This window comes from Haematobia irritans, chromosome 4, assembly GCF_050003625.1.
Source record: "Haematobia irritans isolate KBUSLIRL chromosome 4, ASM5000362v1, whole genome shotgun sequence".
In the NCBI taxonomy this organism is placed as follows: domain Eukaryota; kingdom Metazoa; phylum Arthropoda; class Insecta; order Diptera; family Muscidae; genus Haematobia; species Haematobia irritans.
Genome location: NC_134400.1, coordinates 82,278,669 through 82,422,847, shown reverse-complemented (window position 1 = coordinate 82,422,847; position 144,179 = coordinate 82,278,669). Strand labels below are relative to the sequence as shown.

The 144,179-nt window shown below is 34.8% G+C and overlaps 2 protein-coding genes and 2 long non-coding RNA genes across 6 annotated transcripts; 2 read left to right on the top strand and 2 right to left on the bottom strand.

Annotated features, from left to right (window-relative positions):
- Positions 1-15,763: 15,763 nt before the first annotated feature.
- On the bottom strand, positions 15,764-17,436 carry LOC142234069 (uncharacterized). 2 transcript variants are annotated; one of them, XR_012721551.1, is made up of 5 exons: positions 17,151-17,436; positions 16,966-17,085; positions 16,722-16,821; positions 16,326-16,657; positions 15,764-16,261 (listed from the first exon to the last, which is right to left on the bottom strand). It is a non-coding gene; the product is annotated as an uncharacterized LOC142234069 (long non-coding RNA). The 2 variants fall into 2 exon arrangements; XR_012721550.1 differs by having other exon boundaries at positions 16,722-17,085.
- Positions 17,437-66,026: 48,590 nt separating this feature from the next.
- LOC142236796 (uncharacterized) lies at positions 66,027-66,373 on the top strand. The gene is made up of 2 exons (XR_012722199.1): positions 66,027-66,122; positions 66,180-66,373. It is a non-coding gene; the product is annotated as an uncharacterized LOC142236796 (long non-coding RNA).
- Positions 66,374-85,663: 19,290 nt separating this feature from the next.
- On the top strand, positions 85,664-117,093 carry LOC142236422 (uncharacterized). Its single transcript, XM_075307657.1, has 5 exons — positions 85,664-86,544; positions 86,623-86,890; positions 113,432-113,550; positions 116,786-116,863; positions 116,926-117,093. The coding sequence occupies exons 1-5, from the start codon at positions 85,670-85,672 to the stop codon at positions 116,987-116,989; spliced, it is 1,404 nt and encodes a 467-aa protein (XP_075163772.1). The 5' UTR covers positions 85,664-85,669; the 3' UTR covers positions 116,990-117,093.
- ClC-c (chloride channel protein 3) lies at positions 116,986-142,888 on the bottom strand. 2 transcript variants are annotated; one of them, XM_075307653.1, is made up of 13 exons: positions 142,739-142,888; positions 142,366-142,476; positions 137,732-138,047; positions 121,692-121,718; positions 121,083-121,426; positions 120,374-121,006; positions 120,091-120,308; positions 119,812-120,026; positions 119,496-119,746; positions 119,336-119,436; positions 119,105-119,268; positions 118,838-119,051; positions 116,986-118,772 (listed from the first exon to the last, which is right to left on the bottom strand). In XM_075307653.1, the coding sequence occupies exons 2-13, from the start codon at positions 142,450-142,452 to the stop codon at positions 118,682-118,684; spliced, it is 2,661 nt and encodes an 886-aa protein (XP_075163768.1). In that variant the 5' UTR covers positions 142,453-142,476; positions 142,739-142,888; the 3' UTR covers positions 116,986-118,681. The 2 variants fall into 2 exon arrangements, with proteins under 2 accessions (XP_075163768.1, XP_075163769.1); XM_075307654.1 differs by lacking the exon at positions 121,692-121,718.
- Between the last annotated feature and the right edge of the window lie 1,291 nt (positions 142,889-144,179).

The following is a 144,179-nucleotide window of genomic DNA, read 5'->3' as shown; positions in this document are numbered from 1 at the left end:
TAGTGTTAAGTAACCGCGAGATATTTTGCAACGTTGAAAATATTCTATTTTGCAAATTTAACCCCTTTGCAATGGTTATTGTTGGTGATAAGTAACGGCGAGTTGTTTTGAATATTTTCAAATGTTGAAAACAGGTATGTGGGTCGCAATATAATTTAGGGAAATAACCAGCCTACTCAAAATTTATGGGAAGAGTATATATGGGTTTTATATTATATTATTGTCATAAAAAAAACATTTACAACAGAAATTAAAAGGAATTCATTAAAAAAAAGAAAAATTATAAGGAATTCATTTACAAAAACATAAAATTAAAATTTGTGTGGCCGCAAACGAGGGGACGACTTGCGGTCGTCACAAAATGTTGTAAACACTTTAAAAAATATTTTTGTTTTTGAACTTGAATTTGTGGTTTCAATAGTGCGGTTTATTTGTGAAAATTTTAGTACATATGTACGTATATTTGCGAGGAATAGAACTAGATTTGTTAACGATTATTAATGAAAATATTTGCTTGTTATTGTTCCTGAGGAAGTATACTTTTATGTGCTGTAAAGTTTGTCTGCCCAAACTTGCCCATACTAAAAACAAGTAACTTTTCTAAAAATAGTGAAGATAAAAATAGCGAATTATTCCCATTTTGCCTGGATAACAAAAAACATAAAAATGCTCTATTTACTTCCTGGAAAAGTTAAATACCATATAAATCGACGAAGAATTAAGCAAATTAATTAAAACACAAATAATTATATTAAAAGGAAGTGTGCAAGCCATAATAGAACCAAAATAAGGGTCTTTTGGGCAAAATTGGAATATATTTCGATTTCGATGATTTTTTGCAGATATATTTAGTTAGAGCTATAGAAGGTTACGTTCTGCCAAACTTGGTATGATCGGTTAATAAAGAAGGCTTTTATAGTTAAATTTGGGAAAATCGGGCGATACATATATTTGGGAGCTATATCTAAATCTGAACCGAATTTGATGAAAGTTTGCACACTTTAAAGAGTTACTTTGTGTTAAAGTTGAAGACAATCGGGTAGTATATAAGCACAGTATGAACTCATTTTTCGAAATCGGGCGATACATATATATGGGGGCTATATCTAACTTTGAACCAATTTATTCCAAATTCAACAGTGTTTCTCATTTTACCAGAAAACACGATGTACCAAATTTTATCAAAACCGGTTAATAATTGAACCCGGAATACTGCGAACAACAAACATAGATGGACGGAATTAGAATTAGATACCGGAGAAAGTGATTTTAATGGTTAATATTTATTTAATCTTAATTAATAAAATTAAAATGAACTCTTTGTGAAGAAAGTTGAACTTCGTATAGCGCCAAAGACATTTTTATTTGTTTGAACAATGTGATTTTCGTAGAAATTAGGTAGAATGCATCCCATATACTAGTTAACATTTTCCTATATTTATGCACCACTATACTACAGAATGAAAAAATTTAACTGAATTGAATTCATATATGGAATGATTTTATTGAACTTTTTTCATTCATTTGGACAAATCTTACATATTTGTGGTAAACCTTTTGCTTCAAAATTAGAACTGCTTACGTTCGTTTTTAAATACAATTTTATTTATTTATATAGGTAATTTTTTCTTCAATAAAATACACGTTTTATTAATATATTAAATATATTTATTAAGAATCAACAGCATCGACTGGCCTTGAAATATTAGTTTATTATTCCACTATTTCCAATTTCCATGTAATGTCATCAACTATAAAACGCATTTTTTCTTCTTCTTGTACCTTTCACTTTTAATAAGTTGCTGCGTAACGAGTTTGTCCTCCTTTTACAATTTCAATGCCTACAAATATAAAAAATCATAAACCAATTTTTCCACAAAAGGTTAGCGTCACTGACTGTTACCTGTTAATTGAAGAATCCAAAATGAAGACGAATGAAGGGGTTGTTATTCTGTTGCTGTTTTCTTTCTTTATACACCATCACGAACATTGATAGACTTATTGTTTGTTATTTATGTTCAATAATTTGAAAAAAAAAACTAAAAATTTTCTCTCTAATGTAAAATAACAAATATTTTATTTGTTATTTATTATATTATTTTACTATACTATTTCTTAACAATCTCTCCGTATACCATAACAACGCGATTCCAACTAAAAAACAACCCACGCGTAAATATATCGATTACATCGATTACAGGTAGATAAAAGAAATATAGGAAAATTTCCTATATTCTAACAAGTGTGTTTCCTTAAGTTTTGAAAGGATTGAATACCTCTTAGTACGAATGAACTAAAATATTTTTCTATGCCAAGTGTTATTCGTATGATAAGCTTTCTATAATAAAGGAAGTCAGTGTTACTGTTTTATAAGAAATTTTACTAAATTTGATGAAACTTGATTTTAGTTCGGTTTTTGTTTATTTTTACGAATGCTTTGTTATCAGTGAATAAAATTTTCTCTTTCAGTAGTAAATTCTTATACCCAGCGAAGAAAACAGGATTAGTAAATTTCCATGCCTTATTCTTGTTAATGAACTATTCCTAACTGCTTTCAGTTTAGGACTTTTTACTAAAACAAGTAAATTTTATTATTTCACACAAAAATTTAACTTAATGGAAATAAAATGGCTAAACTAAATTGAAAAACATTTTTTCCTTTAGTTTCGGAGGCACTTTTTTCTAGGTGTATTCTATAGTATTCCAAGTGGAATTACAATTTCAACCCCTCTATAGTAACGCACCTGGAGTAAGGGGGATTGACTCCCAATTAGTCGACCTGTAGACGGGTCGACAGGTTGCGATAATTTGACTAGTCGAACCTTTTCTAGGGCAACGACATCAAAAAGAGGTTATCCCTCACTAAAGAAATTCAAGGAACGCAGTAATGTTTTGTTTATCCTAAAGAAATTAGAATCAGTCGACCCAAGCACGTTGTCGGCTAAACAAAGCGATTCCATAAAATGTGCTCAAGGAATTATAGAAGCTGGAAAAAGGAAACGATCACCGGATGAGCTGTCATCTTCCAAAGGGATCAAAGATCGTTTGCCTCAGCGACGAAAACAGTCTTGTGAAGGCGATTGTTAGTAGGGAAGCAGTGGAAGGTATTGTTCCAAAGCACAAATGGGGGGAAATTGAGAATGCTTTGTCTGTCCGTCTACTCACAGGTGCTGGAAAAGTTTTCCGGCCCAGATCCTCGACACCAAGAGGCTGGATGGTATCAAGGACGATTTAAGCTAGTCGCATTTGAGTACCAGAGGTCTATAGAATGTTTTAAAGCTGCGTTGATACTAATTGGTGAAGTTTGGGAAGGAGCAGCTTTAGAATTAGTCGAGAAGAAAGACATACCGGCTAGACCTAGAGCACATGCGTGAATACCTGCAAACCCTCCTGACCCTGAATCTATTTTAAATAGACTGAAACAATGCAATCGAGATCTTCCAACAGCTGATTGGAAGGTTGGATGAAGTGGATGGACCAAGACGGCATGCGGTGTTTATTTCGAACACCCAGTCTTTGCCACATCTAGCAAATGAAGGTATATAAAAACTAAAGGATTCAGAAATGGACAAGCCTCTGTCTGAATCAGAAATAAGCAAATAAGCCAAAGTTTAACCTATGGTTATTGCGAGAATCCCTGTGAAGAGGACATTCGTGATGACTCGATTGAAGCGGTTGATGTGACGGTTGTTGAAAATCTCGATGGTCCTACGGATCCTCCAGATAAATCTTCACCATTGCAAGGCTGCTTGTGCTGCCTTAAAGTTCTCCTGATGAAAGGGGACATATAAAGGGTGATTCTTTTGAGGTTAGGATTTTCATGCATTAGTATTTGACAGATCACGTGGGATTTCAGACATGGTGTCAAAGAGAAAGATGCTCAGTATGCTTTGACATTTCATCATGAATAGACTTACTAACGAGCAACGCTTGCAAATCATTGAATTTTATTACCAAAATCAGTGGCAGAAAATCCGCTTTTTTATCGACAAATTTTGTTCAGCGATGAGGCTCATTTCTGGTTGAATGGCTACGTAAATAAGCAAAATTGCCGCATTTGGAGTGAAGAGCAACCAGAAGCCGTTCAAGAACTGCCCATGCATCCCGAAAAATGCACTGTTTGGTGTGGTTTGTACGCTGGTGGAATCATTGGACCGTATTTTTTCAAAGATGCTGTTGGACGCAACGTTACGGTGAATGGCGATCGCTATCGTTCGATGCTAACAAACTTTTTGTTGCCAAAAATGGAAGAACTGAACTTGGTTGACATGTGGTTTCAACAAGATGGCGCTACATGCCACACAGCTCGCGATTCTGTGGCCATTTTGAGGGAAAACTTCGGAGAACAATTCATCTCAAGAAATGGACCGGTAAGTTGGCCACCAAGATCATGCGATTTGACGCCTTTAGACTATTTTTTGTGGGGCTACGTCAAGTCTAAAGTCTACAGAAATAAGCCAGCAACTATTCCAGCTTTGGAAGACAACATTTCCGAAGAAATTCGGGCTATTCCGGCCGAAATGCTCGAAAAAGTTGCCCAAAATTGGACTTTCCGAATGGACCACCTAAGACGCAGCCGCGGTCAACATTTAAATGAAATTATCTTCAAAAAGTAAATGTCATGGACCAATCTAACGTTTCAAATAAAGAACCGATGAGATTTTGCAAATTTTATGCGTTTTTTTTAAAAAAAAAGTTATCAAGCTCTTAACAAATCACCCTTTATTAGAAGTTAAGGAAAATTAGAGTCATTTTTATAACTTCTCGACTAAGCAGTGGCGATTTTACAAGGAAAATGTTGGTATTTTGACCATTTTTGTCGAAATCAGAAAAACATATATATGGGAGCCATATCTAAATCTGAACCGATTTCAATCAAATTTGACAGACATGACTATATTACTAATTGTACTCCTAATGCAAAATTTCAACCAAATTGGGCCAAAACTCTGGCTTCTGGGGCCATATAAGTCCATATCGGGCGAAAAATATATATGGAAGCTATATCTAAATCTGAAGCGATTTCAATCAAATTTGGCACACTTGACTATACTACTAATTGTACTCTTAGTGCAACATTTCAACCAAATTCGGCCAAAAATCTGGCTTCTGGGGCCATATAAGTCCATATCGGGCGAAAGATATATATGGGAGCTATATCTAAATCTGAACCGATTTCAATCAAATTTTGCACACTTGACTATGCGACTAAGTTTTATGTTTGTACAAAATTTCAAGCAAATCGGTATAAAACTCTGGCTGCTGGGTCCATATTAGTGCATATCGGGCGAAAGATATATATGGGAGCTATATCTAAATCTGAACCGATTTCTTCCAAAATCAATAGGGTTCTATTCTGACCCAAATTAGGAACATGTGCCAAATTTGAAGGCGATTGGACTTAAATTGCGACCTAGACTTTGATCACAAAAATGTGTTCACAGACAGACGGACGGACGGACGGACGGACAGACGGACATGGTTATATCGACTCAGGGACCCACCCTGAGCATTATTGCCAAAGACACCATGTGTCTATCTCGTCTCCTTCTGGGTGTTACAAACATATGCACTAACTTATAATACCCTGTTCCACAGTGTGGCGCAGGGTATAAAAAGTCAGTATTATTTGTTATCTTGATTATTTTTTGGGAAACCCGATAATAAAATTTGGGTAACAGTCTTTTTAAAAAGTCGTCGACTAAACTATTTTTAAATCAATCATTCCATACTACAGAGAAATTAAATAATTAAACGAACAACAAACCGTCATACTATTACGAACATTTTCATACATTAAAAGTAAACATTCTTTAAGCAAAAGTATTTTATTTTAAAAATGGATGATGAATTTCTTAATACAATGGTTTTTGTGAATAACAATTACGGCCACATGGAACAAGAAAGTAGTTTATTTAAACTCGTTGTTTGGACATCTTGACTTATCCTTAGTTTTTTATTCATCGTAAGTATTTTTTCATATATCTTGCTGAAAAAATGGAAGGAATAATGAAAATGGTTAAAAATTAAAATGTAATAAAATATATTTTTTTAGCTCTTTATATTAGCTTGTAACTTACCATATTTGTGGGCATTTTATCAAATGGTCTAAGGAATTCAACTTTTCTTAGATAAACGTACCTCATAAAGTTTGTACCTGAAACAATTAGAGAAATAATGAATTAAGTAATATATTAACTCATAAAACTGTGTTGTTAACGATGTGAAAGAAATAATAAAATAAATATTCTTGTTAAAAGAAAGCCAAAGTTTTAATATATAAAAAGTTATCCAAATTCATTTGGGGTTACTCTGAAATTAAATATTTATGTTTTACATTAAATAAAAACATTAAATTGGTTTCCAAAAAATCTAATTAAAGAAATAATAATATGCATAAAAAATTAAATATTCTGGTTAAAAGAATGTTAGGTTAGGTTAAAGTGACAGCCCGATTAAGTTTCAGGCTCACTTAGCCTATTCAGTCCTTTGTGATACCACATTTAACTAAAAGTACCTATTCCATTTGGGCACTTCTAGTTTTAACCACTGAATCTTCACTATTATCTTCTTTTGTTGAACCAACCAGATTGTTCCAAAAACATTAACAGACTGCTTAAGTTAACGTTTTCCAGGTGCGGCAGTAATCTAAAGCTATATGCCCCTAAAATTAGTTTACGCCTTAAGCTGAGTACTATGCTCAGTTTTCAAGCTGAAAACCAGCTTGTTTTCATGGTTACTTTTTTACATTAATTATTTTAGAAATATAAAATTATTTGCAATTAATTCCTTGGATCTTTTCCACCCATTATTTGGCAAGACTTGGTCAAAGTATAATCGTCTCCATAAATATATTTGTACTTTTAATTTAGTGTTTTGGTGAAAAAACCTAACATAGTACTCACCTTTAAGGTGAGTATTAAGTTCGAGTTTAGCCGCTAAAATCGCTAAAGTGAAAACTAAATCAGTAAGAACAAGTATATACGGCCGTAAGTTCGGCCAGGCCGAAGCTTATGTACCCTCCATCATGGATTGCGTAGAAACTTCTTCTAAACACTGCCATCCACAATCGAATTACTTAAGTTGCGGTAACGCTTGCCGATGACAAGGTATCTTAAAACCTCCTAACACCATCTTCTAAATTGTATGTAAGTCCATACGTGGTATATATTAAATCAAAAAAGATCGATCAAATACGTATATAATTCAGTTTGACAAAGTAGACATAAAATTTTGACAAAATTTTCTACAGAAATAAAATTTTAACAAAAATTTTTATAGAAATAAAATTTTCACAAAATTTTATATAGAAATAAAAATTTTGACAAAATTTTCTATAGAAAGAAAATTTTGACAAAAATTTCTACAGAAATACAATTTTAACAAAATTTTCTATAGAAATAAACTTTTGACAAAATTTTCTATAGAAATAAAATCTTGGTAGATTATTTTTGGCTCGAGTGGCAACCATGATTATGAACCGAATGAAATTTGAACAAAATTTTCTATAGAAATAAAATTTTGACAATGATGAAAATTTTATTATAAACCGAATAAAATTTTAACAAAATTTTCTCTAGAAATAAAATTTTGACAAAATTTTCTGTAGAAATAAAATTTTGACAAAATTTTCTATAGAAATAAAATTTTGACAAAATTTTCTGTAGAAATAAAATTTTGGTAGATTATTTTTGGCTCTATTATGAACAGATATGGACCAATTTTTGCGTGATTGGACCAATTTTGGTATGGTTGTTAGCAACCATATACTAACACCACGTTCCTAATTTGAACCGGATCGAATGAATTTTGCTCCTCCAAGAGGCTCTGGAGTTCAAATCTGGAGAACGTTTTATATGAGGGCTATATATAATAATGGACCGATATGGACCAATTCTGGCACGATTGTTAAAGATCATATACTAACACCATGTTCCAAATTACAACCAGATTGGATGAAATTTGCTTCTCTTTGAGGCTCCGCAAGCCAAATCTGGGGATCGGTTTATATGGGGGCTATATATAAATATGAACCGATGTGGACCAATTTTTGCATGGTTGTTAGAGACCACATACCAACACCATGTACCAAATTTCAGCCGGATCGGATGAAATTTGCTTCTCTTTGAGGCTCCGCAAGCCAAATCTGGGGATCGGCTTATATGGGGGCTATATATAATTATGGACCGATGTGGATCAATTTTTGCATGGTTGTTAGAGACCATATACCAACACCATGTACCAAATTTCAGCAAGATCGGATGAAATTTGCTTCTCTTTGAGGCTTCGCAAGCCAAATCTGGGGAGCGGTTTATATGGGGGTTATATATAATTATGGACCGATGTGGACCAATTTTTGCATGATTGTTAGAGGCCATATACTAACACTATGTACCAAATTTCAGCCGGATCGGATGAAATATGCTTCTCTTAGAGGCTCCACAAGCCAAATCTGGGGATCGGTTTATATGGGGGCTATATATAATTAAGGACCGATATGGACCAATTTTTGCATGGTTGTTAGAGACCATATACCAACATCATGTACCAAATTTCAGCCGGATCGGATGAAATTTTCTTCCCCGTAAGCCAAATCTGGGGATCGGTTTATATGGGGGCTATATATAATTATGGACCGATGTGGACGAATTTGTGCATGTTTGTTAGAGACCATATACCAACACCACGTACCAAATTTCAGCCGGATCGGATGAAATTTGCTTCTCTTTTAGGCTCCGCAAGCCAAATCTGGGGATCGGTTTATATGGGGGCTATATATAATTAAGGACCGATGTGGACCAATTTTTGCATGGTTGTTAGAGACCATATACCAAATTTCAGCCGGATCGGATGAAATATTCTTCTGTTAGAGGCTCCACAAGCCAAATCTGAGGGTCCCTTTATATGGGGGCTATACGTAAAAGTGGACCGATATGGCCCATTTTCAATACCATCCGACCTACATCGATAGCAACTACTTGTGCCAAGCTTCAAGTCGATAGCTTGTTTCGTTCGGAAGTTAGCGTGATTTCAACTGACGGACGGACGGACGGATATGCTTAGATCGACTCAGAATTTCACTACGACCCAGAATATATATACTTTATGGGGTCTTAGAGCAATATTTCGATGTGTTACAAACGGAATGACAAAGTTAATATACCCCCATCCTATGATGGAGGGTATAAAAATGCATGAAATTATACGTTTTTGTTGCAAATTTTATTATAACTTGATGGGGAAAAGCCCAAAGCAAATTTGCACAAAGTTTGTATTCCTTAAAATAGATTATTAAAGAAAAGTAATCGTGAAAAAATTACGTTTTTAGCGGCTAAACTCGAACTTAATACCCACCTTTACACAAAATGCAGAACACTCACCCTCCGCATAATTACAGCTCATACAGTAGACATTATACTTCGCACCAATAGTGTTTGCAAATTCGCCTCAGGCAAATCAGGCAGCGACCCGTTATAGCAGATATCAGAAGTGACATCTGACGTCTTGAGAACACTAGCATATCTAGTGTGCAGTTCAAGTTTAAATGGGGCCATATTTGCTTGGTGTCGTTACAACCCTTGCAATTCTTCCATCGAACATTTGCCATCATGACAACCTTCAGTAAGAGCTTGCAGGTAACCAAAGACATACCAACAGATTCTAGTTCCCCTGGAATATGTAAGGTAGTTCCTAGCCTTGCTATCTCACCTGCTTCGCAGATCCCCGGTATGTTCCTAGGGCCAGGCACCCATATTAGATGAATATTGTATTGCTCAGCCATCTCGTTGAGAGATTTGCGGCAGTCGATGGTCTTTTTCGAGATAAGGAACACAGACTCCAAGGATTTTATTGCAGGTTGTCTGAGTATATATTAATGCCAACATTTCGTGGAACATTACTTCTAAGCCAATTCGACACTTCTCTTATTGCTAATATTTCAGCCTGAAAAAACACTACAGTGATTAGGTAATCTTTTCGCTGTTCGAAGTTCCAATCTTTAGAATATACTACGAAACCCACTTGTCCATTCAATTTGGAGCCATCAGTTTAGAAATCTATATATCTTTTATTCCCCGGGGTCTGTGTACACCACGCATCACTACTGTGGTACAGGGTATAATAAGTTTGTGCATTTATATGTAACGCCAAGAAGGAGTAATCATAGACCAACCTTTTAGTATACGGATCGGCTTAGAATTAAATTCTGAGTCGATTTAGCGATGTCCGTCTGTCTGTCTGTCTGTCCGTCTGTCTGTCTGTCTGTTAGTGTATTTTTGTGTGCAAAGTACAGCTCGCAGTTTTAGTCCGATTGTCCTAAAATTTGGTATAGGGTCCTGTTTCGGCTCGAAGACGATCCCTATTGATTTGCAGTTCGGTTCAGATTTAGATATAGCTGCCATATATATTTTTCACCGATCTGGTCATAATTGGCGTGTATATCAACCGATCTTCCTCAAATTCCGTACATCTGAATATTTTATGAGTCTCGAAAAACTTGCAAAATATCAGCCAAATCGGTTCAGATTTAGATATAGCTCCCATATATAGCTTTCGCCCGATTTACACTCATTTTCCCACAGAGGCCAATTTTTTGCTCCGATTTAGTTGAAATTTTGCACAGGGAGTAGAATTAGCATTGTAGCTATGCGTGCCGGTACTTTTAACGATATACTATGTATGTGCCAAATATGGTCAAAATCGATTCAGATTTCGATATAGCTCCCATATATATCTTTCGTCCGATTTCAACTTATATGGCCTCAAAATCCAGGGGTTTGTCGTGATTTGCTTCAAATTTCACAAGGAGTACGTTTAGTAAAGGGTGATACGGTCAAAATTTGGTCAAGGGAAAACGCGTGTAAATCGGTGAAATCGTTTATTTAAAAAATCAAATTAAATTTCTTTTTCAAGTTCAATTAGTATAAAATTCATAAGCGTAGGAAGGCCTCTGGGGAGGGGGCTTAGACCCCCCAGAAAAATTTTAGCCCCCCCCCCAGAATTTGAAAACCTATTTACGATTTGTTATTGCTTTTATATAATATTAAACAAGTAAATAAAACCACACAAAGTTCCAATAAAGAATTTCATATCTTTAGCACAAAGTTCCGCTAAAGAATTTTCATTTCAATTGCCGATGGCAATATATAGCTTTATTTTTATATAAGTGAATTATTTATTATAAGTGAATGTTTGAAGTCTGATATTTATGAAATAAAACTTTGGTTGAACTTATGATTTAAGTTCTTAAATTTATGTTTAGTTTAATAACTAAAGCACCTTTATTAATTTGTTTAGTCAGAGTTTTAGTCGATTTAATTACAAAAATTGTAATTGATATTAAAACTATTCTTTTATAAATGAATATCTTAATAACGGTGCAAAAAACAGAATCGCCAAAAAAGTTATGAACCTGTTCTTTTTGTGTCCGGAAGTGATGCAAAATTGGCGCAGAAGCGATGAATTTAAAATGGACATGTCATAGGACGGATGCCCACCATTTCAACAACCGTTGCACTGAATTTGCATTACTTCTTAAGGTGTGATCCGAATTCAGTGTTTTGAATGTGAATTAAAAAATACAAATTGATATTTTCCCAAATAAATAATGGGAAATGGGAACGTTTGACCTAAAATATTTTCAAAACTTCGCAATTTTTCCAGAATGGAATTAGATTTTTTTCGACATCATTTAAATAATTTTTGTCATTTTATTAATTCTACTTTTTTTATCCTATTTGAAACCAAAAATACCCATTAAGAATATAAAAAACGAGTTATAAAAATTGGGTTAAAATAATGAACTTCCTTGTGAGGAAGTGCTTTTAAAGTTATGCCTTTATAACAACTCCCAATTTTTTTGCTGGGAAAAAGTGTGGAACTATTTTTAGTTTCTTTATTATAATTTAGTTGTCTAGTTATGATCAAGTCTGATTTTTATTTAGTTTTATAAAATAAAACAGTAATTGAACCTATAACCATTAATTTATAGCTAGGGGGGCTATAGCCCCCCCTAGGAAAATTGTCTAGCTACGCTAATGATAAAATTCAGGAAAAATATTCAGTTAGGCTTTCGCTTTTCCAAATCCGAATTGCCGGGCCTCACGCTTGACACCTGCCATCAGATTTTGTACAGCCACCTTGTCCACCTTCTTCGCCGCAGAAAGCCAGTCTGCCTTGAACTGCTGCTCGTCCTTAGCAGTTTTTTTGGTCTTCTTTAGGTTCCGCTTGACAATAGCCCAATATTTCTCAATTGGGCGGAGCTCTGGCGTGTTGGGAGGGTTCTTGTCCTTGGGAACCACCTGCACGTTGTTGGCGGCGTACCACTCCATGGCCTTTTTACCCTAATGACAAGATGCCAAATCCGGCCAAAACAGTACGCAACAACAGTGTTTCTTCAAGAAAGGCAGCAGACGTTTATTCAAAAACTCTTTCACGTAAATTTCTTGGTTGACAGTCCCGGAAGCTATGAAAATGCTGCTTTTCAAGCCACAGGTACAGATGGCTTGCCAAACAAGATATTTCTTTGCGAACTTTGACAGTTTTATGTGCTTGAAAATATCTGCTACCTTTCCTCTTCCTTTTGCCGTATAAAACTCCTGTCCCGGAAGCTGCTTGTAGTAGGCTTTGACGTACATAGGTTTCGTCGTCCATTACCACGCAGTCAAACTTCGTCAGCATCGTCGTGTACAGCCTCCGGGATCGCGCTTTGGCCGTCGTATTTTGTTTATCATCGCGATTTGGAGTCACTACCTTCTTGTAAGTCGATAGTCCGGCTCGTTTTTTGGCACGATGCACGGTTGTAGACGATACACCCAGCTTATTTGCGGCATCTCGAAGAGAGAGGTTAGGGTTTCGCTTGAAACTACCGGCAACTCTCTTTGTCGTCTCAGCGGCTTCCGGTTTTCGATTTCCCCCCGATCCAGACTTCCTGGCTGTCGACAAACATTCCCCAAACACTTTAATTACATTTGTAACGGTTGATTTGGCAACTTTTAGCGATTTTGCCAGCTTTGCGTGCGAGTAGCTCGGATTTTCGCGATGCGCGAGCAAAATTTTGATACGCTGCTCTTCTTGCTTGGACGGCACTTTGACAACTGAAGAGTGAATTCCAAAATCAAAATACACAGAAAAAAATTGTCTCGTAAATTTAAGAAGATTTTTACAATAATTTATTACAAGAATTTTCCAGAATTTTAGTTCATTTTTCGTATCTTCAACGAAAATTAACTACTCGAAAGGAAATTTTACAACTTAATACCCACCTTTACACAAAATGCAGAACACTCACCCTCCGCATAATTACAGCTCATACAGTAGACATTATACTTCGCACCAATAGTGTTTGCAAATTCGCCTCAGGCAAATCAGGCAGCGACCCGTTATAGCAGATATCAGAAGTGACATCTGACGTCTTGAGAACACTAGCATATCTAGTGTGCAGTTCAAGTTTAAATGGGGCCATATTTGCTTGGTGTCGTTACAACCCTTGCAATTCTCCCATCGAACATTTGCCATCATGACAACCTTCAGTAAGAGCTTGCAGGTAACCAAAGACATACCAACAGATTCTAGTTCCCCTGGAATATGTAAGGTAGTTCCTAGCCTTGCTATCTCATCTGCTTCGCAGTTCCCCGGTATGTTCCTATGGCCAGGCACCCATATTAGATGAATATTGTACTGCTCAGCCATCTCGTTGAGAGATTTGCGGCAGTCGATGGCCTTTTTCGAGATAAGGAACACAGAATCCAAGGATTTTATTGCAGGTTGTCTGAGTATATATTAATGCCAACATTTCGTGGAACATTACTTCTAAGCCAATTCGACACTTCTCTTATTGCTAATATTTCAGCCTGAAAAACACTACAGTGATCAGGTAATCTTTTCGCTATTCGAAGTTCCATATCTTTAGAATATACTACGAAACCCACTTGCCCATTCAATTTGGAGCCATCAGTGTAGAAATCTATATATCTTTTATTATCCGGGGTCTGTGTACACCACGCATCACTACTGTGGTACAGGGCAGGGATCCGGAGCGGAGCGGAGCAAGCCTTTTTTTTGCCGGAGCGGGAGCGGCATTTCTAAAATCCGGAGCGGAGCGGTTTCCAAATGAAAAACCGCTCCGCTCCGAATAAAATATTACTTGAATGAAATGTGCAACTTTGAAAGTACACTGTGTAGGTGATTTAAAATATAGCTAGTACTTAGCGTAGTGTGAGTAAACGTTTAAAATGTACGATATGTATTTTTGTACGTACGTACATTGGGGAAAACAGAACGTGTTTTTTCAGTAATTGTTTTCAAAAATGGCAAATGTCAAAGTATATCTCTAGTATGTGTTGTAAAAGTAACAACAGTACTTTCGATCAATTTCATCCCGTATTACTATAAAGATGTTTGTAATGAACGTCATATAAATGCAATTAAACGATCTTATTTATATTTAATTTTTTAGTTTTCTACACTGAAAAAAATAATGTCGTGAAGTCAAAAATTTCATGGCCTTAGAATAAGAATGCAAATTTTGCTTAACATGGAAGACGCATTTCTCTAAAATAAAGTTTTTTCCTTGTCCAAAAGTCAATAAACTTTTGAATGAAGTTGTAATGTCCTTATAATTAAGTGATTTTACTTAAAAATGTATATCATAACATGAAAGATAAAATTGTTGAGGTAAGGTCAACGTGACTTTAATAATTAAGAAAAATTCTTTAAAATTAATAAAATTGTCTTTAAATTTGTTTCCTTTTTGAATCTTGCCTACAAAGCAAAAAATCGTTAAAAAATAAGACATGTTTTTCAACACTATATTTTAAAGACGCTTTTTACTTGAAACATAGCATCATTTCTACTGGAAGTCGAGTCTTAATATGGAAAAAAATAACTCGTTAACTCGTTTTTAAAGGATTTTGATAACAACTGACGAAAAAAAACTAAAAAAAATTAAAAATTAACATTTGCTTCCTAGAAGCAAGTACATAACCCCCAAATTTAAAAGAGAATTACGTCTTTAAAGTATCCTTACTTGTATTCTCCGCTTCTTTGGCTCGGAATTAATACCCAAACTGTTAAAGTAAAGACAAAATCTTTGGAACCGGGCATGTTTTTTTTCAGTGTAAGGACATTCATATTTGCTTTACTATTGTACTATATCCTAGCATTGTCTTATTTCTGATATTAGTTCTCGAAAATTTAATTAAAATTATGGATAGTTTCAATTTTGGTTGAAAAATGTGCGCATATACATTTATTATACAATAAAGGGGGAAAAAAGCGAAATTAGGTAACACTAGATCTGAGTAAGAATATTCGTTGGTATACCACGGACTGATGTCGATGGAGGTTGTTGCAAACATAAACATACACACACACATTACAAATATAACAAAACCTCTTCTCTACGTCTGTTGCAAAACCAAAAAAACTTTCGGAGAGTACCCAATAAACACAAGCGTTTGAAAAATACTAAAATTCAATAATTTTTCAAACATTTTTTCAAAGGATTAGGGTAATATTCAAGTTGAGAAATTGTTGAGAAAATCGCGTTCTCAACAAAAAACAGACATTACCCTCAACAGTAAAATTCAACACAATAGCAATAATTTCTCAATTGTAATCCTCAAATTGAAATGCATCGCTACTCAATAATTTCTCAAACAGTTTTCAATGTGAGAAAAATAAAAAACTAGCATTGTTGCGAATACTTTCAAACCACAATTTGTATGAAAGTCAATCCTAGTTCTAACTGAAAGTCAATACTAAATTTCTAGGGATTTTGTAAATTTTATTATTTTTTCGTTAACAAATATAATAATCTTAAAAATAACATTAATAATATATGAAAATAATAATATTATACCAATCAAAATGTAATTATCTTATTAAACGTATTAATAAATAAAACTATGAATACAACTTTAAATATCTTAAACATTTTTACATGTATAATTCCATTTCCTCCATAATGTTGGTGTCATTAATATGCTGGCAATTTGAAATAATTACTATCGAGGAACTTGCTGGCTTGTGTGTTAGAATAGATTCCAGCAAGAGGAAATCACAAAATATCAAACTGATGACGGGATGTAAATTGATGTAATGCACATTTTCATCCAGAAGTTCTTGATATAGGAATTGTTGTACTTTGTTTTAATTGGTTGCACTTTGTAAGTTTTCTGAAAACTTTTCTTTGTTGTTTCCTTCATCGGTTTTTCATCGGCCAACATCTTCCAAGAATATACCATTCAATGATTTTAGTTTTCTGCAAAACAATCGAGTTTTGTGATTTCCATTATGTTTTCATTTCACTTTTTATTTTGACTTACCAATTTGTATTTCTTCCAACTGACCACGTACTTCGTGATTTCCTCAAGAACGTTGGTGTTACAAAATTGTTGTTATTAAAATACTGGCAATTTTCAGGAACTTGATGACCAGATAATTGGAATAAATTTCCAGCAATTTCAATTCACAAAATAACAAATTAAACCGATGATGCACATTTTCATCCAGAAGTTCTTGATATAGGAATTGTTGCACTTTGTTTTAGTTGGTTGCACTTTGTAAGTTTTCTGAAAACTTTTCTTTGTTGTTTCCTTCATCGGTTTTTCATCGGCCAACATCTTCCAAGAATATACCATTCAATGATTTTAGTTTTCTGCAAAACAATCGAGTTTTGTGATTTCCATTATGTTTTCATTTCACTTTTTATTTTGACTTACCAATTTGTATTTCTTCCAACTGACCAGGTACTTCGTGATTTCCTCAAGAACGTTGGTATTACAAAATTGTTGTTATTAAAATACTGGCAATTTTCAGGAACTTGATGGCCAGATAATTGGAATAAATTTCCAGCAATTTCAATTCACAAAATAACAAATTAAACCGATGATGCGATATAAATTAAACTATCGATGTGATGCGAATTATCATCCAGTAGTTGTTGATATGGAAAAGCATAAATACCAAGTTTTTTTGGTTGCACTTTGATTTATGGAAACTTTCTCTTCTCGATAAGCCACTACCATTTTTCATCGGCCAGCCTCTTAATGTGTCCAAGAATCAGCATCCAAATATTTTAGTTGTCTGCAAAGAGATTTGAGTTTAGTGACTTCCTTAAAGTTTTAATTTCGTGTTTTAGTTTTACTTACCAATTATTATAAGCAATTTCAATTGATTATTAAAAAATTTCCACATTTTTGTATTTCTTCCACGAACTTTGTTGTCAAAAGTAGTATTGAAAACCATGTGGTTTTTTCGTTGCATTTCAGGGTAGTGTTTTGTCAAAGTTTTCTCCAATTATCTTCAACACATTTTCAAAGTTTTCGTCAACATTTTGCCAAATTGGTTGTAATTCGCAAACAATTTGAAGATGAATTGAAGATGAGCTTTTTCAAGTCAAGTTGAATTTATGTTGAAAATGATATTTACCCTCAAACTGAAGAGGTGTTGCAAATATTTCACATGCTTAAAATACGAATACGAATTTTGCTTAGAATAGAAGACGTATTTCTCTGAAATACAGTTTTTCCCTTGTCTAAAAGTTTCTAAACTTTTCAATGAAGTCTTTTTGTCCTTATAGCTAAGTGATTCGGCATAAAAATGTGTATCCTAACATGAATGAAAATTTCGTTTTAATGAAGTCAAAATGGATTTAATATTTCTGAAAAAATCTTCAAAATTAAAAAAATGTTTCAAAACATTGTTTTAAAGTCATTATACTCTAAACCACATAGTGGTTAGGGTATAATAGGTTTGTCCGAAGTTTGATCTGCCAAAAAATGTGCCTACCAGAAATATTGATTTTAGACCCCATAAAATATATACCGATCGACTCAGAATCACATCCTGAGTCGATCTAGCGCTTGGTGTCCGTCCGTCTGTCCATGTATTTGTTGTTCACAGGATTCCTGTCGCAATTATTAACCGATTTTGATGAAATTTGGTGCAGGGAGTTTTTTGGGCACAAGGACGAACGCTATTGAATTTGGAAGAAATCGGATCAAATTTAGATATAGCTCGCATATATATGTATCGCCCGATTTCGACAAATGGGGTTACGCTTTGCCCACATAAAATAAAACTCAATTAAACAAATAATACAATGTTTGTACTATAATTTTTTCGAAGAGGAGCGGAGCGGAGCGATTTATTTTTTCTCGGAGCGGAGCGGTGTTTTTTTCTCCGGAGCGGGAGCGGAGCGGAGCGAAAAAAAATGGACCGCTCCGGATCCCTGGTACAGGGTATAATAAGTTTGTGCATTTGTATGTAACGCCAAGAAAGAGTAATCATAGACCAACCTTTTAGTATACGGATCGGCTTAGAATTAAATTCTGAGTCGATTTAGCCGCTAAAATCGTCATTTTTTGACGATTACTTTTCTTTAATAATCCATTTAAAAGAATAAAAACTTTATAGAAAGTTACTTTGGGATATTCCCCATCAAGTTATATTAAAATTTGGATCAAAGACTTAATTTTATACTTTTTTACTGATTTATTTTTTATTTTAGTGGCTAAACTCGAACTTATTTCTCACCTTTAGAGGGAACTAAATGAATGGCAATGAACTATTAAATAACATCCACAGTAGCGGAGAGACATTCGGAACAAAACTTCAGAATTATCCCTAGAATCCCATCCGGACCACTACTGGTGGATGCCTTAACTCCACGCAAAAATTACACACAGGCCGGCTATCAAATGATGGATTTGCCATCCGAGCAAGCGGTCGAATAAAATAGTATGAGCCATCACTATCATAAGTACTGTTCCTATAAACAGACTCAAAATAGCCCACGAAACAGTCCGCAATGAACTGGTCCCCATAGAAGTCACCACCATCATTCCGGATCTTCGATGGCTTAGTCGAAGACTTACGTTTCATCCTATCAAAATCGTAAAATGATCTTGGCTTACAACGAAGTTATCTATTCCTATCATTCCAGAGTCTCGTCAACTCAGGAGAATATCACGGCTGATTCCTAGAGAAATCAAACTTCCGCCTATTAACAGTCCGAGACACAAAGCTGTTTAAAATACAGTGGAAATTATTAACAGCCACATCGAGATCGGATAACCGATCACATCTACTCCCAATTAAAATCTGCCAAAACCACGATCTTGTCCGAATCACTCATTTCCACAAAATGACGGTCATGAGTATTTGACAAACAGCCTAAATATCAGAACATAAACCTTTACAGCAAGGAATTCAATACGATAAACACTATCAAGAACAATCTATGTCAAGAACACCAATCAGTACCCTTCCCATGCGATCCTTCCTGAACACCAAGTAACGACTATAAAGAATCTCAGAATCATATACCGATGGCCTGAGCGAAGTCTCAGTTATAACCAAAACCGCAAATTCAAAGTTAAAACTATCAATATACAGCCTCGATAATTCTCGATAATAATGTATTCAGCCCTCTGACATTCTGACAAACAATAGAAAAAGAGCCACTCATTTTTTTTTTGGAGATGGATGAGACTTCCTACACCGAAAAAAAAGTTTACTATTTTTTATGAAAAATGAACTAACCCATAGTAAGAATGACCATGATTTGGCGCCAAAGATTTTTTTCATCTAGATAAGTTCATGATTTTCTTATAAATTAGTTCATGTATTGCATCGTATTTTAGTTCATTATTACTATGGTGTGTGAAGAATATACTTAAACTCATTCAAAATATTCCTGCTATCCAGAAAAATGAACAATTTTTTGGGAAACCTGTATTAAGAAATTGGTTTGAAATAAACTGTTTGTCAGTATAATTTTCAAAAAAGTAGAGAAATTGAGGAATCAAAGGTACAACAAGCCTCTATACAACTAAGAAATTTTTCGTACAAAGCAAGTCAATTTTCTATAACCACCAGTATTTTATTTCAAAAAAATTTTATAATATTACACAAAACTATGGCTTATGATATACAACAAAGGAAATATTTTTATTCGTACGTTGGATGCAGTTACTTGTCGGTAGTTAGTAATTGCTTCTTCAAAAGAGTAATATTCTATGTTAATAAGACTAAAGTAATTAATTTAAATTTCCATGTTTTGTATCCATATGAAAGATATATGTGGCATAAGTTGCTATATTCAATTGAATTGTCCAATTTAATCGATTTTGGCTAACTTTTGTTGGGCGGATTTGTCTTTTAAACATCTGAAATTGCAAAGTTATACAAAATATAAGAAAAAATATTATTAATTAATTAATTCTATCGTTCATATTGATTTTTAACTTACGGGTTTCAAGAGTATTTCTTAGAGCCAATAAGGATATCAGCTTAATTAGCATTTAACAGTAAGAATATTCAAAAAATTACCATTACAAGACCTGTCTAACTGCAAGTGAAAAAAATTATTTTTAATAAATTGAAATTTTGGTTTTATTAAAAACGGACAAAATACCGTTTATAGAAAAACTTACCACATTGAAAAATCCATCCTGTAGGTATTGGAATCATATCCATGGACTAATGGGACGTTTTTGAAATTATTCTCAGAATATATTTGAAATAAAAAATATTATAAAATTAGACATAAATTCCACTTGTCAGTATAGCATTTAGTATTTAAGTTGGACATTAAGTTCGAGTTTAGAGGCTAAAATCGCAATTTTCATGACAAGTTTTCTTTAATAATCCATTAAAAAAATAATCTTTATAAAAAACTTGGTTTGGGCTATTCTCCATCAAGTTATATTTAAATTTGTATCGAAGACGTACAATTTTATAATTTTCTTAGTGATTTATTTTTAATTTTAGCGGCTAAACTCGAAATATTAACAGAAATATACAGTTCCTTAATCTATTATTTGTTTTTTTTTTTTTTAATCAATAAAAAGCGTTTTTGATTTCTGTAACATCACATTCACTTCTCAGTTTCTAAAATGTTTCGAATAAATGTATTTTCATTAATAAACACCAATACCGCACGTACAATTTTGCAAAATTAAATCCACGTGTGCACTTCATAAATGCATCAACATAACTGAATGCAACAATAAAACTCAAAGACACAAATAGTCATAACGGATACATAGCTGTCGTAAAGAAAAACAACTCCACACACACACACGATCCCTTTCTGATCTCGCTATTGCAAGAAAACAATTCTCACCACAAAAGATACCAACAACACACAAGGAACATTCCATTGTCTCTAGAATCAAAACAACCAACAACAGCATAAATGACGCAATAACAAACACAAACAATCATACGAGATATACACAAAATGTCTCTAAAAACTCCCTCACATGATGCACTCACATTTTCCAGTAGCACGTTTATTGATTAGTTGGAATTCTATCTATAAGTTAAGGTTAAATATATACCAAATCTATGAGGAATCTATATAAAATTATATACACCCGTCAAGGATTATATTAACTACTTTTTATTCTACTTTATCTAAAATTTTCAATGTGAGTAAAAACACTCCAACATATAGTAAAAAGGGAAATAATCTGTAGGTAGCCATCGTATGAATCGGTAATGTCGTTAAGTTAATTTTTACTACAAAAATTTTTTTCCATACAAAATTTTTTCTTAGTAAATTGTCCACATTTCGTAGTAAGATTTTTATATTGCCCATGTATATTTATAATAGAATCAACGATGCATTAACTACTGTGTTGGAAATTTATTTAAGGAAAAATCCTTCCCATTTCGTAGTTAGTGTCCTAAAAAACATTTACTGAATTTTTATAAGTTTTCCTTTAGCTAAGTTAATTTTCGTTGTGGTTACGAAAAATGAACTATATTAGAGTAAATTTGTTGAACTATGTGGAAGTTAAAATGGTCCTTAAATTTACAAGACACTTTTTTTTCTGTGTAGGTAATCTAGCCCACAGAATTGAGACTTCAACGTAATAGTCCTGAAGTCCGATATACAATCGGCCCTAGACCTAATATAACAATCAATATCCTCAGCCGTGGTGTCAGGGGAAAATCGGGAAACAAAAACTACCATATTTGGGGCAGCCATATTCAGTTTCCTCGAGCTTTTCCCCTTCGGTTGTGGCTGAGGGCAATCCGATAAAGATGGCGTCGCGAAGCTTATGAGCGACAAATCGATACTGGAGCCTGCGAGGACTGTTCAGCTACAATATTTGAAACAGGATGACAACCAATGGAAGAGAATAAAAAGGTTGTTGTAGAACGGTTCCAAAACAAAAAAACATATCAAAAAAACATATCAAAAAAACGGTTCCAAAACAAAAAAAAAACATATCAAAACCAGTAAGGAAAGTCTAAAGTCGGGCGGGGCCGACTATATTATACCCTGCACCACTTTGTAGATCTAAATTTTCGATACCATATCACATCCGTCAAATGTGTTGGGGGCTATATATAAAGGTTTGTCCCAAATACATACATTTAAATATCACTCGATCTGGAAGAATTTGATAGACTTTTACAAAATCTATAGACTCAAAATTTAAGTCGGCTAATGCACTAGGGTGGAACACAATGTTAGTAAAAAACCAGTAAGGAAAGTCTAAAGTCGGGCGGGGCCGACTATATTATACCCTGCACCACTTTGTAGATCTAAATTTTCGATACCATATCACATCCGTCAAATGTGTTGGGGGCTATATATAAAGGTTTGTCCCAAATACATACATTTAAATATCACTCGATCTGGAAGAATTTGATAGACTTTTACAAAATCTATAGACTCAAAATTTAAGTCGGCTAATGCACTAGGGTGGAACACAATGTTAGTAAAAAAATATGGGAAACATTTAAATCTGGAGCAATTTTAAGAAAACTTCGCAAAAGTTTATTTATGATTTATCGCTCGATATATATGCATTAGAAGTTTAGGAAAATTAGAGTCATTTTTACAACTTTTCGACTAAGCAGTGGCGATTTTACAAGGAAAATGTTGGTATTTTGACCATTTTTGTCGAAATCAGAAAAACATATATATGGGAGCTATATCTAAATCTGAACCGATTTCAACCAAATTTGGCACACATAGCTACAATGCTATTTCTACTCCCTGTGTAAAATTTCAACTAAGTCGGAGTTAAAAATTGGCCTCTACGGTCATATGAGTATAAATCGGGCGAAAGCTATATATGGGAGATATATCTAAATCTGAACCGATTTCAACCAAATTTGGCACGCATAGCGACAATGATAATTCTACTCCCTGTGCAAAATTTCAACCAAATCGGAGAAAAAAATTGGCCTCTGCGGTCATATGAGTGTAAATCGGGCGAAAGCTATATATGGGAGATATATCTAAATCTGAACCGATTTCAACCAAATTTGGCACGCATAGCGACAATGCTAATTCTACTCCCTGTGCAAAATTTCAACTAAATCGGAGCAAAAAATTGGCCTCTGTGGGCAAATGAGTGTAAATCGGACGAAAGCTATATATGGGAGCTATATCTAAATCTGAACCGATTTGGCTGATATTTTGCAAGTTTTTCGAGACTCATAAAATATTCGGATGTGCGGAATTTGAGGAAGATCGGTTGATATACACGCCAATTATGACCAGATCGGTGAAAAATATATATGGCAGCTATATCTAAATCTGAACCGATTTTTTCCAAAATCAATAGGGATCGTCTTTGAGCAGAAACAGGACCCTATACCAAATTTTAGGACAATCGGACTAAAACTGCGAGCTGTACTTTGCACACAAAAATACATCAACAGACAGACAGACGGACAGACAGACAGACAGACAGACAGACGGACATCGCTAAATCGACTCAGAATTTAATTCTAAGACGATCGGTATACTAAACGATGGGTCTCAGACTTTTCCTTCTTGGCGTTACATACAAATGCACAAACTTATTATACCCTGTACCACAGTAGTGGTGAAGGGTATAAATATGGGAAACATTTAAATCTGGAGCAATTTTAAGAAAACTTCGCAAAAGTTTATTTATGATTTATCGCTCGATATATATGCATTAGAAGTTTAGGAAAATCAGAGTCATTTTTACAACTTTTCGACTAAGCAGTGGCGATTTTACAAGGAAAATGTTGGTATTTTGACCATTTTTGTCGAAATCAGAAAAACATATATATGGGAGCTATATCTAAATCTGAACCGATTTCAACCAAATTTGGCACACATAGCTACAATGCTAATTCTACTCCCTGTGTAAAATTTCAACTAAATCGGAGTTCAAAATTGGCCTCTACGGTCATATGAGTATAAATCGGGCGAAAGCTATATATGGGAGATATATCTAAATCTGAACCGATTTCAACCAAATTTGGCACGCATAGCGACAATGATAATTCTACTCCCTGTGCAAAATTTCAACCAAATCGGAGCAAAAAATTGGCCTCTGCGGTCATATGAGTGTAAATCGGGCGAAAGCTATATATGGGAGATATATCTAAATCTGAACCGATTTCAACCAAATTTGGCACGCATAGCGACAATGCTAATTCTACTCCCTGTGCAAAATTTCAACTAAATCGGAGCAAAAAATTGGCCTCTGTGGGCAAATGAGTGTAAATCGGACGAAAGCTATATATGGGAGCTAAAGGGTGATTCTTTTGAGGTTAGGATTTTCATGCATTAGTATTTGACAGATCACGTGGGATTTCAGACATGGTGTCAAAGAGAAAGATGCTCAGTATGCTTTGACATTTCATCATGAATAGACTTACTAACGAGCAACGCTTGCAAATCATTGAATTTTATTACCAAAATCAGTGGCAGAAAATCCGCTTTTTTATCGACAAATTTTGTTTTGCGATGAGGCTCATTTCTGGTTGAATGGCTACGTAAATAAGCAAAATTGCCGCATTTGGAGTGAAGAGCAACCAGAAGCCGTTCAAGAACTGCCCATGCATCCCGAAAAATGCACTGTTTGGTGTGGTTTGTACGCTGGTGGAATCATTGGACCGTATTTTTTCAAAGATGCTGTTGGACGCAACGTTACGGTGAATGGCGATCGCTATCGTTCGATGCTAACAAACTTTTTGTTGCCAAAAATGGAAGAACTGAACTTGGTTGACATGTGGTTTCAACAAGATGGCGCTACATGCCACACAGCTCGCGATTCTATGGCCATTTTGAGGGAAAACTTCGGAGAACAATTCATCTCAAGAAATGGACCGGTAAGTTGGCCACCAAGATCATGCGATTTGACGCCTTTAGACTATTTTTTGTGGGGCTACGTCAAGTCTAAAGTCTACAGAAATAAGCCAGCAACTATTCCAGCTTTGGAAGACAACATTTCCGAAGAAATTCGGGCTATTCCGGCCGAAATGCTCGAAAAAGTTGCCCAAAATTGGACTTTCCGAATGGACCACCTAAGACGCAGCCGCGGTCAACATTTAAATAAAATTATCTTCAAAAAGTAAATGTCATGGACCAATCTAACGTTTCAAATAAAGAACCGATGAGATTTTGCAAATTTTATGCGTTTTTTTTTTTAAAAAAGTTATCAAGCTCTTAACAAATCACCCTTTATATATCGAGCGATAAATCATAAATAAACTTTTGCGAAGTTTCCTTAAAATTGCTTCAGATTTAAATGTTTCCCATATTTTTTACTAAAATTGTGTTCCACCCTAGTGCATTAGCCAACTTAAATTTTGAGTCTATAGATTTTGTAAAAGTCTATCAAATTCTTCCAGATCGAGTGATATTTAAATGTATGTATTTGGGACAAAAACCACTATGTGGTTTAGAGTATAATGACTTTAAAACAATGTTTTGAAACATTTTTTTAATTTTGAAGATTTTTTCAGAAATATTAAATCCATTTTGACTTCATTAAAACGAAATTTTCATTCATGTTAGGATACACATTTTTATGCCGAATCACTTAGCTATAAGGACAAAAAGACTTCATTGAAAAGTTTAGAAACTTTTAGACAAGGGAAAAACTGTATTTCAGAGAAATACGTCTTCTATTCTAAGCAAAATTCGTATTCGTATTTTAAGCATGTGAAATATTTGGCCTCCCGACAATATTCTTTGCGGTGCACCATCTACTATTTAATATGTGATAGAAACCAAATTTATGAAAATGGGCCAAAATGGACCAAATTCTGTTTGGTCCGACCATCGGACCAAATTTAGAAATTAGAAATCTTTTGGACCAATTTTGGTCCGATCGGACCAAAACGGCAACGCTGATTGGAATTGAAAGTCTATACACAGAGTAGAAGTAACTACTCTCCGAAAGTTTTTTTTTTTTTGTTTTGCAACAGACGTAGAGAAGAGGTTTTGTTATATTTGTAATGTGTGTGTGTATGTTTATGTTTGCAACAACCTCCATCGACATCAGTCCGTGGTATACCTACGAATATTCTTACTCAGATGTAGTGTTACCTAATTTCGCTTTTTTCCCCCTTTATTGTATAATAAATGTATATGCGCAAATTTTTCAACGAAAATTGAAACCATCCATAATTTTAATTAAATTTTCGAGAACTAATATCAGAAATAAGACAATGCTAGGATATAGTACAATAGTAAAGCAAATGTGAATGAAAAAAGGCATGCCCGGTTCCAAAGATTTTGTCTTTACTTTAACAGTTTGGGTATTAATTCCGAGCCAAAGAAGCGGAGAATACAAGTAAGGATACTTTAAAGACGTAATTCTCTTTTAAATTTGGGGGTTATGTACTTGCTTCTAGGAAGCAAATGTTAATTTTTAATTTTTTTAGTTTTTTTCGTCAGTTGTTATCAAAATCCTTTAAAAACGTGTTAACGAGTTATTTTTTTTTCCATATTAAGACTCGACTTCCAGTAGAAATTATGCTATGTTTCAAGTAAAAAGCGTCTTTAAAATATAGTGTTGAAAAACATGTCTTATTTTTTAACGATTTTTTGCTTTGTAGGCAAGATTCAAAAAGGAAACAAATTTAAAGACAATTTTATTAATTTTAAAGAATTTTTCTTAATTATTAAAGTCACGTTGACCTTACCTCAACAATTTTATCTTTCATGTTATGATATACATTTTTAAGTAAAATCACTTAATTATAAGGACATTACAACTTCATTCAAAAGTTTATTGACTTTTGGACAAGGAAAAAACTTTATTTTAGAGAAATGCGTCTTGCATGTTAAGCAAAATTTGCATTCTTATTCTAAGGCCATGAAATCTTTGACTTCACGACATTATTTTTTTCAGTGTAGAAAACTAAAAAATTAAATATAAATAAGATCGTTTAATTGCATTTATATGACGTTCATTACAAACATCTTTATAGTAATACGGGATGAAATTGATCGAAAGTACTGTTGTTACTTTTACAACACATACTAGAGATATGTTTTGACATTTGCCATTTTTGAAAACAATTACTGAAAAAACACGTTCTGTTTTCCCCAATGTACGTACGTACAAAAATACATATCGTACATTTTAAACGTTTACTCACACTACGCTAAGTGCTAGCTATATTTTAAATCACCTACACAGTGTAATTTCAAAGTTGCACATTTCAACTTCCAAATGAAAAACCGGAGCGGTTTTTCATTTGGAAACCGCTCCGGATTTTAGAAATGCCGCTCCCGCTCCGGCAAAAAAAGGGCTTGCTCCGCTCCGCTCCGGATCCCTGCCCTGTACCACAGTAGTGATGCGTGGTGTACACAGACCCCGGGTAATAAAAGATATATAGATTTCTACACTGATGGCTCCAAATTGAATGGACAAGTGGGTTTCGTAGTATATTCTAAAGATATGGAGCTTCGAATAGCGAAAAGATTACCTGATCACTGTAGTGTTTTTCAGGCTGAAATATTAGCAATAAGAGAAGTGTCGAATTGGCTTAGAAGTAATGTTCCACGAAATGTTGGCATTAATATATACTCAGACAACCTGCAATAAAATCCTTGGATTCTGTGTTCCTTATCTCGAAAAAGGCCATCGACTGCCGCAAATCTCTCAACGAGATGGCTGAGCAGTACAATATTCATCTAATATGGGTGCCTGGCCATAGGAACATACCGGGGAACTGCGAAGCAGATGAGATAGCAAGGCTAGGAACTACCTTACATATTCCAGGGGAACTAGAATCTGTTGGTATGTCTTTGGTTACCTGCAAGCTCTTACTGAAGGTTGTCATGATGGCAAATGTTCGATGGGAGAATTGCAAGGGTTGTAACGACACCAAGCAAATATGGCCCCATTTAAACTTGAACTGCACACTAGATATGCTAGTGTTCTCAAGACGTCAGATGTCACTTCTGATATCTGCTATAACGGGTCGCTGCCTGATTTGCCTGAGGCGAATTTGCAAACACTATTGGTGCGAAGTATAATGTCTACTGTATGAGCTGTAATTATGCGGAGGGTGAGTGTTCTGCATTTTGTGTAAAGGTGGGTATTAAGTTGTAAAATTTCCTTTCGAGTAGTTAATTTTCGTTGAAGATACGAAAAATGAACTAAAATTCTGGAAAATTCTTGTAATAAATTATTGTAAAAATCTTCTTAAATTTACGAGACAATTTTTTTCTGTGTATTTTGATTTTGGAATTCACTCTTCAGTTGTCAAAGTGCCGTCCAAGCAAGAAGAGCAGCGTATCAAAATTTTGCTCGCGCATCGCGAAAATCCGAGCTACTCGCACGCAAAGCTGGCAAAATCGCTAAAAGTTGCCAAATCAACCGTTACAAATGTAATTAAAGTGTTTGGGGAATGTTTGTCGACAGCCAGGAAGTCTGGATCGGGGGGAAATCGAAAACCGGAAGCCGCTGAGACGACAAAGAGAGTTGCCGGTAGTTTCAAGCGAAACCCTAACCTCTCTCTTCGAGATGCCGCAAATAAGCTGGGTGTATCGTCTACAACCGTGCATCGTGCCAAAAAACGAGCCGGACTATCGACTTACAAGAAGGTAGTGACTCCAAATCGCGATGATAAACAAAATACGACGGCCAAAGCGCGATCCCCGACGATGCTGACGAAGTTTGACTGCGTGGTAATGGACGACGAAACCTACGTCAAAGCCGACTACAAGCAGCTTCCGGGACAGGAGTTTTATACGGCAAAAGGAAGGGGAAAGGTAGCAGATATTTTCAAGCACATAAAACTGTCAAAGTTCGCAAAGAAATATCTTGTTTGGCAAGCCATCTGTACCTGTGGTTTGAAAAGCAGCATTTTCATAGCTTCCGGGACTGTCAACCAAGAAATTTACGTGAAAGAGTTTTTGAATAAACGTCTGCTGCTTCTCTTGAAGAAACACTGTTGTTCCGTACTGTTTTGGCTGGATTTGGCATCTTGTCATTACGGTAAAAAGGCCATGGAGTGGTACGCCGCCAACAACGTGCAGGTGGTTCCCAAGGACAAGAACCCTCCTAACACGCCAGAGCTCCGCCCAATTGAGAAATATTGGGCTATTGTCAAGCGGAACCTAAAGAAGACCAAAAAAACTGCTAAGGACGAGCAGCAGTTCAAGGCAGACTGGCTTTCTGCGGCGAAGAAGGTGGACAAGGTGGCTGTACAAAATCTGATGGCAGGTGTCAAGCGTGAGGCCCGGCAATTCGGATTTGGAAAAGCGAAAGCCTAACTGAATATTTTTCCTGAATTTTATCATTAGCGTAGCTAGACAATTTTCCTAGGGGGGGCTATAGCCCCCCTAGCTATAAATTAATGGTTATAGGTTCAATTACTGTTTTATTTTATAAAACTAAATAAAAATCAGACTTGATCATAACTAGACAACTAAATTATAATAAAGAAACTAAAAATAGTTCCACACTTTTTCCCAGCAAAAAAATTGGGAGTTGTTATAAAGGCATAACTTTAAAAGCACTTCCTCACAAGGAAGTTCATTATTTTAACCCAATTTTTATAACTCGTTTTTTATATTCTTAATGGGTATTTTTGGTTTCAAATAGGATAAAAAAAGTAGAATTAATAAAATGACAAAAATTATTTAAATGATGTCGAAAAAAATCTAATTCCATTCTGGAAAAATTGCGAAGTTTTGAAAATATTTTAGGTCAAACGTTCCCATTTCCCATTATTTATTTGGGAAAATATCAATTTGTATTTTTTAATTCACATTCAAAACACTGAATTCGGATCACACCTTAAGAAGTAATGCAAATTCAGTGCAACGGTTGTTGAAATGGTGGGCATCCGTCCTATGACATGTCCATTTTAAATTCATCGCTTCTGCGCCAATTTTGCATCACTTCCGGACACAAAAAGAACAGGTTCATAACTTTTTTGGCGATTCTGTTTTTTGCACCGTTATTAAGATATTCATTTATAAAAGAATAGTTTTAATATCAATTACAATTTTTGTTATTAAATCGACTAAAACTCTGACTAAACAAATTAATAAAGGTGCTTTAGTTATTAAACTAAACATAAATTTAAGAACTTAAATCATAAGTTCAACCAAAGTTTTATTTCATAAATATCAGACTTCAAACATTCACTTATAATAAATAATTCACTTATATAAAAATAAAGCTATATATTGCCATCGGCAATTGAAATGAAAATTCTTTAGCGGAACTTTGTGCTAAAGATATGAAATTCTTTATTGGAACTTTGTGTGGTTTTATTTACTTGTTTAATATTATATAAAAGCAATAACAAATCGTAAATAGGTTTTCAAATTCTGGGGGGGGGGCTAAAATTTTTCTGGGGGGTCTAAGCCCCCTCCCCAGAGGCCTTCCTACGCTTATGAATTTTATACTAATTGAACTTGAAAAAGAAATTTAATTTGATTTTTTAAATAAACGATTTCACCGATTTACACGCGTTTTCCCTTGACCAAATTTTGACCGTATCACCCTTTACTAAACGTACTCCTTGTGAAATTTGAAGCAAATCACGACAAACCCCTGGATTTTGAGGCCATATAAGTTGAAATCGGACGAAAGATATATATGGGAGCTATATCGAAATCTGAATCGATTTTGACCATATTTGGCACATACATAGTATATCGTTAAAAGTACCGGCACGCATAGCTACAATGCTAATTCTACTCCCTATGCAAAATTTCAACTAAATCGGAGCAAAAAATTGGCCTCTGTGGGAAAATGAGTGTAAATCGGGCGAAAGCTATATATGGGAGCTATACCTAAATCTGAACCGATTTGGCTGATATTTTGCAAGTTTTTCGAGACTCATAAAATATTCAGATGTACGGAATTTGAGGAAGATCGGTTGATATACACGCCAATTATAACCAGATCAGTGAAAAATATATATGGCAGCTATATCTAACTCTGAACCGATTTTTTGCAAAATCAATAGGGATCGTCTTTGAGCCGAAATAGGACCCTATACCAAATTTAGGACAATCGGACTAAAACTGCGAGCTGTACTTTGCACACAAAAATACATCAACAGACAGACAGACAGACAGATGGACATCGCTAAATCGACTCAGAATTTAATTCTAAGCCGATCCGTATACTAAACGGTTGGTCTATGATTACTCCTTCTTGGCGTTACATACAAATCTACAAACTTATTATACCCTGTACCACAGTAGTGGTGAAGGGTATAAATTTTGCAAACATTTAAATCTGAAGCAATTTTAAGGAAATTTCGCAAAGGTTTATTTATGATTTATCGCTCGATATATATGTATTAGAAGTTTAGGAAAATTAGAGTCATTTTTAATACTTTTCGACTAAGCAGTGGCGATTATACAAGGAAAATTTTGGTATTTTGACCATTTTTGTCGAAATCAGAAAAACATATATATGGGAGCTATATCTAAATCTGAACCGATGTTAACCAAATTTGGCACGCATAGCTAAAATGCTAATTCTACTCCCTGTGCAAAATTTCAACTAAATCGGAGTTAAAAATTGGCCTCTGTGGTCATATGAGTGTAAATCGGGCGATAGCTATATATGGGAGATATATCCAAATCTGAACCGATTGCAACCAAATTTTACACGCATAGTTACAATGCTAATTCCACTCCTTATGCAAAATTTCAACTAAAGCGGAGCAAAAAATTGGCCTCTGTGGGAAAATGAGTGTAAATCGGGCGAAAGCTATATATGGGAGCTATATCTAAATCTGAACCGATTTGGCTGATATTTTGCAAGTTTTTCGAGACTCATAAAATATTCGGATGTACGGAATTTGAGGAAGATCGGTTGATATACACGCCAATTATGACCAGATCGGTGAAAAATATATATGGCAGCTATATCTAAATCTGAACCGATTTTTTCCAAAATCAATAGGGATCGTCTTTGAGCAGAAACAGGACCCTATACCAAATTTTAGGACAATCGGACTAACACTGCGAGCTGTACTTTGCACACAAAAATACATCAACAGACAGACAGACAGACGGACAGACAGACAGACAGACAGACAGACAGACGGACATCGCTAAATCGACTCAGAATTTAATTCTAAGACGATCGGTATACTAAACGATGGGTCTCAGACTTTTCCTTCTTGGCGTTACATACAAATGCACAAACTTATTACACCCTGTACCACAGTAGTGGTGAAGGGTATAAAAACATATTAAAAAAACGGTTCCAAAACAAAAAAACATATTAAAAAAACGGTTCCAAAACAAAAAAACGGTTCCACTGTGTCAAGTGGAATAGTCTCTCCACAGGACTTATCCGAGAATTTCGAATACAAATTGCGGTGAACATATCCCGGAAAGTGGGCCAGGACTTGAAATCACCATGGAAAATGCCCAGCTCTATTGGTGGTAGATGGAATCCTGGGCCGGAATTGTGATTGGACGTGGTGACATTTGGATTTAGGTTCTGTGACAATTCTGTCAATTTGGAAATACATCTACAATAAGTAGAGTATGTTTTATCAAGGTTTAGAATAAGTGAAATGAGAAAAATTTACCTACTTGCGCTCTGAGAGAAAGACAGTGTATGTACTATATTCGACAGCGAATTGCATACATGTAGTGAAAAGTTATTCGATGCAGACCTCTAGTACATACACTGTCTTTCTCTCAGAGCGCAAGTAGTGAAGTGAAGAGAACACTTGCTTGTCAAATACCACCAAGTACTTATCCGATAAAATATGTGTTCCGAAAAAAAGGAACAATAAAAAAGCATGTACTTGAGAAAAAGTACAACATGGATTCTCTTCACTTCACGTGGTACCACAAGTATTTCTCAGTTATGTGCGAAGTAAAACTTTCCATTTCTATTAATCATCGATATTATGTATGTATGTCACATATTTCATATATTTATGTATGTCACACACTTACCTTAACGTTTGCCGTTCTTTATATTAATCCGAAAACATATATTATGGAGAGTAACTGTTTTCTTGTATTTCTGAAACTGCACGTGATACATGGAGACTCTATGAAGTTTTGTTCTCGCAACATACTCGACGTGATCACTCTGAGTCAGTGTTGCCAGGTTGGGGATTTTCCCCCCAAATTTAGGGGTTTTTACACGTTTAGGGGGATTTTTAGGGGTAACATTTATTTGGGGGGATTTTTGGGTTTAAAAAAAATATCCTAGATCTTATAAAGTGGAGCAATTCTCAATAAAATTTGGAACAATTCTGACATGAATTTTGAGAAAAAAATAAGGGAAGTCAACCCATATTTCTAAATACAAGGAAGTATGCAATGACATTCTTGTTTAAACGCATCTGTTGCAGGGGCATTTTTAATATTTGATACTATTAAAACCAAGGTTAGGTTAGGTTAGGTGGCAGCCCGATGTATCAGGCTCACATAGACTCACTTAGGGACCTCCTTTTTATAGCCGAGTCCGAACGGCGTTTCACATTGCAGTGCAACCACTTACAGAAGCTTTGAAACCCTCAGAAATGTCACCAGCATTACTGAGGTGGGATAATCCACCGCTGAACAACTTTTTGGTGTTCGGTCGAAGCAGGAATCGAACCCGAATTTGTGACAAGTGGTGTAATGATTTTATCTAATGATTTTTATTTTCTTCGAAAGAAAATTTTTAGCAATAAAACTTATTTTGTCTAAAATTTTGTTCCTCAGAAAAAAATCTTCTTTCAGTTTATATATTTGTGTTAAATTTAATTTTTAAAGGGTATCACTACAGAAATTTTTAACGAAATTTTGGGTCTCTTTTTGCACTATTTACATACTTAAAATTTTTGGGGGTTTTTGAAAAAAGTCTAGACCAATTTAGGGTTTTTTTCTTAAGATTTGGGGGGGGGGGGGGGAAGAATCAAAAAATACCTGGCAACACTGCTCTGAGTACACTTCAATAAGAGAAAAAGAGAAATATGTGTTTGTTGGTAGTGAAGACATCAGAGTAGCAACAAGAAGTTACTCGTGGCTTTTGGTGTTCATCAAAATGTGTACCAATTGTTTTGCGACTCTCTCAAATAGATGTACTCATGTAGCAAGTACACGTGTACTCTTCATTTACAAATGGAATTGTGCAGACCTCTAGTGTGTACCAAAAACGAAAGAGTTATTATTTCGCGTCAATTCGTCAAGCTATCGACTTGAAACTTGGCACAAGTAGTTGTTATCGATGTAGGTCGGATGGTATTGAAAATGGGCCATATCGGTCCACTTTTACGTATAGCCCCCATATAAAGGGACCCTCAGATTTGGCTTGTGGAGCCTCTAACAGACGCATATTTCATCCGATCCGGCTGAAATTTGGTATATGGTGTTGGTATATGGTCTCTAACAACCATGCAAAAATTGGTCCACATCGGTCCATAATTATATATAGTCCCCATATAAACCGATCCCCAGATTTGGCTTGCGGAGCCTCAAAGAGATGCAAATTTCATCCGATCCGGCTGAAATTTGGTACATGGTGTTGGTATATGGTCTCTAACAACCGTGCAAAAATTGGTTCACATCGGTCCATAATTATATATAGCCCCCATATAAACCGATCCCCAGATTTGGCTTGCGGAGCCTCAAAGAGATGCAAATTTCATCCGATCAGGCTGAAATTTGGTACATGATGTTGGTATATGGTCTCTAACAACCGTGCAAAAATTGGTCCACATCGGTCCATAATTATATATAGCGCCCATATAAACCGATCCCCAGATTTGGGTTGCGGAGCCTCAAAGAGAAGCAAATTTCATCCGATCCACCTGAAATTTGGTACATGGTGTTGGTATATGGTCTCTAACAACCGTGCAAAAATTGGTTCACATCGGTCCATAATTATATATAGCCCCCATATAAACCGATCCCCAGATTTGGGTTGCGGAGCCTCAAAGAGAAGCAAATTTCATCCGGTCCACCTGAAATTTGGTACATGGTGTTAGTATATGGTCTCTAACAACCATGCAAAAATTGATCCACATCGGTTCATAATTATATATAGCCCCCATATAAACCGATCCCCAGATTTGGCTTGCGAAGTCTCCAAGAGAAGCAAATTTCATACAATCCGGTTGTAATTTGGAACATGGTGTTAGTATATGATCTTTAACAACCGTGCCAGAATTGGTCCATATCGGTCCATAATTATATATAGCCCCCATATAAAATGTTCTCCAGATTTGACCTCCGGAGCCTCTTGGAGGAGCAAAATTCATCCGATCCGGTTCAAATTAGGAACGTGGTCTTAGTATACGGTCGCTAACAACCATACCAAAATTGGTCCAATCACACAAAAATTGGTCCATATCGGTTCATAATAAAATTTTCATCATTGTCAAAATTTTATTTCTATAGAAAATTTTGTTCAAATTTTATTCGGTTCATAATCATGGTTGCCACTCGAGCCAAAAATAATCTACCAAGATTTTATTTCTATAGAAAATTTTGTCAAAAGTTTATTTCTATAGAAAATTTTGTTAAAATTTTATTTCTGTAGAAATTTTTGTCAAACTTTATTTCTATAGAAAATTTTGTTAAAATTTTATTTCTGTACAAAATTTTGTCCAAATTTTATGTCTACTTTGTCAAACTGAATTATATACGTATTGAATCGATCTTTTTTGATTTAATATATACCACGTATGGACTTACATACAATTTAGAAGATGGTGTTACGAGGTTTTAAGATACCTTGCCATCGGCAAGCGTTACCGCAACTTAAGTAATTCGATTGTGGATGGCAGTGTTTAGAAGAAGTTTCTACGCAATCCATGATGGAGGGTACATAAGCTTCGGCCTGGCCGAACTTACGGCCGTATATACTTGTTTTTGTTTATTTTTGTAGGTATTGAAATTGTAAAAGGTGGACAAAATTGCTAGGCAGCAACTTCAAAGTGAAAGGTACTAGAAGAAGAAGAAAAAATGTGTTTTAATATTTCAAGGCCAGTCGATGCTGTTGATTCTAAATAAATATATTTAATATATTAATAAAACATGTATTTTATTGAAGAAAAAATTGCTTATATAAATACATAAAATTGTATTTAAAAACGAAGTAAGCAGTTCTAAATTTTTTATTTATTTATTTTTATTTTATTTTCATCATGTAATTTGAAGCCACTTAGCGGCCAATTTATATAAATTACAACGGACTACTAACTATGAATAAAGTACAAATCAAGTTATGACAATGTGAGAACATATGCGTGTATATAATAAATATAAATGTGTATAAAATAGTATAAAAATAAATTAATTAATAAATATAGATATGTATAAAATAGTATAAAAATAAATTAATTAATAATATGAAATATGACAAAACATTTTAGGTTCCCAATACAATTAAAAGAAGACAAAATAAGAAAAGATTATTTACTAAATCAACCACAACAAAGCAACACTACTAACAAGAATTTGAAGTAAAAGTTTACCACAAATATGTAAGATTTGTCCAAATGAATGAAAAAAGTTCAATAAAATCATTCCATATATGAATTCAATTCAGTTAAATTTTTTCATTCTGTAGTATAGTGGTACATAAATATAGGAAAATGTTAACTAATATATGGAATGCATTCTAGCTAATTTCTATGAAAATCACATCGTTCAAACAAATAAAAATGTCTTTGGCGCTATACGAAGTTTAACTGTCTTCACAATGAGTTCATTTTAACTTAAAGAAGAGGTCACTTTTTTCTGGGTGAACCGGTTGAAATTTGCAACGTGGTGTTAGTATGTGGGGTTATTATTCAACCGTCGAACGGAACGGACGTGTTTTTTAATAGCGGATAAAATCATCGTAATAAGTACCTACTACGAATTTCAAGTGTGGTGGGATATTAGGCCACCATGCAGAGAAATTCAAAGACATCCACTGGGTTGCTAACTTCAGGGCCCAGTGGACGGGTATCGACTGGAGTTATAAATTTGGGCAATGACCAAGAGTTAGGCCCAATTAGTCGACTTGTAGACGGGTCGACAGGTGGCGACAATTTGACAAGTCGGACCTTTTCCAAGGTAACGGCATCAAAAGGAGGTAATCCCTCACGAAAGAGATTATAATTGGTGAAGTTTGGGAAGGAGCTGCTCTAGAGTTAGTCGAGAAGAAAGACATACCGGCTAGACCAAGAGCACATGCGTGGATACCTGCAAACCCTCCTGACCCTGAATCTATTTTAAATAGACTGAAACAATGCAATCCAGATCTTCCAACAGCTGATTGGAAGGTTGGCCGTTTGGATGAAGTGGATGGGCCAAGACGGCATGCAGTGTTTATATTGAACACTCAGTCTTTGCCACATCTAGCAAAGTCCCAGGGCCGTGTATGTTATGGCTTTCATTATATCCAAATGAAGGTGTATAAAAACGATCAGCTAAAGGATTCAGAAATGGACAAGCCTCTGTCTGAATCAGAAGTAAGCGGATCCTCTTGCGAAGTCGAGGGAGATACCAAAGTTGAAGATATGGATAGATACCGTATGCGTGAGGGGGCTTCTACTGCCTCAGAACTCACCAAAGTTGAACCTATGGTTATTGCGAGAGTCACCGATATCTCTGAAGAGGACATTCTTGATGGCTCGATTGAAGCGGCTGATGTGACGGTTGTTGAAAATCTCGATGGTCCTACGGATCCTCCAGATAAATCTTCATCATTGTAAGGCTGCATGTGCTGCCTTATAAGTTCTCCTGATGAAAGGGGACATAGATATAGTTCTTATTCAAGAACCATATGTTTATAGAAACAAAATATGTGAATTAAGTACTCCGGGGTTCAAACTATTGCAGTGTACTGGTAATGATGTAATTCGAGCCTGTATAATTGCTAAAAACGAGCTTAACTTGTTTCTGCTTCCTTCAATGTGCAATGCAGACACTGTCGTTGCCAATTTTGAAATAGCCAAATGCAAATATTCGGTCTATATGGGACATGATAGTGAGATGCCTCTATGTGCCGTTAAGACCTTAGTTGAGGAGTCACTGAAACCAAAGACGAAACTCATTATGGGATGCGAATGCGCATCATAGTATATGGGGAAGTAGTGATACTAATGCAAGGGGAGAGTCGCTAATAGAGTTTATTTTGCGTACTAATTTGGTAGTTTGCAATAAGGGAGATGCCCCAACCTTTGTCACTAAAAACAGGCAAGAGATTTTGGACGTCACCTTCGACTCGCAAGAACTGAATGAAATGATATATGAGTGGCAGGTTTTAAGGGAACATAGCTTCTCAGATCAGTTTCAAATTTGATGTTCATACCACCAAGACCATATTTCCACCAAATGTTAAGAAAGCTGCTTGGAATAGGTATAGACAATCGTTCAATATCATACCGGAAATACCAGAGACAAATATGAGCACTGTGCAAGATATCGAACACGCAGTGGAGCGGATTACTAAGGCCTTCAACATCTCACTGAAAGCTGCATGCCCAAGAGGAAAGCCAAGGGGAAAAATCGACCACCATGGTGGTCTACGGAGTTAAGTAATATGAGGAAATCATGCAGGAAGCTCTTTAACAAAACAAAGTCCAACAGTGGGGGGTCTTAAAATTCCCTTTGGTGAGTGTGCAAAATACCTTGGCGTTATTTTGGACAGGAAGCTGAACTTTAAGCTTAATATTGAAAAAGGGCGAGAAAAGCCACGGTAGCTTTGTACTCGTGCAAAAGGCAATAGGAGAAAAGTGGGGACTAAAATTGTGCATTGGCTATACACGGCAGTAGTGAGACCTATAATGATATACGGTGTTGTATGTTAGTCTAGACAAAGTTCAGCGTATGGCGTGCTTGTGTATCTCAGGCGCATTCAGTAAGACAGGAACAAACTCCCTTAATGTCATGCTGCATCTATTCCCTTTGGACATTTTGGCCAAAACGTCAGCTGCAACAACGGTTGTGCGGTTGCGCGAGCTATAGCTGTGGTCGAAAAAAAGGTACGGCCACAGTTCGGTCCTGAAAATAATGCCAGATGTGTCTAATATAGTAGGTTAGGTTAGGTTAGGTGGCAGCCCGATGTATCAGGCTCACTTAGACTATTCAGTCCATTGTGATACCACATTGGTGAACTTCTCTCTTATCACTGAGTGCTGCCTGATTTCATGTTAAGCTCAATGACAAGGGACCACCTTTTTACAGCCGAGTCCGAGCGGCGTTCCACATTGCAGTGAAACCACTTAGAGAAGCTTTGAAACCCTCAGAAATGTAACCAGCATTACTGGGGTGGAATAATCCACCGCTGAAAAACTTTTTGGTGTTCGGTCGAAGCAGGAATCGAACCCACGACCTTGTGTATGCAAGGCGGGCATGCTAACCATTGCACCACGGTGTCTAATATAGTAAATTACACTTTGGCGAGACCACTTTTCGAGAAAAAGTTTGAAACTCTAATTCCCAACAGTGAGGCGTGGTGCACGCAGACCCCGGGGAATAAACGATATATAGATTACACTGATGGCTCCAAATTGGATGGACAAGTGGGTTTCGGAGTATATTCTAAAGATCTGGAACTTCGAATAGCGAAAAGATTACCTAATCACTGTAGTGTTTTTCAGGCTGAAATATTGACAATAAGAGAGGTGGCGAATTGGCTGAGAAGTAATGGTCCAAAAAATGTTGGCATTACCATATACTCAGACAGTCAACCTGCAATAAAATCCTTGGACTCTGTGTTCCTTAACTCGAAAACGGCCATCGACTGCCGCAAATCTCTCAATGATATGGCTAAGCAACACAATATTCACCTAATATGGGTGCCTGGCCATAGGAACATACCGGGGAACTGCGAAACGGATGAGTTAGCAAGGCTAGGGACTACCTTACATGGTTAGGTTAAGGTTAGGTTAAAGTGGCAGCCCGATTAAGATTCAGGCTCACTTAGACTATTCAGTCCATTGTGATACCACATTAACTAAAAGTACCTATTACATATGGGCACTTCTAGTTTTAACCGTTGAACCTTCTCGATTATTTTCTTCTGTTAAACCAACTAGATTGCTCCAAAAACATTAGCAGACTGCTTAAGATAACGTTTTCCAGGTCCGCCAGTAATCTGAAGCTATATGCCCCTAAAATTTGCCTACGCCTTACACAAAATGCAGGACACTCACACAAGAGGTGTTTTATTGATTCCTTTTCCTCCGCATCATGACAGCTCATACAATAGTCATTATACTTCGCACCAATAGTTTTTGCAAAATCGCCTATCAGGCAGCGACCCGTTATAGCAGATATCAGGAGTGATATCTGGCGTCTCGAGAACACTAGCATATCTAGTGTGCGGTTTAAGTTTAAATGGGGCCATATTTGCTTGGTGTCGTTACAACCCTTACAATTCTCCCATCGAACATTTGCCATCATGACAGCCTTCTCACGCAGTAAGAGCTTGCAGGTAGCCAGAGGCACACCAACAGATTCTAGTTCCCCTGGAATATGTAAGGTAGTTCCTAGCCTTGCTAGCTCATCTGCTTCGCAGTTCCCCGGTATGTTCCTGTGACCAGGCACCCATATTAGGTGAATATTGTGCTACTCAGCCATCTCATTGAGAGATTTGCGCCAGTCGATGGCCGTTTTTGTAGTTGAGGAATACAGAGTCCAAGGATTATTATTGCAGGTTGACTGTCTGAGTATATATTAATGCCAATATTGCTTGGAGCATTACTTCTCAGCCAATTCACCACTTCTCTTATTGCTAATATTTCAGCCTGAAAAACACTACAGGTAATCTTTTCGCTATTCGAAGTTCCAGATCTTTAGAAATTACTCCGAAACCCACTTGGCCATCCAATTTGGAGCCATCAGTGTAGAAATCTATATATCTTTTATTCCCCGGGTCCGTGTACACCACGCCTCACTGTTGGGAATTAGAGTCTCAAACTTTTTGTCGAAAAAATGGACTCGCCAAAGTGTAATCCACTACGTTAGGCACATCTGGCATTATTTTGAGGACCGGACTGTGACCGTAACTTTTTTCCGACCACAGCGATAGCTCACGCAACCGCACAGCCGTTGTTGCAGCTGACTGTTTGGCCAAAATGTCTAAAGGCAATAGATGAAGTATGACATTAGGGGAGTTTGTTCCTGTCTTGCTGAATGCACCTGAGATACACAAGCGCGCCATACGCTGAACTTTTTCTAAACTTGTCGGCTGGTGAAGTGCCGGCCACCAGACTACAACACCATATAGCATTATAGGTCTAACCACTGCCGTATATAGCCAATGTACAATTTTTGGTTTTAGTCCCCACTTTTTCCCTATTGCCTTTTTGCACGAGTATAAAGCTACCGTTGCTTTCCTCGTCCTTTCTTCAATATTAAGCTTAAAGTTCAGCTTCCTGTCCAAAATAACGCCAAGGTATTTTGCACACTCCCTAAAGGGAATTTCAATACCCCCTAAGGAAATGGGGTCTAACCGTGGGAGTTTTGCGATCTCTGCAGTACATGACTAGTTCTGGCTTTGCAGGATTTACCCCAAGACCATTGTCTTTCGCCCATTTCTCAGTCATCCGGAGGGCCCTCTGAATAATATCTCTGATTGTGGATGGGAATTTTCCCCTGACTGCTACAGCCACATCATCTGCGTATGCCACCACTTTTATCCTTTCTTCTTGTAGGGTAACCAGAAGGTTATTTATAGCAACATTCCAAAGAAGAGGTGATAGAACTCCTCCTTGGGGAGTGCCTCTGTTCACATACCTTTGTATGTTTGCTTGTCCTAGTGTAGCTGAAATGCGTCTCTTCCTTAGAAGTTCGTCTAACAGCCTAAGTATACCTGGATCAACATTCAGATGTCTAGAAATGCCACGATTGTGTATTCTTTGACAGATAGTGAGCTTTCAATAAAGCTGACTAGTTAATGTAATGCGGTGTCAGTAGACCAGCCCTTCGAGTATGCATGTTGTCGTTTCGAGAGCAAACTTGAATCGACGCTAGTTCTAAGATAAATATCTGTCATCCTCTCCAGAGCCTTAAGTAGGAATGAGGATAAGCTGATTGGTGGGAAATCCTTCGCACTCGAGTGAGAGGCTTTTTCCGCTTTAGGTATGAAAACGACTTTTGTTTCCCTCCACTTTCGTGGAATATATGCTAAGTTGATACATCCTATATATATCGCCGACAACCAGGGGATAATTCTGTCAGCCACCGCTTGTAACTCCGTCGGAGTAATTCAATCAGGTCCGGGGGATTTGAATGATCCAAAGCTATTTAACGCCCATTTTATTCTAGATTCCGATACAATTTTCTCGATAGGAAACGACCGCTGAGCCACTGTGGCACCGCCAGTACATGGTTCAACCGTCTGATTTCCGGGAAAATGTGTGTGCAATAGTACCTCCAGCGTCTCCTCACTGGACGTGGTCCAATTGCCCTCCGATGTTTTAATGAAACCTGGAGCGGAGCTCGTGGATGCTAACACCTTCCGTAGTCTGGAAGCCTCGGACGTATTCTCAATGCTGCTGCAGTAATCATTCCAAGAGTTATGCTGAGCCTTTCTCAGTTCTCGCTTGTATCCTCTCAGATTCTTCTTGTAAGCGTCCCAATCCACAGGAGCTCTGGTGGACTTTGCTTTGTTAAAGAGCTTCCTGCACGATTTCCTCATATTACCTAACTCCGTAGACCACCATGGTGGTCGATTTTTCCCCCTTGGTTTCTCTTTAGGGCATGCAGCTTTCAGTGAAATGTTGAAGGCCTTAGTAATCCTCTCCACTGCGTGTTCGATAAATTGCACAGTGCTCATATTTGTCTCTGGTATTTCCGGTATCATCATATTGAACGATTCCCTATACCTATTCCAGTCAGCTTTCCTTGCATTTGGCGGAAATATGGTCTTGGTGGTATGAACATCAAATTTGAAACTGATGTAGCGATGATCTGAGAAGCTGTGTTCACTTAAAACATGCCACTCAGATATCATTCCATTCAGTTCTTGCGAGGCCAAGGTGATATCCAAAACCTCTTGCCTGTTTTTAGTAACAAAGGTTGGGGCATCTCCCTTGTTGCAAACTACCAGATTAGTACGCAAAATAAACTCTATTAGCGACTCTCCCCTTGCATTAGTGTCACTACTTCCCCATATACTATGATGCGCATTCGCATCGCATCCCATAATGAGTTTCGTCTTTGTTTTCAGTGACTCCTCAACTAAGGTCTTAACGGCACATGGAGGCATCTCACTATCATGTCCCATATAGACCGAATATTTGCATTTGGCTATTTCTAAATTGGCAACGATAGTGTCTGTATTGCACATTGAAGGAAGCAGAAACAAGTTAAGCTCGTTTTTAGCAATTATACAGGCTCGAATTACATCATTACCAGTACACTGCAATAGTTTGAACCCCGGATTACTTAATTCACATATTTTGTTTCTATAAACATATGGTTCTTGAATAAGAACTATATCTATGTCCCCTTTCATCAGGAGAACTTTTAAGGCAGCATATGCAGCCTTACAATGATGAAGATTTATCTGGAGGATCCGTAGGACCATCGAGATTTTCAACAACCGTCACATCAGCCGCTTCAATCGAGCCATCAAGAATGTCCTCTTCAGAGATATCGGTGACTCTCGCAATAACCATAGGTTCAACTTTGGTGAGTTCTGAGGCAGTAGAAGCCTCCTCACGCATACGGTATCTATCCATATCTTCAACTTTGGTATCTCCCTCGACTTCGCAAGAGGATCCGCTTACTTCTGATTCAGACAGAGGCTTGTCCATTTCTGAATCCTTTAGCTGATCGTTTTTATACACCTTCATTTGGATATAATGAAAGCCATAACATACACGGCCCTGGGACTTTGCTAGATGTGGCAAAGACTGAGTGTTCAATATAAACACTGCATGCCGTCTTGGCCCATCCACTTCATCCAAACGGCCAACCTTCCAATTAGCTGTTGGAAGATCTGGATTGCATTGTTTCAGTCTATTTAAAATAGATTCAGGGTCAGGAGGGTTTGCAGGTATCCACGCATGTGCTCTTGGTCTAGCCGGTATGTCTTTCTTCTCGACTAACTCTAGAGCAGCTCCTTCCCAAACTTCACCAATTAGTATCAGAGCAGCTTTAAAACATTCTATAGACCTCTGGTCCTCAAATGCGACTAGCTTAAATCGTCCTTGATACCAACCAGCCTCTTGGTGTCGAGGATCTGGGCCGGGAAACTTTTCCAGCACCTGTGAGTAGACGCCAGACAAAGCATTCTCAATTTCCCCCAATTTTGCTTTGGAACCATACCGTCCAATGCTCCTTTATTTATGATAGCCATCACAAGGCTGTCTTTAGCAACTGAGGCAAACGATCGTTGATCCCTTTTGGAGGATGGCAGCTCATCCGGTGATCATTCCCTTTTTCCTGCCTCAAGAATTACTTGAGCCCATTTTAAGGAATCGTTTTGTTTAGCCGACAGTGTGCTTGGGTCGACTGATCCTAACTTCTTTAGGATAAACAAAGCATTTCTGCGTTCCTTGAATCTCTTTCGTGAGGGATTACCTCCTTTTGATGCCGTTACCTTGGAAAAGGTTCGACTTGTCAAATTGTCGCCACCTGTCGACCCGTCTGCAGGTCGACTAATTGGGCCTAACTCTTGGTCATTGCCCAAATTTATAACTCCAGTCGATACCCGTCCACTGGGCCCTGAAGTTAGCAACCCAGTGGATGTCTTTGAATTTCTCTGCATGGTGGCCTAATATCCCACCACACTTGAAATTCGTAGTAGGTACTTATTACGATGATTTTATCCGCTATTAAAAAACACGCCCGTTCCGTTCGACGGTTGAAATAAGAGCCTCCTTACATATTCCAGGGGAACTGGAATCTGTTGGTATGCCTCTGGCTACCTGCAAGCTCTTATTGCGTGGCAAGCCTGTGGAAAATGTTCGATGGGAGAATTGTAAGGGTTGTAACGACACCAAGCAAATATGGCCCCATTTAAACTTAAACCTCACACTAGATATGCTAGTGTTCTCGAGACGTCAGATATCACTCCTGATATCTGCTATATCGGGTCGCTGCCTGATAGGCGATTTTGCAAAAACTATTGGCGCGACGTATAATTACTATAGTATGAGCTGTCATGATGCGGAGGAAGAGGAATCAATTAAACACCTCTTGTGCGAGTGTCCTGCATTTTTTGTAAGGCGTAAGCAAATTTTAGGGGCATATAGCTTTAGATTACTGGCGGACCTGGAAAACGTTATCTTAAGCAGTCTGCTAATGTTTTTGGAGCAATCTAGTTGGTTTAACAGAAGAAAATAATCGAGAAGGTTCAGCGGTTAAAACTAGAAGTGTCCATATGTAATAGGTTCTTTTAGTTAATGTGGTATCACAATGGACTGAATAGTCTAATTGAGCCTGAAACTTAATCGGGCTACCACTTTAACCTAACCTAAGGTGAGTATAATTTCACTAGCCCAGGGGGCTAGTAAGAAATTAGACGTTTGTTGAAATTTACGACATCACTAGGCTTGGCATAGTTTGATTATATCGAAACAAACAAACAGTAGTTTTATTTATTAAAGAAATGAGTACACTAAATTTGCAATTGTTTTTCACCATAGTAAATTGATATCTCACCATAGTAAAAAGTTTCGGTTTCGAACAGGCTATATAGACTATATTTGAAGCTTCTTTAATTCAGAGATTCAATATCTCAGTTAATTTAAAGATTATTTCTTTAAATCGGTCATTACTGAGGGCCGTAAATTTCATAAATTCGTATCCTAAATTTAAAGTAAAATATTTTTAGAGAAAAGACTATGGTCTTTCTTTTTATTACAATTTTTTAAAGAAAGGACTACGGTCTTTCTTTTTATTAATTTGGTTTATTTTAAAAAAATTTGTCCTTTACATTGTGTAAACATCAATATCGATGAATTTCGTTTTGTTGTCTTAGGTTAGGTTAGGTATAATGGCAGCCCGATATTTCCGGCTCACTTAGACTATTCAGTCCATTGTGATGCCACAGTGGTGAACTTCTCTTTTATCATTGAGTGCTGCACGATTCTATAGACCTATAGATGAGCCATGGGTGTCAAACTAGGTTGGGTTAGGTTAGGTTAAAGTGGCAGCCCGATTAAGTTTCAGGCTCACTTAGACTATTCAGTCCATTGTGATACCACATTAACTAAAAGAACCTATTACATATGGGCATTTCTAGTTTTAACCGCTGAACCTTCTCGATTATTTTCTTCTGTTAAACCAACTAGATTGCTCCATTGAGCTTAACATGGAATCGGGCAGCACTCAGTGATAAGAGAGAAGTTCTCCAATGTGGTATCACAATGGACAGAATAGTCTAAGTGAGCCTGATACATCGGGCTGCCACCTAACCTAGACTATTCTGTCCATTGTGATACCACATTTAACTAAAAGTACCTATTATATATGGGCATTTCTAGTTTTAACCACCGAATCTTCACTATTATTTTCTTTTGTTGAACCAACCAGATTGTTCCAACAACATTAACAGGCTGCTTGAGTTAACGTTTTCCAGGTCCGCCAGTAATCTGAAGCTATATGCCCCTAAAATTCGCTTACGCCTTACACAAAATGCTGGACACTCACACAAGAGGTGTTTAATTGATTCCTTTTCCTCCGCATCACAGCTCATACAATAGTCATTATACTTCGCACCAAGAGTTTTTGCAAATTCGCCTGTCAGGCAGCGACCCTTTATAGCAGATATCAGAAGTGACATCTGACGTCTTGAGAACACTAGTATGCGGTTCAAGTTTAAAAGGGGCCATATTTGCTTGGTGTCGTTACAACCCTTGCAATTTTCCAGGCACCAAATTAGGTGAACATTGTACTGCTCAGCCATCTCGTTGAGAGATTTGCGGAAGTCGATGGCCGTTTTCGAGTTAAGGAACACAGAGTCCAACGATTTGATTGCAGGTTGACTGTCTGAGTATATATTAATGCCAACATGTTTTGCAACATTACTTCTCAGCCAATTCGCCACCTCTCTTATTGCCAATATTTCAGCCTGAAAAACACTACAGTGATTAGGTAATCTTTTCGCTATTCGAAGTTCCAGATCTTTAGAATATACGCCGAAACCCACTTGTCCATCCAATTTGGAGCCATCAGTGTAGAAATCTATATATCTTTTATTCCCCGGGGTCTGTGTACACCACGCCTCACTGATGGGAATTAGAGTTTCAAACTTTTTGTCGAAAAGTATGTTTGACAGTTCCGAAGATTAAGAATAAACGAGAAAAATAAGAGCACGCTTACAATCTCTTTCGTTTTCCTTTTTGTAGTTTGCCAATTTGACACAAAATTAGAACGTTTATGATGCAACAGAGGATTTATAAATAACTTAATATATTTGTGTTGTTCGTAAAGAGCAATGCTGCTCAAAATCAAATTTCGTATTTTCGCGGTTTTGGTCACAATTTTTTGTTCAAATATGAACTTTTATATTTGACAAAAAATTGTGACCAAAATCGCGAAAATGTGAAATTTAACTTTGAGCAGCATTGCTCTTTACGAACAACACAAAAGCAAACGCACGAAAAGTAATGTTTGGGACTGACTCTTTACGCAAAAATCAAAACGAAATGTCAGAAAATTAATCTTTGGAACTGACACATTTTTTAAAGAGAATAGTGGATCATCTATGTATTATAACAGGTTGGCTGATAAGTTCCCGGTCTAACAAAGAAAAACACATTTTTTTGTCAAAATTCGTTTTTATTATTCTATATAGTTCCCTTCAAGAGCGATACAACGATTATAACGACCTTCCAATTTTTTGATACCATTTTGGTAGTACTCCTTCGGTTTTGCCTCAAAATAGGCCTCAGTTTCGGCGATCACCTCTTCATCGCAGCCAAATTTTTTCCCTGCGAGCATACTTTTGAGGTCTGAGAACAAGAAAAAGTCACTGGGGGCCAGATCTGGTGAATACGGTGGGTGGGGAAGCAATTCGAAGCCCAATTCATGAATTGGTGGAAAAACACTTTTTTCTTCTTCATATGGGGCCGTTTTGCCGCGATTTCGACCTTCAAACGCTCCAATAACACCATATAATAGTCACTGTTGATGGTTTTTCCCTTCTCAAGATAATCGATAAAAAATATTCCATGCGCATCCCAAAAAACAGAGGCCATTACTTTGCCAGCGGACTTTTGAGTCTATCCACGCTTCGGAGACGGTTCACCGGTCGCTGTCCACTCAGCCGACTGTCGATTGGACTCAGGATTGTAGTGATGGAGCCATGTTTCATCCATTGTCACATATCGACGGAAAAACTCGGGTGTATTACGAGTTAACAGCTGCAAACACCGCTCAGAATCATCAACACGTTGTTGTTTTTGGTCAAATGTGAGCTCGCGCGGCACCCATTTTGCACAGAGCATCCGCATATCCATATATTGATGAATGATATGACCAACACGTTCCTTTGATATCTTCAAGGCCTCTGCTATCTCGATCAACTTCATTTTACGGTCATTCAAAATCATTTTGTGGATTTTTTTGATGTTTTCGTCGGTAACCACCTCTTTCAGGCGTCCACTGCGTTCACCGTCCTCCGTGCTCATTTCACCACGCTTGAATTTTGCATACCAATAAATTATTGTTGATTTCCCTAGGGCAGAGTCCGGAAACTCATTATCAAGCCAAGTTTTTGCTTCCACCGTATTTTTTCCCTTCAGAAGACAGTATTTTATCAAAACACGAAATTCCTTTTTTCCATTTTTTTTTCACAATAACAAAAGTTGCTTCACAAAAGACGCTCTATCTCACAAACTAATTAACTTACAATTTTTGACACGAATCATTTGAAGGTTGGTGCTATATAAAAATAATATGCAATTAATACTATCGACGTCATCTACGTGTCAGACCGGGGACTTATCAGCCAACCTGTTAATTTCTATGGAGGGTTGTAATGAGTATGACATTTGTTTATGCTTTCTCATATACATAACGTCTCTTTCCCAAAAAAAAAAAATAATAACGATAATATACATTATACATAGAATACGCATGTTAAATAATAACATGATAACAACAAAGAGGCTTAAATATACTACATATGATCAATACAAGAGTACTTAACCCTTTCGACCCTAAAGTTGCCTGTGGGCAACTTTTTGTGTTTTGAGACTCACTGTCAGCGTTGTTTTTGTTTTTATTCATAAAACTGTAAAGGTATCGAAAGCTACAAGTGCTTTCTTCAAGTTGAATGAAAAATCAGCTAATTTGGTTGTCAATTAGCAAAAAATGTACCTCAAGAAAAAAATATTTGCGAATTTAAAAAGAGGTTTTTATACATGTGACTTTTTTCAAAAATTACAACTAAAATGTTGGAAGTTTTTATTAAATCTATTGTAGTACATGTCAAATAAAATATTTCTGGAAGTCAAATCTTAGAATTGCAAAAAAACAACAGAGAAATTTTTAAAATTGAAAAGTTGGCAACTTTGGGCAATTGTGGTAGTAAAATTACATATTTTTGAACATAAGGCCTGGAGAAAAAAGGTTTGAAAAACAATGATTTTGAAAAAATTTTGAACTTCAATTGGGATGTCCCAGTGACGAGAAATGCGGCGATGATGTGGAAAACATATCTGCAGTGCAGTGGGGAATTTGGAAGGAATCGTAAAAAGGGAGGAAGCCACTTCTTGGCAACATACTAGGGGATTAGCACGAATATTGACGCTTTATAAAACAAAACATTTTCGTGAGTCACGCGTGATTCACGCGAAGCCGTGAATAAAATTTAAACGAAATCTCGTGAATATGCGTGAACGGATTAAAGAAAAATGTGTGGCGCGTGAGCGTGAGTAAAAATCAAATTGTGTTCGTGATTGTGAGTGAGTAAACTTTCTCCGAAATCACGCTCCCGATAAAAATTTACTTTCACGATCCAACCCACCCTCACGATCCAACTCACGCTCAAGATAAAATTCACGTTAACGATAAAATTAATTTTCACGGTAAAACAGACACAAAAAGTCACAATCACGAACAAATTCACGTTCACGATTAAATTCAAGCTCACCGATTTTAATCACCCTTACTTATTTAATCACGCTTAAGATTTCAATAGCGTGAGTCACGAGAAATTTCGTTAATTACCAGAATTTTATTGAGCCACGAAAATTGTCGTGTTCCGAAAATATTCGTGCGAAAGCGTGAGACATAAATGTTGTTCATGTGTGATCGTGCGCGAGTATGACTTTTCATTTCGTGAATTCATTTCGTGACCGTGAATTCCTACCCACATGGCGTGCGTGAGTACAAATATTTCTTCGTGAATGTGTTTGAGCGTGATTGAAATTCCACTCACGCGCGCATCTAAGTATATATTTACTGTAAAATAACAAAAATCCAATAAAACGTAATACGTCCATTACAAAACAAACTATTTTGTAGTCACTATTGCCGAAAGTTGCCCACAGGCAACATTCTCTACCGCCTAAACGAATGGGCGTGGCGACCCGAAATTTTGGCTAAACGCTTCTTAAATGACTTCAACATGATTAAAAGTAAAAAAAAAAAATTTAGCGATACCTATAAAAATTCGGGGTCGAAAGGGTTAAATATAATAAGCTGAATATAATTTGGAATATAATCATTCAAATAATTAAAACATGTGACATTACAATTAAAGGCCGGTATGCACCTCTAGCGAAATTTTCGGTAGCAAAAATTTATTTAAGTCTACAACAAAAAAACAGGGTTGTGTACACAAATTTTAAACCAGCTAATCGCTTTTAAAAATTGTTAATATATGTTCCAAGTATTCCTCAAATAAATTGTTTATTATTTACAGACCTTTTACAACTTTTACGCACACAATGATTGTAATAAATTAAATGTTTGCTGCCAAAATATGCTTTTGACAACCCTGTTATTTTCATTAGAGGTGCGTACGAGCATTTCTTATGGGAAGGAAATTTTTCGCTAGAGGTGCATACCAGCCTTAAGGCCGGTACTCTGTTCGGTTTTCGCGTTGAAACTCCATACAAAACCAAAAATTTTTTCCATTTGTGGTACTTTGTTTTTTTTTTCGAGTTGAAAAACTGACGTAACTCGCGTAGTCAGTATTTTCATAACATGGCGCCATTTGCAATGTGAATTAAGAAATAATTTATTTATTAAACTGATTTTTGTGAATTTATAACACAAAAGTGGATCTGATTATTATTTAAAAATGTAATCTGATGATTGATAAAACAAAGTATAACATGGAGTTGTATTTCCATAATAAACTAGCAACAATATCTAGCCGCTCCCTACTATATGGTAGAATATAAATAATGTTTATATATGTACATTTTAAATACACATTTTAAAACAAATTTAAACACAAATGTTAACAAAATAAAAGCTTTATTTGGTGAATTATATTTTACAATCGTTTCATTCACAGAAAAAAGTGAATAATTGAATCAAATACAAAAATTGTGAATTCAATTATTTTTGTATTTGATTTTCAGCTTATGACGAAAATTGTAAATCCAATTACCAAAATTGTAAGGTTGTCATAAAACTATTTTCAAATGAAGTAATATTTGCGTTGAGTATAAATGTAATCGGAATTTGTCAAAATATTCAAATGACATAGTACTCAATCCAAATACATTAGTATTTGAAGTATATAAAGTGTTTTCAATTACAGTCGTAATTGAACTGAGTACAATGTTTATAGAATTTTGTAACCTATACAATTACTATCGTAATTGTGTTTATTACGATGTTAATCAATACAACCTTTGTACTATATTATCTATATTAATTTAAGAAAATTATACAAATACACTCTGAAAAAAAATTTATGTATTTTATTATAAAAACGAAATTCTAAAAATATGTATAATTGAAAATACTGCGAAGTACATGTTTGGTAGAAAAATACAGAATATTCATTATAAACGACGTATTTAACAGGCTAACTCACAAAGAAAAAACTGTTTTTGAATTATCTGTATCACCTGCTGGAATTTCCCAAATCTTCCTCATTTATATGCGATTTGTTTAGGCATCCTGCTCTTCTGTAATACAAACATCTATTCATTTCAAAGTTTCGAAAATATTTCAAATTTTTACATGATTTTACCTTCTGTTGCTGGGAAGAAATCCTCGAAATCCCCGTTTTCGAAGTAAACACATTTTCCTCTAGGCCACATATTTTTGACAGTCGGCTTATATCCATTAATAGGGCAATTTGACGTGTACACGAACTAATTGCAAAAACAAAATAAAAATAATGTAATTGTATATATATTCCAAAGCTTATTCGCAAGTTTTTAAACGACCCAATTCAGGATGTGTGTAAGTTTATACAACGAAAGAAATCATTTACATATTTTATTAAAGTTTTCAGCGAATTTTAAAAATTTTACGAACGTAGAAATATGTACTAAATATATTAAATTAACTTTCCATAGTAAAAAGTTTGTGCTGTGATACTTTCGTCGTGATCCCGACTAATAGTCGAAGTCACGAGAATTCTCGTGAGTCTAAAAATTGTTGTGAACCGTTAATCGTATTTAAAAGTTCTGTTTGCGTGAACGTACATGAGTATTTCGTGAATGTGCTTGAGAGAGAGAAAGAATTCTACCAACACGTCACAGGTTAGACTCACAATGAAAATGTTCATTTTTACGAAGATAATTCTTTCAGTGTAGTTTCCAAAAAACGGGATTGACCAAAAAAACTGGTATTTAGATAAAGGTACTTACCTGCGATAAAAATACAATATGGTGCGCCAAAAATGTTGTAAATGTTAACATTTCGAATCGCGGTACCGATACCACGGTTTATTTTCGGGTAAATTCGACCATGTTCTTAAGAAGATTCTTAATAATAACAATAAATGACATTTTATTGTTTGTATTAATTTATTTTTCGTTACGTAGCAACGTCATAAACAGTTTTATCAAGCAATTACGCATTATACTTAAATCAATAACTTTTATACTTGGTCCAATTGAACATAGTAATTGATGTGTTGTGAATTCAATTACCAATGAATTTTGATATTTTTGCCAGTTCTTCATTCAACCAATTATTTTCATGTTTGACTTAATAAAAATCGTATTTGATATAATTTTTTCATTCAGTTATGCCAATAATTGATTTTTATTTTGATTCAGTTTTTTCTGTGTTTGTACCGGGCATGGGGATATTAAACACAAAACATAATTTAAACAAAAGGAGGCACAGCAATTGATGTTCCAAAACAAGCATTAGCACTTCAACCAACATGTATAGTACCGAGGTAGCAATGAATGGAATCACAAGAATTAATTGCTATGTTCCAAAAAATAACCCGGGAATTCTTGCAATATTAGACTTAAGTAAAGCATTTAATTCGGTGGATCACACTATTCTTATCGATAAATTATTCGGACAATTTTATTTTTCTTAATCGTCTTGCAAATTGATATCATCATTTCTGTCTTGTCGATCACAGTTTGTTTTGTCCAATGGTCGTGTGTCGTCAACCCGCGAGGTACTTTGCGGTGTACCTCAGGGTTCTATACTTGGTCCAATTTTATTTATGCTCTATGTTAATGATCTTCGTGACTGTATTTTGAATTCTGAACTGACTATATATGCTGATGACATTCAATTATTTTGTTCATCTGCCTCTGTTCATGATTGCATCAGCGATTTGGATGCTGATATAGGTCGGATCTGTGACTGGTGTGTTGTGAATAAGATAAGCATTAATGTCGACAAAACTAAATGTGCTGTTTTCCATGGATCTCGTGGATCTGCTTCCACCCCATCAATAATTGTTCAGAATACTGAAGTGTCTTGCTTGGAATGTGTATCATGTTTAGGGTATGAAATTGATTGCGATCTCAATTTTACTACTCATATATCTCACGTATGTTCCAAGGTGAATATGACTCTTAGACGTCTTTATAGTCTTAATGTTATTTTGCCTGAAGATGTAAGATGCAGGCTTGCGCATGCGTTGCTTATGCCAAACATATTGTATGGCCTAGAGGTTTATACAGGCACGAACTTGGCCAATATACGGAAACTTAATACTTGTTATCATAGCATTTTTAGATTTGTATTTGGGAGACGCGCTTGTGATAACTATGAACATTTTTCATCGCAGTTTTTAGGTTGTTCGTTTGAAAATTTTTTAGTTTTAAGTGTTTATATTTCTTCTTCTGCATTGTTAAGTATGGTCTTCCGTTGTATCTTGTGAATTCTATCACCTTTTTGTCCACCAGCATTAGCGTAGCTGGACAATTTTCCTAGGTAAAAATTTATAGACTTATAGGTTCAATTAATGTTTTATTTCATAAAATTGAATAAAAAATTAGACATCAAAATAACTCGACAATTAATTTATAATAAAGCAACTAAAAGTAGCTCCACACTTTTCCCAGCAAAAAAATGTTGAGTTGTTCTAAAGGCACAACTTTAAAAGTACTTCCAAAAAGTCCTCAATTATTTTAACTACACACCAATCACCAAATTAATTGATCCAATTAATTTTTTAATTGAAATGTCTTCAATCACGAAAATGATAGTATCAATCACAGTTTTAATTGGGCATAGAAAAAATTCTTGATTAAAAAATTAATTGATTTTTTCAGCAAATTTCAATTAATTTTTTAATTGATTCAATTAAAAATTTAATTGATGTTGATTGCAAAACTCAATTAATTTATTAATTAAAAAAGGAAACTATTTTTAATTACTTTCTGAACTGGCTTAGAGTTTTTATTTGGATTAACAAATGATTGTTTGAAATACATTTTTAATTAAAAATTAAAAAAAAAATCAACACTTTTTTTAACTCAATTAGACTTCCGAATTTGATTAAAAATTTAATTGTATCATTTAATTTTTTAATTAAAAATTTAAAAAGTTTCTATCATTGACTTAATTAACTTAATGTTTCTATCATGATTACAAAGTTAATTGTATCAATTAATTTATTAATTGAAAACATTTCCAACTTCAATTAACTTTTTAATTGGAAATATTTTGGCGATATTTTTTTCTGTGTACACAGGAAGTTTTTTTACTTCATTTTTTTCATATTTTAATGTGTAATTTTTTGTTTTCTTTTTTTCAAATAGTTTAAAAAAGAGTAAGAATAAATAAATTGGTACATATTAATCAAATTTTGCCACAAAACTGCTAAATCCATTATCGGAAAATCGATAATTTGGAAATTATTCGAGGAAAAACGTTTCAAACAAGCGTCAGAATGCACTAAAAATCATAAAAACAATATAAAGATTATTTATTTGGGAAAATATCACAAAATTTTTTAATTCACATTCAAAAGACTGTATTCGGATCTCACCTTAAGAAGTGATGCAAATTCATTGCAACGGCTGTTGAAACGGTGGACATTTGTCCTATGACAAGCTCATATTACATTAATTGCTTCTCCGCCAATTTTGCACCACTTCTAGACCCAAAAAGAACATTTTCACTACTTTTTTGGCAACGCTTTTTCGCAGCATTATTAAGATATTAATTTATGAAAGAATAGTTTTACTATCAATTACTACTTTTCAAATTAAATTGACTAAACTAAATCGATCATAAGTTCAACCACAGCTTTATTTCATAAATATCTGACTTCAAACATTGCCATCGGCAACTGCTACCACAAGCCAAGTAATTCGATTGTTCATGAAAGTCTTTAGCGGAACTTTGTGCGATTGTATATACTTGTTTAATTTTTATAAAAATTAAAAAAAAAATATTGACATTTATTGAAAAATGGAAAATCATAAACAGAGTTTCAAATTCTGGGGGGGCTAAAATTTTTCTGGGGGGGTCTAAGCCCCCTCCCCAGAGGCCTTCCTACGCTTATGTCCACCAGTAGAAATACTCAAGTTCTTCTTGAGCATTTCTCCCATTTGGTAATTGAACGGTCATACTCGGTGCGAGTGGCAAGATTATGGAATTCGCTGCCACATCACCTGAAAAATTTTTCAATTAATCCTTCATAATTCAAGCGCAAATTACTTTTATATTTCTCAGACATGGAATGATCTGTCTAGGACCATCATACTGACAATCGATTTTCTTGCTGTACCAATCTTTTGTATATAATACTTAATTTCTATTAAAAGATTGTGTGCTAGTATAGGTTTAATAGTCAGTTTTAAGTCAATTTTTCCTGAATTGTACTAAATTCTATCAACATGTTGTCCTATAGGGCGTTGGTTGATTAAATAAATGAATAAATAAATAAATAAAAATAAAATGCAGCACTGTAAAATTTATTTTTATAATTCCAAAGATATTTGTAAAATAACTTCGCCTGCTTCTTCTTTTTCAAATTATTTATTTTGTGTGCGTGTGTGTGTAAATCGAGCCACTAGTTGCGTATGTATATGTAATCATTTCGTGACAGTCTGCGATGTTGTCAATACATTTCGACGAAATAAACGCAAAAAAGTCCCAAAATGGTTTTTTTCCCCTTAAAATATATTGTCAACACTATCATTTTTCAACGCGGAACAATGATTGAGTGGAACTTTTTTCGCACCAACAAACTGAGTACCGGCCTTTAAACAAAAATATGTAGTGCTGCAGTCCATCTGGCTGGTTGACATTTCGTTTTGGGCGACTTGCGGCAAAATATTTGTGTGGAATTTCGTGGTAATCATCTTCTCTTTCTCTCTTTCTATAATTCTTCTTAAATAATAAATATTTTTCCCTTGGGACATAATTACTCAAATGATTAAAATGAACTTGACGATAAGTATCATTACAAACAATCATATATCTTTGATAGCTTGTGCTTCTTCCCATTTACAATTTTTGCTGAGCATATTTGTGTACAAAACCTTTTGACCAATGTAAAACTTTTTCTGTATGTTCACATTACTATTGCAAGATATATAATTGTTTCTAGCAAGATTTTCACATATCGGATTTATGGAATCAAATGATGTTCTTGGATAATAAGAAAAGATCAAGGGAGCTGGGGTAGAGTTAGTTCAAGAATTGCTTGTATTTCCACAAAAAAGTTGTTATTTTTTCTTGAAATTTGTAATTACAAGTTTGTTTATCCAATATAAAGCTTTTAAGTGATTTTTAACAGTTTGTACCAGGGATCCGGAGCGGAGCGTGGAGCGGAGCAAGCCCTTTTTTTGCCGGAGCGGGAGCGGCATTTCTAAAATCCGGAGCGGAGCGGTAGCGGAGCGGTTTCCAAATGAAAAACCGCTCCGCTCCGAATAAAATATTACTTGAATGAAATGTGTAACTTTGAAATTACACTGTGTAGGTAATTTCAAATATAGCTAGTACTTAGCGTAGTGTGAGTAAACGTTTAAAATGTACGATATGTATTTTTGTACGTACGTACATTGGGAAAAACACAACGTGTTTTTTTAGTAATTGTTTTCAAAAACGGCAAATGTCAAAATATATCTCTAGCATGTGTTGTAAAAGTAACAATAGTACTTTCGATCAATTTAATCCCGTATTACTACAAAGATGTTTGTAATGAACGTCAATTAAACGATCTTATTTATATTTAATTTTTTAGTTTTCTAAAAAAAATATTGTCGTGAAGTCAAAGATTTCATGTCCTTAGAATAAGAATGCAAATTTTGCTTAACATGGAAGACGCATTTCTCTAAAATAAAGTTTTTTCCTTGTCCAAATGTCAATAAACTTTTGAATGAAGTTGTAATGTCCTTATAATTAAGTGATTTTACTTAAAAAGTGTATCATAACATGAAAGATACAATTTTTGAGGTAAGGTCAACGTGACTTTAATAATTAAGAAAAATTCTTTAAAATTAATAAAATTGTCTTTAAATTTGTTTCCTTTTTACATCTTGCCTACAAAGCAAAAAATCGGTAAAAAATAAGACATGTTTTCAACACTTTATTTTAGAGACGCTTTTTACTTGAAACATAGCATAATTTCTACTGGAAGTCGAGTCTCAATATGGAAAATAAAATTTTCGTTAACTCGTTTTTAAAGGATTTTGATAACAACTGACGAAAAAAAATCTAAAAAAATGAAAAATTAACATTTGCTTCCTAGAAGCAAGTACATAACCCCCAAATTTAAAAGAGAATTGCGTCTTTAAAGTATTCTTACTTGTATTCTCCTTCTTTGGCTCGGAATTAATACCCAAACTGTTAAAGTAAAGACAAAATCTTTGGAACCGGGCATGCTTTTTTTCAGTGTAAGGACATTCATATTTGCTTTACTATTGTACTATATCCTAGCATTCTCTTATTTCTGATATTACCCAGCAAAAAAATTTGGAAGTTCTTCCAGAGGCACAACTTTAAAAGCACTTCCAGAAGATGCACTCCCATTGATGTTTTTTATTTTAACTACCCAGGAAGTTCTTTTAATTCAATTCTTTATAACTTGATTTGTTCATACTTTTAATGGGTTTTAAATAGGTTAAAAACAGAGTAAGAATTCATAAAATGGTACAAATCATTTAAATTTTGTCGAAAAAAATGCTAAATTCAATCTGAAAAATTGTGAATTTTTGAAAATATTTGAGGTCAAAAGTTTGCAACAAGCGTTAGAATCCATTAAAAATTATAAAAAATTATAAAAAATATTTATTTGACATAATATAACAGAATTTTTTATTTTACATCCAAAATACTGAATTCGGATTACACCTAAAGAAGTGATGCAAATTTAGTGCAACGGCCGTTGAAATGGAGGACTTCCGTCCTATGACAAGCCCATGTTAAATTCATCGCTTCTGCGTCAATTATGCACCACTTCCGGATCCAAAAATAACATTTTCATTAATTTTTTGGCGACGCTTTTTTGCTGGGTAGTTATCGAAAATTTAATTAAAATTATGGATAGTTTTAATTTTGGTTGAAAAATGTGCGCATATACATTTATTTTAATTTTTTCTCACATTGAAAACTAATGACTTGATTTGTATTATTGCATGTTATCTAATTTTTTTGAGAACGAACATTTCTTAAAAACGCTGTCCGAAAATGTATTTTTACAATAAAGGGAAAAAAGCGAAATTAGGTAACACTAGATCTGAGTAAGAATATTCGTAGGTATACCACGGGCTGATTTCGATGGAGGTTGTTGCAAACATAAACATACACTCACACATTACAAATATAACAAAACCTCTTCTCTACGTCTGTTGCAAAACCAAAAAAAAACTTTCGGAGAGTAGTTACTTCTACTCTGTGTATAGACTTTCAATTCCAATCAGCGTTGCCGTTTTGGTCCGATCGGACCAAAATTGGTCCAAAAGATTTCTAATTTTTGAATTTGGTCCGATGGTCGGACCAAACAGAATTTGGTCCATTTTCATAAATTTGGTTTCTATCACATATTAAATAGTAGATGGTGCACCGCAAAGAATATTGTCGGGAGGCCAAATATTTCACATGCTTAAAATACGAATACTAATTTTGCTTAGAATAGAAGACGTATTTCTCTGAAATAAAGTTTTTTCCTTGTCTAAAAGTCTCTAAACTTTTCAATGAAGTCTGTTTGGCCTTATAGCTAAGTGATTCGACATAAAAATGTGTATCCTAACACGAATGAAAATTTTGTTTTAATGAAGTCAAAATGGATTTAATATTTCTGAAAAAATCTTCAAAATTAATAAAATGTTTCAACACATTGTTTTAAAGTCATTGTACCCTAAACCACATAGTGGTTAGGGTATAATAAGTTTGATCGGCCAAAAAATGTGCCTACCAGAAATATTGATTTTAGGCCCCATAAAATATATACCGATCGACTCAGAATCACCTCCTGAGTCGATCTAGCGCTTCGTGTCCGTCCGTCCGTCTGTCCATGTATTTTTTGTTCACAGGATTCCAGTCGCAATTATTAACCGATTTTGATGAAATTTGGTACAGGGAGTTTTTTGGGCACAAGGACGAACGCTATTGAATTTGGAAGAAATCGGATCAAATTTAGATACAGCTCCCATATATATGTATCGCCCGATTTCGACAAATGGGGTCACATTGCGCTTTTTTTTCAAACGGATCGTCACCAAATTTGGCAAAAGGTAATCTTTTCCATCGCCCTTCAAGTCTGCAAAATTTCATCGAAATCGGTTCAGATTTAGATATAGTTCTCATATATAAGTATCGCCCGATTTTCCCAGATTTAGCTATAGCTCCCATATATATGTACCGCCCGATTTTTCTAAATATTGCAATAAAACCCTTATTTATCAACCGATCTTACTCAAATTTGCTAAATGTAATCTTCTATAGCAATAACTATATGTGCGAAATATCATCGAAATCGGTTCAGATTTAGATATAGCTCTCATATATATGTATAGCCCGATTTTCCCAAATTTGGCCATAGAACCCTTATTTACTAACCGATCTTACTCAAAGTTGGCTAGATCCAGTCCACTATACTACTAACGGTATGTGCAAACTTTCATCGAAATCGGTTCAGATGTAGATATAGCTCCCATGTATGTATCGCCCGATTTTGAAAAATTCGCCCCTAATAACCTTATTTTTGACCGTAGAGGCCTCATTTCTTAACTGATCTTTCTCAAATTTTGCGCAAGGTAACCTTTTGTGGTATTAATTAAACCCGCAAAATATTATGCAAATTGGTTCAGATTATATAATTATATAATATACTATAATTTTCTCGAAGAGGAGCGGAGCGATTTTTTTTTTCTCGGAGCGGAGCGTTTTTCTTTTCTCCGGAGCGGGAGCGGAGCGGGAGCGGAGCGGAGCGAAAAAAATGGACCGCTCCGGATCCCTGGTTTGTACTGCCCTTTCCGCAATCTCATTGGATTGTGGATGGTATGGAGGACTTTTTACAACTTCAATTTTATTCTTTTCACAAAAGCCAAAGGTTGCTATGACCTTTTCCAAAAATCGTGTAACCTTCTCTGCTGTCATGGATGCCATAATCTCAAGTTCGATCCACTTAGAATATGTATCGATCAACAATAAAACATTATAGCTAGCAAAATGGAAGAAATCTAAGTGAACCCTCTCAGGGGCTGATGTTTTATTCCATGATACCAGAGTGTGCGGCTTATTTTTCATCGTACTGTTGAAAACTTCACACGATTTGACAAAATTCTCTACATCCTCCACCAAACGTATGATCGTGCCAACTTTTTCATTCGGACAATACCAATATGTCCATCGTGGAGCAATTTCAATGTTTTGAAAATAAGTTATTTTGGTATAAGAATTCTAAAGCCATAGAAAATGCAGCCACTCTCATATGACAAAGCTTCCTTCACCTTAAAATATGATTTCATTTCCTCGCTTAACTTATAATCGCTCGTCGGCCACCTCTCAACTCTCTCAGAACTTTACTCTTATTTACATATTTTGCTATCTCTTCGAAGCTCAAATCTGATGTGCTAGTGAAATAATTAATTGAGACTTCTTCCTCATCACTCTCGCCCTGTTCTAATGGTAATCGCGACAACCCATCCGCATTGTCGTTCGCTTTACCCCTTTTATATTTTATTTCGCAATCATAACCAGAAATTATTAGTTGCCATTTATGCACACGGGCCGAAGCCACCGCAGACGAGCACTTATTCGGATCGAAGAGACTCTGCAACGGCTTATGGTCAGTGTAAATCACAAATTTATTACCGTATAAATATTTATTAAACTTCTTAAGAGCAAATATATTGCCAATCCCTCTTTATGCATGTGCGCATAATTTCTCTCCGCTCTATTCAATAGTCTTGACACAAAATAAACCGATTTTTCTTGTCCCTTATCTACGATAGATAGCACCGCCCCCACCCCGTATGGGCTAGCGTCACATGCAACCACAATATCTTTAGATCAGTGTTGCCAGGTTAGAGGTTTTCCCCCCAAATTTAGGGGTTTTTTCACGTTTAGGGGGATTTTTAGGGGTAAAATTTATTTGGGGGGATTTTTGGGGATAAAAAATTATTTCAGACCTTATAAAGTGGAGCAATTCTCAAGCAAATTCGGAACAATTCTAGCATGAGTTATGAGAAAAAAGATGCGGAAAGTTAACAAGAAGATCCTAACTACAAACAAGTATCCAATAGCATTATTTTCGTTATCTTTTTTAAACTCTTCTGTTGAAAGGGTATTTTTAATATTTGACAAAATTAAAAACAATCGTATTTTAACTTAGCAGCTGAAAGCTTTTTAAGAGTAAGCCCGCTTTTTAAATTGAGATACATATTGTATTATTACATCCATAGAAAAAATAATTTCCTCAGGGATGAAATTTTAAACAAACGAAAATCTCTTTTGTTTTAAAGTATTTTCTTAAATAGCAAATTTTATTTTTTATTTACTTCAAACGAAAAAAAAAAATTTTTGCATCAAAAGAAAACTTAGTTTTTCTAAAATTTCGTTTCTCAGGAAAGAACTCTTCTTTCAGGATATATATTTGTGTTAAAATTAATTTTTAAAGTGTATCACTACAGGATTTTTTTCACGTAGTTTTGGGACCACTTTGTGTGAAATTTTTTGGGCGTTTTTGAAAAAAGCTTAGACCAATTTAGGGTTTTTTTCTTAAGATTTGGGGGGAAGAATCAAAAATCACCTGGCAACACTGCTTTAGATGGATCAAAATGATGTAAAATGTTTCTATTACTTAGCCATTGCTTACTTTCAACAAACAGTCTTTTATACTCTTCTGTCCACACGAATTCCTTGACTTTTCTTAAAAGCTCATAAAAAGGTGCCAGCCTCATAGATATATTTGGAATATATTTTCCATAGAAGTTAATCAAATCCAAATATGCTTGTAATTCCTTTAGGTTTAGCGGGTACGGCGCCTGTACTAATGCCCTTGTCATATCCGGGCTTGGAGAAATACCTTCTGAGATAACATGCCCTAAAAATTCTATTGAATCCTCAAAGAAATTACATTTTCCCAAATTATTCTCTTGAAGTTTTTGCAAAACACTTTCTAATCTCTCAAACCCCGTATGGTACAATATCAATACCGAATGGTACAGGCGGTACGCATAGCATGAAAGTACCATTCGTATTATGAAAATACCAATATGGTATTGAAAATAATACCTAAGCGGTACTATTATTTATATCATAAAGGTATTGATGTATAAACACTGCGGTATTACCAAAGAATACCTAAATGGTATTGGTTTTATAATATTTGGTTTAATAAAATACACGTAAAATGTCTTTGTTACGTACTTCATTTAATACATAACATACATACAAAAACCTAATCATTTCTCCATGCAAAGTTTTTCTCCCAATTCAGCTCCATGTCGCAATTCAGGCACTGCATCCCTCAAGTCGTCTGTTGTTGTATTTGGAAGGTTTTTGTATGTCAGTTGCGCATCTAATTAAAGGACGATCGAATTAGAAAACATAAATAATGCTAAAAAATATTATACTTACCTATACTTCGCTATATTCACTGAATTCCTTTAATTTTCGTCATCTTATCCCAAACTATTGTTATTTACAAGCCGCATAAAAAAAAACTAAACTACCAAGGCGACCAAGTACAATTGGTCGCAACGTAATAATACCGGATGTAAATGATTTGATACAAAGTGGTACCAAAATTAAAAGGTAACGTGAATCAATTTATTAATACCAAGCGGTAATGGCCACATACCGCCTTTTTTCTACCAGTGTACGCTCCCGTCATGTCGAGAACACAAAACATACTCGCACCTGTCAATTCAGTCAGGCAGTCAGAAATTTGAGGAAGGGGGTAGTGTCCTCTTTGTACACACAAAAAAATTTTTTCTGATTCAATCACGAAATTAATTGATCCAATTAATTTTTTAATTGAAATGTCTTCAATCACAGAAATGATACTATCAATTAATAAATTAATTGATGGTCAATTAAAAAATTAATTGATCCAATTAAAAAATTAATTGATACTATTAATTTTTTGATTGATTTTTGTTTCAATTAAAATATTTGTTGAATCAATTAAATTTTTAATTGAATATTTTATAAAACTCAATTAAAATTTTAATTGGAAAAATTTTCGTGAAATTTATTTCTGTGTATGCACCTATTAGGTGTGCACTTAAAATCAACACATAGTAACGGTGTCTTGTTTAGGAACTATAACAATTGGACTAGCCCATGTGCTATGTACTAAAACAGGTTCAATTATCTTCTCTCTACACACTCGTTCTAATTCCTGTTCCACTGCGTCTCGTAACTTGTATGGCACTGAGTAAGCGCGTTTGAATATCGGCACAGTACCTTCTTTAATATGAACATCATACGTTTGGGTATTTCTTAATTAAACTTTCCGGCATAGATTTTATATTTATAGCATTATTTACAAAATTAGTTCTGAAAAAATCTCTCCAACCATCAAACAACTTGTCTAGCCAGTCTCTTTCCCAGCAATCCATTTCTTGGCTTATATTCTCTTACTACAATTAAGGGCAATTGCATTTCCTTTACATCAACTACTGCTTGTCCTAATACCGATATTAAGTTTCCACCAAACGACCTTAGTTCCACGTCACATTTTAGAATTGATATACACCCTCAAAAAAATCGCTTCTGTAACATATACTCCCAAACATATTTTGCTTCAAACATATAAATTTTTGGGTATTGCCCAAACATTTATACACTGAAAAAACAGTGAACCCTTTTCCATTGCAAAATGAACTAAACTGTAGTAATATTGACCATGATTTAGCCCTTAAGATTTTTTTCAACTTGTCTAGTTTATAATTCTCTTAAATTTTAGTTCATCTATAACATTGTATTTTAGTTCATTTTTACAACGCCATAAGATTTATATACCCCTACCAAGTTAAAAAGTCAATATTATTTTGGTTTACTTGCTTATTTTGTGGAAAACCCGATAATAAAAATTGGTTAACAGTCTCTTTAAAATGTCGACAACTAAACTATTTTTAAATCAATCCTTCCACTGTACAGAGAAATTAAATAATTAAAGGAACAACAAATCGTTTTACTATTATGAAAATGTTCATACATTAAAATTAAACTTTCTTTAAGCAAAAGTACTTTATTATAAAAACTAACGATGAAAGTTTTTAATACAATGTCTTTTGTGAATAAAAATTATGACCACGTGGAACAGAGAGTAGTTCATTTGAACTCGCTGTTTGGACATTTTGACTTATCCTTTTTTTTATTCATCGTAGGTAATTTTTTCACACATCTTGCTGGAAAAAATGGAAGCAATAGTGAAAATTGTTAAAAATTAACACCATGTAATGAAATATAATTTTTTAATTCTTCATTTTAGCTTGTAACTTACCATATTTGGGGGCATTTTATCAAATGGTGTAAGGAATTCAACTTTCCTTTAGAAAACGTATCTCATAAAATTTGTACCTGAAACAATAAGAGAAGTAATGAAGAAATTGTACGCTGAGGGGAAATATAAAAAGTTGTCCAATTTTATTTGGGTTACTCTGAAATTACATATTTATTTTTTACATTAATTAAAATTATTAAATAGGTTTCCAAAAAATCTAATGAAAAAAATAATAATATGCATAAAAATATTATGGTTAACCCTAGACAGTCATCATTCGTCAAAATGACGACACGTAATTTAATTTTCGATTTGAAATGGATTTTAGTCTATTGGGAAATGGTAAATTTAAGTTATACTAATTCGACCGTTTTATGAATTTTTGTTTTATACTAATTCCCTGCCAGCATTTCAAAGTTCCATTTCAACCTCATCATTACCACAGACTCGTAAATGTCACTTCAACCATCATGAAAAGGTACATCAAAAAGTACTTGCAAGTAATTTGCCATCCCTACTGTTAAAAAAGCCATTTTTTTTGGAAACGCCAAGCGCAACCAGCTTGTTATATTTTAATTAAATAAAAATGAAAATAAAGTTCTGAAAACATAGATTATACGCTTAAAATTGTGAAAGGTATATTGGTGAACAATTTGGTGATTTTCCAAATGGAATAAAGTGATTGTTTTTCAGATATTTTACAGACACGCTGCCTCCATGGAATAAAAACACTGGTTGATAGACGCAGCAACATGTAACTCGCTACTTGTAACTCAACATCATCATTAATGCCAAAAATTATGTTAAATGTAATGTGATAGTGGTATAAATGTTATATTTTTAAGAATTTGTAAATGTTTAATCAAATTAATAAATATCTAAACAAACGTGTTTTACTCGACCACAATGATTCTTTTACAACTATCTTAAAATGCACTTTTTCTGATTGTTTGGAGGGTCCCTTATTGGCGCCGTTCTAAATTGATCTATAAAGGCACCTAATAATTGCACTCATGCGAAACATTTTTGTAGTAACTTGGCGTGGTACAACTTCTCAATAGTGACGGCGCTTTTCCGACGAGTTTTTGATGTCGTATATGATTGTTTTCGACGTAGTGGGGATTCTCAAAAGAGTCCCCAAATTCAAAAAATGTTGGCAGGGTTAAAACCAGGGATCCGGAGCGGAGCGGAGCAAGCCCTTTTTTTGCCGGAGCGGGAGCGGAGCGGGAGCGGCATTTCTAAAATCCGGAGCGGAGCGGGAGCGGAGCGGTTTCCAAATGAAAAACCGCTCCGCTCCGAATAAAATATTACTTGAATGAAATGTGTAACTTTGAAATTACACTGTGTAGGTAATTTCAAATTTAGCTAGTACTTAGCGTAGTGTGAGTAAACGTTTAAAATGTACGATATGTATTTTTGTACGTACGTACATTGGGGAAAACACAACGTGTTTTTTAGTAATTGTTTTCAAAAACGGCAAATGTCAAAATATATATCTAGTATGTGTTGTAAAAGTAACAACAGTACTTTCGATCAATTCCATCCCGTATTACTACAAAGATGTTTGTAATGAACGTCAAATAAATGCAATTAAACGATCTTATTTATACTTAATTTTTTAGTTTTCTACACTGAAAAAAATATTGTCGTGAAGTCAAAGATTCCATGTCCTTAGAATAAGAATGCAAATTTGCTTAACATGGAAGACGCATTTCTCTAAAATAAAGTTATTTTCTTGTCCAAAAGGCAATAAACTTTTGAATGAAGTTGTAATGTCCTTATAATTAAGTGATTTTACTTAAAAATGTGTATCATAACATGAAAGATAAAATTTTTGAGGTAAGGTCAACGTGACTTTAATAATTAAGACAAATTCTTTAAAATTAATAAAATTGTCTTTAAATTTGTTTCCTTTTTGCATCTTGCCTACAAAGCAACAAATCGTTAAAAAATAAGACATGTTTTTCAACACTTTATTTTAAAGACGCCTTTTACTTGAAACATTGCATAATTTCTACTGGAAGTCGAGTCTTAATATGGGAAAAAAATAACTCGTTAACTCGTTTTTAAAGGATTTTGATAACAACTGACGAAAAAAATCTAAAAAAATGAAAAATTAACATTTGCTTCCTAGAAGAAAGTACATAACCCCCAAATTTAAAAGAGAATTACGTCTGTAAAGTATCCTTACTTGTATTCTCCGCTTCTTTGGCTCGGAATTAATACCCAAACTGTTAAAGTATAGACAAAATCTTTGGAACGGGGCATGCTTTTTTTCATTCACATTTGCTTTACTATTGTACTATATCCTAGCATTCTCTTATTTCTGATATTAGTTCTCGAAAATTTAATTAAAATTATGGATAGTTTCAATTTTAGTTGAAAAATGTGCGCATATACATTTATTATACAATAAAGGGGAAAAAAGCGAAATTAGGTACCATTAGATCTGAGTAAGAATATTCGTAGGTATACCACGGACTGATGTCGATGGAGGTTGTTGCAAACATAAACATACACACACACATTACAAATATAACAAAACCTCTTCTCTACGTCTGTTGCAAAACAAAACAAGTATATACGGCCGTAAGTTCGGCCGTATATACTCATGAACTGCGTAGAAACTTCTTCTAAACACTGCCATCCACAATCGAATTACTTAAGTTGCGGTAACGCTTGCCGATGGCAAGGTATCTTAAAACCTCCTAACACCATCTTCTAAATTGTATGTAAGTCCATACGTGGTATATATTAAATCAAAAAAGAGCGATCCAATACGTATATAATTCAGTTTGACAAAGTAGACATACAATTTTGACAAAATTTTCTACAGAAATAAAATTTTAACAAAATTTTCTATAGAAATAAAATTTTCACAAAATTTTCTATAGAAATAAAAATTTTGACAAAATATTCTGTAGAAAGAAAATTTTGACAAAATTTTCTACAGAAATAAAATTTTAACAAAATTTTCTATATAAATAAACTTTTGACAAAATTTTCTATAGAAATAAAGTTTTGAAAATGATGAAAATTTGATTATGAACCGAATAAAATGTTAACAAAATCTTCTCTACAAATAAAATTTTGACAAAATTGTCTATAGAAATAAAATTTTGACAAAATTTTCTATAGAAATAAAATTTAGGTAGATTATTTTTGGCTCTAGTGGCAACCATGATTATGAACCGATTGTGTGATTGGACCAATTTTGGTATGGTTGCTAGCGACCATATACCATATACCACGTTCCTAATTTGAACCGGATCGGATGAATTTTGCTCCTCCAAGAGGCTCCGGAGGTCAAATCTGGAGAACGTTTTATATGGGGGCTATATATAATTATGGACCGATGTGGACCAATTTTTGCATGGTTGTTAGAGACCATATACCAACACCATGTACCAAATTTCAGCCGGATCGGATGAAATATGCTTCTGTTAGAGGCTCCACAAGCCAAATCTGAGGGTCCCTTTATATGGGGGCTATACGTAAAAGTGGACCGATATGGCCCATTTTCAATACCATCCGACCTACATCGATAACAACTACTTGTGCCAAGTTTCAAGTCGATAGCTTGTTTCGTTCGGAAGTTAGCGTGATTTCAACAGACGGACAGACGGACGGACATGCTTAGATCGACTCAGAATTTCACCACGACCCAGAATATATATATACTTTATGGGGTCTTAGAGCAATATTTCGATGTGTTACAAACGGAATGACAAAGTTAATATACCCCCATCCTATGATGGAGGGTATAAAAAAACTTTCGGAGAGTAGTTACTTCTACTCTGTGTATAGACTTTCAATTCCAATCAGCGTTGCCGTTTTGGTCCGATCGGACCAAAATTGGTCCAAAAGATTTCTAATTTTTAAATTTGGTCCGATGGTCAGACCAAACAGAATTTGGTCCATTTTCATAAATTTGGTTTCTATCACATATTAAATAGTAGATGGTGCACCGCAAAGAATATTGTCGGGAGGCCAAATATTTCACATGCTTAAAATACGAATACGAATACGAATTTTGCTTAGAATAGAAGACGTATTTCTCTGAAAAAAAGTTTTTCCTTGTCTAAAAGTCTCTAAACTTTTCAATGAAGTCTGTTTGTCCTTATAGCTAAGTGATTCGACATAAAAATGTGTATCCTAACATGAATGCAAATTTCGTTTTAATGAAGTCAAAATGGATTTAATATTTCTGAAAAAATCTTCAAAATTAATAAAATATTTCAACACATTGTTTTAAAGTCATTATACCCTAAACCACATAGTGGTTAGGGTATAATAAGTTTGATCTGCCAAAAAATGTGCCTACAAGAAATATTGATTTTAGACCCCATAAAATATTTACCGATCGACTCAGAATCACCTCCTGAGTCGATCTAGCGCTTGGCGTCCGTCCGTCCATCCGTCCGTCTGTCCATGTATTTGTTGTTCACAGGATTTCGGTCGCAATTATTAACCGATTTTGATGAAATTTGGTACAGGGAGTTTTTTTGGGCACAAGGACGAACGTTATTGAATTTGGAAGAAATCCGATCAAATTTAGATATAGCTCCCATATATATGTATTGCCCGATTTCGATGAATGGGGTCACGTTGCACTTTTTTTACTAACCGATCGTCGTCAAATTTAGCACAAAATAATCTTCTGTATCACCCTTTAAGTCTGAAAATTTCATCGAAATCGGTTCAGATTTAGATATAGGTCCCATATATATGTATCGCCCGATTTTGTCAAATTAGGTCATAAAACCCTTATTTATCAACCCATCTTACTCAAAGTTGGCGAAATGTAATCTTCTATAGCACTAACTATATGTGCAAAAAATCATCGAAATCGGTTCAGATTTAGCTATAGCTCCCATATATGTACCGCCCGATTTTTCTAAATAAAATAAAACTCAATTGAACAAATAATACAATGTTTGTACTATAATTTTCTCGAAGAGGAGCGGAGCGGAGCGTGGAGCGGAGCGGAGCGAATTTTTTTTTTCTCGGAGCGGAGCGAGGAGCGGAGCGGTTTCTTTCTCTCCGGAGCGGGAGCGGAGCGGAGCGAAAAAAATGGACCGCTCCGGATCCCTGGTTAAAACCAAATTGAGTAAGAAAATAAATTCAAGTTTTGTTCACATTTTCGCTCACGAGCGTCTTGAAATGAGCCGTAGTCAAAATGACAGGGTTAAAAGAAAGTTAAAGAATCCTTACCAATTCACTATTAAATTACAAGCAAAGGAGTACTAAAAATTTTTCCAAATTTTAAGGGGTTTATTCTGAAATTAAATATTTGTTTTTTACATTAAAAATATTACATTGGTTTCCAAAAAATTTGACTAAAGAAATACTAAAATAAGGTATTAAAAACCTGTAATTTTGATGATAAAAAGGTCATAAAAACGTAAATATTCTAGTCGAAAAAAGGCAATTTTTAAAAGAAAACTTACCAATTCTCTATTTTTTAAATTTGTTCGAATCCATCTGGAGTTGCTCTGAAATTAAATATTGTTTTTACAACAAAGAAAAACATTAAACTGATTTCCAAAAAAAATTAATTAACAAATAATAATATACATAAAGAATATTCTTTTTAAAAGAAAGTCATATTAAAAAAATACTTACCAATTTATGAATAAACTATACGCTGAGATATAACAAAAATTTTCCAAATTCATCTGGAATTGAATATTATTTTTTTACATAGAATAATAAAAATTAAAATTAAATTAAAAATAACTTTTTTCTAAACTACTGATAAAATATTAATAACTTTCATTTAAAAGATTTAATTATCAAACACAAATATATGTCTCAAAAATCCAAAATATTCCACGTCTTTATTGCATACCAGCTAAAAAGATGCAACAGCCAACGCCAACTGTACAACTGAAGCATGCCAAACAAAACCAAGCAAAGCCAAAACATTCCTACAACAACAAAAACACATGTGCCTTTATTGAAAACAACACCTCATCCAGCCAAATAAACCATCCGCGAATAACAAACACACACACACAAACCACTAAATGGACAAAAATAAAAACAACCCCACACTCATGTATACACAACAAAACTCAAGTAACATCATCTTTACATTAATCACATTCCACTATTCCGATAAAGATCTCTGTACTATGCATTAGTTCATCGCATCTGCTGACAATTTGCTCTAAGAATAATATTCGTAAAGGCACACCAGTTTATGAACGATGAAAAGTTTAACTTAAAAATTTGCAAAATTTTCATGAAATGTTATCTACCATTTTTGACGAAAATATCTATAAATTTAATTACATGTGAACTAAAAATATTTCATTGGGTAATTTTTTACCAACAATTATTGACTATAGGAATTGTCAGTAAGAAATTGCTATCCACTTTCAAGTTCATTTTTCGTAAAAAAATATTTTCTCATACAAAAAAATCTTATAGTAAATTGCACTTATTATTTAGAAAATACTTTACATTTCACAAGTAGTTTTATAGCATGACAAACGAATTTTTAACTACCAGTTAAGAAATTTTTTAAGGAAATTTCCATCGTATTTTGAAGGTCACGAACTAAACGATTGCTACTTAGAATTTGTAAAACTTCCTTTCGAGTAGTTAATTTTCGTTGAAGATACGAAAAATGAACTAAAATTCTGGAAAATTCTTGTAATAAATTATTGTAAAAATATTCTTAAATTTACGAGACACTTTTTTTTCTGTGTATGTTTGATTTCTTCCAATATATAATATGTTTGAAAACATAGTGGTGTAAACAATATAATATGTTTGGGTAGTCTAAGTTCCAAACATTTTGTATTTTTCCATCCAAATTCACTATTATATTAAATTTTTACTACGAAATTGTAAAATGTGTTTTATAAAAGACTTAAAGTCAGAAAAGAAAAATGCTTGATATAAACGAAATGGACTGAGTTCAAATCAAATATTATTTTTTATTGCAAAATAAAAATTGTGTAACAAATAAAGGTTTTTGTATACAAGTTTAAATTTTTCGAAGAAATTCAAAAACTCTTACAAAAGAAGAACGTGAATTCGAGTATATAAAAATATTTTTCCATCGAATCCTAAGGTTAACGATAACCATCCAAAAGCACATTATATTTAAATTCTAAACAGTAATTTTACAACAGCACATAAATTTATTTTGGTGTGAACAATTGTTTGCTAGCATGTAACACAATTAATTTAGAAATACAAATAAATATGAATTTTTATTAACGAATAATTTTGTACTTAATTTAATTAAATTTTGTACTTAATTTAATTAAATTGGTATTATCGCGTTAAAATGGCCATGTTTACCCTTTTACTTTTCTTTAATAATTTCTTTTAAAGAAAATAAACTTAATCAATTGTTGCTTTGGTTCTTTCCCCACCATGTTATAGTACAATTTACCGGAGAAAGTTGTAATGTTATTCTGGGTTTGCCGCTAAAATGAGAAATAATTTTAGCGGCAAAACTCGAACTCAATGCCCGCTTTTATTTTCGAAAAAATCCGTCAACTCCTCTTGGACTACTCATTAATAAAGAGGAACTAATCTTTGTTTTTATAGATCTTACTGTTTAATTTTTCACTGGTTCGGCCTGTTTTCATTTTACTTTCACAACTCTAATAAGAGTGCATTGAAAAAATATTGTCGTGAGGCCAAAGAGTTCATGTCCTTAAAATAAGAATACAACTTTTGCTTAGCTTAGAAGACGCATTTCTCTAATATAAAGTTTTTTCCATGTTCAAAGGTCGATACTTTCAATGAAGTCGTGTTGTCGTTATAATTAAGTGATTTGACTTAAAAATGGGTATCATAACATGATAGAACACATTTTTGGACTAAGATCAACTTGACTTTAATAATTCAGAAAAATTCTTTAAATTTAATGAAACTGTCTTTAAATTTGTTGCATTTTTGTATCTTGACTACAAGGCAAAAATCATTAAAAAATAGGATATGTTTTTCAATACTTTATTTTAAAAACATTTTTTACTTGAAACATAGCATAATTTCTACTGGAAGTCTTGTTTTTAACGGACATTTTATAGCATATGAAAAAAGCTGAAAAAGCGAATAATTGTGCCCGTAATGCGAAAATGATAAACAAAACTCATGCTCTTTTTTTCAAATATATTTTATCTTGGTTCCGAATGAATTTTCTCTTCGAATACTCATTTTAATATTTTACTTAAGCATATACAATTTTTGGCGAAGTCTTATATCACAACATATATATGTTTACTCATAATATGTAAATTTATACTTGTTTATATTCACACGTAGTATTTTTCCTTTATTTCATTTATATTTATATATTTCATTATTTTACTTCCAGCATACACTTTGTCTCTCTTTGTAAACACATATATGTTTATGGGCTATTTCTAAATTAATATATGTTTGAATCCAAGCATATTATATTTACAAACATGTTATGTCCCAAACATAATATGTTCTAACATATTAACATATATGTCCCAAACATATTATGCTAGTTTATGAACATTATATGTTTGCACTCAAAAATATTGTGTTTAAAAATATTTGAGTTCTAAACATATAATGTTTATACCCAAACATATGAAAAACAGTCTTTTTCGTCCGTGTATACATAACACACCTTATCCACAGTGTGGTTTATTGATAAACTGCTTTTATTTATTAGGTTTTTATATTTAATTAAGCAATTTTAATTAAGTATAGTGAAATATTGAGTATTTACACGCAAAAAAATAATTCTTTCCTCCCAAACGAAATTTTAGACAAACAAAGTTCGTTTCTCATTTGATTTTCGCTGTAAAGAAGTGTATTTGGAAGAAAAGTATATACTTTTTGTGATAAACGTTTATTCTTTTCCAGGATGTAAAAACAATTTCATAAAGACAAACTCAAAAAAAATTTGTTTTCTTGCTAATTGCATTTTCCCTCACATCTTTCTCACATCCACGAGGTTTTTAGTTCTTATTTAGCACCTTTTCCTGTAATACCAACAATGTAGAAGAAATTATACGATTTTATAAATTTTTAAAATTTTTTTACCTTTCGCCTGGACGGAGAATCGAACCGCGGACCATGCACTTTGTAAGCGAACACACTAACCACTGAGCTATGTACATGTTATGGACATCAATAGATAAATATCCATATAAGTTATATTTATATAGCATAGCTTGCGGCGCCCACGAACCGAATAAACAAAGTTTATTTAATAGAAACAAACATTTAGTTTGGCACCGTGGAGCAGTGGTTGCTACGTCCGACTTGCATGCCAAGGGTCGTGGGTTCGATCCCTGCTTCGACCAAAGTTTTTTTTTTTTTTTACATATATTCCAGATATGTTCGGAAGATTCCGAAAAAATGTTCAACATTACATTGTAGTATATTAAATTTTGAACTTAAAATGTGTCTTATTAAAGACCTGAAGTCAGAAAAGAACAGTGTTTGATATAAACGAAATGGACTGTGTTGTTGTTTCAAAAATAAGTTTTTTTATTGAAAAAATAAAAATTTTGTAACAAACGAATTTTTTTGGTGATAAAAGTTTAAACTTTTCGAAGCAATTCAAAAAGCTCTAACAAAAGAAAAACGTTTTCGGTACACGTTTTCCAAACGTTTTTTTTTTCTTTGCGTGTAATGGGATGCCTGATACCTCTGTCCGAATATAATTGGATATAAAAGAGGTATTTTGTTACGTTGGCACAACTTTTCATATCCGCCATTTTCGAGACTCTGTTAGCAATCTTCATATTATTTTATTTTTAATAGTTCTTCTTATACTTTGTATCAGCTTCCTTAGTATTAGCCGTAAATGGATTTTTCATCTATTGGTACACCTTTAAGTTCAAAATATCTTCAAATCGTTTTTCATGTCAGACTTATGTTCACTAAGCTTCTACATTTACAGCACGTTGTCTTTTAAATAATCCTAAAAGCAATAGGTTAGGTTAGGTTAGGTTAAAGTGGCAGCCCGATTAAGATTCAGGCTCACTTAGACTATTCAGTCCATTGTGATACCACATTAACTAAAAGTACCTATTACATATGGGCACTTCTAGTTTTAACCGCTGAACCTTCTTGATTATTTTTCTTTGTTGAACCAACCAGATTGTTCCAAAAACATTAGCAGACTGCTTAAGTTAACGTTTTCCAGATCCGCCAGTAATCTGAAGCTATATGCTCCTAAAAGTTGCTTGCGCTTTACACAAAATGCAGGACACTCACACAAGAGGTGTTTAATTGATTCTTTTTCCTCCGCATCATGACAGCTCATACAATAGTCATTATACTTCGCGCCAATAGTTTTTGCAAAATCGCCTATCAGGCAGCGACCCGTTATAGCAGATATCAGGAGTGATATCTGACGTCTCGAGAACATTAGCATATCTAGTGTGCGGTTTAAGTTGAAATGGGGCCATATTTGCTTGGTGTCGTTACAACCCTTGCAATTCTCCCATCGAACATTTGCCATCCTAACAGCCTTCTCACGCAGCATGAGCTTGCAGGTAGCTAGGGGCATACCAACAAATTCCAGTTCCCCTGGAATATGTAAGGTAGTCCCTAGCCTTGCCAACTCATCCGCTTCGCAGTTCCCCGGTATGTTCCTATGGCCAGGCACCCATATTAGGTGAATATTGTACTGCTCAGCCATCTCATTGAGAGATTTGCGGCAGTCGATGGCCGTTTTCGAGTTGAGGAACACAGAGTCCAAGGATTTTATTACAGGTTGACTGTCTGAGTATATATTAATGCCAATATTGCTTGGAGCATTACTTCTCAGCCAATTCACCACTTCTCTTATTGCTAATATTTCAGCCTGAAAAATACTACAGTGATCAGGTAATCTTTACGCTATTCGAAGTTCCAGATCTTTAGAATATACTCCGAAACCCACTTGGCCATCCAATTTGGAGCCATCAGTGTAGAAATCTATATATCTTTTATTCCCCGGGGTCCGTGTACACCACGCCTCACTGTTGGGAATTAGTGTCTCAAACTTTTTGTCGAAAAGTGGACTCGCCAAAGTGTAATCCACTACGTTAGGCACATCTGGCATTATTTTGAGGACCGAACTGTGACCGTAACTTTTTTCCGACCACAGCGATAGCTCGCGCAACCGCACAGCCGTTGTTGCAGCTGACTGTTTGACCAAAATGTCTAAAGGCAATAGATGCAGTATGACATTAAGGGAGTTTGTTCCTGTCTTGCTGAATGCACCTGAGATACACAAGCACGCCATACGCTGAACTTTGTCTAAACTTGTCGGCTGGTGAAGTGCCGGCCACCAGACTACAACACCATACAGCATTATAGGTCTAACCACTGCCGTGTATAGCCAATGTACAATTTTTGGTTTTAGTCCCCACTTTTTTCCTATTGCCTTTTTGCACGAGTACAAAGCTACAGTTGCCTTCCTCGCCCTTTCTTCGATATTAAGCTTAAAGTTCAGCTTCCTGTCCAAAATAACGCCAAGGTATTTTGCACAATCACCAAAGGGAATTTCAATACCCCCTAAGGAAATAGGCCTAACCGTGGGAGTTTTGCGATCTTTGCAGTACATGACTAATTCTGTCTTTGCGGGATTTACCCCAAGACCATTGTCTTTCGCCCATTTTTCAGTCATCCGGAGGGCCCTCTGAATAATATCTCTGATTGTGGATGGGAATTTTCCCCTGACTGCCAGAACTACATCATCTGCGTATGCCACCACTTTTATCCTTTCTTTTTCTAGAGTAACCAGAAGGTTATTTATAGCAACATTCCAAAGAAGAGGTGATAGAACTCCTCCTTGGGGAGTGCCTCTGTTCACATACCTTTGTATGTTTGCTTGTCCTAGTGTAGCTGAAATACGTCTCTTCATTAGAAGTTCGTCTAACAGCCTAAGTATACATGGATCAACATTCAGAGTTGTCAGTCCATTTCAAATCGAGCTCAGGTTGGATGTTATTGAACGCCCCTTCGATGTCCAGAAATGCCACGATTGTGTATTCTTTGACAGATAGTGAGCTTTCAATAAAGCTGACTAGTTCATGCAATGCGGTCTCAGTAGACCTGCCCTTCGAGTATGCATGCTGTCGTTTCGAGAGCAAACTTGAATCCACGCTAGTTCTAAGATACATGTCTATCATCCTCTCCAGGGTCTTAAGTAGGAATGAGGATAAGCTGATTGGTCGGAAATCCTTCGCACTCGAGTGAGAGGCTTTTCCTGCTTTAGGTATGAAGACGACTTTTGTTTCCCTCCACTTTTCTGGAATATATGCTAAGTTTACACATCGTTTATATATCACCGTCAACCAGGGGATAACTCTTTCAGCCACTGCCTGTAACTCCGCCGGAGTAATTCCATCAGGTCCGGGGGATTTGAATGGTCCAAAGCTATTTAAAGCCCATTTTATTCTAGATTCCGACACAATTTCCTCGATAGGAAATGATCGCTGAGCCTCTGTTACACCGCCGGAACATGGTTCAACCGTCTTATTTCCAGGGAAGTGTGTGTCCAAAAGTACCTCCAACGTCTCCTCACTGGGCGTTGTCCAATTTCCCTCCGATGTTTTAATGAAACCTGGAGCGGTGTTAGTGGATGCTAGTACCTTCCGTAGTCTGGAAGCCTCTGACGTATTCTCAATACTGCTACAGTAATCATCCCAAGAGTTTTGTTGAGACCTTCTCAGTTCTCGTTTATATTCTCTCAGATTCATCTTGTAAGTGTCCCAATCCTCCGGAGCTCTTGTGGACTTTGCTTTGTTAAAGAGCTTCCTGCAGGATTTCCTCATATTACTTAACTCCGTAGTCCACCATGGCGGCCGATTTTTTCCCCTTGGCTTTCCTCTAGGGCATGCAGCTTTCAGTGAAATGTTGAAGGCCTTAGTAATCCGCTCCACTGCGTGTTCGATATCTTGCACAGTGCCCATATTTGTCTCCGGCACTTCCGGTATCATCAAATTGAACGATTCCCTATACCTATTCCAATCAGCTTTCCTAACATTTGGCGGAAATATGGTCTTTGAAGTACGAACAGCCAATCTGAAACTGATGTAGCGATGATCTGAGAAGCTATGTTCCCTCAAAACTTGCCACTCAGATATCTTATCATTCAGTTCCGGAGAGGTCAACGTTACGTCCAAAACCTCTTGTCTGTTCCTGGTGACGAAGGTTGGTGCATCTCCCTTATTGCAAACTACCAGGTTAGTACGCAAAATAAACTCTATTAGCGACTCTCCCCTTGCATTAGTATCACTACTTCCCCAAATACTATGATGTGCATTTGCATCGCATCCCATAATGAGTTTTGTCTTTGTTTTTAGTGACTCCTCAACTAAGGTCTTAACGGCACAGGGTGGCATATCCCTATCATGTCCCATGTAGACCGAAGATACCCAATATTTGCATGTGGATATCTCTAGACTGCATTGCTCAATGAAGGAAGCAGAAACAAGTTTAGTTCGTTTTTAGCAATTATACATGCTCGATTTATATCGTTACCGGTATTATGCAAAAGTTTGAAACCCGGAGTGCTTAATTCACAGATCTTGTTCTTATATATGTATGGTTCTTGAATAAGAACTATATCTATGTCTCCTTTCATCAGGAGAACTTTTAAGGCAGCACAAGCGGCCTTACAATGATGAAGATTTATCTGGAGGAACCGTAGAACCATCCAAATTTTCAACCACCGTCACATCAGCCGCTTCAATTGAGTCATCAAGGGCTTCCTCTTCACAGATCTCGGTGACTCTCGCAACAATCCGCGGTTCAGCTTTGGTGAGGCTTGAGCCTGTAGAAACTTCCCGCATATGATTTTCGCTATAGTCTGCAGGCTTTATGTCTCCTTCGGCTTCGCTAGGAGATTTTTTCACTGCTGACTCTACCGGAGGCTTGTCCGTTTCGGTATCCTTTGGCTGATCGCTTTTGTATACCTTCATATGGATATCATGAAAGCCATAACTTACGCGTCCTTGGGTCTGGGCTAGATGTGGCAGCGACTCTATGTTTAATATAAACACCGCATGTCGTCTTGGTCCATCCACCTCATCCAAACGACCAACCTTCCAATCGGCGGTTGGAAGAAGGTTTAGCCGGTATGTCTTTTTTATCGACTAACTCCAAAGCGGCTCCTTCCCAAACTTCACCAATTAGCATCAATGCAGCTTTAAAGCAATCCATAGACCTCTGGTCTGCAAAAGCTATTAACTTATATCGTCCTTGATACCATCCAGCATCTTGCCGTCGAGGACTTGGTCCGGGAAACTTTTTTCGCACCTCTGAGTAGACACCAGACATCGCGTTCTCAATTTCCCCCCATTTTTGCCTTGGAATCATACCGTCCAATGCTCCTTTATTAATAATAGCCATCACAAGGCTGTCTTTTGCAACTGAGGCAAACGATCTTTGATCCCGTTTAGAGGATGGTAGCTCATCCGGTGATCGTTCCCTTTTTCCAGCTTCAAGAATTCCTTGAGCCCATTTTAAGGAATCGCTTTGCTTAGCCGACAACGTGCTTGGGTCGACTGATCCTAATTTCTTTAGGATAAACAAAGCATTTCTTCGTTCCTTGAATCTCTTTCGAGAGGGATTGCCTCCTTTTGATGTCGTCACCTTAGAAAAGGTTCGACTTGCCAAAGTGTCACCGCCAGTCGACCCGTCTACAGGTCGATTAATTGGGCCTGACTCTTGGTCGCTGCCCAAATTTATAACTTCAGTCGTTACCCGTCCACTGGGCCCTGAAGTTAGCAACCCAGTGGATGACTTTGAATTTCGCTGCATGGTGGTTTATTATTTCCACCACATGTGAAATTCGTAATAAGTACTTATTACGATGAAATACTCCGCTATTAAAAAACACGTCCGTTCAGTTCGACGGTTGAAGAACAATGTATGAGCAATAAGATCGTTAAAATATATAATATACATAGGAAAATCCTACCGCCCACCAAAACGTCCGTATAGCCCATTAGTGGGCGGTTGGGAGCAGGTGGACTATCGCTGCTATACACTGAAAAAACAGTGAAACCTTTTCCATTGCAAAATGAACTAGACTGTAGTAATATTGACCATGATTTTGCCCTTAAGATTTTTTCAACTTGTCCAGTTCTCTTAAATTTTAGTTCATCTATAACATTGTATTTTAGTTCATTTTTACAACACCATAAGATTTATATACCCCTACCAAGTTAAAAAGTCAGTCTTAATTTGGTTTACTTGCTTATTTTTTGGGAAACCCGATAATAAAAATTGGTTAACAGTCTCTTTAAAATGTCGGCGACTAAACTATTTTTAAATCAATCATTCCACAGTACATAGAAATTAAATAATTATGAAATTTTAATATTATGAAAAATTTCATATATTAAAATTAAACTTTCTTTAAGCAAAAGTACTTTATTATAAAAACTTATGATGAAAGTTCTTAATACAATGTTTTTTTTTTTTTTTGTGAATAAAAATTATGACCACGTGGAACAGAGAGTAGTTCATTTGAACTCGCTGTTTGGGCATTTTGACTTATCCTTTTTTTATTCATCGTAGGTAATTTTTTCACATATCTTGCTGGAAAAAATGGAAGCAATAATGAAAATTGTTAAAAATTAACACCATGTAATGAAATATAATTTTTTAATTCTTCATTTTAGCTGTGAAGGATATAATAAAATAAATATTCTAATTGAAAGAAAGCCAAAGTTTTAATATAAAACTTACCAATTCTCTATTAAATTGTACGCTGAGGGGAAATATAAAAAGCTGTCCAAATTTATTTGGGTTACTCTGAAATTAAATATTTATTTTTTACATAAAATAAAATTATTAAATAGGCTTCCAAAAAATCTAATGAAAAAAATAATAATATGCATAAAAAACCCAAATATTCTGGCTAAAAGAAAGTTAAAGAGTCCTAACCAATTCACTATTAAATTACAAGCAACGGAGTACTAAAATTAAATATTTGTTTTTTACATTAAAAATATTACATTGGTTTCCAAAAAAATTGATTAAAGAAATACTAAAATAAGGTGTTAAAAACCTGTAATTTTGATGATGAAAAGGTCATAAAACGTAAATATTCTAGTTGAAAGAAAGCCAATTTTTAAAAGATAACTTACCAATTCTCTATTTTTTAAATTTGTTCGAATCCACCTGGAGTTGCTCTGAAATTAAATATTGCTTTTACATAGGCTGTCCGTTACATCTCTTTTAAAGAGAACATGTTCTCTTTTTGTGTTCGTATCTTTTTGTTCACTCTATTTTTTTGATGCCGTATTTTTATGTCCAACAGTGCTCTTTATGTACTCTATTTCAAAAAAAAATCATAGATTGATGGAATTTTATTTATTTCGTAGCAATTCGCCACAATTGTTCGCCACTACTTGTTTACTGGGTTAAATCTGTTGACATATTAAAGGCCGGAACACAATTGCGACGTTTCGACGTACTGCGTAAAAATTAGAATAGATGTAATTGAACGTACGACGTAAATACGCCAATACGTTGTCGTCGTCAATTGTGGGCGAGATCATAGGAACATGTGTGTTTTATTTTTGACAGCGTATTTTTGAATTTATTCTGTTTATTTTTTAAGAAAATGTGATTCTTTTTGTTTTTTATTGTTTTATTATATATTTATTTCATTGCTTCTATCATTAGAAACTATTATTATTTTAATTTTAACATCAATAAAATTATTAATTATTTAATAAAGCATTTTTTTATTGTAAACTTTTTTAGTTAAAATGTTCTCTTTTTTTAAAGCGAAAGTTCTCTTTTGAAAATTATCCATATGGAAACCCTACTTTTACAACAAAGAAAACCATTAAACTGGTTTCCAAAAAAAAAATAACAAATAATAATATACATGCAAAATATTCTTTTTAAAAGAAAGTCGTATTAAAAAAATACTTACCAATTTATGACTAAACTATACGCTGAGATATAACAAAAATTTTCCAAATTCATCTGGAATTGAATATTAATTTTTTACATTGAATAATAAAAATTCCAATACACTTTCAATTTCAATATATTTTCCTAAATATTCTTAATAAATTTTTTCTAAACTACCGATAAAATATTAATAACTTTCATTTAAAAGGTTTAATAAACAAACACCAATATATGTCTCAAAAATCCAAACTATTCCATGCCTTTATATTCCCTTTTCCCTTGTTGCACACCTGTTTAAAAGATGCAACCGCCCACGCCACGCCAACTATACAACTGGAGCATGCCAAACAAAACCAAGCAAAGCCAAAACATTCCTACACACAAAACAAATTTTTTTCTGATTCAATCACAAAATTAATTGATCTAATTAATTTTTAATTGAAATGTCTTCAATCACAGAAATGATAGTATCAATTAAAAAATTAATTGAAGGTCAATTAAAAAGTTAATTGATCCAATTAAAAAATTAATTGATACCATTATTTTTGTGATTGATTTTTTTTTTCAATTAAAAAATTTGTTGAATCAATTAAATTTTTAATTGAACATTTTTTAAAACTCAATTAAAATTTTAATTGGAAAAATTTTCGTGAAATTTTTTTGTGTGTACAACAACAAAAACACATGTGCCTTTATTGAAACCAACACCTCATCCAGCCAAATAAACTATCCGCGAATAACAAACACACACACACAAAACACTAAATGAACAAAAATAAAAACAACCCCACGCTCATGTATACACAACAAAACTCAAGTAACAACATCTTTACATTAATCACATTCCACTATGCCGATAAAGATATATGTACTATGCATTAGTCCATCGCATCTACTGACAATTTAATCTAAGAATAATATTCGTAAAGTCACACCAGTTTATGAACGATGAAACGTTTAACTTAAAATTTGCAAAAACTTCATGAAATGTTATCTACCATTTTTGGCGAAAATGTCTATAAATTTAATTACATGTGAACTAAAAATATTTCATTGGGTAATTTTCTACCAACAATTATTAACTATAGGAATTGTCAGTAAGAAATTGCTATCCACTTTCAAGTTCATTTTTCGTAAAAAAAATATTTTCTCATACAAAAAAATCTTATAGTAATCTTATTTAGAAAGTACTTTACATTTCACAAGTAGTTTTATAGCATGACAAACGAATTTTGAACTACCAGTTAAGAAAATTTTTAAGGAAATTTCCATCGTATTTTGTAGGCCATGAACTAAACGATTGCTACTTAGAATTTGTAAAATTTCCTTTCGAGTAGTTAATTTTCGTTGAAGATACGAAAAATGAACTAAAATTCTGGAAAATTCTTGTAATAAATTATAGTAAAAATCTTCTTAAATTTACGAGACACTTTTTTTTTCTGTGTAGGTGGTTAATATTCACCCTCCAATGCTCGCCACAGTATATGCTGAAGCAAAATGTATTTGGGAATATACACGGATGAAAAAGAATGTTTTTCATATGTTTGGCTATAAACATTATATGTTTGGAACACAAATTTGTAAACACAATATTTGTGAGTGCAAGCATATAATGTTCATAAACTAGCATAACATGTTTGGGACATATATGTTAATATGTTAGAACATATTATGTTTGGGACATAAAATGTTTTTAAATATAATATGCTTGGATGCAAACATATATTAATTTAGAAATAGCCTATAAACATACATGTGTCTAGTAGCTTGGAGCGCTATTTAACAGGGAGCGATATTGAATTAAGTTGGTGGTTGTTGCTTGTTATTACAAAATTAACATTTTATTTTTCCTTGGGCAATTGATCAGCTACTTCTTTGATCCTTAAAAACTGTGTGGTCCGCTGTTCGAATCCCCGTCCGGCAAAAGGTAAAATTAAAATAAAAAAAATCATACAATTGAATAATTTCTTCTACAATGTTTGTATTACAGAAAAAGGTGCTAAGAACTAAAAAATCTCGTGGAAGTGAGAAAGATGTGGGGGAATATACAATTGGGCAGAAACAAAATTTTGAGCATTCAGGTCGAAAACCTATGTTGTTAGCACCTATATTACCTGTTTATTTTCATAATTCATTATGATTGTAAATATATAAATAAATAAATAAAATTTTGAGCACAATATTGTTTGGGAGAATTTTTTTTAAGCATATAATATTTTTGGGTGCAAAATGCTTCCAAACATATTATATGTTCACATAAAAACATATTGTTTTTTGGAAGACAACATTATTGAATTTGTATGCAAAAATACAAAATGTTTGGAAATTGACTACCCAAACATATATTGTTTAGACCAATATGCTTTCAAACATATTATATATTGGAAGAGATCAAACATATAAATGTTTGGGCAATAGCCAAAAATGTATATGCTTGAAGCAAAATATGTTTGGGAGTATATGTTACAGAAGCGATTTTTTGTGAGCGTGTAGTTTACAAAAGCGATTTTAGAGAGTGTAGTATTTGCATATATCGCCAAATTTTTCATTATTCTAATTACACTGAAAAAATATTGTCGTGACGCCAAAGATTTCATATTCTTAAAATACGAATGCGAATTTTGCTTAGCGTAGAAGACACATTTCTCTTATATTTTTCCTTGTCCAAAAGTCGATAAAATTTCCAATGAAGTCGTTCTGTCTTTATAGATAAGTGATTCGACTTAAAAATGTGTATCTTAACATGAAAAAATAATTGTTTGGCTAAGGTCAACTTGACTTTAATAATTAAGAAAACTTCTTCAAAATTAATGAAATCGTCTTTAAATATGATAGCTTTTTGCATCTTGACTACAATGCAAAAATTCGTTAAAAAATAGGACATGTTTTTATTGAAAGACTTTTTTACTTGAAACATATCATAATTTTTACTTGATGTCGAGTCTGAATTTGAAAATTTAAATTGTCGTTAACTTAAATTTATCCTTATTACAATTCTCCGCTCGGAATCAATACCAAAATCTTTAGCATACTTCTTTTTCAGTGCATTTATTTATCATCAAATTTAGATATTATCGTTAAAAATATGTACTATGTGATATTTACATACATGCATGGTCTGTCATTAAAATTTTCCAACTGATCGCCTTCAAATTGGGTACATTGTTGTTATTCTCTCATAATGGTTCTATCGGACTTAGAGCCCTTTGTACTTATTTTCCTTGGCCGAAAGGCCCCACTATGAAAACTTCATCCCTTAAGATGTTGTTGCGCGTATCCATGGAAACGCTATTATTCATGTAGGAATGTGGCCACCAATGTTTACCATAGAATCAATAAGGAAAATAGTTGATATCAAAATCTCCAACATGGAAGAGTTATCGGAGCACTCGTCTTCTGTAATCGAATTCAAAGCTAACCACTCCGAGGAAAAGCAACTAAAATTGATCCATAAAAATACTGCCACTGACCCACTACCTTCTAAAATCGACGCATCATCATCAACTGGTGAAACCAATAACCAAGAAACACAAACTAATGTGTTCACTGCTGGTGTGATTGAAGCAGTGGTCGATGAACGGCATTTGGCCATTTGGTTGCAAAGAATATTACCCAATGTTGAGAAGGAGCTTCTGAAAGGATGTACACCAGATTTCAGTGGAGGAAATGCATATAAAGCTAATAATGACCCCGAAATTTTACCCTACCAAAGAATTTCATTGGAAGCTCTAGAGAACTCTCAAGGCATAGCTATTTGGTTGTCGGTGCAGACAAATAATGCTCCTGTTCTTCTCATTAGCACAATATCGCCACACGATGATGATTGGTGTGAACACGTTGATCAGAAATTATATCTGTTTGTTCCGAAGCGTGAACAAAACTCCTATGTGGTGTGGAGAGAAACTAAACGTGTGCCCATTAAAGCCTGCCTCCGTAGCCTTTGCACCAATCCCTTCAACAAATGTATGTTTGCTGGTTCCACCATGGATGGTGATATTTACTTATGGAGATACGAACAAAACATCAAGTCCACCGAGATTATTGAAATGTATCACGGTTCATTGTTGCATGGTTATGCCATAGCCATCGATTGGACCAATGAACAAACTTTCCTCACCGCTCATGATAGTGGGCATGTAGTTCAATGGCGTTTAGGCACAGAACTAATAAAGGAGGCCGAGTGAGTAACCAAGCCAATAATCTTCATGTCATCATCTCTCTCATTGTCGTTGCCATTGCTCATTTTTACGTCATTCAGGTTTCACATTAAACTTCCATCGAACGTACCAATGGAAATTACCTGTCTTCTAGTACTCAGTGTTAACGATTTTGTCGTTGGTGGTAATGATGGTTCCTTACTACATTGTTCGACGGTAATGAAACGCCAAGTGGAAATATCGCACATGAAAAGACATCAATTCACCACTTCATCCCTACTCAAGGCAAATTTCAACGGCCACCCCATGGTGATAAGTTGTGATCTAAGTGGTCAGGTTCACATTCACGATTTGAGAAATATTAACGAGGTAAGAGCACGAAAAAAATATTTAACATATAATCAACAAGACCGACTGTTACATTTTTGTACTTCAGGGTCTAGCGAACAACAAATTATTAAATTTTTAGGTTATAAATTTTTCCCCAAAGCATATTAAGGAACCAAAAGTAGTTTTTGGTATATTTTTGCACTGTATTTAATATACTCGTACTTACGATCAAACATTTTTATACCCACCACCATACACGCTCCCAAAAAATCGCTTCTGTAACATATACTCCCAAACATATTTTGCTTCAAGCATATACATTTTTGGCTATTGCCCAAACATTTATATGTTTGATCTCTTCCAATATATAATATGTTTGAAAGCATATTGGTCTAAACAATATATGTTTGGGTAGTCTAAGTTCCAAACATTTTGTATTTTTGCATCCAAATTCAATAATGTTGTCTTCTAAAAAACAATGTGTTATTATGTGAACATATAATATGTTTGGAAGCATTTTGCACCCAAAAATATTATATGATTAAAAAAATTCTCCCAAACAATATTGTGCTCAACATTTTATTTATTTATTTATATATTTACAATCGTAATGAATTATGAAAATAAACAGGTAATATAGGTGCTAACAACATAGGTTTTCGACCTGAATGCTCAAAATTTTGTTTCTGCCTAATTGTATATTCCCCCACATCTTCCTCACTTCCACGAGATTTTTTAGTTCTTAGCACCTTTTACTGTAATACAAACATTGTAGAAGAAATTATTCAATTGTATGATTTTTTTATTTTAATTTTACCTTTTGCCGGACGGGGATTCGAACAGCGGACCACACAGTTTGTAAGGATCAAAGAAGTAGCTGATCAATTGCCAAGGAAAAATAAAATGTTAATTTTGTAATAACAAGCAACAACCACCAACTTTATTCAATATCGCTCCCTGTAAAATGGCGCTCCAAGCTACTAAACACATATATGTTTATAGGCTATTTCTAAATTAATATATGTTTGCATCCAAGCATATTATATTTAAAAACATTTTATGTCCCAAACATAATATGTTCTAACATATTAACATATATGTCCCAAACATGTTATGCTAGTTTATGAACATTATATGCTTGCACTCAAAAATATTGTGTTTAAAAATTTGTGTTCCAAACATATAATGTTTATAGCCAAACATATGAAAAACAGTCTTTTTCATCCGTGTAGGATGGGGGGTATATTAACTTTGTCATTCCGTTTGTAACACATCGAAATATTGCTCTAAGACCCCATAAAGTATATATATTCTGGGTCGTGGTGAAATTCTGAGTCGATATGAGCATGTCCGTCCGTCCGTCCGTCCGTCCGTCTGTTGAAATCACGCTAACTTCCGAACGAAACAAGCTATCGACTTGAAACTTGGCACAAGTAGTTGTTATTGATGTAGGTCGGATGGTATTGCAAATGGGCCATATCGGTCCACTTTTACGTATAGCCCCCATATAAACGGACCCCAAAATTTGGCTTGCGAGGCCTCTAAGAGAAGCAAATTTCATCCGATCCGGCTGAAATTTGGTATATGGTGTTAGTATATGGTCTCTAACAACCATGCAAAAATTGGTCCACATCGGTCCATAATTATATATAGCCCCCATATAAACCGATCCCCCGATTTGACTTGCGAGGCCCCTAAGAGAAGCAAATTTCATCCGATTCGGCGGCAATTTGGTACATGGTGTCAGTATAGGGTCTCTAACAACCATGCAAAAATTGGTCCACATCGGTCCATAATTATATATAGCCCCCATATAAACATATCCCCCGATTTGGCTTGCGAGGCCTCTAAGAGAAGCAAATTTCATCCGATCCGGCTGAAATTTGGTACATGGTGTTAGTATATGGTCTCGAACAACCATGCAAAAATTGGTCCACATCGGTCCATAATTATATATAGCCCCCATATAAACCGATCCCCCGATTTGGATTGCGAGGCCTCTAAGAGAAGCAAATTTCATCCGATCCGGCTGAAATTTGGTACGTGATGTTAGTATATGGTCTCTAACAACCATGCAAAAATTGGTCCACATCGGTTCATAATTATATATAGCCCCCATATAAACCGATCACCAGATTTGACCTCCGGAACCTCTTGGAAGACCAAAATTCATCTGATTCAGTTGAAATTTGGTACGTGGTGTTAATATATGGCCTCAAACTCCCATGCAAAAATTGGGCGATATCGGTCCATAATTATATATAGGCCCCATATAAACCGGTCCCCAGATTTGACCTCCAGAGCCCCTTGGAAGAGCAAAATTCTTCCCATTCGGTTGAAATTTGGTACGTGATGTTAGTATATGGTATCCAACAACCATGCAGGAATAAGAAGTTTTAAGATACCACAACCCAAGTAATTCGATTGTGGATGACAGTCTTTCGTAGAAGTTTCTACGCAATCCATGGTGGTGGGTACATAAGATTCGGCCTGGCCGAACTTGCGGCCGTATATACTTGTTTTTTTGCTGTTATGCCTCAATTTGATAAATAGTCAGATTTTTGGGCAAATACTATAGATATTCATAAAATATTATTTTAATTGGGTTAGGATAGCTCCTAAGTTGACATTTTTATTTGTTTCAGCCAAGCTAAAACATGTTTTAGTGTAATATTGAATTATATTTGTAATACATATTGAACATATTTGTAATATGAAGCCAACGTGGCCAATAATATATATTACAATAAACAACAATATCTAAGTTATTGGATATATCTTAAGTAGCTAGAATAAAGCTAAAGGAAGTAAAATAAGTGTATACGGCCGTAAGTTCGGCCAGGCCTTATGTACCCTCCACCATGGATTGCGTAGAAACTCCTACTGAAGACTGTCATCCACAATCGAATTACTTGGGTTGCGGTAACACTTGCCGATGGCAAGGTATCTTAAAACTTCCTAACACCGTCTTCTAAATTACAAGGTAGTCCATACGTAGTATATATTAAACTAAAAAAGGCCGATTGAATACGTATATAATTAAGTTTAAAGTTTCTATAGAAATAAAAATTTTGACAAAATAAAATTTTGACAACATTTTCTATGGAAGTAAAATTTGGAAAAAATTTTCTATAGAAGTAAAGTTTGGAAAAAATTTTCTATAGAAATAAAATTTGAAAAAAAATGTCTATAGAAATAAAATTTTGACAAAATTTTCTATAGAAATAAAATTTTTACAAAATTTTCTATAGAACATTTTGACAATGTTTTCCATAAAAATAACATTTTGGTAGATTATTTTTGGCTCGAGTGGCAACCATGAATATGAACCGATATGGACCAATTTTTGTGTGATTGTGGATCGGCTATATATAACTATAGACCGATATGGACCAATTTTTGCATGGATGTTAGAGACCATATACAAACATCACGTTGGAAATTTCAACCGGATCGGATGAATTTTGCTCCTCCAAGAGGCTCCGGAGGTCAAATCTGGGGAACGGTTTATATGGGGGCTGCATATAATTATGGACCGATATGGACCAATTCTTGCGTGTTTGTTAGAGACGACATTCTAACACCATGTTCCAAATTTCAACCGGATCGGATGAATTTTGCTCCTCCAAGAGGCTCCGGAGGACAAATCTGGGAATCGATTTATATGGGGGCTATATATAATTATGGACCGATATGGACCAATTTTTGCATGGTCATTAAAGAACATATACCAACACCATGTACCAAATTTCAGCCGGATCGGATGAAATTTGCTTCTCTTAGAGGCTCCGCAAGCCAAATCGGGGGATCGGTTTATATGGGGGCTATATATAATTATGGACCGATGTGGACCAATTTTTGCATGGTTGTTAGAGACTATATACTAACACCATGTACCGGATCGGATGAAATTTGCTTCTCTTAGAGCGATCGCAAGCCAAATTTGGGGGTCCGTTTATATGGGGGCTATACGTAAAAGTGGACCGATATGGACCAATTTTTGCATGGTTGTTAGGGACCATATACTAACACCATGTACCAAATTTCAGCCGGATCGGATGAAATTTGCTTCTCTTAGAGCAATCGCAAGCCAAATTTGGGGGTCCGTTTATATGGGGGCTATACGTAAAAGTGGACCGATATGGCCCATTTGCAATACCATCCGACCTACATCAATAACAACTACTTGTGCCAAGTTTCAAGTCGATAGCTTGTTTCGTTCGGAAGTTAGCGTGATTTCAACAGACGGACGGACATGCTCAGATCGACTCAGAATTTCACCACGACCCAGAATATATATACTTTATGGGGTCTTAGAGCAATATTTCGATGTGTTACAAACGGAATGACAAAGTTAATATACCCCCATCCTATGGTGGAGGGTATAAAAACAAAAACCTTATAATACTAAACTTGATTCAAGGCTCCCCAGCCATTAAAAAAAAGTAAACAAGAAATTATAAAAAGGCAATACCTATAGTATGTGGTCCACGAGCACAGAAACTCCAGGGTAATAAAAATATATACAACCATGCAAGATCATCATATTGAAATCACAAGACTTCAGCCGGAAAGGCCTGAAGCAATTTCAAGCTGAACACATTGTTAGTATGGGAAAAAAATCTCAAAGCATAAGGCAGAACATTCCAACTTCTAACCACTCTCACCAAAAATGATCTAGCATATACATTGTTCCTAATTCTAGGAATAAAAATTTGCGGATTCCTAACCGATCTTGAAAAAATAAATGCACTCCTGAGAGGAATCGGTCTGGTACTGGTTATCAATGTATAAAAGAAGGATAAAGTTTCCAAATGAACAGCCAACAAAATTCCTTACTGAAATATGAACCCTTCGACGTACCTTGTATACAAAACGGATAATCGCATTGGCTACACGCTTAACCCTATCTAGATGCAGGTGTGCACGTGACACGAAATTGTCGTGACTCACGAAAGGCAATACCTATAGTATGGCTGCGGCGTGAGTGTGCGTGAGCGTGGGTCACGAAAATAATATCTTCGTGAGTGTGTGTGAGTAACGAATTACCCTCAAGAAAATAATCCCGCTCACCAACATAAACCCTTAAGAGTTAAATTCATTTACAATTTTAGTGACACCTGGGATGTTAAGAGTGTAATATTTAAAGCTCTCGATTTTAATAATGCTCATATTTTCAAACACGTCGCTAAGGTAAATTACTCATAAAATTATTAGTGAGTCACGACATTTTTCGTGAGTCAGGATATTTTTCGTGAATCATGGTAATTTTCGTGAGTCACGACATTTTCGTGCGTGAGTACAAATTTTCTTTTCGTGAGTGTGCGTGAGCGTGAAAAAAAATCTCAAAGCATAAGGCAGAACATTCCAACTTCTAGCCACTCTCACCAAAAATGATCTAGCATATACATTGTTCCTAATTCTAGGAATAAAAATTTGCGGATTCCTAACCGATCTTGAAAAAATAAACGCACTCCTGAGAGGAATCGGTCTGGTACTGGTTATCAATGTATAAAAGAAGGATAAAGTTTCCAAATGAACAGCCAACAAAATTCCTTACTGAAATATGAACCCTTCGACGTACCTTGTATACAAAACGGATAATCGCATTGGCTACACGCTTAACCCTATCTAGATGCAGGTGTGCACGTGACACGAAATTGTCGTGACTCACGAAAGGCAATACCTATAGTATGGCTGCGGCGTGAGTGTGCGTGAGCGTGGGTCACGAAAATAATATCTTCGTGAGTGTGTGTGAGTAACGAATTACCCTCAAGAAAATAATCCCGCTCACCAACATAAACCCTTAAGAGTTAAATTCATTTACAATTTTAGTGACACCTGGGATGTTAAGAGTGTAATATTTAAAGCTCTCGATTTTAATAATGCTCATATTTTCAAACACGTCGCTAAGGTAAATTACTCATAAAATTATTAGTGAGTCACGACATTTTTCGTGAGTCACGATATTTTTCGTGAATCATGGTAATTTTCGTGAGTCACGACATTTTCGTGCGTGAGTACAAATTTTCTTTTCGTGAGTGTGCGTGAGCGTGACCAAGCAATATCGTGCGTGAATGTGCGTGAATGTGCGTGAGCGTAAGTAAAGTATTAGTCACGCGCACACCTTTAATCGTAATACATACCGAATAAACCTCAAAACCATAAAGAACTTGGGACATCATTAGGGCATGAGCAACTATACGCCTGACGGTAAAGGTTAGGTTAGGTTAGGTTAGTTGGCAGCCCGATGTATCGGGCTCACTTAGACTATTCAGTCCATTGTGATACAACATTGGTGAACTTCTCTCTTATCACTGAGTGCTGCCCGATTCCATGTTAAGCTCAATGACAAGGGACCTCCTTTTTATAGCCGAGTCCGAACGGCGTTCCACATTGCAGTGAAACCACTTAGAGAAGCTTTGAAACCCTCAGAAATGTTACCTGCATTACTGAGGTGGGATAATCCACCGCTGAGAAACTTTTTGGTGTTCGGTCGAAGCAGGAATCGAACCCACGACCTTGTGTATGCAAGGCGGGCATGCTAACCATTGCACCACGGTGGCTCCTAGACGGTAAAAGGAAGATATATCCTAGACGCAAACAACTTGCGTAAGCAAGACCATATCTTACCAGATAAACAGTCAATATGATACTTGAAAGAGAGATCAGTGTTTAGAACAACCCACAAGCACCTGTGGCGATTTACAAACCCAATAGACTCATCTCCCAGAAAAAGACTCGGCATTGATTATCTGCGATGCTTCTTACCAAACATTAGGACCTTACATTTAGACGAATTGACAGTGAGGTAGTTCTCAGAAGTCCAATCTGCAAAACTGTCCAAACAGGAATTTACTTCACTTTCAATTTGTAGCAAGAATTTCCCTTTAATAATAGAAAAATATCGTCGGCGAACATAAATGTCTCACAATTTCTCGAAGAAGTGTATGTTTGAAGGTCGAACGGACCCTTGGGGAACCCCAGATAGTACCGGACGGACATTGGATTCGCTGCCATTCTAACTGACAAATTGACTTCTACCTCCAAATATGAGAGTATAAACCTAAACGCCGAAAAGGAAAAATTAAACTGATCCTTTAACTTCATTACTAGTCGAAAAAAAATTAATTAAATTAAAAGTTTTCGACAAGTCTAAGGACACCAAAACACTAAGAAGACCACAATTCATATGGGTACGAATAGATTCAGTCTATTTCAAAAGCAAGTGGGTCGTATTAAGTCCTAGTCGGAAAGCGTACTGTCCATTGCTACCCAGCAAAAAAAGCGTCGCCAAAAAAGTAATGAAAATGTTCTTTTTGGATCCGGAAGTGGTGCAAAATTGACGCAGAAGCGATGAATTTAACATGGGCTTGTCATAGGACGGAAGTCCTCCATTTCAACAGCCGTTGCACTGAGTTTGCATCACTTCTTTAGGTGTGATCGGAATTTAATGTTTTGGATGTAAATTAAAAAATTCTGTGATATCTTGTTAAATAAATAATTTTTATAATTTTTAATGGATTCTAACGCTTGTCGGTAACGTTTGACCTCAAATATTTTCAAAAATCCACAATTTTTTCAGATTGGATTTAGATTTTTTTTCGACAAAATTTAAATGATTTGTGTCATTTTATGAATTCCTACTCTGTGTTTAACCTATTTTAAACAAAAAAAGTTAAAATTACCCATTAAAAGTATGAAAAAACCAAGTTATAAAAAAATTGAATTAAAAGAACTTCCTGGGTAGTTAAATAAAGAACATCATTGGGAGTGCATCTTCTGGAAGTGCTTTTAAAGTTGTGCCTTTGGAAGAACTTCCAAATTTTTTTGGTGGGTAATCTTACAAAAGACAGACTGCATAATCTGATCCTTCATTATGTGCTCCACAACTTTCGAAATCGCCGGAAGAATCGATATTTCGTATAAGATCCTCAACACAATTTACAACTCTGCCTTTCAGTATTGGCACAACCCGGGCACATTTCCAAGAGCTATGGAAGGTAGAAGTCATTATTACGCAATTAACGAGGTCTATCACTACACTAGAAATGTAGGGAAAGATGATTTTAATAAAGTGCACCGGAATACCATCTATACCTACGGATCTAGATCTCACTTTAATTAACGCCTCCATAATTTCAGTTAATCTCAAGTTCAAATCAAAATGGCTTGGTCTAGAATTATGAGCTATAGATAAATTATATCTCGTGCAGAGAGAACGAACAGAAATAGTTTTTGTAATATTAAAAAGATTGCAATTAAAATCCCCAACTACTGTCACATTTGAATATTCAGCAAAAAATTGATTATGGGATTCTTCAAATGTTTCCAAATTTTTCTTCAAACTTCTGCAATTCCAATGTGATACATTAGACAACTTTGAAATGGGCTTAACATTGTGGTAATATACGAGTTGCCGTACACTACTGGACCAAGGTTATCATCAGACATTGTTATATTCAAAGCAACTTAAAATGGTGGGGAACCAAGAATCAGGTTGACAATACAAATTACTCAAGATACATATTAATTCATTTACCAATTTCATAACTTAATTCGTATCAAATCATATAATTAACACACAGCTGATTATTAAAATAAGATCAAATAATTTCGCATAATATTAGGAAAAGAAAAAGAGTACAAAATAAATATACTAATAGAAGAAAACAAGCGCCAATTCATTGCTTTATGTATATACATCACCACATCACTGTACAATGTCATTTGGGTTTTACCGAGCATGCTGGTACATCCATTTATATCATAAGTAGGCTCCTTACCATCTATTAGAACAACCTTAGCCTTTGCTACATCACCATTTAGAATTTTATATTTGCTAATTACATTCTGGCGACGTAATTTCAAGCACACGGAATTAAGACGGGCAGCCAAGGGGGTAAAATATCATTCAGGTAAACACGACTTGTCACATCACTGCAAGAGGGCAGAATATCGCATATTTTGAGCGACCTGGTCTTGAAATATTCTTTCATAATGGTATCACGAATAGAAACATTATTTAGTTTGATAAGGATGTTCCTTTTCTTATTTATGTAGCATACATGATTAATATCATATTGGGTAGCACCAAAGCGAGCACCTATAGCAATAATGGTATGTGTAAGTTCATTAAGACCATCTGGAAGTCCACCAATAAGAAAGTCAGATCGGTTCAATCTTTTATGTAGATTGTTATTCTCGATTTCTAAAGATGAATTTTGCGAACATACGGAAGCTTCAACCTTGGCAATACGTTCTATGCATTTCGTGATATCAGCTTTAATTTCGCTGAGACAAGTATCCAGAATTAATTTCACCTAGTGACCCCTTTATAGATGTTTGCTCAGCCCGGAATGCATCAAATCTCTTATTCAAGCTTCGAATGTCATCTGCAACACACGTATTGCCATTATTATCAGCATGGTTATTTTCACATCCACTACAAATGAACGACGTACATTTTATGGACTTAAATATCGATAGCTTTTTTCGGTTAAGTTCGCACGCGACGCATGTATCCATCTGGAGCATATCTTACAAGCAATAGAACCATGTGTTTTAGTAATTTTCTCATTACAAATGCTACAACTTACGTTCTTATTAGTAAAAACAAAACATCGAGCAGCAACAACAACAGCAACAGTTAGAAATACCAGCAATAAATAGCGTTACGTTCTCTGGTATACTTTATAAGAAAAGGTGGTATACACACAGTATATTTCAGGAATTTGTTTATATCAGAAGCGCCAGTTTAAGTATTATTTATGCGAAAACGTTAGCAATTAAAAAAGCCAACCAATTCGTTATAATATATGGAAAAATCAGCTGCGATGTAAAATGCACGTCTACTCAGACATAGAGTTGCCAAACCTTTTCAGCAGACTTTCTGCTGTTGTAGCAGACTTTTCTGCTGCCCCTACTAACAAATTTCTTTGGGTGTAGAAAAACAGTGAACTGTTTTATCGGAAAATGAAATGGAAAATGGACAACATTTTATTCCATTTCCATAATAAATTTGAAATTCTTCCTTCTCATAAAGTAAAAAATTCATTGGCTCAAAAACACGTCGTAGCATGATACAACTACTAACGGTACTACATCACAGTCAGCTGTTCACAGCTGAGTACATCCAACTGTAAAAACATGTCTTGTTACTATTGGTTACATTTTACATGCCACAGGTTATTATTGTCAAAAACATGACTGGTTGCATAGGTAACTATTGGTTACATAGGCTACTATTGGTAACTAATATTAAAATGTAAACAAAACAAATTGAAAATATTTAATATCTTTTGTTTACTAACATTATATTTGTAAACAAAACTGACATCTGGATGTACTTGAATTTTGTTGTTTTTATTGATTTTTTAATACTGCAACTACCTGGGAATTATTTTACCATGCGTCGTAGTTCATTCTTACTATTATTGAGAAGTGTAGAAAAAGTTTCTTTAGTCTTAGATAACATTTATACAGTCACTGACATTTATACCCAAGTTTTGTTCATAAAATTTTTGAGGCATACTAGAAATAAAAACACACAGAAAAAATTTCCATAGTTAAACTAGCGCTAAATTTAACTTATTTTTATTGGAAAAAATATTTGCTAGTAGTTAAATTTTATCATTTTTTTTCGAAATTTTCTGCAGCTTAATGAAATCTTAATTTTTTTTTAAGTATGTCTCAAAAATTTTATGAACTAAACGTGAGTATAAAGTTCAATGACCGTACACATAAGTTCAATATGAACTAAAGCAATCGAAGATTTTCGTACGATTCCCAAAAATAGTAAGAATGAACTACTACTGTATGGTTAAAATGATGATGATTTGGCGCCAATGATTTTGTTTTTTACTTTTACTTCATTTTTTCTTCTACGAGAGGATGTAATTTCGTGAACTGCAGTTAAAATTTACAACAGGGCATTGAATTTTCCTGGTTTTAACAACGCTTTGTGGAAATCTCAAAATGTGGAGTAAAATTTAGTTCAATTTTCGTGCGAGGTAGTTCATTCTTCCTATAAAACAGTTCATTTTTTTGGGTGCAATTTCATTGGATTAAGGACTTTACTTTTAGTTCATTTTTTCTTCTATGAGAGGATGTAATTTCGTGAAGTGGGAAAAAATCATTGGGGTATTCCACGATGCTCTTAAGAAGAAATGTTTGTGGACTTGTCCAAAAGGACTGCATCGGAAGTTGAAGAAACTCGATGGGGGATCCTGGCATGGGCTTTAAAAGAAATGTTTGTGGAACAACTTCCAATTTTTTTTGCTGGGTACTAACGGTACTACATCACAGTCACGAAAACTCAACCAAATGTCGTGCGTGAGTCACGAACATAATATCTTCGCCAGGATGCGTAAGTAATGCATTTCAGAAAAATACACTCGGGAAAATAATCCCGCTCACGAACATTAAAGGCTATGTTATTTCCCTTAATTTATTAAAGAGATTTGATTGTTTTTTGGTTCAACTGAGTCTCTTACCACTGGTGGGGGAAAACTCAGCTTTGTACAAACCAAAAATCGAAGGACCATGTACAATTAATTGTCATTCCTCCGAAGTGAGCTCCATTTGAAATCTCTGAATAAGACACCGTACTGTTCGGCTTGGATTCCAAATGAATACTGATTTCTTTATTGAATATTAACTTATATCTAGAATATTGAAAATCTTAACCTAATCTAGAACAAGACAACAATAATCTGTTATCATTCTTCTAGCTCTCTTATCACCTAACAAACGATCCCAAGTGAACATGCAGCACACATGCACGTCCATTAGATATTTTGTCGTAAACTTTCGAAAACACCCTCACACATAAGTGTTTCTTAGAATGAGTGGTTCCAGGGCTGCCAACAAAATTTCAAGAAAAATCGTCACTTTTTTAAATAAAAATCGTCATAATCGGCATTTGCATTTTAAAAATCGTCAACAAATCGGCAATATAAACAATATTAAAATTAAACATATTTTTTGAGTAAACACAACACAAAAGTATTTATTTCATATACAAAACAGAAAATTAATGTACACAACTATGCTTTTCAATAAAACAATATATAAAGAAATCAGTTTTGTGTACAAATAACATTACCATAAAAATCATTTTCTGGTTAAACAAAAATATTTCGTAATTTTTGTATAAAAAATCAATTTTTCTAAAATATTGTTATTAATTGAGTAACATTTTTATTTAAAAATTAAATATTTTGAAACTAAACGAAAAGTGCTGTGTTTTCCAAAACAGGTGTTATGATACGTGTTACGATTGATATGTCTATATGTGGTTATTTTTTATACTGAATTAGAATTTTATCATAATTAGTAAAAGTTTCTATTGCACATTCTGAGTAAATCATTATCAATTTTGGTATTAAAACAACTTGAGTTATTTCATTTTAAGTTATTTTTTGAAACGAATATTCCATCCAATGAATTATTCTCCAGCTATCATCTAATTTTAGTTTTTTGCTTAAAAATGTATACTTTGCTATGGAGTTTGGAAGAATCATGATTATTTGTACGAATTTTGGCAAAACTCGAAAAGCCGAAGTATTCCACGTTTAGTTTCCGAATTTTTTCCAAAAATTTTTCAAATTTATTTTAATGTTTTCAAAAATTTCTTCAACATGTAAAACTCCCTAAACTGTGTGTCTAAAGAACGTAGTTAATATCGTTAAAATCGGAATTGTCCATTTTGTGAGTAAAAAATCGTCAAAATGCCGATAAATCGGCAAAATTGGCAGCCCTGAGTGGTTCATTTTGATCGTTTCTCTTATCTTCACAAGTGGAAAGAGAAAGTAATAAACATAAATGCAATCACTATGATCGAGATTGTTGATATTTAGTTGCATAGGGCGTATTTGTTCCATATGCATTTGTTTTGATTAGAACCCCTCAGAGATCACATGTTCAAAGCATAACAGGTTGGCTGATAAGTCCCCGGTCTAACAAAGAAAAACACATTTTTTTGTCAAAATTCGCTTTTATTATTCAACATAGTTCCCTTCAAGAGCGATACAACGATTATAACGACCTTCCAATTTTTTGATACCATTTTGGTAGTACTCCTTCGGTTTTGCCTCAAAATAGGACTCAGTTTCGGCGATCACCTCTTCATTGCAGCCAAATTTTTTCCCTGCGAGCATCCTTTTGAGGTGTGAGAACAAGAAAAAGTCGCTGGGGGCCAGATCTGGAGAATATGGTGGGAGGGGAAGCAATTCGAAGCCCAATTCATGAATTTTTGCCATCGTTCTCAATGACTTGTGGCACGGTGCGTTGTCTTGGTGGAACAACACTTTTTTCTTCTTCATATGGGGCCGTTTTGCCACGATTTCGACCTTCAAACGCTCCAATAACGCCATATAATAGTCACTGTTGATGGTTTTCCCTTCTCAAGATAATCGATAAAAATTATTCCATGCGCATCCCAAAAAACAGAGGCCATTACTTTGCCAGCGGACTTTTGAGTCTTTTCACGCTTCGAAGACGGTTCACCGGTCGCTGTCCACTCAGCCGACTCTCGATTGGACTCAGGATTGTAGTGATGGAGCCATATTTCATCCATTGTCACATATCGACGGAAAAACTCGTGTGTATTACGAGTTAACAGCTGCAAACACCGCTCAGAATCATCAACAGGTTGGCTGATAAGTCCCCGGTCTAACAAAGAAAAACACATTTTTTTTTGTCAAAATTCGTTTTTATTATTCAACATAGTTCCCTTCAAGAGCGATACAACGATTATAACGACCTTCCAATTTTTTGATACCATTTTGGTAGTACTCCTTCGGTTTTGCCTCAAAATAGGCCTCAGTTTCGGCGATCACCTCTTCATTGCAGCCAAATTTTTTCCCTGTGAGCATCCGTTTGAGGTCTGAGAACAAGAAAAAGTCACTGGGGGCCAAATCTTGAGAATACGGTGGGTGGGGAGGCAATTCGTGAATTTTTGCCATCGTTCTCAATGACTTGTGGCACGGTGCGTTGTCTTGGTGGAAAAACACTTTTTTCTTCTTCATATGGGGCCGTTTTGCCGCGATTTCGACCTTCAAACGCTCCAATAATAATAGTCACTGTTGATGGTTCTTCCCTTCTCAAGATAATCGATACAAATTATTCCATGCGCATCCCAAAAAACAGAGGCCATTATTTTGCCAGCGGACTTTTGAGTCTTTCCACGCTTCGGAGACGGTTCACCGGTCGCTGTCCACTCAGCCGACTGTCGATTGGACTCAGGATTGTAGTGATGGAGCCATGTTTCATCCATTGCCACATATCGACGGAAAAACTCGGGTGTATTACGAGTTAAAAGCTGCAAACACCGCTCAGAATCATATCCAAATATTGATGAATGATCAATTATCAACACGTTCCTTTGATATCTTTAAGGCCTCTGATATCTCTATCAACTTCATTTTACGGTCATTCAAAATCATTTTGTGGATTTTTTGATGTTTTCGTCGGTAACAACCTCTTTCGGGCGTCCACTGCGTTCACCGTCCTCCGTGCTCATTTCACAACGCTTGAATTTTGCATACCAATCAATTATTGTTGATTTCCCTTGGGCAGAGTCCGGAAACTCATTATCAAGCTAAGTTTTTGCTTCCACCGTATTTTTCCCCTTCAGAAAACAGTATTTTATCAAAACACGAAATTCCTTTTTTTCCATTTTTTTCGCAATAACAAAAGTTGCTTCACAAAAGACGCTCTATCTCACAAACTAATTGACTTACAGACGTCAAATTTTGACACGAATCATTTGAAGGTTGGTACTATATAAAAATAATATGCATTTAATACAAGCGACGCCATCTATGTGTCAGACCGGGGACTTATCAGCCAACCTGTTATTTGCATAGACCAAGGAAGGTATAGACATCTCAAGTGAATTCACCATGGTTTTGCGCAGCCAAGTGACTCAATTACTTTTTGGAAAACGAGAATAACCGTACAAATCAGTCAATTTGCATTATACAAAAGGTGTGGATGGATAGCATTTTATAAGCTTTTACAATATTTGGTGTTTCAACAAGAGAACAAAGGAAAGAAGACAAATTAAAGCCAAATTAAACAAGTATATACGGCCGTAAGTTCGGCCAGACCGAAGCTTATGTACCCTCCACCATGGATTGCGTAGAAACTTCTACTAACGACTGTTATCCACAATCGAATTTCTTGGGTTGCGGTAACACTTACCAATGGCAAGGTTTCTTAAAACTTCCTAAGACCGTCTTCTAAATTGCAAGGTAGTCCATACGTAGTATATATTAAACTAAAAAAGGCCGATTAAATACGTATATAATTATGTTTGACAAAATTTTGTGTAGAAATAAAATTTTGATAACAGTTTCTATAGAAATAAAATTTTGGCAAAATAAAATGTTGACAACATTTTCTATAGAAGTAAAATTTGGACAAAATTTTCTATAGAAATAAAATTTTAACAAAATTTTCTATAGAAATAAAATTATGACAAAAAATTCTATAAAAATAAAATTTTGCCAAAATTTTCTATAGAAATAAAGTTTGAAAAAATTGTCTATAGGAATAACATTTTGAAAAAAAATTTCTATAGAAAGAAAATTTTGGTAGATTATTTTTGGCTCGAGTGGCAACCATGATTATGAACCGATATGGACCAGTTTTTGTGTGATTGGGGATCGGCTATATATAACTATAGACCGATTTTGACCAAATTTGGCATGGTTATTAGCGGCCACATACTAGGTTAGGTTAGGTTAAAGTGGCAGCCCGATTAAGATTCAGGCTCACTTAGACTATTCAGTCCATTGTGATACCACATTAACTAAAAGTACCTATTACATATGGGCACTTCTAGTTTTAACCGTTGAACCTTCTCGATTATTTTCTTCTGTTGAACCAACCAGATTGTTCCAAAAACATTAGCAAACTGCTTAAGTTAACGTTTTCCAGGTCCGCTAGTAATCTGAAGCTATATGCCCCTAAAATTTGCTTACGCCTTACACAAAATGCAGGACACTCACACAAGAGGTGTTTTATTGATTCCTTTTCCTCCGCATCATGACAGCTCATACAATAGTCATTATACTTCGCACCAATAGTTTTTGCAAAATCGCCTATCAGGCAGCGACCCGTTGTAGCAGATATCAGGAGTGATATCTGGCGTCTCGAGAACACTAGCATATCTAGTGTGCGGTTTAAGTTTAAATGGGGCCATATTTGCTTGGTGTCGTTACAACCCTTACAATTCTCCCATCGAACATTTGCCATCATGACAGCCTTCTCACGCAGTAAGAGCTTGCAGGTAGCCAGAGGCACACCAACAGATTCTAGTTCCCCTGGAATATGTAAGGTAGTTCCTAGCCTTGCTAGCTCATCTGCTTCGCAGTTCCCCGGTATGTTCCTGTGGCCAGGCACCCATATTAGGTGAATATTGTGCTGCCAAAGTGTAACCATCTCATTGAGAGACTTGCGGCAGTCGATGGCCGTTTTCGAGTTGAGGAACACAGAGTCCAAGGATTTTATTGCAGGTTGACTGTCTGAGTATATATTAATGCCAATATTGCTTGGAGCATTACTTCTCAGCCAATTCACCACTTCTCTTATAGCTAATATTTCAGCCTGAAAAATACTACAGTGATCAGGTAATCTTTTCGCTATTCGAAGTTCCAGATCTTTAGAATATACTCCGAAACCCACTTGGCCATCCAATTTGGAGCCATGTAGAAATCTATATATCTTTTATTCCCCGGGGTCCGTGTACACCACGCCTCACTGTTGGGAATTAGTGTCTCAAACTTTTTGTCGAAAAGTGGACTCGCCAAAGTGTAATCCACTACGTTAGGCACATCTGGCATTATTTTGTGGACCGAACTGTGACCGTAACTTTTTTCCGACCACAGCGATAGCTCGCGCAACCGCACAGCCGTTGTTGCAGCTGACTGTTTGACCAAAATGTCTAAAGGCAATAGATGCAGTATGACATTAAGGGAGTTTGTTCCTGTCTTGCTGAATGCACCTGAGATACACAAGCACGCCATACGCTGAACTTTGTCTAAACTTGTCGGCTGGTGAAGTGCCGGCCACCAGACTACAACACCATACAGCATTATAGGTCTAACCACTGCCGTGTATAGCCAATGTACAATTTTTGGTTTTAGTCCCCACTTTTTCCCTATTGCCTTTTTGCACGAGTATAAACCTACCGTTGCTTTCCTCGCCCTTTCTTCAATATTAAGCTTAAAGTTCAGCTTCCTGTCCAAAATAACGCCAAGGTATTTTGCACACTCCCTAAAGGGAATTTCAATACCCCCTAAGGAAATGGGCCTAACCGTGGGAGTTTTGCGATCTTTGCAGTACATGACTATTTCTGTCTTTGCAGGATTTACCCCAAGACCATTATCTTTCGCCCATTTCTCAGTCATCCGGAGGGCTCTCTGTATAATATCTCGAACTGTTGATGGGAATTTTCCCCTGACTGCTAGCGCCACATCATCTGCGTATGCCACCACTTGTATCCTTTCTTTTTCTAGGGAAACCAGAAGGTCGTTTATAGCAACATTCCAAAGAAGAGGTGATAGAACTCCTCCTTGAGGAGTGCCTCTGTTCACATACCTTTGTATGTTTGCTTGTCCTAGTGTGGCTGAAATGCGTCTCTTCCTTAGAAGTTCGTCTAACAGCCTAAGTATACCTGGATCAACATTCAGAGTTGTCAGTCCATTTAATATCGAGCTCGGATGGACGTTATTGAACGCCCCTTCGATGTCCAGAAATGCCACGATTGTGTATTCTTTGACATATAGTGAGCTTTCAATAAAGCTGACTAGTTCATGTAATGCGGTCTCAGTAGACCTGCCTTTCGAGTATGCATGTTGTCGTTTCGAGAGCAAACTTGAATCGACGCTAGTTCTAAGATAAATATCTATCATCCTCTCCAGAGTCTTAAGTAGGAATGATGATAAGCTGATTGGTCGGAAATCCTTCGCATTCGAGTGAGAGGCTTTTCCCGCTTTAGGTATGAAAACGACTTTTGATTCTCTCCACTTTCGTGGAATATATGCTAAGTTGATACATCCTATATATATCGCCGACAACCAGGGGATAATTCTGTCAGCCACCGCTTTTAACTCCGCCGGAGTAATTCCATCAGGTCCGGGGGATTTGAATGATCCAAAGCTATTTAACGCCCATTTTATTCTAGATTCTGATACAATTTCCTCGATAGGAAACGACCGCTGAGCCACTGTGGCACCGCCAGTGCATGGTTCAACCGTCTGATTTCCGGGAAAATGTGTGCCCAATAGTACCTCCAGCGTCTCCTCACTGGACGTTGTCCAATTGCCATCCGATGTTTTAAATGAAACCTGGAGCGGAGCTCGTAGGTGCTAGCACCTTCCGTAGTCTGGAAGCCTCGGACGTATTCTCAATGCTGCTGCAGTAATGATTCCAAGAGTTATGCTGAGCCTTTCTCAGTTCTCGCTTGTATCCTCTCAGATTCTTCTTGTAAGCGTCCCAATCCACAGGAGCTCTGGTGGACTTTGCTTTGTTAAAGAGCTTCCTGCACGATTTCCTCATATTACCTAACTCCGTAGACCACCATGGTGGTCGATTTTTCCCCCTTGGCTTCCCTTTAGGGCATGCAGCTTTCAGTGAAATGTTGAAGGCCTTAGTAATCCTCTCCACTGCGTGTTCGATAACTTGCACAGTGCTCATATTTGTCTCTGGTATTTCCGGTATCATCATATTGAACGATTCCCTATACCTATTCCAGTCAGCTTCCCTAACATTTGGCGGAAATATGGTCTTGGTGGTATGAACATCAAATTTGAAACTGATGTAGCGATGATCTGAGAAACTGTGTTCACTTAAAACATGCCACTCAGATATCATTTCATTCAGTTCTTGCGAGGCCAAGGTGATGTCCAAAACCTCTTGCCTGTTTTTAGTGACAAAGGTTGGGGCATCTCCCTTGTTGCAAACTACCAGATTAGTACGCATTCGCATCGCATCCCATAATGAGTTTCGTCTTTGTTTTCAGTGACTCCTCAACTAAGGTCTTAACGGCACATGGAGGCATCTCCCTGTCATGTCCCATATAGACCGAAGATACCCAATATTTGCATTTGGCTATTTCTAAATTGGCAACGACAGTGTCTGCATTGCACATTGAAGGAAGCAGAAACAAGCTAAGCTCGTTTTTATCAATTATACAGGCTCGAATTACATCATTACCAGTATACTGCAATAGTTTGAACCCCGGAGTACTTAATTCACATATTTTGTTTCTATAAACATATGGTTCTTGAATAAGAACTATGTCTATGTCCCCTTTCATCAGGAGAACTTTTAAGGCAGCACATGCAGCCTTACAATGATGAAGATTTATCTGGAGGATCCGTTACTTCTGATTCAGACAGAGGCTTGTCCATTTCTGAATCCTTTAGCTTATCGTTTTTATACACCTTCATTTGGATATAATGAAAGCCATAACATACACGGCCCTGAGACTTTGCTAGATGTGGCAAAGACTGAGTGTTCAATATAAACACTGCATGCCGTCTTGGCCCATCCACTTCATCCAAACGGCCAACCTTCCAATCAGCTGTTGGAAGATCTGGATTGCATTGTTTCAGTCTATTTAAAATAGATTCAGGGTCAGGAGGGTTTGCATGTATCCACGCATGTGCTCTTGGTCTAGCCGGTATGTCTTTCTTCTCGACTAACTCTAGAGCAGCTCCTTCCCAAACTTCACCAATTAGTATCAGAGCAGCTTTAAAACATTCTATAGACCTCTGGTCCTCAAATGCGACTGGCTTAAATCGTCCTTGATACCAACCAGCCTCTTGGTGTCGAGGATCTGGGCCGGGAAACTTTTCCAGCACCTGTGAGTAGACGCCAGACAAAGCATTCTCAATTTCCCCCCATTTTTGCTTTGGAACCATACCGTCCAATGCTCCTTTATTTATGATAGCCATCACAAGGCTGTCTTTAGCAACTGAGGCAAACGATCGTTGATCCCTTTTGGAGGATGGCAGCTCATCCGGTGATCGTTCCCTTTTTCCAGCCTCAAGAATTCCTTGAGCCCATTTTAAGGAATCGCTTTGTTTAGCCGACAACGTGCTTGGGTCGACTGATCCTAATTTCTTTAGGATAAACAAAGCATTTCTGCGTTCTTTGAATCTCTTTCGTGAGGGATTACCTCCTTTTGATGCCGTTACCTTGGAAAAGGTCCGACTTGTCAAATTGTCGCCACCTGTCGACCCGTCTACAGGTCGACTAATTGGGCCTAACTCTTGGTCATTGCCCAAATTTATAACTTCAGTCGATACCCGTCCACTGGGCCCTGAAGTTAGCAACCCAGTGGATGTCTTTGAATTTCTCTGCATGGTGGCCTAATATCCCACCACACTTGAAATTCGTAGTAGGTACTTATTACGATGATTTTATCCGCTATTAAAAAACACGTCCGTTCCGTTCGACGGTTGAATAATAACCCCACATACTAACACCACGTTGCAAATTTCAACCGGTTCACCCAGAAAAAAGTGACCTCTTCTTTAAGTTAAAATGAACTCATTGTGAAGACAGTTAAACTTCGTATAGCGCCAAAGACATTTTTATTTGTTTGAACGATGTGATTTTCATAGAAATTAGCTAGAATGCATTCCATATATTAGTTAACATTTTCCTATATTTATGTACCACTATACTACAGAATGAAAAAATTTAACTGAATTGAATTCATATATGGAATGATTTTATTGAACTTTTTTCATTCATTTGGACAAATCTTACATATTTGTGGTAAACTTTTACTTCAAATTCTTGTTAGTAGTGTTGCTTTGTTGTGGTTGATTTAGTAAATAATCTTTTCTTATTTTGTCTTCTTTTAATTGTATTGGGAACCTAAAATGTTTTGTCATATTTCATATTATTAATTAATTTATTTTTATACTATTTTATACATATCTATATTTATTAATTAATTTATTTTTATACTATTTTATACACATTTATATTTATTATATACACGCATATGTTCTCACATTGTCATAACTTGATTTGTACTTTATTCATAGTTAGTAGTCCGTTGTAATTTATATAAATTGGCCGCTAAGTGGCTTCAAATTACATGATGAAAATAAAATAAAAATAAATAAATAAAAAATTTAGAACTGCTTACTTCGTTTTTAAATACAATTTTATGTATTTATATAAGCAATTTTTTCTTCAATAAAATACATGTTTTATTAATATATTAAATATATTTATTTAGAATCAACAGCATCGACTGGCCTTGAAATATTAAAACACATTTTTTCTTCTTCTTCTAGTACCTTTCACTTTGAAGTTGCTGCCTAGCAATTTTGTCCACCTTTTACAATTTCAATACCTACAAAAATAAACAAAAAAATCCTAAACCAATTTTTTCACAAAAGGTTAGCGTCACTGAATATTACCTCATAATTGAAGATTCCAAAATGAAGTCGAATGAAGGGGTTGTTATTCTGCTGGTGTTTTCTTTATTTATAAACCAATTTTCAAAAAACCAACATTTTTCTCACTAATTTAAAATAACAAATATTTTATATATTTTATTTGTTTTTTATTATATTATTTTACAATATAATTTTTTAACAATCTCTCCGTATACCATATCAACGCGATTCCAACTAAAAAACAACCCACGGCAAACATATCGATTACATCGATGACAGGTATCGATTACAGGTAGATAAAAGAAATATAGGAAAATTTCCTATATTCTAACATGTGTGTTAAGTTTTGATTGAATACTTCTTAGTACGAATGAACTAAAATATTTTTCTATGCCAAGTGTTATTCGTATGTTATGTATGATAAGTTTTCTATAATAAAGGAATTCAGTGTTATCGTTGTATTAGTACAATGCCATGCCTTATTCTAGTTAATGAACTATTCCTAACTGATTTCAGTTTATGATTTTTTACTGAAACAAGTAAATTTTATTATTTCATACAAAAATTTAACTGAATGAAAATAAAATGGCTAAACTAAAATGATGACACTTTTTTCTGGGTGTTCGGATGAATTTTGCTTCTCCAAGAGACTCCGGAGATCAAATCTGGAGAACGGTTTATATTGGGGCTATATATAATTATGGGCCGATATGGACCAATCCGAGTCCATATCGTGTTTGTTAGAGACCACATACTAACACCACGTTCCAAATTTCAACCGAATCGGATGAATTTTGCTCCTCCAAGAGGCTCCGGAGGACAAATCTGGGGATCGGTTTATATGGGGGCTATATATAATTATGGACCGATATGGACCAATTTTTGCATATACTAACACCACGTAACAAATTTCAACCGGATCGGATGAATTTTCCTCCTCTAAGAGGCTCCGGAGGTCAAATCTGGGGATCGGTTTATATGGGGGCTATATAATTATGGACCGATATGGACCAATTTTGCCATGTTTGTTAGAGACCATATACTTACACCATGTACCAAATTTCAGCCAGATCGGATGAAATATGCTACTCTTATAGGCTCCGCAAGTCAAATCTGGGGGTCCGTTTATATGGGGGCTATACGTAAAAGTGGACCGATATGACCCATTTGCAATACCATCCGACCTACATCTATAACAACTACTTGTGTCAAGTTTCAAGTCGATAGCTCATTTCGTTCGGAATTTAGCGTGATTTCAACAGACGGATGGACAGACGGGCATGCTTAAATCGACTCAGAATTTCACCACGACCCAGAATATATATACTTTATGGAGTCTTAGAGCAATATTTCGATGTGTTACAAACGGAATGGCATCCTATGGTGGAGGGTATAAAAATCACTTAATTGCAGACGAAAAAGAGCCCTCTACGGTGTGAAGACAAACCACAGCGCTGTGAATTCACTTGAGATGTCTTATATTTAAATGGTCTAAGATATTTCTTTTGAACAGCTGGATTACAAGTTTAGTGACAACTACACAGAAAAAATATTTTTTGTCTTTAATCACGAAATTAATTGAACCAATTAATTTTTAATTGGAAAGTATTCAATCACAGATAGTATTAATCACATAAGTTAATTAAAAAATTAATTGTTCCAATTAAAAAAATAATTGATAAATTTTTTTGTGATTGATTTTTGTTTCAATTAAAAATTTGTTGAACCAATTAAATTTTTAATTGAATATTTTTTATTTATTTATTTAGTTATTTACACAGCATAATTAGCAGCTGGTTACAGTAAAATAAAAAGTATGACGCTTATAATACATTAAAAATAAAATAAAATATATCTATATAATCTATTTTAGAAATTGTAGGGACAATAGAAGATTTATAGGCAGGATTGGGACTAAGAATTGGATACAAACAACAAAAAAACAAGAGAAAAAAGAAGAGAAAAAAGATAAGATAAGGAACAATTTTACAACAAGAATTGGGAATATAGTGTAAAGCTGGAGTAAATTCATTGCGGAAAAACTGGGATACCAGGGATAGAATGGGTTTTGTATTAGACGAATTATGGGTCAGGAACTAAGAGAATCAGGAACTAGGATGAATCAGGAACATGGTGATAGCAGGAATAAGGACAGCAGGAACGGATACAGGAAATGACGCCAAAGCATAGTAGGAGCATAGTAGGTATGTTGAAAGGAAGAAATTTAGGCAATTACAAGTCAGGAACCAGGAAGAATCAGGAACACAGCAGTATAAGGAAATGGAAAATAAAATCGGAGAGAATAATATCGCTTGAATGGGAGTTATTGCAGGAACATGGTGATATCAGGAATCAGGAACACGGTGATAGCATGAATAAGGATAGCAGGAACGAACACAGGAAATTACGTTAATGGACAGGAGCATAATAGGGAGTTATTGCAGGAACAGGCAGGAACAATAAAATACGAAATACGATATAGTTATAGTTGACAACCCATTAGAGCATAAAACTAATCCATAAGGATAGCGCGTTTTATACAAGATATGGAATCAGTGAGTGAAAATAAATTAAAAGAATGGTTAAACTCAATTATAAGACGATTCAATGGGCTATTGGCCTCGTAGTTGTACTTGAATAATGGTAGTCTCAAGGGCAAAAAATGTCTCATTGGTCGACTTGGTACAACAAAGTTCAAGTGTCCAATCAAGAAATCTGAGTCAATCATACCATTAACCAACTTCACAAAATTCTATTAAAATTTTAATTGGAAAACTTTTGGTGATATGTTTCTCTGTGTAGTATGTTAAGAGCTTAATAACATTCTCGATTTTAATAATTTTCAGTCAGGTCCCTCAAGTAAATTACTCATAAAATTATTAGTGAGTCACTACACCCAGAAAAAAGTGACCCCTTCTTTAAGTTAAAATGAACTCATTGTGAAGAAAGTTGAACTTCGTATAGCGCCAAAGACATTTTTACTTGTTTGAACGATGTGATTTTCGTAGAAATTAGGAATAATGCATTCCATATATTAGTTAACATTTTCCTATATTTATATACCACTATACTACAGAATGAAAAAATTTAACTAATTTGAATTCATATATGGAATGATTTTATTGAAATTTTTTCATTCATTTCGACAAATCTTACACATTTGTGGTAAAACTTTTACTTCATAATTAGAACTGCTTACCTTCGTTTTTAAATACAATTTTATTTATTTCTATAAGCAATTTTATCTTCAATAAAAGACATGTTTTATTAATATATTGAATATATTTATTAAGAATCAACAGCATCGAATCTCTTTGAAATATTATAGTTTATTATTCCACTATTTCCAATTTCCGTGTGGTATTATCAACTGTAAAACGCACTTTTTCTTCTTCTTGTACTTTTCACTTTTAATAAGTTGCTGCCTAACGATTTTGTCCTCCTTTTACAATTTCAATACCTACAAATATAAAAAATCATAAAACATTTTTGTTGCAAAAGGTTAGCGTCACTGAATATTACCTGATAATTGAAGATTCCAAAATGAAGATATTTCTTCTTTATACACTATCACGAACATTGATAGATTTATTTAAAAAACGAACATTTTTCTCACTAATTTAAAATAACAAATATTTTATATATTTTATTTGTTATTTATTATATTATTTTACCATATTATTTTTTAACAATCTCTCCGTATACCAAAACAACGCGATTCCAACTAAAAAAACAACCGACGCGCAAATATATCGATTACACCCTCGCGCAAACACATCGATTACGATGACAGGTATCGATTACAGGTAGACAATAGAAATTTAGGAAAATTTCCTATATTCTAACAAGTGTGTTTCCTTAAGTTTTGAAAGGATTGCATACTTCTTAGTACGAATGAACTAAAATATTTTTCTATGCCAAGTGTTGTTCGTATGTATGAAAAACTTTCTATTATAAAGGAAGTCGCAATTATCATTTTATAAGAAATTTTACTAATTTTGAGGAAACTTGGTTTTAGTTCGGTTTTTGTTTATTTTTACGAATGCTTTGTTATCGGTGAATAAAATTTTCTTTTTCAGAAGTAAATTCTTATACCCAGCGAAGAAAATAGTATGAGTAAAATTCCATGCCTTATTCTAGTTAATGAACTATTCCTAACTGCTTACAGTTTAGGATTTTTTTTACTGAAACGAGTAAATTTTATTATTTTTCACAAAAATTTACCTTAATGGAAATAAAATGGATAAACTATATTGATGAAAATTTGTCCTTTAGTTTCGAAGGCACTTTTTTCTGGGTGTATATTTCTAATCGTGAGTGTGAGTCTTTAAACGATTTTCGTGCATGAGTGCACATTTTCATTACGTGAGTGTGCCTGAGCGTGAGGCCTACCAAAATTGAAGGCGGATAGATTACTTTTATGAATAAAGTAAAAAATGAATCCACAGAAGTTTTCTTAATTATTAACTACGTAACGAATTATGTGTGAGCTAGTGGATACATCTTGTCGCACACTGTATATAAGTTATGGGTTCTGAGACCAATATTTCGATGTGTTACAAACGGAATGACTAAGTTATGTTAGTATTCAGCATTGAAGCTGTATACATTTTCGCGGTTTTTATGGAACAAATAAGTGTTCCAATTAACAATTTAATTAAAAAATTTAATCGATGTCGACTGCAAAACTCAATTAACTGATTTAATTAAAAAGTTAATTGGAAATCGGATTGAACTAAATAATTGGTTTAACTAAATAATTGGTTTAATCAATTAAAAAAATGGTAGAGTTTTCCAATCGACATTGATTAAATTTTTGATTGAATCAATTAAAAAATTAATTGAAATTTTCGCATCAAATCAATTAATTTTTTAATCAAATATTTTTGTATGCCCAATAAAAACTGTGACTATCATTTTCATGATTGAAGATATTTCAATTAAAAAATTATTTGGATCAATTAATTTCGTGATTGAATCATAATTTTTTTGTGTATGTCCCCAATCCTATAAGATAGAAATATCAATGAATATAAAAAAAAAAACAAGTAAACATGAAATTAAACCATCATGGATATAGTATAGATCCATGCTTTTATAGTGATATAAAATACACTAAGAATTATTTTGTTAACTTTTTTTATTACAGGAAGTTGAATGTACAGTTGTTGCACAAATTCCCCTACCATATACTAATGTAATTACGTGTACTCAAGATGGATATATTCTATACTCACCGGGTGAAGAAGGATCACTTGAATGCTACAGGTAATACCACACATTAATTGCATGTAAATTCTTATATATAAAAATGACGTGTATGATCGTGATCGATAAACTTAAAAACTAATCTCATTTTGGATTAATTAAATTTACCATAATAAGTACTTATTATGAATTTCAAGCGTGGTGGTATATTAAGCCACCGTGCAGCGAAATTCAAAGTCATCCACTGGGCTGCCAACTTCAGGCTCCAATGGACGGGTTTCGACCGAGGATATCAATTTGGGCAATGACCAAAGTTAGTCCCAATTAGTCGACCTGTAGACAGGTCGACACATTGCGAAACATCTTTGGGAAGTCGAACCCTTCCTACATCCGGAAAAAAGTGACCCCTTCTTTAAGTTAAAATGAATTCATTGTGAAGAAAGTTGAACTTCGTATAGCGCCAAAGACATTTTTATTTGTTTGAACGATGTGATTTTGATAGAAATTAGGTAGAATGCATTTCATATATTAGTTAACATTTTCTTATATTTATGTACCACTATACTACAGAGTGAAAAAATGTAAGTGAATTGAATTCATATATGGAATGATTTTATTGAACTTTTTTCATTCATTTGGACAAATCTTACATATTTGTTGTAAACCTTTTACTTCAAAATTAGAACTGCTTATCTTCGTTTTTAAATACAATTTTATGTATTTATGTAAGCAATTTTTTCTTCAATAAAAGACATGTTTTATTACTATGTTGAATATATTTATTAAGAATCAACGGCATCGAAATATTAGTTTATTATTCCACTATTTCCAATTTCCATGTAATGTTATCAACTGTAAAACGTAATTTTTTCTTCTTGTTGTACCTTTCACTTTTAATAAGTTGCTGCATAACGATTTTGTCCTCCTTTTACAATTTCAATGCCTACAAATATAAAAAATCATATACCAATTTTTGTTCACAAAAGTTATTGTTCTGAATGTTACCTGATGAATGAAGGGGTTGTTATGCTGTTGGTGTTTTCTTTCTTTGTACACCATCACGAACATTGATAGACTTATTGTTTGTTATATATGTTTAATAATTTTTAAAAAAAAAGAAAACTTTTCTCATTAATTTAATATAACAAATATTTTATTTGTTATTTATTATTTATTATATTATTTTTTAACACTCTCCGTATACCGTAACAACGCGACTCCAATTAAAAAACAACCCACGCGCAAACATATCGATTACATCGATTACAGGTAGACAAAAGAGATATAGATATATTTTCTATATTCTAACAAGTATGTTTCCTTAAGTTTTGAATGGATTGAATACTTCTTAGTACGAATGAACTAAAATATTTTTCTATGCCAAGTGTTATTCGTATGTATGATAAGCTTTCTATAATAAAGGAAGCCAGAATGATCATTTTATAAGAAAGTTTACTAAATTTGAGGAAACTTGGTTTTAGTTCGGCTTTTGTTTATTTTTACGAATGCTTTGTTATCAGTGAATAAAATTTTCTTGTTCAGTAGTAAATTCTTATACCCAGCGAAGAAAACAGTATTAGTAAAATTCCATGCCTTATTCTAGTTAATGAACTATTCCTAACTGCTTTCAGTTTAGGAGTTTTTTACTGAAACAAGTAAATTTAATTATTTCACACAAAAATTTAACTTAATGGAAATAAAATGGCTAAACTAAATTGATGAACATTTTTTCCTTTAGTTTCGAAGACATTTTTTTCTGGGTGTAATGTAACGAAATCAAAAGGTGGTAGTCCCTCAAGATAGAGGTTCAAGGAAAACAGAAATGTGTCTAGCACATGAACGAGGCACCCTACAAATAAGTTTACAAAAAGAAATGTAAAAAAACTTTAAGCTTACTTTTACCATGTAAATTCTTTCAACAAACATTACGCATTAAATAATCATGTTGTATTTTGAACAAAATCGACGCACTCATTTTTGGTCTGATTTAGAGGTGTGCACGTGACACGAAATTGTCGTGACTCACGAAAATTTTCATGGCAACGGCATAAGTGTGCGTCAGCGTGATTAACAAACCAAAATGTCGTGCGTGAGCGTGAGTCATGAAAATAATATCTTCGCGAGTGTGTGTGAATAACGAATTATCCCACTCACCAACATAAAACCCTTAAGATTTAAATTCATTTACAATTTTAGTGACACCTGGGATGTTAAGAGTGTAATAACGCTCTCGATTTTAATAATGCTCATGTTTTCAGACACGTCGCTAAGATAAATTACTCATAAAATTATTCGTGAGTCACGACATTTTTCTTGAGTCACGGTATTTTTCGTGAGTCACGACATTTTCGTGTGTGAGTGTGCGTGAGTACAAATTTTCTTTTCGTGAGTGTGCTTGAGCGTGAGTCCTACCAAGCAATATCGTGCGTGAGTATGATTTTTCCGTCGTGAGTGTGCGTGAGCGTGAGTAAGCTATTACTCACGAATTCGATTACATTCAAGATAATATTTGCACAAAGTCTCATTTTTCAGGAATGTTAAAAAAAAATCCTTAACAAATTCAAAAAAGAAGAATACGCTTATTGCAATGGGATGTTCCAAGCCAAAATTATCATGTGCTACTCGGTGGTGTATTGACGGATTGTCCTTGCTCATAAGTAAGTTAAACAAATTTCTGCATAAATTGACAGCGAAGGAAGGCCATTAGTTAAGTAAAGATTTTTATAAAATCTGTTAAGACACTTTTTGACTTATTAGAGCCAGTTGCTATACTAAATGAAAACTGTCAAAACTCTAGCTACTCAATCGACTATGCAACGAAAGCTTGGTGGGATATTTTCGACAAGCAAACCCAGAAAAGCATTTTTTTAATAAATACGGAGAGAAACTAAAGAAAAAACTAATCGAGCTTGGGTAGGATTTTTTTGGAAGAACTCGATGAAACGGATTTAACATCATTTTCGGATTAAAAAAAAACTATATATTGTTTAAAAAGGCAAAAAATCCCTACATTGGATCATGGTTGAAAGTCGTCATAAACCTTTATCTGAGCTTATTATTTGAATCAATAGAATTAGAAGCTACTTTCTCGAACATTGTTTTAAACCAAAATGGAGATTTTGTGCTGAAGATGAAAAGATTGGAACAACTTCCGAATTTTTTCCTGTGCCGTGATTCTTTTGTTGTTGTAACAGTGTGTTGTCTTATCATACATTTTTGTGCTGCGCTTTGGTACATCAACATCAGGACCCGAAATTGTATTTATTATTTATTTTACTTTAATATTTGTTTACAGAATGGTTGATGGCGGACATTATATAAGCAAAGGAGATTTAAGAGGCAAAGGAAACTTTATTAAATCCAGTGATAATGGGTAAAACATTAGTTTGATAAAATAAATTAATATAAAGGAAATAATTCAATATTCATTTGCAGATGCTGGATTATTATTGGTCTATATGAAAATGAATTTCAAATATTTTCCTTAACAAGCGATTAATTTAAGTTAATATACTTTATTTATCGATTAAAATCAGTAATAGATTTTTATATAATTAACTATTTACAAATAATTCTTAATAATAAATACTTTGCACTTATACACACAGTTTGTATTTTACCATATGTAAAAAATATATCGTAAAATATAATCAATAACTAAAGCCAATTAAAAAAGTAAATACAAAGGCGAGAGGAAAAAACTGTGGAGAATTTACATACATCTAAATACATATAAAAACATAAAAATATTTTTAGGGGAATTTTTACTTAAAGCACACAGCATTCGACGAGGTATAAGATATACATACACAGTCTCACATAAGTTTACATACCCTTGAGGTTTTTACCTTATAACTAAACATGTTTCTTGTTGTTGTTTATAATCCAGACTAAAAACATCTTCTTGAAAATGGACAAATACTTTGTTTTTCAAATTAATTTACAAAATCTAAAGCATATATATGCATATTTTATTATATTTTAATAATTAAAGAAAATACAATTTCTTAAACCGTATGTAAACTTGTGTAAGACTGTGTACATCTGGACTTAGACATTTATTTATGACACCTGTTACATCAGACAATACTGAACAATTTTGTTTTTTTTTTTTTTTCATATAATTGTGATAAATATTTTAATTCACTTTTAGCTTTGAATTAATTTTCAATTACCGGTTTTACTGATATGGAAGGATGTTCTGTTCAAATTTCCATATTTCATATAAAATGTTTGCTTATTCAATACTCAATTAAGCATTGTTATCACTCAAAATATTATTTCTAAGAAGTGAAAAATGTATGTTTAAAAAAATTTCGAGTACTTGTTTGTGTAACGGATGCCATAATAAATAGGATATTTACATCATTTCTTGCCAACAGTGATAAACTCAGCATCAATGGTTAATCAGGGTCCTTTTACCGGCTTTAAAGTTTCTACATCTTCTGTTATAAATATGAGTAGGTTGTAAAAACGTAGTTTAAATGGAATCCAAATTTATTTATAATACCGACAGACAACAAATTACAATGTGATGCCTCTCTTCACAATAAATGAGACAGAATTAATAAAGAAAAACGTTTTGTTTTTTTTTGTTTGTTTTCAAATTAAATTAGATTCTTAACATCACCTAGTGAATGAATAAAATTTGTTGAAATAATTTTAGTTAATGAATGATACTCCTGTCCCATTTTTCGCTTCAATAATAAGACTACAAAATTCGAAATTACGAATTGACATAGATTTTCGCTTAACATGACTACAAGTAGGTCAAATCAGAAATCAATGTTTACTAAATACCTCTTTTACATTCTACACACGAAAACTGTTTAAAAAAACATTTCGGCATATATATTGACAAAGTGGATTGTGGAACGAAGAGTTTATGTAGCACATAAAATTTTCTACTTTTGATCTATACATTCTGTTAATAATAATTGTTATAAACTCATCACATCATAATTATCTAACATTTTTCAACCCCATACATATATTAGAAAACAACAACAATAATTTAATGCATTCCAATGCAGAGCAAAAGCACGATCAGCATGTCTGCATGTCATTCAGCCACCATATTTTATTGGAGAATTCAAATGAAGTTAGATATGATTGAAGAGCGCACGACGTCCGGTTTCAAAATGGGTGTTTGTTTGTTGGCGCTTGTAAAACTGCCCCATAGTGTTGGGATTTAATTGAATAAAACTGTATTGGGATCTTCATTATCCATTTGTTTAACATGTCGCAGTACATCCTTTTTCGTTATAACACCCAAGAGACGCCTTTGTGTGCAAAGAGTTATGTGTAAAAGAACGAATAATAATTAAGATGACAATTGTATGCTTACCCATTATGTGTAACAAGAGTTTGTCTTAATCCGAGTTTTCGGAACATATCAACTACAGTCTCCATGGGCGTCTGATCCGTTACAGTGATGGGCGCCATGTCGAGAATCTTTTTCATTTTCACCGGAGGCGGACCCAAGTTCTGAGCAGGCGCTGTTGATGTAAATAATACTATGGACTGTGGACCGATACCTTCGACAAACCGCTTTGCGTTGCCTGAAAATCGTGTTATGTTACTAACCATCTATACATGCATCCAGCATACTTACCCAAAGCCAAATTTAGGTCTCTGCGCAATACAAAACCGACAAGATATTGATTTTCTCTTGAAACCACAACGGGATAGCCATTGTGCTCAGTTTCTTTTAATAGAGTCTCAATATCGTCAACAGTCATTGAGTCTTGTGTTATTACATTCAAAGTTTCATTGCGCCTGGAAAGAAACACACATAGGCATTTTCAAGTGCATTGATAATTTACATAAGTAAGAATATAATTACTTCGGCTGCATTACATCTGCTGCTAGGGTTGTATGGGCAAATTCCTCTTTGCTATCTAGGAATGGGTAACCATTAAGTGCAATATGTGCATCGTAAATACCCTAAAGGAAAGAAGTAGAGAATTATTTGGTTGAATTTCTCTATGTCTCATAATACCCACCTGTCGCCCCAAAGCATCACCGACCCATTTCGAAGCCATAGCTGCCGCCATTAATGGTACAATATAACCAACACCCCCGGTTAGTTCGAACATTATCACAACCAATGACACCGTCATACGGGTCACACCACCTAATGTAGCCGCTGCTCCTACAATTGCATACAATCCGGGAGTTATCAGATTATTTCCTGTCACACACTCCCCGGTGAAGAACCAAACATTCGGATAACTGTAAGCAAATTGTTCAACAGCTGAAATGGAGAATAAGCGATGAAGTATTAAATTGCATGGACTTTTGAACAACTAACTAACGTACCGATTCCAACTATTCTACCCATGATAGCTCCCAAAAGAAGCGAAGGAATGAAAAGACCAGCCGGAACTTTCATACCAAATGTAAAAACTGTTAACGCGAGTTTTAAGAAAAAAGCCAAAATTAGTAGTCCAATTGCGCGATATACCCCCGGGCCTAGTTGGGTAACTTCTATGGATGATGACGCCCCGTTAGTAATATTCATACGTGTATAATCGCTTGATTGTTATAGAGAAATAATTTAATGTTTCTGCATGTATGCCATATTTAGAAGCAACTCACCACAGGGGGTTGGAGACATCTCCGGGGGAACACTGACTAAAGAGCAAGTAAATGAGTTCGTTCATGTTCATGCGTGTAAATGGATTTGGATAACATATTATGCCAGTGACTAGCGTAACTACTAAAACTTCCATGACAGGATATTGCCCTAATTTGCTGAATTTTCTGAAGCGACACCACCACAAATTGGCTTTGATGAAAAGTGTTCCAATTACACCCTGAAATTAAAAATTTTGAGACGTTAAAAAATCATATTTAATAGAAACAAAAACAGTTGACTTACCCCCATTACACCCAAGAATACGAAAGGTATCAATTCAAAGAAAATCCATGGTTGCTTATACTCCACAAAGAAAAGTACTGAGTGCTCATTTCCAAATGGTGTAAGAGACCGCAAAACGAAAGCAGCTATTAGAGCACAAAAGAACGAACGCCACAGAGTTTTAAGAGGAAAATAGTAGGAAACTTCTTCCAGTGAAAACAAAACACCTCCGATAGGGGCACCAAAAGCCACAGAGACACCTGCTGCTGCAGCCGCAGAGAGTATTTCCCTTTTCTTGGCTTCATTTCGCCCGTATTTAGGAAATAAATGAGAAAATATATTGCCAATACAGCTGGCAATGTGTACCATTGGACCCTCTTTTCCTAAAGTCAAACCGGCTGAGACTGAGAGCATAAGACCTACAGACTTTATGAGCAATGTCCATTTGCCCAAATAGCCTCGAATAATGAAACCCGATAAAATAGTCTTGATTTCAGGTATACCTGAACCACAAGCATACGGCGCAAACATCCGAACCAGAGAAGCACTGAGAGCCGCAAATAATAGTGCCCATAAAACATACCAAATATAAGATATTATATAAGCTCCTGTTCCCTCCCGACTTAAACCAAAGATCTGGGGCCAAGTCTTCCACTAGACAGCGACAACAAGAAAAACAAACAGACACATTATTTTGTAAAATTATTGCTAGAGGCGGTATAGTACTCACTGTTGAGCAGTTGCCTTCTTCAAAGACAGATTGTTTTGTGGGCCAGCAACATTGTTCTCGGTTAAACCAAAAGGCTTGTGGACAAATACCATGCTTTAAATCTGACATCCAACTCGCTCCAATATCCACCATACCGGCAACACAGCCTGCTGCAATTCCTACCAGCAACACACACAACCAACCAGACCATGCATCATGGGCTCCTTTAACTAAGTCCCATAAAGAGTCTTGGCGTTTTTTAACTATATAACGATGGCGCATACGATCTCTTGCAATATCACGCTGCCAGTCTATCGTATGAAAATCATCGTATTGTCCAATACCTGGGATATCGTCGTGTGGTTCTGCAATTGAAACATCATGTCGATATCACTTTCGTTTTTTACTTAATATTAGACAGGAGATTTTTATGCAAAATCATTTTGTGTCTTTGAATAAATTAAACTATGAAGTCCCAGAGTTACGCAAAAAAGCAATTTTATTTAGAGATTGAATGAGTAAATGAATGAGAACTAAAAAAATCTGTATTTCGAAGAAATGTTTGCGGTTCAGTAACGTAATTTGCATAAAATCATCTGTCTAGTTATCATGCATTACCACAAAACATACCTGAATATCCGTAAAATGACAAACCAGCTAAAACAAAAAGACATATAACGAATAACAATGGAGTAAACAAAGAAGATATGAGACATGTAATAAAAAAAAAAAAATATATATATATATATATATATATATATATATATATATATATATATATATATATATATATATATATATATATATATATATATATATATATATATATATATATATATATATATATATATATATATATATATATATATATATATATATATATATATTTATTTATTTTTTTATTAGGGCCATTTCGAATTTTGAAGCTTGTTTGACTTGTTTTGTATTGACTTCACCACTACTGTGGTACAGGGTATAATAAGTTTGTGCATTTGTATGTAACGCCAAGAAATAATTGTCATAGTTAGACCCATCTTTTAGTATACCGATCGGCTTAGAATTAAATTCTGAGTCGATTTAGCGATGTCCGTCTGTCTGTCTGTCCGTCCGTCTGTATATGTAATTTTGTGCAGAAAGTACAGGTCGTAGTTTAAGTCCGATCGTCCTCAAATTTGACATAACGTCTTTCTTCGGGTAGAAGACAATCGCTATTGATTTTGGAAAAAATCGGTTCAGATTTAGATATAGCTGCCATATATAGTTACCACCGATTTGATCTGTTCAGATTTATATATAGCTCCCATATATATCTTTCGTCCGATTTTGACTTATGTGGCCCCAAAAGCGAGAGTTTTGCCCTGATTTGCTTCAAATTTTGCACAACGAGTACGTTTAATAGTATCGTTAATTGTGCCAAATTTAGTTGAAATCGGTTCAGATTTAGATATAGCTCCCCTATATATCTTTTGTCCGATTTTGACTTATATGGCTTCAAAAGCCAGAGTTTTGGCCTGATTTGATTAAAATTTTGTACAAGGAGTACGTTTAATAGTATCGTTAATTGTACCAAATTTAGTTGAAATCGGTTCAGATTTAGATATAGGTCCCATATATATCTTTCGACCGATTTGGACTTATATGGCCCCAAAATCTAGAGTTTTGCCCTGCTTTGCTTCAAATTTTGCACAACAAGTACGTTTAATAGTATCGTTAAGTGTGCTTAATTTGTTTAAAATCGGTTCCGATTTAGATATAGCTCCCATATATATCTTTCGTCCGATTTGGATTTATATGGCCTCAAAAGCCAGAGTTTTGCCCTGAGTTGCTTGAAATTTTGCACAAGGAGTACGTTTTATAGTATCGTTAATTGTGCAAAATTTAGTTGAAGTCGGTTCAGATTTAGATATAGCTCCCATATATATCATTCGCCCGATTTGGACTAATATGCCCACAGATTTACGTGAAATTTTGCAGATGGAGTAGAATTGAACTTGAAACTTTGCACAGGCAGTAGAATTAAAATTCTGCATATGCGTGTTTATTTTGGTTGAAATCGGTTCAGATTTTGATATAGCTCCCATATATATCTTTCGCCCGATTTTCGGTCATATGACCACAGAGGTCAAAGTTTTTTTTTTTTTTTTTTTTTTTTTATTATTATTATTATTAACAAAAATTCATATAGTTTACAATATAATATATGCCTCAGCGCCCAAAGGCATTGGAGAGGCTAGTTGGCAATGTTACACTTAGTATTATTTTATTTCAATTTCTATAAGAAATAATAGTATATATATTTAATTAACAATAAATTTTAAGAGCAGTTAAGAGCAGTTTAAGAGCAGGGTAGGCTGTATGTGTGTTTATGCAACACCGCCAACAAATACAATAAAAACAAGTAAGGAAAGTCTAAAGTCGGGCGGGGCCGACTATATTATACCCTGCACCACTTTGTAGATCTAAATTTTCGATACCATATCACATCCCTCAAATGTGTTGGGGGCTATATATAAAGGTTTGTCCCAAATACATACATTTAAATATCACTCGATCTGGACAGAATTTAATAGACTTCTACAAAATCTATAGACTCAAAATTTAAGTCGGCTAATGCACTAGGGTGGAACACAATGTTAGTAAAAAAAATATGGGAAACGTTTAAATCTGATGCAATTTTAAGGAAACTTCGAAAAAGTTTATTTTTGATTTATCGCTCGATATATATGTATTAGAAGTTTAGGAAAATTAGAGTCATTTTTACAACCTTTCGACTAAGCAGTGGCGATTTTACAAGGAAAATGTTGGTATTTTGACCATTTTTGTCGAAATCAGAAAAACATATATATGGGAGCTATATCTAAATCTCAACCGATTTCAACCAAATTTGGCACGCATAGCAACAATGCTAATTCTACTCCCTGTGCAAAATTTCAACTAAATCGGAGTTAAAATTTGGCCTCTGTGGACATATGAGTGTAAATCGGACGAAAGCTATATATGGGAGATATATATCTAAATCTGAACCGATTTCAACCAAATTTGGCACGCATAGCTACAATGCTAATTCTACTCCCTGTGCAAAATTTCAACTAAATCGGAGTTAAAAATTGGCCTCTGTGGTCATATGAGTGTAAATCGGGCGAATGCTATATATGGGAGATATATCCAAATCTGAACCGATTTCAACCAAATTTGGCACGCATAGTAACAATGCTAATTCTACTCCCTGTGCAAAATTTCAAATAAATCGGAGTTAAAAATTGGCCTCTGTGGTCATATGAGTGTAAATCGGGCGAAAGCTATATATGGGAGCTATATCTAAATCTGAACCGATTTGGCTGATATTTTGCAAGGTTTTCGCGACTTATAAAATATTCGGATGTACGGAATTTGAGGAAGATCGGTTGATATACACGCCAATTATGACCAGATCGGTGAAAAATATATATGACAGCTAAATCTAAATCTGAACCGATTTTTTCCAAAATCAATAGGGATCGTCTTTGCGCCGAAATAGGACCCTATACCAAATTTTAGGACAATCGGACTAAAACTGCGAGCTGTACTTTGCACACAAAAATACATCAACAGACAGACAGACGGACAGACAGACTGACAGACAGACGGACAACGCTAAATCGACTCTGAATTTAATTCTAAGCCGATCCGTATACTAAAAGGTTGGTATATGATTACTCCTTCTTGGCGTTACATTCAAATGCACAAACTTATTATACCCTGTACCACAGTAGTGGTGAAGGGTATAAAAAACGAAACTAGCTACATAGAAATACTCTCATCAGCGGAGACTAAAGAGACGTAATAATTCAGATATATTATTATTCTAAGCTCAATCACATTAATAGTTAATTAATTTATAATTTTTATTTGGTAGTTTTAGTTTTATTTCAATTAAGTGTGAATACACATTCTACGGATAGGCTCTGCAATGGATGGCTGGTTAGTTCTATGAGGTAATTGATAGAAGGTTTTTAAATGCACGCTCATTCATTCACTTAAACCGCACACTAGATATGCTAGTGTTCTCGAGACGCCAGATATCACTCCTGATATCTGCTATAACGGGTCGCTGCCTGATAGGCGATTTTGCAAAAACTATTAGTGCGAAGTATAATGACTATTGTATGAGCTGTCATGATGCGGAGGAAAAGGAATCAATAAAACACCTCTTGTGTGAGTGTCCTGCATTTTGTGTAAGGCGTAAGCAAATTTTAGGGGCATATAGCTTCAGATTACTGGCGGACCTGGAAAACGTTAACTTAAGCAGTCTGCTAATGTTTTTGGAACAATCTGGTTGGTTCAACAGAAGAAAATAATCGAGAAGGTTCAACGGTTAAAACTAGAAGTGCCCATATGTAATAGGTACTTTTAGTTAGTGTGGTATCACAATGGACTGAATAGTCTAAGTGAGCCTGAATCTTAATCGGGCTGCCACTTTAACCTAACCTAACCTAAGAAGGGAATATCACCATTAATTACGGAGAATTTATTCTACGAACATTTACTTGCCTTTCAATACTAGATATCGTGTGGCTTGGTCTCTACTCCTGCCGCAAGTACTGTACGGACTCGAGGTATATAAAAATAAATAATTATCCAATACATAATCGTTGAGCTAAACATCTTACGACGGTTGTTTTGTGTATGTAATAGAATCGGTTTTATTCTATAAGTATACGAAAGAACAATCTGACTATTACATGAATATGTCTTAAAGCAATTAACAATCATTTCATTGTAAATCCCATTATGAGGATTCCACGTCACAGAATCATACTCAGGCTAACAAGCGGTTAGCGTTTATCAATCCTAAAACCCCAAAAGCCTAATTCATCATCGGACTAATAACCATTATTCTTGTTGTCGTCGTAGTTTTTTAATGTTTTCGTTGCTTGTCTATCGATTGGCTGCGATTTCAATTCAAATGTTATTCACGAAGATTCACTTATGGACTCCTTCAACACAATTGGATTTCTAATTGTAAACAAAACAACTCCTACACATTTTACTTCGAATACAAATAGTCTCTTGGATATTTTTCTCGTTACCAACAAAGAGAATGTGTTACTATATGACCAACTTAGTGTGCCATGTTTTTCAAAACACGATTTAATATTCATGACATATAATGTTCAACCTCCGATCCCTGAGAATCCGCCCAAATATTTTAATTTTAAAAAGATAAACTATGAAATTCTTAGTAGAGAATTCATGAACGTGAATTGGCATCATATTTTTAGTATGACATCTGTTGACGAAAAACTTGAATTTTTAAATATAAATTTGCAACACATTCAGCAACTTTCTGTCCCACAACAAGTTACTCGGGGAAAGCAAACTCAAATTTCCTGGTTAATCCCACTATCAAGAAATTTATTAATAAACGAGATAACGCTTATAAAAGATTGTCACGTATCATACGATACGTCTCTTTTAACTGCATCATATTTGATATTAATTTTTGTATTGATATGGTAACTCTGATATATATTTTGAAATAAGTCTTACTTTAACCGCTGACGAGAACAGACGAATAAAGTGAATTATTAAACTTAACGGGTTGAGCGTTTATTTTCACACTTGGATATCCTGACAAATATTCAGAAGTGGGATAGCCCAACTAGCAGTGGAGTATATCAAGCGTTTACAGAACGAAATAAGTGGTTAAAAATCGACGAGGAGTTTGTTTCAAGAATAGCTGTGGAATTAATTGGAAGCTGGGGTAGTTCTATCTTTGAGTGCAGCGTTTACCGAAGAATTTGGAGTGTGTGTCACTAAAATTCTTGAGGGTAGAATGGATTACAGCCGGTGCACAATTGTGGAGCTGAAAACAAAACTCAAAATTCGTAATTTGAGGACTTCGGGCAATAAAGCAGAATTGGTGGCAAGACTGCAAGAGTTTGATGTGAAAAATCCCGATTATATTGAGTCTGTGGAGTCAGAAGATTTGTTGTTAGGATTCGAAGAATTGGAAGAAGTGTCACCAAATCTACAAATGGAAGAAATGCAAAGAAAAATGAATTGCCTGATGGAGGCAGTTGGTGCATTGACAAAGAAAATAGAATCCATTGAAAAATCTAATCAAAATTGTGAAATAGTTGAACAAGCAGGATCATGCTCGCACGAATTGTTGGTTGATATACCTGTGACAGTATGTGTGAATACCCAAACAACGTGCACAACTACTACAACAACGAGCATGTCTGTAACAACATTGGCTGATGCAATACATGGGCAAAATCAAATAAGAATGACGCCACGCGAAGTTGAGACATTGTCGCGCAGCCATGCACAAAGTTCGTTAGATTCAAATGCTGCGTCGATGTACACGAACACAATCGCATATGCGAGGCCGACAGCTCAACAGAATGCAAACCAATACCAATTGAATGGCAGTGCACCAGAATTTGTGCCACAGGAAAATATTCAAAGTCATTCTATAAGTGAGATTATGCGAATGTTGCCGGAATTTGATCCGTGTAAATCGGACATTTCCTCAGTGAAATTTGTGGAGCGGATTGAGCAACTGAAAAGGGCATATGGATGGAATGATTCGATAATTCTTTTTGCGGTACAGGGCAATTTGCGAGGAGCTGCGAAATTGTGGATTGATGGCCAAAATGTATTTTGTCGTTGGACAGAGTTTGTGAGTGCGTTTTTAGGAGATTTTCCTAGTGTTAGTAATTCAGCTGATGCTCACATAGAGATGATGAATTCGCGAATGAACAAAAATGAATCAATAACCGAATATTATTATCGAATGTTATCGATTGGTCGTCGGGGAAACATTAATGATGATGGTATAATAAAATATATTGTGAATGGTCTCAATGATGGACAATTACGGAAAACATTAAGTGCTATGAATTTTGTGTCGGTTTCCGAATTATTTAAAACATTAAATAAAGTGGAAGAAGAGAATAGACTGATGAATTTCTCTAGTGGTGGATCGAGAAAAATATATCATAAAACTGTGAAAGGCGATGATGCAAGTGTTCGCACAAATATTAACAATAAGGAAAATGATCAACAAAGATCGGGTCCGATTTGTTTTAATTGCCGTGAAAGAGGGCATATAGCCAAAAATTGTAGTCTCAAGGCAAAGAAAAATAAATGTACAAGATGTAACGCGAGTGGTCATAATTCGGACAGTTGCCCGTTATCATCGGTGAATTTGATTGAGGAGAGAAACGAATCTGTGAACCATGAGGAAATTTTTAAAGAAGTGAACATTGAAAATATGAAATTTCGTGCATTGATAGATTCGGGTAGTGGTAAGTCATTAATGGCAGAAAAAGTTTCTCGAATGATAAATAGGCCGATAATAATGTGTGAAGAGAAACTATGTGGTTTCGGTGGTGGTGAATATATATGTCGCAGAAAAATGCAAACGAACATAAAGATTGATAGTGTTCATATCGATTCCGAATTTTTAGTTGTCGAGGATAGAATTATGAACTATGAAATTATAATCGGAAGAGACATTCTATCGAAAAATCGAGTGGTAATGGAAAATGGATCATGTAGTGTTGTGGCAATAAACGGTCAAGAATTGGATGTGGATGATACACTTTGTAATAGTGAAAAATATGAACTGCAAAAACTTTTGAACAAACATACCAAATGTTTCGCCGAAAATTTGAAAAACATTGGCAAGTGTAATGTGGTGGAAATGGAAATTAAAGTGAATTCACAAAGACCTGTATCTAGAAATCCGTATAACATCCCAATTCCAAAACAGAAGGTTGTGGAAAGTATAATTAGTGAATTACTGGAAACGGACATAATTCGTCCATCACAATCGGTATATGCATCGCCAATAGTGCTCGTGGCAAAACAGAATGGTGAAGATAGGCTATGTGTAGACTATCGTGAATTGAATTCATTGACGGAGAAACAACCATGGCCGATGCCAACAGTCGAAGGCGTGTTGCAGAAAATGTCTGGTAAGAAATATTTTACTATTTTGGATATGATGTCTGGGTATTATCAGATCCCGATAAAGGACGACTCGAAATGTTACACAGCTTTTGTGACTCATAGTGGGCATTATGAGTTTAATAGAATGCCGTTCGGATTGAAAAATGCTCCGTGTTATTTCCAACGGATGATGTCGATAGTTTTGGAGCCAATTAAAGAGCATGTTGTGAGTTATGTGGATGAAATTATCATAGCTTCAGATACAATAGCAGATAATATTGAGAGGCTCGAGATATTTTTGAGAGTTTGCCAGAATAATGGATTAACTCTTCGCTTGTCCAAATGTTCGTTTTTGAGAAATTCTGTTACATTTTTGGGTCATGAACTTAATAAGGATGGATTGATGCCGGGAAAAATAAAAACGCTTGCGGTTAAGAATTTTCCAGTTCCGAGAAACGTTGCAGATGTGAGACGTTTTATGGGCTTAACCGGATTCTTTAGAAAGTTCATAGAAAATTATTCATTGATTGCCGCACCATTGAATAGATTAACAAGAAAAGATGTAGAATTTGTCTGGACAGATGAGTGTGAGAAGTCGTATCGGATGTTGATCCATTTATTAACGAGCAAACCAGTACTTGATATTTACGATGTTACGAAACAGCATGAGCTACATACGGATGCGTGTGCTCAGGGGATAGCAGGTATATTGATGCAAAGGGGTGATAGTGGCGATTTGAGGCCAATAGCTTATTTCAGCAGATTATGTTCGGAGGCTGAACGGAAATATCATTCATATGAACTAGAAGTGCTAGCTGTTGTAGAGTCATGTCAACGTTTCCGCATCTATCTACTTGGAAAACCATTTACTATCGTAACGGATTGCTCCGCAATATCAAGTCTCAAAGTTTCGAAACCAATTATACCAAGAGTGGCAAGATGGTATTTAAAATTGATGGAGTATGATTATCAACTGGTACACCGTGAAGGGGGCAAAATGCGTCACGTCGATGCACTGAGTCGTGCGCCTGTGGAAAAAATAGTTGATAATATTCAAGATATAAGTGACAAAATCATGCTCATAAAGCCAGAAACAAATGATTGGGTGTATATGATGCAGAGGGAAGATGATAATCTGAAAGAAATAATTGATGTTATGCAAGGACGAAAGCAATCAGATCAAATAAAGGCGTATAGAAACGAATATACTTTGGCAAATAACAGATTAATGAGAAAAGGTGAAGGAGGATGTCTTCAGCTAGTAGTCCCTAAGGGTTTGCGATGGCGTATTGTGAAATTGTGTCATGATGACGCAGGACATCCGGCACTCGAGAATACGTTGAAACGAATCGCGAAAACTTTTTGGTTCCCGCGAGCGAGAAATTTTGTCAAAAATTATTTGAAAACATGTGTTGAATGTTGCTACTCTAAAGATACAAGTCCGAAGGAGTGTGAACTATATGGTATGGATATACCAAAGTTTCCGTTTGAGACTTTGCATTTAGACCATCTGGGTCCATTTATTAAGAGCCGCAAAGGATTTGAATATCTTTTAGTCATTGTTGATGCATTAACAAGGTATACTATTCTATGCCCAGTAAGATCAACGAAGACAAAACCAGTTTTGGATGCTTTGGATCAGTTGTCCCTGAGTTTTGGATTGCCGGCGATACTCGTCACAGATCGAGGTACTGCGTTTACTTCGCAAAGTTTCGAGAAGTATTGCTTGGAAAATAATATGAGACATATAAAAGTTGCTGTTCGAACACCAAGGGCTAATGGATTAGCCGAAAGAGTCAACAAATCGATTTTGTCATATTTGAAATCGTCTGTGACCGATGCAAAAGATTGGGATACCCTAGTCAGAAGTCTCCAGTGGAATCTGAACACTTATATTAACAGCACAACGAAGTATGCACCAATTGATTTAGTATTGGATTTTCCTGTTCGTGATATTTCTGGCAATAAATTGTTAGTGGCAGCACAAGAAGCAAAAGGTGATGCCGAATCAACTATGAATCAAAAACGGGAAGATGCTATCAAGAACATAGAACAAGCAAGGAAGACATGGAAAGCAAGGTTTGATTCCAAACACAAGAGGCCGCATAAATATGAAGAAGGTGATTTAGTTTTGATCAGAGGTGCTATTCCAAGTACCGGTGAGTCCAGAAAACTCGAAGTACGATATAAGGGGCCATATATGATTAAGAGGGTTCTTCGTTTTGACCGATATGTTGTGGAGGACATTGATGATGCTCACAGAAATCAGCGTAAATTCTCGACAATTGCAAGTAGTGATGGAATGAAGCCATGGTGTTCCTTGTACCCAGATGTAGATGATGATTTTGATCCTGGGGTTGAGTCAACCGAGGACTGACTCGAGGGCGAGTCCATCAGGAAGGGCCGAGTTGTCACGTATCATACGATACGTCTCTTTTAACTGCATCATATTTGATATTAATTTTTGTATTGATATGGTAACTCTGATATATATTTTGAAATAAGTCTTACTTTAACCGCTGACGAGAACAGACGAATAAAGTGAATTATTAAACTTAACGGGTTGAGCGTTTATTTTCACACTTGGATATCCTGACAAGATGAAAAACGTTTAAACTACCAGGCCTGCATGAAGAATTTCGAGCTTTAAGAACTGAGGTAAACAAAACGATACAGAGGCATAAAGCAACCTTTTATGCCAATAAATTTCATTCAGCCACTGATTCGAAAAAAAAATGGGAGACCATCCGTGATATAGGAATCGGAACGAAAAAAATGGATTCGGTTGTTGTTGAGGATCCTGAAGCATTGAATGAAAAATTTGTTAAAGTGCCCGAACTTCATCCAGTTGAAGCTGTAACGGAAGAAATTATAGTAAATAATTTTACATCTGTCTCCACTTTTGAGTTTTCTTGCGTGGAACAATTCGATGTCGTAAGGAGTTGTCTATCTGTAAAGTCAAACGCAATGGGATTTGATTTAATTCATCCAAAGTTTATAAAAACTATGCTACAATACATATGTCCGTATATTACGCATATTTTTAATGCAATATTAACAACTAGTCAATTTCCTAATGTGTGGAAACATGCTAAAGTCATACCGTTACCCAAATCCAATTCCGAACACCGTCCAATCTCTATTCTACCTTTCCTTGCAAAGGCTTTTGAAAGGATTGTTAATCATCAGATTAATGAGTATCTGGATGCTAACAATCTTATGTCAAGTAGACAATCTGGGTTCCGCTCTAAACACAATTGCATAACTGCACTGATTGATGTCACCGATGAAATACGATCAAATCTAGATGACGAAAATATTTCCTCTATAGTACTATTAGACCATTCCAAGGCTTTTGATTGCGTGGACCATCGCATAGTATGCAACAAACTGAAATACCACTTTAATTTTTCAAACACTGCAACGGCTCTCATTTCTAGCTATATTTGTGGACGAAAGCAATCTGTCGTAGTTGGGAATAACGTATCTACACCTTTACGTGTTAACCAAGGTGTCCCACAAGGATCTATTCTGGGACTATTGTTATTTTGCTTATTTATAAATGAATTACCAAATATGCTTAAATACAGCAGTATTCAGATTTATGCAGATGATGTCCAAATTTATTTGAGTCGTGCCAAGTCACAGTTGCAGCAAGGCATACTAAACCTGAACGCGAATTTAAACAGCATTTACAACTGGACCCTTCATAACAAGCATTGAGCAAGTATTTAAAGCCAAAAATCTAGGTATTATTCTAAACAATACTCTAACCTGGAAAGATCACATCGTTTCAGCAACTGGGAAAGTTTTCGGCATGAGAACACTATACAAAGTTCAATTTTACACTCCACAAAACATTAGAGTTCTACTGGCAAAATCTTATATTTTACCTGTCCTTTTATATGGTTGCGAACTATTCAGCAAGTGCGATTCAAGAAGCAAATCACGCCTAGAGACTGCATTCAACGCCATAACAAGATATGTATATAGACTAAAAATATTTGAAAGCTGTTCTCAATTCTCCAAAACTTTATGTGGTGTCAAATTGATTGATTTACTGAATATCAGAACTTTGCTACTGCTGCATAATCGAAAACCTGAAAATTTATACAATAAACTTACTATCGGAAGATCAACCAGGAGATTAACAATTATACCAATTCGACATCGTCTATTGATATCTGAATGGCATTTCTTCTATAACGCAATACGTCTATGGAACTCCCTTCCACCAAACATCAGCAACGCAATATCATTTAAAAGAGCTTTATTCAATCATTTTTAATTGTTTTTTGTGGTTAACTAATATCTTGTTTATACCTAACTGTTGGCATTATGTAAATTTTAATTTTAATTTTTCTTTGCGTAACTATTAATTTAAAGGTTGAGTTACATATCATGCGTTAATCCGTCCGTTGATGGAAGGGTTGATATTTTTCAGTTTGAAGCACTCTAACAAAACAGTTGCTTTCAAAGAGAAAATTCAACTCTTCAATCAACGAGCGCATTAACGCATGGTATGTAACTCAACCTTTAGTTTTATGTAACTATAGTTATCATTTAATAACCGAACCATTATCAATTTTACTTTGTAAATCACATGCTGTAATTATAAGATTTAAAATCTTGTTGTATGCGAAACTAAATAATTAATAAAAATACTAAGGGATAAGTATTCATGAAACTCTCACACGATGTAGAGCAATTTTCTTTAACAATTTACTTGTAAAAAGTGATACTTTCTAAGCAACATATAGGACCTCAAGAAGACCTATCCGGAGAATTCCGAACTTGACCTGCCTCCAGACAAATAACGAATTTGATTAAAATTTCTAGAGAAGTGTTCCATTATGGAAGGATATAGCGTAATTACAATATACAGACCTTTAAAAAAATAATTAGAGTATAAAAATAATTTTTCGATATTAATTATAGGAATATCTGTTTTGATTGAAACAATAGTTTGCATGAATAAAGAAGTAAGAAAAGTAGAAAGTCGGGCGGGGCCGACTATATCATACCCTAAACCACCCTTACTGAATTAGTAATCATAAGCATTTGTGGGGTAACATTGATATAGGTCTGGGAGATAGACCGCAGTTGCATATTTAAGAAAATGAAGGGGTACATGTTTATGGGTGCTTTGTCTCAATCTGACTATAGTTCGTAGTCAGTGTTGCCAGGGAAAATGTTCGGTTTACCCTACAAGGACAAAAAAAAGTTCCCTACTTTCCCATACATTCCCAAACAATTTTCCCTACAATATTTTTCGTTAAATTTAAACAAATATTACAAAACAAAATGGTTCGAAGTAATTTATTATCTTAAAACATGAAAATTCAACGTATATAACATAGAAAATAAATTTGTATTACCACCACGGTTGCCACAGTTGGTAGAATTCTACCAAAAATAGTAATTTTTTTTTTGTTAAATCTCTGCAGAAATAAAATTTTGGAAAAAGTTTCTATAAACAAATTTTTCTATAGAAATAAAATTTTGACAATAAATTCTATAGAAATAAAATCTTGAGAAAATTTTTTATAGAAATAATATTTTGAAAAAAATTTCTATAGAAGTACAATTTTGACAAAATTTTCTATAGAAATAAAATGTTGACAAATTTTTCTACAGGAATAAAGTTTTGACAAAAATTTCTATAGAAATAATTGTTTTGTAGATTTGTGATAATTTGTGGTAATATTCAAATTTTAGATTTTTTTTGGCACGAGTGGTAACTGGTGTTACCACACATTGTTAAAAAGCAAGCCTTGCCGACTTCTAATTTCTTCCTCTAGAGCCACCAAAATGTAAGAATTATTACAAATTGTGTTGAGTGAAAATGCCCCACATTGTCGCCCTAGGTCCCTACAAGACGCTAAATATTAGAAAAACCCTACATATAGGGAATTTCCCCTAATTCTAGAAACACTGGCTGTGTTGATATTGCGCCTACGGAGTTAGTATGCCACTAATATTGAGCCCATTATTAAAAAAGAGAAAATCGTTAAATTAGTGTGTGTAATAAATACAAATTTGTAAAAATCGAGCAATATTCTTGTGTAAGAGCTACAAGTACGTATAAGTACGATCGGATAGTACATCAAAATTTGAAATTTGAGTAACATTGGTTAATAAATAAGAGCCAAATTTGGGAAAATCGAGCGATACATATATATGGAAGGTATATCTAAATCTGAACCAATTTGCATAATATTTTGCGGGTTTGATTAATACCACAAAAGGTTACCTTGTGCAAGATTTGAGTAAGATCAGTTAAGAAATGAGGCCTGTATGGTCAAACATAAGGTTATTAGGGGCGAATTTTTCAAAATCGGGTGATACATATATGGGAGCTATATCTACATCTGAACCGATTTCGATGAAATTTTGCACATATAGTTAGTACTATAGAGGACTAGATCTAGCCAACTTTTAGTAAGATCGGTTAATAAATAGGGGTTCTATGACCAAATTTGGGAAAAATCGGGCTATACATATATATGGGAGCTATATCTAAATCTGAACCGATTTCGATGATTTTTTGCACATATAGTTAGTGCTATAGAAGACTACATTTAGCCAAATTTGGGTAAGATCGGTTGATAAATAAGGGTTTTATGGCCAAATTTAGAAAAATCGGGCGGTACATATATATGGGAGCTATAGCTAAATCTGAACTAATTTCGATGATTTTTTGCACATATAGTTAGTGCTATAGAAGATTATATTTAGCCAACTTTGAGTAAGATCGGTTGATAAATAAAGGTTTTGTGGCCAAATTTGGGAAAATCGGGCGATACTTATATATGAGAGCTATATCTAAATCTGAACCGATTTGGATGAAATTTTGCAGACTTGAAGGGCGATGGAAAATATTACCTTTTGCCAAATTTGGTGACGATCCGTTTGAAAAAACGCGCAACGTGACCCCATTTGTCGAAATCGGGCGACACATATATATGGGAGCTATATCTAAATTTGATCCGCTTTCTTCCAAATTCAATAGCGTTCGTCCTTGTGCCCAAAAAACTTCCTGTACCAAATTTCATTAAAATCGGTTAATAATTGCGACCGGAATCCTGTGAACAACAAATACATGGACAGACAGACGGACGGACACCAAGCGCTAGATCGACTCAGGAGGTGATTCTGAGTCGATCGGTATATATTTTATGGGGTCTAAAATCAATATTTCTGGTAGGCACATTTTTTGGCCGATCAAACTTATTATACCCTGACCACTATGTGGTTTAGGGTATAAAAAGAGAAAATCGTGCAATTAGTGTGGGTAATAAATCCAAATTTGTAAAAGTCGAGAAATATTCTTATGTAAGAGCTACAAGTACGTATAAATACGATCGGCTAGTACATCAAAATTTGAAATTTGAGTAACATTGGTTTATAAATAAGAGTATTATGGCCACATTTGGGAAAATCGGGCTATACATATATATGGGAGCTATATCTCAATCTGAACCGATATCGACAATTTTTTGCACATATAGATAGTGCTACAGAAGATTACATTTAGCCAACTTTGAGTAAGATCAGTTGATAAATAAGGGTTTTATGACCAAATTTAGAAAAATCGGCGATACATATATATGGGAGCTATATCTAAATATGAACCGATTTCGATGAAATTTTGCAGACTTAAAGGGTGATGCAGAAGATTATTTTGTGCTAAATTTGACGACGATCGGTTAGTAAAAAGTGCAACGTGACCCCATTTGTCGAAATCGGGCGATACATATATATGGGAGCTATATTTAAATTTGATCCGATTTCTTCCAAATAAAAAAATCAATAGTGTTCGTCCTTGTGCCCAAAAAACTCCCTGTACCAAATTTCATCAAAATCGGTTAATAATTGCGACCGGAATGAACAACAAATACATGGACAGACGGACGGACGGACACCAAGCGCTAGATCGACTCAGGAGGTGATTCTGAGTCGATCGGTATATATTTATGGGGTCTAAAATCAATATTTCTGGTAGGCACATTTTTTGACAGATCCCTATGTGGTTTAGGGTATAAAAATAAGTTTATGGTGCTGAAAATGTGTTCTATAAGTTAAACAGAATCGCAATGCATATAGCATTTTAGGATATTGACCATAAGAATCATGCATGTTGAAAGCGTCTGGAAATTCAATATTATCTGTAGGGCCTTTAGAAGAAGCTATAATGCGAGCATAAAAACTCCCCAAAAAAAATATTTCTCACTGTGAAGGCATTAAATGTTTGTATTTTCTATATAAACTAAAAGCATAATTTTATAAAGAGTTTAGGAAACACAACTTTAAAAAATAGGCTCAGGAAAACTTTTGTGGTCTATGATTCCTGCTCATTAACTAACTTTGAAGGCATCGCAATAAAGATGTTATTGGCAAAATACAACTTCTATTTAACATATTTTTGTTAATTTCTGAACAAATAAATATGCCAAAGTATATTATTAGCAAATAGAAGCGGATGTATGACGTTGACAACTTAATTGAGTCTAAGCCGAAATTTAGATTTTCAGCTGGTATGACATGTCTCTTTTCTTGTTTCACTTTGTATGAAGTGTGAAACCATGTGAAGATAAACAATCCGAAGATTTTTAAAGAACCGCAATGAAGACATTCATGACATGAATTAACAGATAGCATTAGTCAAATACAAGCAAACAAAACCAAAAGTAGTCATCGGGAAAATTTGTTTCTTAGGTTTATCTTACCATCTAAAGAATCTCCAAAAGCATTGTGAGTTGGCACATGTTGATGTGAACGTTGGTTTTGATGACTGCCACTATTTAGTTGTTGTTGATTGTGATAGTTGCCTCGTTCTCTCTCCATGTCGGAATTATCTGCGGTACTAGTGCGACTGTATGTATTTAATTGATGCGCGACGTCGCCGGGGCTAGATCTCGGTGTAATGTCGATCATTTCGTCATCATCTTCTGGTGTAGTCAAAGACGTTGTTACAGCACTAGAAGGAGCTGCTAGTGGGTGGTCAGGATTGCTAGCTTCGCTATTGCCTGTTTGCCCGTTTGCCTTAACAAAAGAAATACAGTTAAATTTTATGTTGTCAAATATAACTAAAGATAAAATCCAAAAATTTAATGTTTTATATAAAACAAATATAGCACGAAAAAGTTACCCTATGAATACAGTTTATAAGGTAACATTTGTTTCGTAATGTATTAAAGGCCGGCACATGTATATTCGAAGTACTCGATGTTCCAGTGCAGACAATTCACTTCACAAATACTTCGAATGTTTCGAGTAATAAATTAAACCGAAACTGAAAAGCGATTACAATGTCAAGCATTGTTGAGCCATAACATTCAAAATGTGTCGCTGTTCAGTTTTTAGGTTTTTTTTGGCGTTGTTACGCCACGAGTAAGACAGAACTTTTTTAGTGAAGATAAATATGTGTTATATGTTAAATAGCCAACAACAAACAAAATATGAATGAAGAGTGTGTGTGTTGCATATTTTTATAGTTGAGAGAACGAAATTCTTTAATCTATATAGCAATGGAAATTATTACACGAATGTAATTGAAATTACGATTACAATCGAGTACATCAGAACATTTTTTCCTTCTTTGGCTTAAATCTACAATTTTTGGGCAGCGTGTCGATTTTTTATATACCATTTTTGTCGGAAAGGCAAAATTTTGGAGTTACAGACCCCGAAAGTTTTTATTATCTTTTATATTGGATTTAGTACCTAGCGCCTAAAATTTACCTAAAAGTAATATATATGGTATCCAAATAATTGGTAATAAAGTGTATATTTAGAATTCATATATAAAAACTTCATAACCATGGACTCGGAGAGGTCTCGGATCCTTCAAAATGTTTATATAATTAATACGAAAAGCTAATTTCGAGTACAATAACAATTCGGTAAAGAGGGTTTTATATAGAAAGCCGTTAAAGAGGAACACAACAAAATGAATGAAAAAGTGATTTCGATTGCGGCGCTATTCTTAAAAAACCGACTTTGCGCTCACTACCATTTTCAAAAAGGAAATGAAAAAAAAAATCATTTTGATGTGTATTCTTTTAATGTCTTTCTATATAAAAATCTCTTCATTGAATTCACAATGTACTCGAAATTTGCTTTAATATGAGTACCAAATTTCGAAAGACTCGGGACCTCTCCGGTTCCATGGTTATGAAGTTTTTTATATGAATTCTAAATATACATTTTTAATTTATTTATTCATTCGCATACTACAAGATATACAAAAGTCTTTTAAATTACAGTATGTGATTAATGCTGGTAAGATAGTAAATGTAATGTGCAATTTATTTATTTATTTCATAAAGAGACAAGTCGCTAGACCATATATAATTTATAAATTATAATTAACATAGAGAATTTTAAAAAACAAGCAACAGAATCCTATAACGAAGGAAATTTTAATAAACAGAAATTAAGCAATAAAAAATGACTTGATAAGTGTTTGTATATATTAGCATTAAGCAGAAAAATGTTCATTTAAAACATTTATTACCTTTTTTGGTAATTATGCGGAAAAAAATCGCTAGTTAAAATTTTTGAATAGCCTATATGTTATATCGAAAACTAATCACAAGATAGCAATTTTTCTTTTTTTTCTTTTTTTATTATTTTCTTAAATTTTGAGAACTTTAATATAGTCTATATGGACTTGAGCATTGAAATTTGTATCCAATTTTCATAACATTTGGAAACTATAGCTATTTTAAAAGCATATTTCGATGGTGTTCCTTATAGCCCGATTTCAGATTTTATTTCTTAGAGGCCTAAAACGCATTTAGATTTGTTTGTCATTTATGGGTTTAACTTAGTATACTAAGGATGTTACATTATAATCCCCAATTATAACCATAGATACACCAATGCTGATGGTTTTTGTACACACAAAAAATATTTGTTGGATTCAATCACTAAATTAATCGATTCAATTAATTTTTTAATTGAAATGTCTTCAATCACAGAAATGATGGTATCAATCAACGAAGTCAATTAAAAAATTAATTTATACTATTAATTTTTTTGATTGATTTTCATTTTATTAAACATATTTGTAATATGAAGCCAACGTGGCCAATCTCAGATGATTTCTGTTTTAATTAAAAAATTTGTTGAATATTGAATAATTTTTGTATTATATAAGTTTTTATTATTATTTAGGATAAAATTTATTATCATTGAATGTTACATATTGTTGCTCAGGATTTATAGGCTATGTAATACAGTTTTTTTTTGGCCATACGGCTTTTTGTATTATATATGTTCAATAAATAAAATAAATAAAAAATAATTAATAAAATGTTTGAGTATTTTTGAAAATTCAATTAAAATTTTAATTGAAAATATTGAAAATTTTTAGTGAAAATTTCTTCTTTGTATGTAATGTTATTTTAACAAAAATCTTCCAAATAAATAAACAACAAAAATGTTACTTCTAGTAATAATTTCAAAAGGTGTTATTATTTATTTGACGGGAGTGAGACAGCTGTTATTTCCACCATAAACTACAAAATCCATTTTAAACGGTGACTATGGCATCTTCTAAATGCAATTCTGCATATTAAACGTTGAGACGGTTTAACTGTGCAACTTTCTTTTAAACGCTGTGAGTGGCACAGTTTTATTTAAAATATAACATTGACAAAAATGAGCGGTATAGTGTCATCACAACAATGGCGAGAACACTAGCAGACTATCCTATTCTGTAGGGATGTTGATAGTAAGCATAAAAAATCAAACCCATGCCCATCACAAGCAAAACTATGGAGTCATCATACATGGAATGATATAATGTGACCAACTATTTTACATATGAATGACATCACAAACAAACACATTTACAATTCCAGATTCTTCGCCATGTGAAGACAATCATGACAACATTTGCAAATGATCCTATTTTGCAAACACCCCCTTGATATTTCTAGTAAAATCAATGTGTCGGAAATACTTTGTGTTATAAAAGCTGCATTAAAAATTTCGTAACACACAATTTTTTTTGTTTCGCAAATGAAGTTAGAAATTTTTAACATAAAAAATACAAGTTTTAATTGGACGAACAAAAAGATGGCTAGTTCCACATTAATGATTGAATTAGCGTTTTAGACAAAATGTATATTGTGTTCAGGAAAAGGCGTCTTTGGGAAATAATTTTTTGTTTTGAGGCAATATTGACCACATACGATTATTATATTAAAAGTGTAATGATATTTATTTACTTAAAAAATTACGTTTAGATGTCCAAGCTATCACTATAAAAGGGCAAGTAATTGAACACACACTCCTGGGAATGAAGTTTACTCAGAGTAGGTTTTTAGTGTCTACTCAAAAGACCAGCAACTTAGCATCGCGCAAAAGTTACCCATCTTCAATGAAGCTCTGTGTCCCTCAACTGGAAAATGGACATCCACGAGTCAACTATTTCATACACTTTCGATTTGTACGAATATTGAAAAGTCGACTTCTAATTTAGTTGTCGGCATGAAAAATCTAAATTACACTACCATCCAATTCAATGTGGGCTTTCCTATTTTTGTCGGCTGAGCAGGCTACCTGACCTAATGCTTGGCCACAAGAAAATACCAGAGAACTGAAAGGGGATGAGTTAGCGTGACAAGATATACATTTTAATAACATTAATAGATGCTACAGGAAAAGCACACAGGCAGTAACATGTGATTATCCGATTCTAATGGGTGCCACAAATATCGAACGAGTTGGAATGACCAAAATTCTTGGTGTATTTGTTCGGGTAAAGAAAATCTTCATTATGCCCTGTACATAATATCAAGTGCAACATTATACACAAGGCAGATTAGAACACTGATCTGCACTGTAAATGACCAAAGAACTTATTTTACAAAATGCGGTGTGGCAGGAATAATAGGGGAATCTTAATCATTCCTAACCATTGCATACACAAGGTTGTGAGTTCGATCCCTGCTTCGACCGAACGCCAAACAGTTTTTCAGCGGTGGATTATCCCACCTCAAGAATGCTGGTATCATTTCTGAGTGTTTCAAAGCTTCTCAGACTTGGCGTATTATTGTGAAAGGAATGGATAGACACCGAAATTCTAGAAATAATACTGCGGGCCCAAATAATTGTCATTATCCTAATTTGGCAACATTTAGAGTGGCTTTAAAAATGAGAACAGTATGCTTTTGTATTGTTACAAAAATAGGGTGTTGTTTTAATGACAATACATTCTCAAAACAAATAATGTTAAAACTCGCCCCTTTAAATAAATCCAGTGGTACGATAGGAGTAAAATTAAGAGAGGCTGATAGCCTTAAAGATTTGGAGAATCATTAACGCTTTTTCATATTCAGCTGATACTCACCTTCTTCAGTACTGACTGATACGCTGTTATATAGCTGTTTCCCTCGGCAGCAATTTCACGATTACCCTTCAAAGGAAACTTTTCCATAACGAATTATTAATCACTGCAAATCTGCAAAACAAAAGTGGGTGGATCATGACTTTTAGAACGAATTCCATAGATCAAATATGATTTTTTAAAAAGGGCTTAAATGCTTTCTCTGTTGAATCACTTTTGATTTTATTCAATACATGGATAGTCACAGTCTGTCATTGGTATTGCTCATTCTCCAATGCAACAAAGGAAGTGCATTCACATCATATATATGCAACATAATCCATTGTTTTGGGATAATACTAGGTAGCAATTAATATTAACATATTGTATCACGTACACATATTATTACAGATGGAAAACACGTAATTAGTTTATATTCGCACTGTAAAATATCTGCTCCGAAAATTGTGAAGTGCTGAAAAAAGGTAGACCAAAAAGACAATGTCAAAACAGTGGAATGCGTATCGTAAAGTTGAAGGACAGCTGTTTCATAGACTCTTTCTTCCACGCCGTCAGTTTTCCTTCACGGCTTTTACTGTACGACTTTCACGCCGTCAGTTTTTTATTATGAGCACCCTGCCAACATTTTTTGAATTTGGGGGCGCTTCTGAGAATCCCCACTACGTCTAAAACAATCATATACAACATCAAAAACTCGTCGGAAAAGCGCCGTCACTATTGAGAAGTTGTACCACGCCAAGTTACTACGAACAAGTTTCGAAGGACGCCAATAAGAACCACTGCAAACTATCAAAAAAAGTGCATTTTAAGGTAATTGTAAATAGAAGAATCATTGCGGTCAAGTAAAACACGATTGTGTAGATCATTAGCGTAGCTAGACAATTTTCCTAGGGGGGGCTATAGCCCCCCTACCTGAAAATTTATAGACTGAACTTATAGGTTCAATTAATGTTTTATTTCATAAAAATGAATAACAATATAGGCATCAAAATAACTCGACAATTAATTTATAATAAAGCAACTAAAAGCAGTTCCACACTTTTCCCAGCAAAAAAGTTGGGAGTATTTGGGAAAATAAAACAAAATTTTTTAATTCACATTCAAACCACTGAATTTGGATCACAACTTAAGAAGTGATGCAAATTCATTGCAACGGTTTCTGAAACGGTGGACATTCGTTCTATGACAATTTCATATTACACTCATCGCTTCTCCGCCAATTTTGCACCACTTCCGGACCCAAAAAGAAGATTTTCACTTCTTTTTGGCCATGCTTTTTTGCAGCATTATTAAGATATTAATTTATGAAAGAATAGTATCAATTACTATTTTTTTTATTAAATTGACTAAACCTGACTAGACAAAATAATAAAGGAGCTTTAGTTATTCAACTAAATCAAAAGTTCAACCACAGATTTATTTTATAAATATCAGATTTCAAACATTGCCATCGGCAACTGCTACCACAACCAAAGTAACTCGATTGTGCATGAAAGTCTTTAGCGGAACTTTGTGCGGTTGTATATACTTGTTTAATTTTTACAAAAATGTAAAATCGTAAATAGGTTTTTAAATTCTGGGGGGGGGGGCTAAAATTTTCTGGGGGGGGTCTAAGCCTCCTCCCCAGAGGCCTTCCTACGCTTATGGTGTAGATGTTTATTGATTTGATTAAACCTTTATAATTTCTTATAAATAAACATTTTTCGGTTTATCTCATCACATTTAACATAATTTTTTGCATTAATAAAATAATGATGTTGAGTTTTAAGTAGCAAGTTACATATTGCAGCGTCTATCAGCCAGTTTGTTTATTTTCG

Coding starts and splice junctions, on each gene's coding strand:
- LOC142236422 (XM_075307657.1), top strand. CDS start 85,670: ATGTGGCCACCAATGTTTACCATAGAATCAATAAGGAAAATAGTTGAT. Junction 86,545..86,622: donor GAACTAATAAAGGAGGCCGA/GTGAGTAACCAA, acceptor TACGTCATTCAG/GTTTCACATTAAACTTCCAT. Junction 116,864..116,925: donor ATTAAATCCAGTGATAATGG/GTAAAACATTAG, acceptor ATTCATTTGCAG/ATGCTGGATTATTATTGGTC.
- ClC-c (XM_075307653.1), bottom strand. CDS start 142,452: ATGGAAAAGTTTCCTTTGAAGGGTAATCGTGAAATTGCTGCCGAGGGA. Junction 121,427..121,691: donor GTCATTTTACGGATATTCAG/GTATGTTTTGTG, acceptor TTTCAATTGCAG/AACCACACGACGATATCCCA. Junction 121,007..121,082: donor AAGAAGGCAACTGCTCAACA/GTGAGTACTATA, acceptor GTCGCTGTCTAG/TGGAAGACTTGGCCCCAGAT.